The sequence below is a fragment of the Monodelphis domestica genome, chromosome 6 (genome assembly GCF_027887165.1).
Source record: "Monodelphis domestica isolate mMonDom1 chromosome 6, mMonDom1.pri, whole genome shotgun sequence".
Taxonomy (NCBI): domain Eukaryota; kingdom Metazoa; phylum Chordata; class Mammalia; order Didelphimorphia; family Didelphidae; genus Monodelphis; species Monodelphis domestica.
The window spans coordinates 263,204,245-263,348,423 of NC_077232.1; the positions used below are offsets into that span (position 1 = coordinate 263,204,245).

Here is a 144,179-nt window from a genome sequence, read left to right on the forward strand (position 1 = left end):
TGACTCCAGGCTTGGTATTCTCTCCATTGTACCCCTTAGCTACCCCACTTCTGAGTGGGTTTTATTTTAATTTTCTGGAGACCACATCTAATAATAATAGCAATAACAGCTAAAATTTCCACAGCATTACTATGCACCAGGACCTGTTGATGACTACAAAACTTTCCTAACAGATGCCTGAAAGTGCTATGGACTACCATAAGAAATGCTGTGCTCTTCTTCCTTAGAGGACTTCAGGTACAAGCTGGATGATCAACTGTTGGGCACTTTATAGGTTGGGAAGGGATTGCTTTCATTGGTTGGATGAGAGGACTAGTGAGGTCTGTCTCTCAACTTTCAGATTTTATCATTTCTGGAAAGGTCTTCACAAGGCCAAGAAAATAATCAATGAATAAATATTTATTAAGTCTTTACTGTATTCCAAGAACTGTGCTTGACTCAGGGGATACCAAGTCAAAAAATGAAAGAATCCCTGTCTTGCAAACAACTGAACTCATTCTCAAAAATGACTATAGTCAAATCTTGAGTGATTGACTATTCTAGGAAACTAGTTAATAAAGGATGATAGATTGAGAGCTGGAAGAGGCCTCAAAAGTCAGTTAATGCCACTTTTTGGCTTTACAGATGAGGAAACTGAGAACAAGAGGATAATTGACTAGCCAGTCAGTAAGCATCAGAAGGGATTTGAATTAAGATTCTCTGATTCCAATATTTCATTCTAGTTTCCCATCCTTCCCTCACCCCATTTCTTTCACCTTTAAAGAGTTTACTAAAGATAATAGTCTTCTTAGAGACATTATTTTATAACAATTTACAGGAGTAAGTTTTTAATATATGTATTATTTTTAGTCTATGTACTTTCATTTAGTCTTTGAGTCAATGTCATCTTATTTCTTGTTGTTAGTAACACAGCTTGGTCTGCTGCCATTCTAAAGCAATCTCACTCTAACTCTGCCCTTTCTCTGTAACCTGACCTAGTTACCTTTATGAGTGAGAGAAACGAGCCTTTAATTGCCATGGCTTGGGTACAGCACTTAGCCAGACATGGAAAGCTTTGAGCTCTTTCGGTGCTGCACTGTGGAGAAGGCAAATGTTTGGCACAGCAAAACAAAGTTGATGATTTAGGGAGAGATGGAGAAAAGCAGAACCCTGCAAAATCAAGCGGAAAGGGGGAAATTGGGCCATTTGCTCGCCAGAGACCCTTCTATGCTTCTGTGTTCTAGGACTGGCTTTCTGTACAACTGGGGGCACTTTGCAATAACCTGTGTCTTAGTTTATCCATCAATGGGAGAAGGGATGTTGGCTGAGTTATATTTAAATGCCTCAGTGGATCTATAACTTCACAGCTGCTTCCTCCAATGCTGCAGAATATAAACTCATTTTTTCCTGCCCAACCTGCTCAGCTTGCATCCATGTCCTTCCCCAAATTCACCACAGGGAGTCCTCCTAGTGTGGGGGGCCCTTAATCACTTTTTGGGGTGTTAGGAAGCCAATGGTGACACACACCAATGTTCTCTGTTTACCTTTCTGTCTGTGTCTCTGTGTGGTTCTGTCTCTGTCTCTGTCTGTCTCTGTCTATCCATCTCTCGTCTCTGACTCTGTCTCTCCCTCTCTGTCTCTCTCTGACTCTCTCTCAGCTCTGTCTGTCTGTCTGTGTCTCTCATCCTGACTCTCTCTCTCTCTCTCTCTGCCTGTTTCTCTGACTCTCTCTGTCTCTGTCTCTCCCTGTCTTTTTGTCTCTATCTCTGTCTGTCACTCTGTCTCATTCAGATTCTCTCTGACTCATTCTAAGTCTCTGTTTGTGTATGTCTCCCTCTGTCTCTCTCTCCACCTTTGTCTGTCTCTTATTCTGTCTGTCTGTCTCTCTGTCTCTCTCAATAGAATCCTTCTCATCCAGAATTTCATGTGTGTGTGTGTGTGTGTGTGTGTGTGTGTGATAGATCCCCTTGACAGTCTGGTGCAGCTTGGGAACTCCTCAGAATGATATCTCTAAATGCATAAAATAAAAGAAACACGCTTACCAAAAAAGCCAATTATTCAAATTCAAATTGAATTATCAAAATATATATTGTTTAAGTATATAAACCCCACTTTCAAAACCTTTGTCCTAGAGCATTTGGGGGGATAAGTCACCTTTGAGTCCTGGCTATGTTGAAAATACATTTCTAAATCTCCTAAAAGGAACCATCTCCTTTGTAGAGCACGCTTCACTTTTTCTGTCTCCTGTTAATAGAGGCAGGGCCTGACCTGACGCTACCCTTGTCTGTTCACGCACTGCAAGTCACAGTCACACATCAGTACATACTCACTGCCCAAAACACTATATATGTGAAAGCAGATCTCATGCCGGTTAGACTGTCTGTGTTGAACTCAAATTAGGTGGTCATAAATCTTCCTTTAGAATTTAGAATAAAATTTATATATTTTTTCTATATTCTATGTATTTTAAAGATGAAGCTTAAGCAGAAGAAGTCAACAAACACATCAAGAAGTCTCTAATACACATGTACAACGTGCCTAGCATTGTGCTAAACTTTCAGGATACAAAGAAATGGAAAAGACATTCCCTATTTTCAAAGAGCTAATGGGGGAGACAACATGTAAATACCTATGTACATATAACATACATACAGGATAAACTGGACATAATTCAGACATGCTAACATGAGGGGAAATACAGAAAGTCTTTCTACAGAAGGTGAAACTTTAGCTGAAACTAGAAAGAAGCCAGGGAAGGTAGGAGACAGAAGTGAGGGAAAGTTCCAAGATGGGAGACGGCCAGTGAAAATACTCCATCAGGAAATGGAGTATCTAGTTTAAGGAACACTAATGAAGCCAGTGCCATTGAATTCTAGGGTACAGTGGAAGTATAAGGTTTAAGAAGAATGGAAGGGGAGGAGGGGTTACTAAGGTTTTGAATACCAAAGGAGTTTATATTTGATCCTGGAGGCAAATGAGAGCCAATTATTAAATTGGATAGTGGGGGGAGGAGGATATGGTCAGACCTGGATTTTCTGAAAGATAAGTTTGATGGTACAGCCTCTCCATCCATGCTGTCCTCCCAAGGAACTGCTCCCCATCTTGCTGTTCTACCTTGCTATCCTCCTGGCCACTCTCAACATTACTCTCTAAATTGAAAATCTCTTTTTGTTTTTAAGCTAAAAAAAAAAGATAAGTTTGATGACTGAGTGGAGAATGGATGGGGGGGGGGGGGGAATAGGGGAGAGAATTAAGGCAGAGAAACCAAAAAAATACTACTTTTATAGTCCATGATGAGGACATGCACCAAGGAGGTGGCAGTGACTGGGAAGAGAAGAGGATTTATAGGAGAGATGTTAAAAAGGTAGAAAAAAGAAGTCTTGGCAACTGACTGGATATAGGGAGCAAGAGTCAGGAGTAAAAGATGAAACTGAGATGAAAGCCCAGGTGACTAGGAGCAAGATGGTATCCCCTTCAGTAAAGAGGACATTAGGGTCACGAAAGGTATTGGAATGAAGAGAAGATAATGTCTGGCCTCAGATAGTTCAGTGACCATGGGCATCCCAATTGCCTAGACTTCTACTCAGTTTCAGATCTAAGACAAAAAAGGTAAGGGTTACAAAAAAAATCAATTAGTAAATTGTAGATGGAATGCTTCGCTGCTGTAAGGACTCAGTTGAGATTATATAACATAAATCTCTAATAGGTTCAGACAACATGGTTTTGTGATTTTATCCAACCTTGTTTAGCAGTAGTTGTTTAGGAGCAAAGGCAGCAGCAGATAGTGGTGTAATATGTATAGTGAAAATGGGTGGGATTGATTGAACGGGGGATAGTGAAGATTTTGTAGCAGGGAATGGAGGAATTAAAGGGAGAGAGGGAATATGGCTGCCAGTCAGGTAAAAGGAGAGAGATGCCCCCTGCCAAGAGGCTATTTTTGAAACTGAGGTTCCCAAGAAATGGGCCACCTATGATAGCCTGAGGGGACATATTCTCTATGGATTGATGTTGCAGATATCCCAGAGCAGGTAAGCACGAACCCTTCTGAGGGTTCTGCAGATACCCCAGACCAAGGTCACCCAGCAGGGGTCCAATAAGGACCATTTATAGTTGACTGGCTGTCCTAAGGTTCAGCTCCCTCTAAGTCCTCTGAAATGTTAGTCCTCTTATCTGACTGCAATATTCAAATAAAGATAATTTTAATAACAAGTTTATATTGGGGAGATATCAGAGAAGAGGGAAGAGGGATTTCCCTAGCTGAGGTTTGAGTCTCTCTCAGCTTTTGAGTTGAGGCCAGGCCTCACAGGCTGGTGGAGAGTTTCTGTTATTCCTGTCTATGCTAATCTGTGCTAGTTTTCTTAAGTTCAAAGTCTTAGCAGTAGACAGGAAGAGGAAGAAAGTTCTGACTTTCAGAGCTGGTTGGGCCTGTCTCTTTAGGCTGATGCCCCTAAAGACTGGCCTTACAGTCCAAACTGCTTCCCTTAAGTCCTTTTGTCCACTGAATACAATCACAGGGATCTAGGTAGAGAACACAGTTGGGAAATTCAGGAATAGAGGCACTTCTATCCAGAGACAGGAAGAGAGCCTCTTTCCAATTCCAGGGCCAGCAAAGAAGAGCAAATCACAAGACCAACTGTCACTTCCAGTTGCCCCTTCCCCCACCAACTGTCAATCTTGTCAATATCTTCTCTCTAACATTCCAACTGCTGTTGGTTTCAACTCAGTGGCAGAAAGTCCTGAACTTGCTTTCGTTTTCCTTTCCACAGTGGGAACAATTCAGAATTTTTCAGGGAAAGCTCTCCCATAAGATAAGTAGTCAAGGGACTGAAAAGAAGAGGACAGTATGGAGTTGAACTGTTTTATCAAGGGCTCAAATTGGGGAGGGGACAAAGAAATGGATATCACACTGTAGATGAAGAATAAGTTTTCAGGGATTTCCAAGTAATGACTCTATGGCATCTTTTCACAATAGTCGGCTCTCCCTCTGATTAGACCATCCAGATAAAAGAATAAGACATTTTAGATCCAATATCAGCTGACTAAAAGCAAAATGGCAACTGATATACTTTTAAAACTTTTTAAAGGAAAGCAAAACAGTTTAAATACATCAAAGTGTTGATTGGCTCAGGAGTATGATTAAAGTAGACCAAAATCTCAAAATGAATTTTCAATCATACTCATCAGACTTGATTTCTGAAGTTCTGAAGGAGAAGAAAAGAAAATGGGTTTCACTTTAGAGCTAAAGATGGAACTCTGGAATTTCCTCTGGAAGATACTTTCCCCACTTTGGCCCCAGTCTCCCATTGCCAAGTTCCTTCCAGAAACTCCATTTTGAAGCAAGGTCCAAGCCAACCACCTTTAATTCTTCTCCTCTCCTGGTCTGCTTCTGATGATCTATAATTTTCCCCCAACCCTTGCACTACCTACTTCCTCCCACCATTTTCCAACTACTTTTTATTTATTTTCTTCTCTAATTTCTCTAGAAGCTCATTATCCTTTAAAATTATATCAACTCTAAAAACGCATATATCCTTAGTAGCCCCTGCCCTGGGGTCTCTCTCTCTCCCCCCTCTGAATGGAAAGGACAAATAGGCATAGAAGTCCTCCCAGATCCTCCATCTAAGGAATGTGACCAAGGCAATGGACTCAGCATTTCCCGCCAGGGATATCAACATGCCCCTTAGCCAGGTATTCTCCCTCCTTCTCTCTCCCACTTTTTAACTTCTTTTTAAATATTGTTTCCTCCTTTAGATAACAAGCTCCTTGAGGGCACAGACTATCATTTCCCTTTCTTTATATCTCCAGAGTTTTGCACAGTGCCTAACACATAGTAGTTGCTTAATAAATACTGACTGATTAGAATTTAAGCTCTTTAGGGACAGAAAACTTTTTCTTTCTGCTTGTACTTATATCCCCAGCACTTACCACAATGTCTGCTACATAGGAAGTACTTAGTATATACTGCTTCATTGAGCTTAATGTAGGCAACTCATAGTATGGAAATTCCCTCTATCCATGAAAACATATTCATAATTTATAATTTATTAGTAATTGATATTAATCTCAAGGATTCAGACTCTAAGATGGGTCTTGTTCTTCCATGCCACAGTGCCTCTAAAGTAATGAAGAATATTTTAAAGCAGTCATTTTGCTATAACAATTAGAACTCCCCCTGGGGTTCCATATCTTGAAGCACCAAACCTCAGCTTTGAATACTTCAGGCTTGCCATTTCTATACAATTCAATGATGAAGTCTTTAGGAGAGAAGAAATGATACCTGCAGCAGGAACAGCAATCTTGAACACTAAGAAAAATACTTATTCATCATTTGAATCTGGTCAGCTCCTCAGAGCCTAGATGGCTTATCATTAATCTCTGATCCTCTTAGGAAGTTCATGACTCCCCAAAACTATTCAGTTACTGCCACATCTACACTACCATCATTAGCTGGAGAACACTTAACAAGTGAGCAAAAAATGCTTTCCTCTTGTTTTACCTGTCTTCATTTCCCTCTGATCTTAGTGTATTTAAGTCCTTACCTGTTCTTTGAATTTGGTACTTTTGTTTCTTTTTCATTCTTGAGGGATCTACAATGATTACTGCTGTTGCTTGTTTTCAGTTTTCTTTCATAGTTGCAATTGGCAAAGCATAACTGGGATCATGCCTGCATAGATCCAAGTAAAAAGTAGAGTTCTATGGATGTATTCTCATTTAGTTTTTTTTTAAATATATATAGAGATCATCTTTTTTCTCTCCTAAGCACATAGATTTTTTTTAATCCTTTACCATCAATCTTAGAATTTAAGAAGATAGGTAAGGGCTAGCAACTGGAATTAAATGACTTGCCCAGGGTCACACAGTTGGAAAGTGTCTGAGGCCAGATTTAAACCTCTAGTCTCTGAGTTTAGAATTTTTTAAATCAATTGTTTTGAACCCTCTTAATAGAATATTAAATCTGAAATATTTTCACAGTCTAAGTGGTACAATTCACAGTCTCTAGTCAATTTCTTAATAGAATCATAGAATTTCAGAATTAAAATTAATTATAATGGCCTCAAAGTCATCTAATTTCCTTGTTTTACAGATTAGAAAATTGAAGTTCAGAAAGTCCAAGAGACTATCATGAATTCTTGAGCAGCAAAGTTAGAACTAAAATGCTAGTCTCTTGATTATAACATTTCTCCACTATATCATCATGTTAAAGTTAGATAGACAAAGATGATATAGATATTATATAGATATATAGATATTGTAAAAATAGAGATATTGAAAGGAGAGGGGAGAGAGAAAGGTGAGAGGGATGCAATTGGTGGAGAGAGATTGAAAGACAGAGACCGAGACAAAGTAGAGAGAGATAGAGAGAGAATGAGAAGAAAAGAGAGAAAGATGGACAGCTACAGAGACAAATAGTAATGCAGTAGAGCCAACTTATACTGACTAAATAAAACCACATGCCCATGGCTAATGTACCTGCTCAAACAGCCCATTCCACCAATGTCCCAACCCAGGAAGGAAAGCCTAGCCACAGAAGACCACCCAGTTTATCTCCTGTCTACATCAGTAATACATAATGACAGGAAGTCAGTGGGTTTCTGGGAAATGTAGTTCAAAGGCACACAATTTCCAATTACAAAGTATGTATAATTTTTTTTTTTCTGGAGAGCAAGTTGCTCAACATTTACCAACACCCCCTGAATACAGATATAAATTCTGGCATAGTTGATCTAGACAATACATCAGCACTGTGCATATGAATAGATTCATGCCTACACCTACATGCATGTTTTCTTTTACAATCCTTCTACTTCCAGACAACCCCAAGAAATGTATTCCTTATAAATCTGAAGTCAGTATCATATACCCAATAAAAGGTTGTGGATAAACATTTTCAAATTTTATGAAAATATTTCTGGTGTATTTTTAGCCTTCATTAGCTACGCCCTCCCTTGATACTTGCCCCCAAATACATGAAATCTGAGAGAACACAAAGCCTAAAAAAAGAGCAAGCATTTGGCTCAGGCACCAAGTAAACAGAGTTTTCATGTTCATAATTTTCCAGATAAATAATCTTGGATGTGAGGAGTGAATTGAAATGAGGACATGTCCATTTATCACCCAAACTGGCTATGTGTTCTCCATTAAGAATGTGGATGGTGCCTATGCAGCTATATGGTCTCTGATTAAAAATATCACTAAAACATAGTACAAAAATTTCCAGTACTATTTCCCTCCCTTGGAAAGAAAGAAAGAAAGAAAGAAAGAAAGAAAGAAAGAAAGAAAGAAAGAAAGAAAGAAAGAAAGAAAGAAAGAAAGAAAGAAAGAAAGAAAGAAAGAAAGAAAGAAAGAAAGAAAGAAAGAAAGAAAGAAAGAAAGAAAGAAAGAAAGAAAGAAAGAAAGAAAGAAAGAAAGAAAGAAAGAAAGAAAGAAAGAAAGAAAGAAAGAAAGAAAGAAAGAAAGAAAGAAAGAAAGAAAGAAAGAGAATACAATCAGTAGTTTAGAAATCTGGTTCAGGTGGGATCCTTGCTGCCCCCCATCCCACCTCTGCAAACAGACTAACCCTCTATATCATGAAACACATTTATGGGATTGGGGAAGCCCTGGTGGGTAATAGGAGAGGTGCGAGATAGGAGACAGTGCAGCTGCAGAAACAAGAGCTGACATCCTTTGTTTTTGGTGAGAGGTGAATTTGGGAAAGAAACACATTTCAGGAAGGCTTCCCTTCAGTGTTTTCTTTTTTTTTTTTTTTGATTGATTTATTTTGTCAATTTTGAACATTATTCCTCGGTTACAAGAATCATATTCCTTCCCTCCCTCCCCTCCCCCCACCTTTCTCATAGCTGACATGCAATTTCATTGTGTATTAAGTGTGTCCTTGATCAAAACCTATTTCCATGATGTTGGTGTTTGCATTAGGATGTTCATTTAGAGTCTACATCCCCAGCCATATCCCTTCCACCCATGTAATCAAGTAGTTGTTTTTCTTCTGTGTTTCTATTCCCAAAGTTTTTCCTCTGAATATGGATAATGTTCTTTCTAGTAGATCCCTCCAGGTTGTTCAGGATCACTGCATTGCCATTAATGGAGAAGTCCATTACATTCGATTGTACCACAGTGTATCAGTCTCTGTATACAATATTCTCCTGGTTCTGCTCCTTTCACTCTGCATCAATTCCTGGTGGTCATTCCAGTTCCCATGGAATTCCTCCACTTTCCTTTGAGCACAATAGTATTCCATCACCAACATATACCACAATTTGTTCAGCCATTCCCCAATTGAAGGGCATCCCCTCATTTTCCAATTTTTGGCCACCACAAAGAGCGCAGCTATGAATATTCTTGTACAAGTCTTTTTACTTATTGTCTCTTTGGGGTACAAACCCAGCAGTACTATGGCTGGATCAAAGGGCAGACAGTCCTTTATTGCCCTTTGGGCATAGTTCCAAATTGCCCTCCAGAATGGTTGGATCAATTCACAACTCTACCAGCAATGCATTAATGTCCAAACTTTGCCACATCCCCTCCAACATTCACTACTTTCCTTTGCTGTCATGTTAGCCAATCTGCTAGGTGTGAGGTGATACCTCAGAGTTGTTTTGATTTGCATGTCTCTGATTATCAGAGATTTAGAGCACTTTTTCATGTGCTTATTAATAATTTTGATTTCATTGGCTGAAAACTGCCTGTTCATGTCCCTTGCCCATTTGTCAATTGGAGAATGGCTTGATTTTTTGTACAATTGATTTAGCTCTTTATAAATTTGAGTGATTAGACCTATGTCAGAGGTTTTTGTAATGAAGATTGTTTCCCAATTTGTTGCTTCCCTTCTAATTTTGGATGCATTAGTTTTGTTTGTACAAAACCTTTTTAATTTGATGTAATCAAAATTACTGATTTTACATTTTGTGATTTTTTTCTAGCTCTTGCTTGATTTTAAAGTCTTTTCTTTCCCAAAGATCTGACAAGTATACTATTCTGTATTCACCTAATTTGCTTATACTTTCCTTCTTTATATTCATGTCATTCACCCATTCTGAGTTTATCTTGGTGTAGGGTGTGAGATGTTGATCCAAACCTAATTTCTCCCATACTGTCTTCCAATTTTCCCAGCAGTTTTTATCAAATAGTGGATTTTGGTCCCAAAAGTTGGGATCTTTGGGTTTATCATAGACTGTCCTGTTGAAATCATTTACCCCAAGTCTATTCCATTGATCCTCCTCTCTGTCTCTTAGCCAGTATCAAATTGTTTTGATGACCATTGCTTTATAATATCGTTTGAGATCTGGGACTGCAAGGCCACCTTCCTTCACATTTTTTTTTTCATGATTTGCCTGGCTATCCTTGATCTTTTGTTCTTCAAAATGAACTTTGTTATGGGTTTTTCTAATTCAGTAAAAAAGTTTTTTGGTAGTTCGATGGGTATGGCAATAAATAAGTAAATTAATTTGGGTAGGATTGTCATTTTTATTAGGTTAGCTCGTCCTACCCATGAGCAATCGATGTTTTTCCATTTGTTTAGATCTAGTTTTAATTGTGTGGAGAGTGTTTTGTAATTGTGTTCATATAGTTCCTGTGTTTGTCTCGGCAGATAGATTCCTAAGTATTTTATAATTGTCTATGGTGATTTTAAATGGAATTTCTCTTTCTAATTCTTGCTGCTGAGATGTGTTGGAAATATATAGAAATGCTGATGACTTATGTTGGTTTATTTTGTATCCTGCATTTTTGCTAAAGTTGTTGATTATTTCGGCTAGATTTTTGGTTGATTCTCTAGGATTCTTTAAGTAGACCATCATCTTCAAAGAGTGATAGCTTGGCTCCTCATTGCCTATTTTAATACCTTCAATTTCTTTTTCTTCTCTAATTGCTACAGCTAGTGTTTCTAGTACAATATTAAATAATAGAGCTGATAATGGGCATCCTTGTTGGACTCCTGATTTTATTGGGAAGGCTTCGAGTTTTTCCCCATTGCAGATGATGTTTGCTGATGGTTTTAGATATATACTTTTTTTAGATATATTTTAGATATATTTAGATATATATTTATTTAGATTATTTAGATTGTTTATTTAGATATATTTTTAGATATTTAGATATCTAATTTAGATATATATAGATATATAATAATATATAGATATTACTATTTTTAGGAAAGGCCCTTCTATTCCTATGCTTTCTAGTGTTTTCAATAGGAATGAGGGCTGTATTTTGTCAAAGGTTTTTCTGCATCTATTGAGATAATCATGTGATTTTTATAAATTTGCTTGTTAATATTGTCAATTATGTGGGTGGTTTTCCTAATATTGAACCATCCTTGCATTCCTGGCATGAATCTTACCTGGTCATAGTGAATAACTCTCCTGCTCACTTGCTGGAGTCTTTTTGCTAGTATCCTATTTAAGATTTTTGCATCTATATTCATTAAGGAGTTTGGTCTCTCATTTTCTTTCTCCATTTTTTACCTGCCTGGCTTTGGAATCAGTACCATATTTGTGTCATAAAAAGCATTTGGTAGAACTCCTTCTTTGCTTATTCTGTCAAATACTTTGTATAATATTGGTATTAGTTGTTCTTTGAATATGTTTCATAGAATTCATTTGTGAATCCATCAGGACCTGAGGGGTTTTTCTTAGGGAGTTCTTTGATGGCTTATTCAATTTCTTTTTCTGAAATGGGGTTATTTAGGTAATCTATTTCTTCTTCTGTTAATCTAGGCAATTTATATTTTTGTAAATATTCATCCATATCACCTAGATTGCCATATTTATCACCATATAATTGGGCTTAATAGTTTTTAATGATTGCCTTAATTTCCTCTTCATTAGAGGTGAGGTATATCTTGAATACAGTCAATTTGGTTTTCTTCTTTCCTTTTCTTAATTAGATTGACCAGTACTTTGTCTATTTTATTTGTTTTTTCTAAGTACCAGCTTCTAGTCTTATTTATTAAATCAATAGTTCTTTGACTTTCAATTTTATTAATTTCTCCTTTGATTTTTAGGATCACTAATTTACTCTTAATCTGAGGATTTTTAATTTGTTCACTTTCTAGTTTTTCAATTTGCATGTCCAATTCATTGACCTCTGCCCTCTCTAGTTTGTTAATATATGAACTCAAGGATATAAATTTCCCCCTGAGTACTGCTTTGATTGCATCCCATAGGTTTTGAAAGAATGTCTCATCATTGTCATTTTCTTCAATGAAAATATTAATTGTTTCTATGATTTGTTCTTTAACTGATTTTGGAGAATTGTGTTGCTTATTTCCAATTACTTTTTGATTTGCCTCTCCATGTACCCTTACTAATTATTATTTTCATTGCATTGTGATCTGAGAAGGTTGCATTTATTATTTCTGCTCTTTTGTACTTGTTTGCAATGTTTTTATGCCCTAGTACATGGTCCCTTCAATGTTTTCTACTGGAAGCCAAGTCTGACATTTCTGAAGTCCACATCTTCTCCAAATTCATCTTTCATAATGTGTCATTTCTTGATTCAATAGTGGTGTCGAAACCCAAGTAGATCAGGTTAACCCCGTCAGCTGGTTGGCAGAGTCCTGTTAATGACAGCTGCAAGCTGGGCACTATGTTGCAACTAGATTGTTGCCATAGCAAAAGGTTGGTCTTTTTATTAAGGGGAGGTTTTCCCACCTCCCGCCCCCATCCTTGTAAAATGGTCATGGAAGAGATAAAGACACCAAAGTACAGTAATAGGAGTTATTGCATTACTCCTTCATATACTGATGAGGACCTCTGAGAAACAAGCTCTTGTAGCAGGCTGTCCTGACTCCTCACAATATTTTCTTCCTTATCTAGTTTTCAAGACCCTGGAACTTGGACAACCACAGAGCAGAGACAGCATGGGGGATAAAGACCTGGGCTGAGAGTCAAGATACCTAGATAGATTCCAGTTGCAGCTCAATGACTTGCTCGTCTTGTGACCTTCTGTGGATTACAATCTCCCTCTGCAAAGGGTCCTTCATTTATGAAATTAGGGGATCAGACCAGAAGACCTCTGGGAAAACTTTTCCCTCTAATATTCTACAAGCTTATTTAGTCCATCCTTCAAAGGTAAAATGGGCTTCAATTAAGGAGTGGTTCTCTAATCATGATAAAATCCATCACTGTCTTCACTGTTGTTATTATTGTTGTAATTCATCCTTTGTTTTCGAAGATGTCCTGATTTGTATATGAACCGCATTTAAGTGAGGCAGAGTCACACAAAGTCATCAGACTCTATCTTCCAGAGTCATAAAAGTCCAGTAGTAACACTTTTGGTTAGGATGACTGGCAATGGCCCAGGATGCAGTCAATGGCCTTGGCTTCCTTGATGTCTGATTAAGCACTCCATAATGCCAAGTTTCAGTCACCTTCATGATCATTGGAATGAATTGTTTTCATCTTCCCATTCCACCAGAGGAAATCTTTACACACCAGGGATAGACATCCCCCTAACACGCCAACAGGTTTAACACCTATCCATTACCCTCCACTTTAGGGTACAATCTCCTTGACCCACAGGTGGGACTTAAAGGCCAAGTAGACATCAAAGGTAGGTGAGCAACCCAGAAAATGTCCATATGGGCTGTATGGGTGATCAAGGAGGATTAGCATCTCTGGTGTGGAGGCTTGTCTTTAGTGTGCCGCACACTAGAAAACTCAGTAAGATGCAGACAAGTGGAACAACACAAGCCTGGTGACTTCTCTAGAGGGTAGGAAGGTAGTTTTTATTTATGAATCTTTTCCTTTGAAAGAAAACATACATGAAAAGTTAAACAAAAGTTAAACAAAATGAAAAGAACAGAGCATTTATATTACATTTCACCCAGACATTATCATACTGGCATATCCCTAGATTTAGGTAGAAAGCAGAGACAAAGCCAGACATTTACCTGGAAATAAAGCTTCAGTTTTCCTTAGGAGCCAAGCTGGACTGGTTCTATACAGGAAAGACTATCCTGAAAGGGATTGCTTATCTCTAGTAGATGGAACATGTGACTGTGCATAGAATAAAGCTTCATGGGGCAGTGGCACAGTTTCAAATCTGGTCTCAGACCCATGATCCTGAGCAAGTCACTTAATCCTGCTTGCCTCAGTTTCCTCATGTGTAAAACAAGCTAGAGAAGGAAATAGCAAACCACTCCAGTATCTCTGCCAAGAAAACCACAAACACAGTCAAGAAGAGTTGAACATGACTAAAACAACTGAACAACATTGGTATTACACATATTGGGGCAGGTAGGTGGTACAGTGCAGGGCCCAGAGTTAGAAAATGGCAAACCACTCCAGCCAAAAAAAAAAAAACAATAAGGAATCACAAAGGTTTGGGCATGACTGAAAAAAAACTGAACAAGAGCAACAAAGCTTCTAGAGGGCAGATACTGTTTTGCATTCTGATCTTTGTATCTCCAGGGCCAAATACAGTGACCTGAATATGAGAGGCTTAACTGAAGACTGAATTAAATGTAAATAATTCCCTCAACCTAATGTGGTCTTATTTTTTGTAGGCGTAAAACAAGACCCACCTAGAAAGAACTATAGAGACTTAAATGTCTAAGAGATGTCCAGTATATATAAGTAGCTCACTCTGGAGATACATCCTAGCAGTGGAAAAAGAACACAGAAAACCTGGATTCAAATCCTGTCTCTCTGAGAACCTGGGCTACTACCTTAGATCTCCCAAGTCTCAGTTTCCTCATCAGCAAAATTAAGATGTTGAGATTAAATGGCCTCTAAGATCTTTTCTATCTCTAAATTTATGATTATATGAGTGTAAAAGCTGAAGAGCTCCGACCAAAGGAACTACTACAGAATCCAGTTAAGAGCAGATTAATGAATTCACTGATAGCTTGAAGGGAGCCAGCAATGCTCCCAGATTCACAGACTTGGGTGGTTAGACACCGAGGAACCTTAGAAATTAAGTAACTTAAAACTGAAACCTACAGAGGTTGTGACTTGCTCAGGGTCACCCAGATAGCAAATCTCAGGGCATTAAGATTCTACAATGGGGGCAGCTGGGTAGCTCAGTGGATTGAAAGCCAGGCCTAGAGACAGGAGATCCTGGGTTCAAATCTGGCCGCAGATACTTCCTAGATGTGTGACCCTGGGCAAGTCACCTAACCCCCATTGCCTAGTCCTTACCACTCTTCTGCCTTAGAACCAATACCCAGTATTGATTCCAAGATGGAAGGTAAGGATGTAAAAAAAAAAAAGACTCTACAATGATCCAGTATAGATGTTTCTTCAGGGTAGTACTGTGATAGTGCAATAGTCTCTCCTACATTTTGTATGGTGATAAAAGGAAGGGAAGTGGGAGAAGGAAAGCTTTTTGACTAAGGAACATCCCCAAATAAGGCTGTGTGTGTGTGTGTGTGTGAAGTCTATGAACCCCTTTTCAGAATGATGACTTTAAATAAAAATATAAAATAAGAGTTGCATCAATTCAATTCAATAAACACTCATTAAGTGCCAAGTGCTAGGAATACAAATTAGAAAGACTGTCTCTGACCTCAAGGAGCTTATGGTCTAAAAGGAGAAGATGACACATAAAGGAAGCTATAAAGAGTAGATGGGAAGTACGGAGGATTGTGTTCCATGGAGCTGAAGCTAAACAGTGTAGCTAATAGAGATTATCTGGAAAATATTGAATTTTCAGGCAGTGAGAGGACTACAGTGTATAGAGTTCTGTGCCTAGAATTAAAAAGAGCTAAATTCAAATCAGCCTGACACTTACTAGTTGTGTGACTGTGGGCAAGTCATTTAACCCTATTTGCCTCAGTTTCCTCATCATGAAATGACTGGGGAAAGGAAATGGCAAACCCCTTCAGTATCTTTGCCAAGAAAGCCCCAGATTGGGTCAGACTTTCAGAACCCTTTTTAAAGGAAGGCTTTGAGAAGGGTTTACCACTCTACTCTCCAGTTCTCTAATCAAAGGGAGGAGGCATCTGAGGGAGTAGGGAAGGTGTTAAATTTGGGAAGCTGAGTCAATTAGCAAGATGACAAGATTCCAGGTGACCTGCTTATCCTTGAGGAAGGCATGGAGTTCTGTGGAATTGAAGCCAACCCAAACCTCTGAGGGAGAATGGAGAGGTACTGGACCTAGAAAAATCTAACAGTTCAAAGCTTTCTATAAAAGAAGCCTATGGGAGGAGTTTAGTGCTTGAAAAGCTAGTGGTACAAAGGAAACCAATTATATTGAAATATAGATTTAAAATTTTCCCGTCCAATTTCACAGACTCCCCTGAAATCTAAACACAGATTCCTTGGGGATCTCAGGTTAACAGAAGTTCAGCTCTACAAGAAGGCTGCAAACTTAACTTAAAAATCCCCAGAGAAAGGGTCCATTAATCAAATACATTGTACAACACAAGTGTCCTTAAGTCTCATGGTATAAAGAAAGAAAAAAAAATCTACTCTCACAGGATGGATACCTAAAACACTGACCAAGAGATAAGCTGCCTCAACACCATGTAAAGATCTAGTTAATTTAGGTGTTTGGTGTCATACAGGTCAGGCATCCTGATCGTTGAAAATATTTCCTGGTTTCATTGACCAAGCAGATAGATAATGAGAAGCCCTGAATTCAAATTCAGTCTCAGACACTTCTGAGCAGTGTGATCCCTGCAAGTCATTCTATCTCAAGCCTATAAGAATAGCAAGTGCCTCCCAGAGCTGTTGTCAGGAACAAATGAGACAAGATATGTAAAGTGCTTTGCCAACCTTAAAGTGAGATACAAGTGCTATTACTAGTATTATAGACATGGAAAAAACCAACAATAATGACAACAAAATAATTCATTCTCTTGGGAGTAAGTTGATCAGTGTTGTTTCAGTCATTTTTCAGTCATGTCAGATTTTTCATGACCCCATTTGGGGTTTTCTTGACAAAGATACCAAAGTGATTTACCATTTCCTTCTCTAGCTCTTTTTACAGATGAAGAAACTGAGGCCAATAGATGAAATGACTTGCCCAGGGTCACATAACTAATAGGTATCTGAGGCTAGATTTGAATTCCAAACCCAGTGCTCTATCGTTATTTGGTTATAACAATCAGGCTTCTGCTCTGTCCTCACACTAGCCTTCAAGGTTGGCTTCATGTTCTATAAACAATATAAAGATTCTTTTTGTAAGTTTTTGAGTATGACTCCTGTGCAGACTCTCTATGTCTGATGTCCCCATGCTCAGAGGCTCATCACCAGGACAGCTTTAAATCGACAAATGTTTTGACCATGGCAACTTCCCAGAACTAATCTCCCAAGTCATGGAAGGGTCAAAATCTGTGTTAGCAGAAGCAGTGAATGCCTTCACTGGTGGAAACACCATTCTTCGACATATTCAGTGATCTTTGACCAGCTGACTAGTTGACATAATTATGACATCACCTCTTAGTTTCCTGAATGAGTTTTTCAGTTCTTGCCCAGGTAGTTGGCCTTGGGTCCAGGCAGCCCACACTTTCCCATGACATTGTCTGATATTTTCCTTAACCAGACTTCATAAATCAAAATTGTATCATGTTTATCTCATATACAATTTGTATATACTATCTCCCCCAATGCCATATAAGTCCTTTGGAGGAGTAGGGACTATTTCAATTTGGGTTTTATTTGGGTTTCTGGGACCTAATGTTTGATTCTTTTTTTCTTTCTACCAGACCCAAGACTTCATAGATAGATAGATATCAGATGCAGGACTTGAACTTAGTCTCTCTTGACTCTGAAGTCAGTCTGGTCACTCACTAGACCATGCTGCCTCTCAATTGCACAAAGTAGGAGCTTAATAAATCACAATTGATGGGTCTAACTTCCTCTTTCCTTTTCCTTTCCTATTTCAGAGCTTTTATCACTAAAATTAGTTGGTGGATTTGTGGCAGGAACTACCCCAGCAACAAAATGTCTGAGAATAACTTGGAATTTGTACTCTGATTATCTACAGGTGGGAAAATCCCTGAATTATTTCAATGAGGATATTGGCTAGCTCAGTTGAGAGGAAGCAGTGTCCTTCCAGTAAGACTTTAGAGCAATCCAGAAGACTCACTTAGCTTTGCTCCTGCAAATCTGTTGCAATGCCTGGAATGCCCTCCCGGACCACCTCCATCTATTGAAATCCTATCCAACCTCGAAGGGTCATCTCAGATTCCATCTACTTACCTTCCATGATCACTCTGGCCAAAACTGACTTCTCCCTCCTAGGATGACAGCAAAAAGGATGAGAGCTAGAAGGGACTTCCAAGTACAACTAGTCCAAGAGTTCTTAACCATTTTTGTTTCATGAGTTCTATTGGGAGTTTGACAAAATCTTTTTCAGAATAATGTTCTCAAATAATTAAAAGAAATGTTATTTTTTTCCCATCCAAGTTCACAGAACCCTTGATATCAGTCCACAGACCCATGGGAGATTCATAGACTCCACATTAAAAGCAGCTGATCTAGTCCTGATCTGGTGATAAATCATTTGCCTTAGAATTAATATTTACATTAATGTCTTCTAATCCAATATCCAACTCTTTCCTTTTCCTCGAGTGATCGCTCATGCCTCTTCCTTTAACATGCCAAGTTCTATTTGTATTGCTATGTTGATGTACATGTTATCACCCTTATTCCAATGTAAATATGGGGGCAGCTAGGTGGTTTAGTGGGATTGAGAGTTAGGTTTAGAGATGGGAGGTTCTGGGTTCAAACCCAGCCTCAGATACTTCTTAACTGTATGACCCTGGACAAGTCACTTAACCCCCATTGCTTAGCCCTTAAGACTCTTCCTTGGAACCAATACAGGACATTGATTCTAAGATGGAAGGTAAGGGTATAAATTAAAAAAAAGAATGTACATGCCCTGAGGGCAGGCACTATCTTATCTACCCCAGTATTACCCCAGCTTAACACAGCTCTATTCCCAAGCATATGCTGAAGAAATGTTCACCAAATAAAGGAACCCAGAAGGGGAATAAAAAGGCTGAGTTCAATCAAGCATGGTGCATGCAATTGTAGCCCTCTTAGGAACATGCACTTTAGAAACTGAATGAGGCAGAGATGGGCAGAAAACCCTGCAGGGTCTAAAAAAACAGCAGACAACTGCCTAGGAAGGCTAGACTTATTATGCAGATGGATGGCAAGCAATGGGATCATTAAAACAAGCACCCAGCAGCATGGATAGGGGCTCTGACAGCTTGTTTGTTTCTCAAAGAGAGCAGTAAATACTAGAAATGGGAAGAAATAGGGCTCAGCCTGCAAGCACCTCTCCCCATCCTTTACCTGTTAACTCCACATTCTTATGCTCACTTCACATCAGCAAACCTGCATTTTTTCATTAGAAGAGCCCAGACAATGCCTCAAGGTAGCCTTGGGGTGAAACAGAAATATTGGGGCTAGTTTCTATCACCTGCCCAGGAAGAGGCAGATGCACCTTTGTGGTGGTTCAGTCATTTTTTTGATCATATCTGATTTTTTTGTGACCCTCAACTGGGGTCTTTTGGCAAAGAAGCTGGAATGGTTGCCCTTTCCCTCTCCAGCTCATTCTTCAGATGGGCACATTGAGGCAAACAGGGTTAAAATGATTTGCCCAAGAGCACCCAGCTAATAAGAGTTGGGGGCAAATTTGAACCAGAAAGATGAGGCTTCCGGACTTCACACCCAGTACTCTCTGTCCTTTGGCACCAGCTAGCCGATCTTAATTGCCATAGAACAGCCTAACCATATGGTCAACTCTACACTAAGAAGAGCTTAATTCTGTACACTGCCACATCCCTTAATTTCGCCTTTGAGGTTTTATGGACCTCATCCCTAGCTCTGTGTGGATAGAGGGCTAGGTCTGGAGTGAGAAAGCAATGCATTCAAACACTGCCTTGGAGACTTGCTATCTATGGTAAGATCTGAACTTAGTTCTTCCTAACCAGCTGCATGAAATAAGGCAAGTCACTTGGTGTCTCTCAGTCTCAGTTTCCTCAACTACAAAATGGGAATAATAACGGTACCTACCTCCTAGGGTTGTTGTGAGGATCCTATTTCTAATGCCCTGTGTGCCTGGCACATACTTGGGATGATATAAGAAATGCCTGCTACCTTCTCCTTCCTTTCTATGTAGGCTCTTTGATGCTTCTCCTTATTCATTTTCTCAACACTCAGTGGAACTAATGCACAGAAAGTTCCTGCAGTACTTGGAAGTCCATGAAAAAAGAGAGCTCTCATAGAGCATACAATGAGGAGAATTCTGAAGACAATGGGCTGGCGGGGCTGGTGGTACAAACTTATTATGTTCCTGTTGTTACATGAAATCTGCAGGCCATCGGGAGCTAAAAGGAAAAGACATCTTAATTACCTCCTCCACTTCCTAAAAGAGGAAGGTTAGAAAAACAAAAAGCTTGGAGAGGAGAGAAAAGAAAAAGAAAGGAGAAAAAACCACCTCTGCCTGCAATAGAATGCTATATTCTATTAAGTGGTGCAGTCTCTCACTAGGATAGAATAAAGAGTAGGAAAGAGTTTCAAATGGGAAACACAGGCAACTTCCCCCCTCTTCCTTAAGTAAACCCTTAACACACTTTATTTTGCTTGAAGGGTTTAATTTCTACATCATTAGACCCTTCTATGTTCATTTCCATATAGAGAGAAAAATGAGTTATAAAGGCAGTAAGGCAAGATGGGAGGAAAGAGATCATCCATGTCTCTCTTTGCCTCTTTGTCTCTGTCATTCTCTGCCTCTTTCTGTCTATCTGTCTGTCTATGTCTCTCTTTCTGTCTCTTGGACTCTCTGGCTCTATCTCTCTGTCTCTGTCATTGCCTTTCTCTTTCTCTCTAGCCTTCTCTGTGTCTCTTTCTGTCTGTCTCTGTTTCACTGTCTCTCTGTCTTTCTCTGCCCCCCTCTCTCTCTATTTGTGGAATTGGAGAAGAGGGTCATGAGGATGCTTGTTTCAGCTATGGAGGATCTAGGAGGCAAGAGGTAAGTGTGCCAGAATTTAGGAGTGGTGGGAACTTTTCTGAGAAGTATCAGCAGATGGCCCAGGATGCAGTGGATGCCACACATGAATGTATATATAAATTAAAGGGTAGTGTTTTTTTAAAGATAGGCTATTCGGGGAGCAGCTGGGTGGCTCAGTGGATTGAGAGCCAGGCCTAGAGATGGGAGGTCCTAGGTTCAAATCTGGCCTCAGACACTTCCCAGCTGTGTGACCCTGGGCAAGTCACTTGACCCCCATTGCCTAGCCCTTACCACTCTTCTGCCTTGGAGCCAATACACAGTATTGACTCCAAGACAGAAGGTAAGGGTTATTAAAAAAAAAAAAAAAGATAGGCTATTCAGCCCTTAACTCTCTCTTGAACTTCAGTCTCTCATCTTCAACTACCTCTCAGATGTTTTATTTTATTTTTATGGTGCCAATTTTAAATATTTTTTATTCTCCAGGACAAGAATTGCATTTCCAAATGCTTTTATACAGAGCTGATGAAGTGCAATGTTGTTCACTTCTCCCTCTGCACACATTCAAGTGTTCAGAATGCCCAGATTTACACAGTAGCTTAAATGTTAACTTTTTAAACTGCTACTGCCTTGGCTACAAATTTGAGTCCTTCAATTTTTGGAAAGCTGTGTGGAATGCTTTTTCTTCTGGTACATTTATTTGGTCAACCTCTTCAATGGTAGTTCCAGAAGAAGCACCTCCAGATGGGGCTGCTCTACCTCCTGGGAACCCACCAGGCATGCCAGGGTGCATTGGTACTCTGGTATAGCTTGGTGATGATGGGGTTGCAGATTTTTTCCAAGTCTTTCTGTTGATGCTCAAATTCTTCCTTTTCATCAGTCTGGTTCTTATCCAGCCTATTGATTATTTCATTGCATTTGTCAAGGATCTTCTGTTTGTCTTCATCACCAATTTTGTCTTGCAATTTCTCATCCTCAACAGTTGCCTTCATGTTGAAAGCATAAGACTCAAAAGAATTCTTGGAAGACACCTTGTCTCTCTGCTTCTCATCTTCAACCTTGTACTTCTCAGCCTCCTGGACCATGCACTCAATGTCTTCTTTGCTCATACAACCTTTGTCATTGGTGATGATGATCTTGTTCTCCTTGCCTATGCTCTTAACCACAGCCGACACATTGAGGATGCTATTAGCATCAATGGCAAATGTAACTTCAATCTGAGGGACACCCCTTGGGGCAGGAGGGATTCCTGTGAGCTCAAACTTGCCAAGCAGGTTGTTATCCTTTGTCATTGCTCTCTCACTTCCATTAACATGAATAAGCACACCAGGCTGATTGTCAGAGTAGGTAGTAAAGGTCTGAGTCTGCTTGGTGGGAATGGTGGTATTGCTTTTGATCAAAACTGTCTTGACTTCACCAGCAGTTTAAATTCCAAGGGAAAGAGGAGTGACATCCAGCAGCAGCAAGTCCTGTACATTCTCAGATTTATCTCCAGACAAGATGGCAGCTTGGACAGCTGCACCACAGGCAACAACCTCATCAGGATTGATACTCTTTTTGAGCTTTTTGTCATTGAAGAAGTCCTACAGAAGCTTCTGGATTTGGGGGATTAAAATGCAACCATCCACCAAGACAATGTCATGAATCTGTGATTTATCTAGCTTGGCATCTCTGAGGGTCTTTTCCATGGGGTCCAGTATGCCACGGAAGAGGTCAGTGTTCAGCTTTTCAAAATGGGCCTGGGTAATAGAGGTATAGAAGTCGATACCTTCGTAGAGGGAATCAATCTCAATACTGGCCTGTTTATTGGAGGAGAGGATTGTCTTTGCACGTTCACAAGCAGTACGCAGACAGCAGATAGCCCTCTTGTTCTCACTGATGCCCTTCTTGTACTTTTGCTTGAACTCAGCAATGAAATGGTTGACCATGCAGTTGTCAAAGTCCTTACCACCCAAGTGGGTGTCCCCAGCTATGGACTTGACTTCAAAGATGTCATCTTCAGTGGTAAGGATGGAGTCATCGAAGGTACCACCTCCAAGGACAAAGATCAACACATTCTCTCTGCACCAACTTTTTTGTCCAAGCCATAAGCAATAACAGCAGCAGTTGGCTCATTGATGATTCAGAGTACTTTGAGACCAGGGATGGTTCCAACATCTTTGGTGGCCTGTCATTGGGAATTGTAGAAATAGGCTGGTACTGTGACAACAGCATTTGTGACAGTTTTCCCAAGGTAAGCTTCAGCAATTTCTTTCATCTTGGTCAAGATCATAGATGATACTTCTGGATAGAAACTTTGGGTCTCCCTCTTTGTACTCCATTTGGACCTTAGGCCTGCCTCTGTCATTCACCACTGTAAAAAGCCAATGGTTCATGTCTGACTATACAATTGCATCATCAAATCTGTGACCAATCAGACGTTTGGCATCAAAGACTGTTGGTGAGGTTCATTGCAACTTGATTCTTTGCAACATCACTGATTAAACCTTCTGTGTCGGTGTAGGCGACGTAGCTAGGGGAGGTCCTGTTTCCTTGGTCATTAGCAACGATCTCCACTTTCTCATGTTGAAAGACTCTTACACAAGAGTAAGTGGTGCCAAGATCAATGCTAATCGTGGGTCCCTTTCACTGTGGAGAGAGTAGGGCTGCTGCTGCACTGAATAGCACCTCTCAGATATTTTAAATGGAATGTATTGTAGCAATCTCAAATTCAACATGTCCAAAACAGAACTCATTCTCCCTCCCCAAAAATCCACTCCTTCCAGATTTCTCTGACTTAGTTGATAGTGCCCATCATCTTTCCTGTTACCAAGGCTCATAACCTTAGTGTTATTCTGGATTCCTCACTATCCTTCACCCTACATTTTCAATCAGTTACAGTTCCTGTTTCTACCACCATAACATCTTTCTCACTCATCTGCTTCTCTTTATTTACAATCACCTCAGTCCAGTTAAGATAGATAAAGCATTTTTAGCATTTACTCTATGTCAGACATTGAGGAAGGAAAGAAACAAAGGAAGGAAGGAAGGAAGGAAGGAAGGAAGGAAGGAAGGAAGGAAGGAAGGAAGGAAGGAAGGAAGGAAGGAAGGAAGGAAGGAAGGAAGGAAGGAAGGAAGGAAGGAAGGAAGGAAGGAAGGAAGGAAGGAAGGAAGGAAGGGAGGAAGGAAGGAAGGAAGGGAGGAAGGAAGGAAGGAAGGGAGGAAGGAAGGAAGGAAGGAAGGAAGGAAGGAAGGAAGGAAGGAAGGAAGGAAGGAAGGAAGGAAGGAAGGAAGGAAGGAAGGAAGGAAGGGAGGAAGGGAGGAAGGAAGGAAAGAAGGAAGGAAGGAAGGAAGGAAGGAAGGAAGGAAGGAAGGAAGGAAGGAAGGAAGGAAGCTATTCAGTTCTTGCCCATAAGTTATTTACATTCTTATGAGGGCAAACAGATAAAGAAGTGCTAGAAAACGCAAGAAAATGCAAGGATGCACAAAAAATATAATGTCTAGATTTATTCAAGAAGAGTGCTGTGGAAGACTGGAATTTAGCAATATTAGACCAAGTTGTTCTAGCAGAGCTTAGGGATTTTCCAGGAACAGAGTCCAATTTTCTAATGAGGAGGAGATGGTGGAAGAGATGAGGCAAGTGAAGATATAGTCTGGATCCAGGTTGAGAAGGGCTTTAAATGATCTTAGAGATCATGAAAAGTCACTAAAGCTTCTGGAGCAGAGGAGTGACATAATTAGACTTGATACTTTAGGAATAATATTCTGGCAACTGTGTGAAGGAAATTGTTATAAAAAGGAAGTCTCTCAAAGCCTTTGGTGGACAGTAACATATGTAAGGCTCAGTTGTCAAACTTTGCCCTGGGTATCTGAATGTCTTATCCTGACTTGGTGGAGGGTTTCCAAGATGCTTTGTTTGCTTCAAAATTTCACCATTGGGTGGAGGCTGAAGGATGCAGTTAAAGGAAGTTGAGCTAATACTTTTCCAGGCCTTTACTGGTGTGAGTTCCTTTGGGTGCTATCCTATCAGCCCCTGGGATTAGAACAGAAAGTTGCTTCATCCTCAGCCCTAGATCTCAGAAGCTTTTCCCCATTTTCTTAGTACTTTGGCCTCCTTCCACATTAGACTACAAAAAAGAAAACAAAGCACATCAAACCATTCCGGCACTCATTCTTCCAGGTTGTAAACTCTCATGGCCTACTGTGAGGTGGCCCCTATTTGAGAGGCTGCAAGGAAGATTAAAAGAGATGTAATTATTTTCCTTCTCAAATTCAGGAACTCAGTTCATACACTGGTGATTAGAAATTTGAACATGCTGGCATTGATGAAGCTTTAAACGGGACTGCCTCCAGTCAGCCTTTGAAGTCCTTCCAAATGAGAGCTTCCCTCTTCTATGACACAAATTTCCTGCCACTGCCCTATTCTCCCAAGAGTTCAGCATGCCCTTTTGTATGATGGGGTCTCATCTGAAGGGCTCTTTAAGTTTCTAAATAGGAAAGTTAGTTCAATCCTCAGAGCCAGTTTTTACTTGCCACAAGCAGGAAGAGAACTGGCCCCCCCTGGCTCCCTCTGACCACCACCACCACTTCCCTATACCCTTCCAGGTCATTTTCATCAATTAACTCTCAAAGATCCTTGCTGACAATCTATTGAAATGAGCCCCAGCCATGGGGGCAGAAGGAACAGGTACCATTAAATAGATTGGACCTAGGATATGAGTGGAGTGCCTTCAAGGATATGAATTAGAGTAAATAGATTTTGACTCAAAGTAGTTATTTTCCATTTCTCACCTTTTTTTATTCTTTATGGTTTCATCCTAAGCACTGGTTTCATCTTTTTCCATCATCTGTGTCCCAGATTGTTTGGCCTCATCTTGAAGACTGGGCATAGGAACAACTGGAGAAAATCAATTCCCTTATCCCAGTAGGCAGTGTGGTACAATGAAAAGAATATAGATCTTTGAAATTGGAAGACATCAGTTCAATTTCAAGTCCCTGTGATGTTTATTAATTTTGTGATTAACTTTATGGACCTTCATTCTACTCTGTAAAATGATAGGGATGGATTAATTGAACTCTGTGGTAGCTTGTGACTCCAAATACATAGCCTTGAGATCCATCCACCTTGATCTACTGAATGGGCACAAAATTTACCATTGAAGAAAATAGCACCTATTTTGAAGAAATAAGACCAGGTATTTCCAAAATAGCAGGTATTTTCAAAGTGGGACAAGAGTAGGGAGAAGATCTTAGGTTTCTGTCTTTTAAGTAGCCAGACAAAGGATCATTTTCTCTGGGCTTTCTAGAATGATTTAATAGGGGGGCAGCTACGTGGTTCAGTAGATAGAGAGCCAGGCCTAGAGTCTGGAGGTCTTGGGTTCAAATCTGACCTCAGATATTTCTCATCTACATGATCACAAGCAAGTCCCTTAAAACCAATTGCTCAGGAAAGAGATTAGAGCTAAATGTATAAATCTGGGAGCTGTGGAGCTGTTGAATGAACCTATGAGATCTGATAAGAATCTTTCCATCATCTAAAGCCAGAACAGGTTCTACAATGCTTCAAGGATGGCTCTTTCCTAAGATGATTCCCCAAAGTGATGATTTGGGACCTTTATAGCACCCAAAGGAACTCAGGAAAGGATAGTCAAAAGATGAAAAACTGCTATTTTATGGATTAATCCTTTAATACAGGTATTCACATATTTGGTCTTCTTGGAAAGTGGACCACGTAGATATAATAGGGATCTGGAGCAAGTGCAGACACCATTAGCTTGCTCAGCTGACATGACCTCTCAACATGGAAGATGACATGGAGTCTTGCTTCCAGGAAAGTTATGGGAGCATGCCTCGGAACACGTATAGATACTCTATAACTGGTTCTAGTTCCTAAATGCATGTGCAAGAGTAGGCTATAGAGGCATTAAGAACAGACCCATCAGATTTTACTATTTCCTTTTTGTTTTTCTTTACTTCATTCCATGATTCCATTGGCCATAGCATTGAATGAGATATTGTGGGTAAAGGAAGAGAGCTCTTAAAGCACTCCCCTCTGAAGCTGTGTTGCCCTGAGGAACAGGTCTTAATCCCTGGCTTCTGATTTATTTGTTTGAGGGGAGGGGAGTAGTCTCCTACCTAAGCAAGTTTAGAAGGTCATCCATAATAAGAGCCCTCTGGGATCCAAGCACTACAGAACCAGGTGTCACAGTCAGCCAGTATCAATGCCCCAAACATGGCAAGGGGTGACCTCAAACTGGGCCAATAGAAGTCAAATTCATTGATGATCATCCCAGTCATACTGTATTTGGACATGAACTTGGTGGGACCATTGCTATGTAGGAACTGAACTAAGTTTTGGTCCTTCTCCAGGGAATAACTGCCTATGTGTGTCTGGGGGAAGGGATGGAAGAGAGAGTTTGTATGTTTGTTCTTGCTATATGTTTAGAGTAAATATCATTTTGCAAAAGTCATACAATATTAAGGGGCTGAATGGGACTAGAGTGTTAGTTATCAGCTCCCTACAATAAGGGGAACTAGGCTTGGGGAGCTCAAGTTAACAGCTATAAAGACAGACACCCCAGCCTCCTCAAGGCACCCCTTTGAAAAATGAAAGGTGACCTACTAGGCTGCCTTTGAGGGAATGAGTCAAAAGTATAATTGCTACATAAATGAAAATAATTATTGATAATTTAATTCATTAATATCATTAATAATTACCAGCATGTGAAATACATAAACTAAGCTTTCTCCTAATAGGCTTGCTTACTCTAAAGAAAGTTTGGAGGTTACTAATGTGTGTGAATCATGCAGCTTTGACATTTTTGTATTGACTAGAAGTGTTGAATGCTATTTATGTTATACAGCTTTTTCATAGAAATGCAATCTTTTTATACTAAAGTTGAGCAGACATGCTACTAAATATTTGTATTGCAATACCTTATAAATTCAGTATTTAAACTCTTTGTGGCTACTCTTGATTCTTTAATGCAGTGACATTTAATGTTAGATTTTCCTTATGGTGCTTTGTGTAAATCTTATGTATTTATGATGTAACTCTTTTTTTATAGTTTCAAATCATGTGTAAAAAACTGAAGAAAGCAAGATACAATTTTGAAGCATCACTGATAAATCATAAATCATTCAGGATAATCATACTGTTATATAATACTATTCATTCTGTTTTCGTTTTAATTTAATTTTGTGATAGAAAAATTGCTTGTAAACAGTTTCCGCTAAATCAAAACTTAATAGTTATTGCAAAGACTGTAGATGAAACATATTACTATTGTATGAAAGATTCCACATGACATTCAGTCCTTTGGATTCTGTAGAATGTTGGCTTAATTAAAATTGACTTTTACCATTCAAAAAAATTTAAATTTAAATTTAATTGGTTTTTATATAATATTTTATGACTTACAAAGTTAATTTCTTCACAACATTACTGTTTTACAGATGAGGAAAGAAAAATTTAAATTAAAAAAAATCCAAGATAGTCTAAGATCACATAGTGTTAGACATAGAACTCAAAAACAGGTTGAAGGAAGTGTGTAATCAGAAATCTTGTACCTTTAAACTATATTACCCAGAAGCCCACTCACTTCCTGTCATTACATGCTGATGTAGACAGGAGATAAATTGGGTGGAGTTCTGTGTTTAGCTCCCTTTTCTTCCTGCCATGGCTTTGGTGCTATTTCTACTGCACTTTATTGCCTCCCAATGTTTTATGATTATTTTTTCTTAGTATAGCAAAGGCTGCCCCTCACCTGTAGTGTGGAGGTGTCCTTATGAAGCTAGAAGAGCTTCCCCTCTTCTCTTCCCCTCCTTCTCCAAAAGAGGTCTTAATTTCTTTCAGGAGGGTTGGGAGTCAGGCTCATGATCCCTTGGATCTCCTCAGATACAAAGAGGACCAGGCTAGATTATCTGGTCCCTTAAATGTTGTTAGTCTAGGGCATATGGTTTTCAGGTTCCAGTTAAACTTCTGATCACTATAGAGAAAGTAGGACCCAAGTTTTATATCCAAGATTTCACTCTCTTTCCACTAGATGTCAGTTCTATAAATGAACATACATAGCAAGTGGCAAAGAAATCCATTTACCTGAGTTGATAGCAAAACAGAAATCAGAGAAGGTATACAAAGAAGAATATATACTAGACAAGATAGAGTAAAGGAGTTCTCCCTTGGGAATGAGGTAACTCAGCTCAACCCAAAGCTAGAATCCCAGATCTCACCCAAGAGGTCCCTAGTCTCTAGTTCCCCAAAGTCTCTAGTGTAACAAGCTGGGGATAGGAGCACGATGGAAATTGTCAGCATTACATCCATCAGCTTCTTTCCAGAGTCTCGTTCTCCCTTCAGCAACCTGAAGTGGGGTTTCTTGAAACTAGAAGCCACAAGAACTAACACAAACAACCAGAGCATAAACAAAAGGATAAAACCAGCACAATTTTTCCTTGGCCCTTGCCTTGAAACTTGACCCTTTTTGTCATTCCTCTTGTTCTTATTCTGCTTCCCCTCTCTTATTTTAAGAAGAAATTCTAGAAAAGGGCTTCATGCAGTTTTGTCTTTAGCATTTATATTTATTTAAATGTAATTAAGGTAGTCACAGGAACAATATTCTGAAGGAGGACTAAAAAGTTTCTCTGATCACCAAGATCTCTTAAATCTCTCCAAAAGAGAAATTTTGCACCAAAGATAAAGCAACTTCAGCTATCTCCATGGTCTAGGACACCTGGAATCCAAGGGAAGGCTAAACATCTGATTCTCACTGAAGCAGCAACCTACCTTCTACAGTACCAGCAGCAATATCTTAATCTTAACCTGTTTTCTCCTCTAATTTTTTCTTTCCTTGACCCAGTCTTTATTCTTTTCTTTATATATAATTTTCTTAAAAGATAGGTAGAAAAGTAGAAGAAAGATAAAGAAGAATATACTAATAGGAGAGAAAAACATAGATGTGCTAAATTGTCATTCCTATTCTACTGGGTGTTCATATCTTCATTTTCAACACTAGAACATCTATATTTAAAACCAGCATGACCAGGCATCCCATTTCCATGAAGTTCCCTTTTCTGCTTAGGGAACGTTTTGTCCTCTTTCTTAGAAATTCTTCCAACATGGCTATAGAATGACATCTAAGTATGCAAAGGCCAAGGAGGGAGGAAGATGAGTTGAGATAGGCAGTAGAGCTCTAATTGGCAAAAACCTGTTTTTTAAATACTAATTTAATTTTAAGTACTAAGGAGAGAACGAAGGGATTCCTTCCCCTCTTAAGTGCATTTAAAAAGCAATTTTCTGAGACAATATCAACAAGAATTTTTGTCCAACCGAGAGAAGACAATGTCAGGCCAAACAGAAAAGATGTGTGGTTTCCATGGCCAGCTGTCAGGGAAACAATCATTAAGCCTTCCTCCTTAAATTACATTTTGAAGCTTTCCCCCCTCTCCTCTGTTGTTATTGTTTTTGTTTGTTACGTTTCAGTTGTTAGTTTCAGTCATGCCAGACTCTTTGTGACCCCATTTTGGGGTTTTCTTGGCAAAGACACTGGAGTGGTTTGCCATTTCCTCCTCCAGCTTATTTGACAGATGAGGAAACTGAGGCAAATTGGGTAGAATGACTTAACCAGTGTCACATAGCTAAGTAAGTGTCTGAGTCTGGATATAAACTCAAGAAGAGTTTTCCTGCTTCCAGCTCAGAACCATCCACTGTGCCCCCTAGCTTCTGCCTTTCTGCCTGTACCGTAAGATGGCCTTGCACATAGATAATACTTTTCAGCAGAGAGAACATTGAATGGACCTAGAGTTGGAGGATTTCGTTTTGCATCCTGGCTCTGAAACTGAGATCAGCCATGAGACTATAGGCAAGTCCCTTAGCCTTCAGAGCATCAGTTCCCTCATCTTTACAAACCCGGGTGACAATACGTATGTTACCAACATAAGAAGCAGGGTGGCGTGGTTCATGAACTATGAGACTTGAAGTCAGTAACATCTGGCTTGGAATCCCACCTTCAATATTTCTTGGCTTCATGAGCACCATAAATATCTCCCAGCCTGAGTGTCTTTCAGAAAAGAATAATAAACATACTTTACTTCATAGAGGTATTGTGAAAATCAAATGAAATGATATCTGCAAAGGACTTTGAAAACCTAATCAGAGAAATTAGCTGTTACTGAACTACTATCATCATTATTATTACCCAACAGGACAATTGCGAGGGATACAGTTTGTAAAGCTTAAAGTACTCCATATGTCTGAGCTAAAGAGCAAATAGAATCTATACACACATCCATACATCTCCCGTCTCTCTCCCATGCCAGGAATACCATCCTACCCATCTACTTTCTGTCTCTTAGAATCTCTACCCTCATTCAAAGCTCAGCTCAAAAACTGTCTCCTCCTCCAAGCTGTTAGTGCCTTCCTGCCCCCCAAAATGATCTTACATTTACCTTCTAGACGTTTTATAGCCTCCCCTTTTTTTAAGCCCTAACCTTCCATTTTAGAATCAATACTGTGTATTTGTTCCAAGGAAGAACTGTGAGGGCTAGGCAATGGGGGTGAGGTGCCTTGCCCAGCTGAGAAGTGTCTGAGACCAGATTTAACCCCAGGATCTCCCATCCATAAGTCTGTCAATTCACTGAAGCACTGAAGCACTTAGCTATCCCCTTCTTATGTATATGTTTTCAACCCCTGCCTCCATTAAGCTTTTAATGCCTAGCACATGAAACAACGGAAAACATTTGAAGCTAAGCCCCAGCTCTGCCCATTTCTATCTGTGCAATCTTGGGCAAAAACCTGACCTCTCTGGGCCTCAGTTTCCTCATCTGTAAAATGAAAAGGTTGTACTAGATCTCCTGTGAGGTACCTTTCATTTATAGGTCTAAGGTCCTACAAATTTATGATACATATGGACTCTGGTTTACTTTCCCCATGACTCTTTTATATAGGGTCAAACTATCCACATCATTTGACAGTTTTAGAGTATTTCCCCCTTAGCCTTCTTTCCCCTTGTATCCTCCTATATCATAAAAGTTTACACTTATATAATGCTTTATAATTTACAAAATACTTTCAAAAGCTTGGACAGGTGGGAAACAAAAGGGTTCTTCCCAATATGTAGCTGTGCAATGCAATCCAAAGAGGCGTTCTTCTCCCTCTTAGTAGTAAACACCCAGAGCCATGTGTTCTAAGAAAGAACAAAATGGCCCCACAAGTTGCTACTTGCAGTTGTTCACCCATAAACAAGACTTGTTGACAAGAAACCGGAGCCCAGGGCCAGTGGAGTCATCTCACGTAAGGCAGGGGGCTGAACACAAGCAGCAAGCTCCTGTGTCCTTTTCTTAGATGTCAGCAGAATAACATGATACCGCCTTGGGATTCCATTCCATAGTGAGTACTCTCAGCAGCTTGGCAGGGGTCAATGAAAGGATGAAAGCGATGGGCCAAAAACAGGGAAGGAAGAAAGAAGAAAAAGACAAAGAGAGCAGACTCAATAATACAGAGAAGAGGAGAAAGAGCATTTTGTTATACTCTAGCTAAAGAGAAGAATAATTTCAGAGGATGAGAGGGAAGAAAAAGTCATAATAAACTTTATAAATAAATAACTATAAATATACAATAAAACTTATAAATAAGTAACTTTATAAAATAAAATATGCCTTAGTAAAATAAGCACTTTCCATAAAGTGAAAAGTCCTGGGTTCAAATCTTTCTCTTCTTTATTACCTGTATGATCTTAAGGAAGAGGCTTAAACTTACCTGGTGATGTGCTGGTGCCAGCTCAAAAGAAATGAAGCAAATAGTTAAATTTCCAACATGAGTATTTGCAACTTGGAAATTAGCTAACACTACAAATCAAGGCATGATTTGTTTTGCTGATTTGTCATGACAAGAAAGTGATGGAGAAAATGTTACTAATGAAAATTAAATTTTAAAAGTATCATATACTTTAGAGGAGAGTCATTTCTTAAACATTTACCAGTGTACCCTGGGTCTTAGTTTTCTCATTTGTAAAATTAATAAGTTGGACTGAATAACTTCTAAGATCCCTTTCAGATCTAAATCTATGATCCTAAGCCCAGCAAGGGAAACTAGACAACACAGTGACGAGAGCACTGGGCTTAGAACCAGGAAGACTGATCTTTAACTCTGTTTACCTCAGTTCCTCATCTAGAAAAGGAAATGGCAAACCACTCCAGGCGTCTTTACCAAGAAAACCCCATAATGGAGCTATAAAGCATAAGAAATGACTGAATGACAAAGCCTTGCAAAGGCTCATGGTCTGGGGTAACAAAATCTCAGGTCTTACAATTTCTGGGGATAAACAGAATGAATTACTGAGGAAGGGGTGGTTGTGGAGAAGTCTTCTCCCACCCCATCTAATATATTTGGATAATTCTCTTTCTTTTTTCTTTAAACCCCTGCCTTCTGTTTTAGAACCAATACCAAGAATTATCTCAAAGGTAGAAGAGTAGTAAGGACTGGACCATGGGGATTAAGTGACTTGGCCAGGGTCACACAGCTAGAAAATTTTTGAGGTCAAATTAGATCCCAAGACCTTCCATCTCTCTGCCTGGCTCTCAATCCCCTGAGTCACCCAGCTACCCCTAATAATTCTCTGTTTCTTAAGTAAACAATGTGTTAGTGCCATTTTGGAAGACCAAGCTGAGTGATGGCTTTAAGACCACAAAGTCATAAACAAGTTCTGCAAAAAGGATAAATTGCACCAACCATCTTTCACAAGTCTGGTGTTTTACACCTGGAGCCCAATATCAAATACTGGGTTTTACAGAACAGTAAATATTTTTTTTCTAATTAGCTTGATTCATAATACTCCAGAATTCTGGACCAGAACCTTGTGAATCTGATATATTTTGAGGCTCTGGGAGGGGGTGGCCCTAAAAGGAGCACAGGATAAAATTCTGGATTTGTTTATAGGAGTGACCAAGGATTCTAGCTGCTCCAAAGCCCTCAGGTTTCATCCAAGCTAATCTTTCAAAATTAAGCCTCTTTCTTCAACTAAGCTGAGGTCATTCTGCTCTCCAGAGCAGGTATGCTTGGCTCTGTTCATCAATACTCAGAAACATGAGAAACCTGCCCCTGGGGCTATTACAGAAAGGGTCAGCAACATGGTGGCCCAGCACTGTGAGAAGATCAGTTACTCTCCAGGGCATAGTGACATACAATACAGTCCTCCTAGGGGCTTGCCTGCCACCCAGACCCAGTGCCCATTTGTTCTTCAAGGGGCCCATTACACTAACAAGTTGCCTCTCAAGCAGCAAAGGAAACACTTTACTTAGAAATGCATGTTCTCCTCTTGGACCCTCTCCAGAAATCCTATTGTGAAAGTTTAGCTCCATGAGACTCAACAGATTGTTCCCATCCCCTGCCCCCCCTCCACCAAATACTTTCACTGCATTCTAATTAGTTAATTAAACCACAAGTCCAAACCTTAACTTAATTTCATAGGTATACTGCGGAGGCTGAGATTCAATTTCATGTAATGAAAGTAATAAAATCAAAGCAAAGACCCAAATTTCAAAATAAATAAATGAATGGCTGGATGGGTGGGTGAATAAATGAGTGAATAAATAAATGAAAAGTTTAATTCCAAACTCCAAATGAGTATATGTTGAGTTTAAGATCTGTTTTTCTTCAGTGTTATTATTTTTTATGGTTTATTTTGAGGCAGCCAGGTGGTACAATGGTTAGAGCTCAGAACCTGGGCTCCAATGGACTAAATTTAAATGTCAGCTACTTACCTAGCTGAGTGACTCTGAGAAACCTCTTTTGGTATCAATTTCCTAATCTATGAAAAAAGAGATAATAATATCACCTATTTCCCAGGGTCATTGTAAAGAGATGATTAGATATTTGCAAAGGACTTTAAAACCATAAAGTGTTATATAAATCATTATGTATAGTGTTACATTATCATTTAATATGATTTAATATTTGAATAATAAAGGAAATATTTGAATCCATAAAATTTAAGAAATTAAGGAAATTCCGTAGTTATGATTTATCATTTTCAGAGAAAAAAATTAAACTTTTAGACTGAATATAGAGATTTATTCCTTTCTGATATCTTTCACTATGCTTTTGGGGGTTTCCTCCAACTTTTCTTTTTTCCCCTGAATGGATGGACCCAATAATTCAATCATAGTTATTCATAATGTCAGATGTATTTCCTAATGTAGTGGGGAGGAGGGGGGGGTTCCTCCATCATTATTGATTTTCCCCTAAGGTAAACAAATTGGTAAGCTGGGATTTGTTTGAGGACAAGGGGAAAATATCTATTTACCTGGACTGGCTAGTTCCTTGTATTTTTTTTTAACCCTTAACTTCTGTCTTATTGGTTCTAAGGCAGAAGAGTGGTAAGGACTAAATAATGGAAGTTAAGTGACTTGCCCAGATTCACACAGCTAGGAAGTATCTGCCAATCCACCTAGCTTCCCCCTAGTTTCTTGTATTCTAAGGAATTTTACATAGAATTGCCATAGTCCTAAAATAACTCACAACTCCTTGGCATTAATATTTTCTGAGAATAAAAATTTGATCAGGCCGGTGACATAGCTCAACCAAAGATGGTCCATGTCCAAGGATGCCCTAAGTATCTCCTATAGGTACACACTGGAATGAGTAGTGGTATCCAGACCCAAAGGGGAGAGATATCTCTCTGAGAGCAATCCCAATTATGTTTTTGTCTTCCTCAAAAATGCTCTCATTTAAAAAGGAAAAAAATACCTAAGAATGGCAATTTTTCATTTCAAAATGGGTACATTTAATATGATTTTTGATCATATCCAATTTATCCAAGGTTTTTAACTTCACTCCCTTCAGTTTTTTTTTTATCAGTAGGCAAACTGACCTAAGGCAAGTTTTGCTTTCAAGTATATTTACAGTCATTTACTCTATCTAAATGTCTATTTTGTTGACATCTTAAGCCATCTCAAATGTCAGTGAGCATCAGCTCCACTTATTTGGTTATCTCACCTCACTGGTCTACATGTGGAGAGGAAAGAATTTTAAATCCAAAACACTTTACTATGTCCATTCCAGCAAAAATTATAAAAAATAAGAATTTTGTTTTGGCTGACATCATTTATCTGTCTGAAGAAATGTTATTTATTCTCAGCATAGAGAGTAAACTCAAAGGAAGGACTGAAACAGGGGGCAAGGATCCACATGTCAAAAAATGGAATTTTTTAAGAACCTTTTTTTAAACCCTTGTGTTATACCTTAGAATCAATACTGTGTATTGGTTTCAAGGTAGAAGAGCAGTAAAGGCTAGGCGATGGAGATTAAGTGACTTGTACAGGGTCATATATCTAGGAAGTGTCTGAGGTCAAATTTGAACACAGGATACCTCCTGTCTCTAGGTCTGGCTCTCAATCCACTGAGTCACCTACCTGCACCAGCCAATACCGTCACAGTAAGCACTTGAAGTAAATTGCAAGAACATTAAGCACAATTATTTTTACTTAAAGATCAAAACTTTCCAAAGCCACTTCTAAATAATTTCTGGATTATTTGGCATTTGGAATTCTCCATCATCTTGAATTATTCACTTTATTATTGCTCTTCATTTGTAAGGAAAAGCAGAGGTGTCTATGGTGAGTCTTTGATCATGTGCACACAACACAATTGAGAGGATGATTTATTTAAATACAATTTGGTGTTTTTTAATTTTTCAACTTAAAAATAATTAAAAAAAATTTTTTTCAAATAATTTAGAGTTAGATATCAGTCAATCCTGGTCTTCCTAAAAGTTTCAGTTTGACAGATTGGAATTCAGTCCATTGGTTTAACAACACCTAATCTCTTTCCTTCTCTCTCATTCCATTATTTCACTACTACTGAAGGGTTTGCTATATTTTTTTTATCCCTAAGATTTATTAGAAATCTACCTAAAAAATAATGGTGCCAGGAAAACTTGGGCCTAGAAAAGGGATGACAAAAATATACCTCTCACCCTTCTTTATACAGGCAAGAGACCATGGATTAGAATACTGCATATATTTTCAGATATGTTTAATAAGCTGGCTAATTTCACTGAAGTGCTCTACTTTTTATTTGTGTGTGTGTGTGTGTGTGTGTGTCTGTCTGTCTGTCTGTCTGTCTGTCTGTGTATATGCTTTGTCACAGGGGATGGCTTAGTTAGGGTATATGTCTTTCTTTCTCTCCTATTTTATTTTTGTTTTTGTTCCTGAGCTGGTCCATTCTTTTGATATGGCAACACAGAACAACAATATATATTTGTATTTATATATTATGTTTGTATGCATGTATTCAAGTATATTTTGCCCAGACCTATAATTATATCAAATTAGGGAACTGTTGATATAAAAACACTCTCCATAACAACTTACAGTCTTAAAGAATTTCCTTGAGGATACAGAAAGGTTGTGACTTTCTCAAACTCTCATAGCTAGTTAGAACTAATCTAATCTATCTATAATCTATCTACTATTTGCCATCCATCTAGTACCTATCTAATTACTAGCTATTATGTATCTATTATCTATTTACTATTATCTATCTACTGTCAATTTACAATCTATGTTGCTATTTACTATCTATCATTTACTCTGTGAAGATGGGATTAACTCAACCCTGCCTATTTTTAGATCTAATCACCAAAAGTGTATACACCCCACTTATCCTTAAGTATGCAGAGGTCTGTGACCCACCTATGCTATAGTGGGTGACAAATCAAAATCAACTGACTGCCCCTGGGCAGTCCTAAGCAAAGCTATAGCTACAATTGGTCCACATAAAGTGGAAGGAAGGCACAGGAAGTGATGAAAGAAATGGTCTTTAAAAGTGGGAGAAACTTCCTGTGGCCAGCTCTTTTGCCTTCAAACTTGACCTTGAAGGAGTTTTGGCTTGGGACCTCCGACTGCTCTTGGATTTTCCCTTAGAACATGGTAGAACATGGGTAAGTGTAAAGGCTGACTCCTTTTCCTGGCTTTTCTGGAGGTACTAGCCTCCAGAGAGGCCCCTTGTCTTAGAGGAGGCCTTGTGGCTAGAACCCTTATTTAAATTATCTCTGGGCCACCTTTGCTGGGGCCTCTGAAGCCTGCCTGGTTCAGACTAGGCAGGAGTAATTATCTACTGTCTCTCTCTCTTATTTCCTTACTTTCACTCTTTCTCCTTTTTGTAAATAAACTACCATAAAAAGTCGTCCTGACTTGAGTAATATAATTTCAGAGACCACATTTTTGTACATTTAGTCCAACCTTTTTATTTTAACCCTTACACCTCTGTGTCTATAATTTCTGCTGATAGGCAACTAAGTGGAACCCAGAGTCAGGAAGACCTGAGTTCAAATCTAATATCCGTTATTTACTAGCTATGTGACCCCTGGGGAAGTAACTTAACCTCTATCTGCTTCAGTTTTCTCAACTATAAAATGGAGATGATAATAACAGCACCTACTTCTTAGGGTCATTGTAAGAATCAAATGAGATAAAATGTATAGAGTGCTTAACATAGTGCCTAATAATGGTTTGTTTCTTTCCATTCCTTCTTATCTCTCTAGGCTTGATTTCAGAAACAAACTTCCTAACCATTACAATTATCTACAAGATGATTGGCTTGCCTCATGAGGTACGTTCCATGATGTTTACTATCTACCCATTCATTTGTCAGGTGTGTTGGAGCAGGAATTCCCTTTGGGTTTGGGTGAGGTGGCTACTGAGAACTCTTCTGATTCATGTCTATGTAGCTGGGATTGTCTAAATATATATAAAGATGGAAAATAATTAAGGAAATTAGTCAATCAAGTGAGAATGCCTCCATTAAATGAATGAATGAATAAATGAATGATCCAATCAAGGAAATTAGAGCAGCTGTGAGCAACCTGGTTAATCAATATGAAAGGGAAGAAAGCCATTGGATGAAGTAAAGTGACTTTGAAGAAAAGGTATTGATTGAGGGGATGCAGTCATGCCTCACAGGTATTTTTTTTAATAAAATAGCAACCCAATCTGGTACAGAAGCATTCTGTTGTCTGGCCAGTGAGTATTGGCAAGAGTCTCAGCTTAGCCCTTAAGAGGGCATCACCAGCTGGAAAAAGACAGGGAAGAAGGCAGAGAGCAATTCTATCACTTGATCCCTCTCTCAACCCCACCAGAGGAAGATTTTGCAAACTTTGAAAAGCCAGAGGATTTGGACTTCTCACTGGAGACCTAATAGCAATGTGTTCACATGTATGTATATATGTGTGTGTGAGTGTGTGTGTACTGTTTGTATGCATGTCTATAAGTATATTTTGTCCAGACTTGTGATTACATCTATTTAGGGAACTCTTGGTAGGGAAACTCCCTCTACCAATACAGATCAATAATTTAAGAGTCTTAAAGAGATTCCTTGGGAGCATAAATTGTGTCTTTCTCAATACCATGCATAAGGAAAAACTTCATGAGGGTCCCACGAAATGGAGAAAATTATCTCTAGTAGCCAAAAGTCATGAATTACCCCTTTGTTCAAAGTTATCCAAGTTTGAAACCATTTTCTTCTAGACTCCATCATTCCTAATGAGAAAGTATGCCCCAATTTGGGCAGATAGATGGTTTGTACTGACAATCACCTTAATAAGAATTTGTATCTAAAATTACTAAAGTTTGCCTGGTTAATTGTTGTCACCTGATAATCTATGGAGGGAAGCACACCTTTGGGGAAGGGTGCAATGTGCTCATGAGCTACAATATTAAAAAAACATTCCCGATGGCTCAGTTTCCTAGAACCCTTGGGGGTAGGACTGACCTACCAGTACATGTACATCATAGTGGTGGGAAAGCAGTCTAGAGCCCTAAAGTCAATGATGAACTGTTGCTGGTATTGACAGAAATATCAAATGATTTTTTTCTTTCCAGTGGAAAAAAGGAAGTGATTTTTTTTTAATCTGAATTTTTTTTTCCTTCCTGAAATTTTCATCCCTAGGCTGACTCTCCATGTTTCTTCTCTCTCAAGAGTGGTTATCTGGTCCCATCTCCTCAAATCCCTATGCATATTTCTCCCAATCTGTAAACCTTTTGTGTAGATATTTGGCAGAGGTGAAACAATGGTGAGGTACCATCACCAGACACCATTAGGCTCCAGTTTTCTGAACTCAGACAAACAGAACCATGATAGTAGTCCTCAAACATCCATGTTGGCAGCACAGATAGAAGGAATGAACAGTCCTCTTTAACATACTATTTACCAAGTGGCTCCAATCCTACTCCAGACACAGTTCTTCTCAGATCTCAGGCTATGTCTCAAGCTCTTGTCAAAAGTCTCATCAATGATGACTTGAGAAAACATGATTCTCAGTAACCACCTAATTCTTTAGAAAACCAGCTCTTCCCTTAGGTTGGTTATATGTAATTTTAAAAAGAGAAAGCAACTGGAAGAGAGAGAGAAATAAAGCTGGCTTCTATTTCAATTTTAAAATATATTAGTTTGAGTGAAGTGTATTCTCAAGGAAGTCCAACATTCAATCAGTTCAAGTCTGAAACCTCATGTAAAAACATGAAACAGATCAGAGTAAAACTCGGAAAAAGGCAAAAGCCAATGAATGTGACATTTGCCACTGGTCTCTGAAAATCAAGCCTATAAAGTCTTAATCAAGAAACTGATATTTCTATCCCAGATAAGGGTTTTAGGGTCATAGATTTAGAGCTAAAAGGTCTCTTTGAGGTCATCCATTTTAGTTGTCCCATTTTACAGGTGGGAAAACTGAGGCAATCCTCTGGGGGTCAAATGAATAAAACAATATCCCCATTGTCTCATAAGGGTCTGTAGGAAGTAAGAATCACAGAATGTCAGAACTGCAAGGAATATTGGAGTTTACCTAATATAAATTTCTCATCTTACAGATAAGGAAGCTGAGATAAAATGACCTGCCCCAGCCTTTGAATCAAGAGAGTGACACAACAGGGACTCCAGTCTAGATCTTCTGTCATTTTAAGTACATCTCTGTTGAGAACCTCATTTTTAAGTGCACAAGTTTCCTAGCCCCCCAATACTTTGCCTACCAAAAAATTAGGTCTTTAGAACTGGGATCAGTTTTATTGCTAACAATCCCACTGCTAGGCATGTACTCTCAAGGAAACAAGTGACAAAAAGACAATCCAATAAATGCCAAAATATCCACAGTATCACATATCATCATTGTAGCAAAGAACTGGTAACAAAATACATAGCCATCAATTGGGGAAAGACTAAACAAATTGAGGTAAATTAATGCAATGAGATATTCTTGTACCTCCAGAAATAATGAATGTGAAGAATTTGGAAAAAGAAAGGAAGTCATAGAAACTGACCCAGAAGGAATTCAAAAGAGTGGGGGAAACAATAGATACAGTGAATATAGTGATGTAAGTGGAAAATACCATAAAACAGTTTTGCATGCTGTGGAAAGGGAATGGCCAGAGAAGAACTAAAAAAGGACATTATTTTCCTCTCCCTGGTGAGGTGGGAGACTATGGATTGGTCTTTAATGTTGCCTATATTGTCAGATAAAGTTGATGCGTTCGTTGGTTTTGCTGGACTGTTCTTTTTTCCCTTTTTTTTAGTCTTTGCTACAAAGGAAGGATCATTAGGTTGTATTCAGAAATGAATGTAATTGAATTATGTAAAAACAAATGGTGTCAATTTAAAGTCAATTAAATTATTTTAAGAGTTAGAAAAACCTTCAACATTTTATAAGTAAATAGAATTGTAACCCAGAAACTCATCAAAGTCACACAGGTAGCAAGTAAGAAAGTAGGAATTTGAATCCTGGTTCTTTGGCTCCAAAGCCAGCACTCTCTCTACAACACCACATGGCCTCTTCCTGTCCTTCAGCAGGGTCCCTGCAAGAGATAACAGTCTTACTAAATTGATCCTGACTAAAACAAACTCAGAGAAAAGTCTTATAGGTAAGTGGACCTCGTATGGGAAATGAAAAGAAAAAATTGAAAAACAATGAAATTGTTTTCCAGTTCAAGGAGACTAGACAGAAGGAAAAATGTGCCAAAGTTATATGGAGTGAGGGGGAGAGGAGGAAGGAAAGGATTGCTTTTGGTTGTTCAGTCATTTCAGACTCTTCATGACTCCTCAATTTTCTTGGCAAAGTACTGGAGTGGTTTGTCATTTCCTTATTTAGCTCATTTTACAGATGAGGGAAAGGAGGCAAATTGGATTAAGTGACTTGCCCAGTATCACATAGCTAGTAAGTGTCTGAGACTAGATTTGAGTTCGGATTTTCCTGACTCCAGGCTTGATATTCTATCCACAGTGTGACCTAACTGCCTATTAGATACAACTACAAATATATTAGGTTTACTATAGTGTGGCAATGGTTTCTTCTGCTATATGGGGCAACTGTTGCCAGCCTTTTGGGTGAACAACATAAAATTAGTGTGGTCTCACTTTTCCTTTCTTAAGCTTTAAAACAATAATGAAAAAAAAATGATAGTGTCCCCAGTCATGTTTCAGCACCCTTGTCATCATACACCTTTTTTGATAGGAAAAAATGCAAAAAGAAAATGATATTTCTAAATACATTAGCAAGTCTGGTATTAGAAATGCCCTTCCCCCAAAAAAAAAAACAATGCATCTTATGTTTTAAATCATTGGGCTAAGAAATGTGTCTTAGAACTAAACAAAAAGCCCAGGATACATTTTATGGCACTAATATAGAACATCATAAGCCCTAGAGCAGACCAATATTCACATAAATGTAAGAAAACTACAGAGATTGTTCACCATGGTTCAAAACGTTTTCAGAAGTGTAATTTTTGCCCTAAGTCTAAACCAAAATGTCTCTACCTTACCATCCACAATAGAATGTGATCTCCTTACGGGCAATGATGTTGGTTTCACAGTTTTTAGCCTCAGTGTTTCAGTGGTGTGCAAATAACTTCAAGCAATGGTAACATCTTGTCACAATGATGACTGCATGTATCTGTCTACTGACACTATATTGACTTACATTTGACCTCAACCAAATGAAGCAGTGCAGAGATATTTTTTTCCATTCTGCTAAGGATGGATTTCTTATCCTAGTCAAGCATTTTGTTGATTTATTTTTTGTATTTTTAATTTTGTGGCTTTTTAGAATAGTTAGCATTTCAAAGAAACATGCAAAAATGCTGTATCTCTTTAAGGAGAACCTTTCAATGACTATTAGACATATAGCAACAGCTACTGGTCTGGAAAAAATGTTTCAAAGAACAAATCTCACAATAAAACAGAATCAGCTACACCAAAAATGCAAAGAAAATGTGTTCAAAAAAAAGCTAAGGACAAAGAAAATGTGCTAGAAAACTGTGAAATTAGTTCTCAGAAGCTAAAAAAAAGACATTTAAAGATATTTGACAATAGGAAGCAATGTTACTAATTCACAGATTTCTAGAAGTTGGAAGAACAGTGGGGAAAAACAGTTAAAATGGATGCTAATCATTATTATAAAGAAGTTATCTGTCACTGGCAAGATAATACAAAGACTAGAGTATTTAATACTGGGGAGGAAAGAAAATTCTTACTGATGAAATTCACTTTTTCATTCAATGATATACAAAAACTCTTGTCAGAAGTACTATGATTATGATCTGGGCAGCAGCAGCAGCAGCATCTACCCAAAACATTTTTTTTAATTTCTGTATTTTCTAGAACTCTTGTCCCTTTTGAGGAAATGGTAAATCTTGATAAATATTTTGCTATAAGAGCAGAAATTTCCCGGAATTATAGAAATCTACCAATGGAGACAGACTACATGATGACTCTATATTATGATTCATCATTAAGATATTTTATACAGGAGATGGAATTGAATGTGTTCCAATGGCTTAGGAAATCTCCACGTTAAAACTTATTGAAAACTATAGACTACCCAAAGATACCAACTATTGAAACAGGCAATCGCTATTCAACTAACAGTTGAACAGGAAAACTAGAAAGTAGTTTGGTAGAAACTAGGTATAGACAACATCTCACACTGTAGACCAAGCCAAACTCCAGATGGTGTGTGACTTAGATGTGAAGGATAACATCACAAATAAAGTAGAAGAAATTACCTCACAGACTCATGGATAGAGAGGAAAGAAGCACTTATTAAATGTCTACTATATGCCAGGCACTACAAATGTTGACCAAAAAGAGATAAAGAGGATTACAGAATGTAAAATAGACAATTTTTATTACATAAAATTGAAAAGTTTTGGCCTAACTGAAACAACAACTAAAATTAGAAGAGAAACAGGAGTAGCTGGGTATTTCAGTGGATTGAGAACCAAGCCTAGAGACCAGAGGTCCTAGGTTCAAATCTAGCCTCAAACACTTCCCAGCTGTGTGACCCTGGGCAAGTCACCTAACCCCCATTGCCTAGCTCTTACCACTCTTCTGTCTTGGAACCAATACACAGTATTGATTCCAAGATGGAAGGTTAGAGTTTGAAAAAGAAGAAGAAGAAGAGAAATAGATGTATATTGGGGATGGGGGGAATATTTGCAGCAAGATAAAGATCTTCTAAAGTATATGAGGAACTGAGTCAAATTTATATGAATAAGAATCATTCCCCAATTGAAATGGTCAAAGGTTATGAAAGACCATGTTAGAGGGAAAAAACAACATAAATTATAGCAATAGTCATGAGATATTAATAAATTATTGATAATTTAAGAAATTCACATTAAAATAACTATGGTTCTACCTCATACCCACTGGATTGGCAAAGTTAATTAAAAAAAGGCAATGACAAATTCTGGAGAGGTAATTGGAAAATAGATATACTTATGCATTGTTGGTGGAATTCTGAACTGGTTTAACTATTTGGGGAAGCAATTTGGAATTATGTCCAAAAGGCATTAAACTGTGTATCCCCTTTGACACAGCATTACCACTACTCGATTTTTAACACAAAAAGGTAAAAAGAGGGAAAGAAAGCAAATGTACAAAACTATTTGTGTTAGGTTTTGTATGTGTGCATGACAGAGAGAGAGAGAGAGAGAGAGAGAGAGAGAGAATGAGAAAGAGAGAGATGGCAAAGAGTTGTAAACTAAAAGGATGCTCATCAATTTGCAAATAGCTTAAACAAGTTATGGTATATGAAGGTGATGGAATACCATTGTGCTATTAAAAAAAATGAAAGGAATGGTTTCAGAGAAACTTGGGAAGACATATGAACTCACAAAAACATAGTAAACTATCCCAAGAAAGGAAACTCAGATTCAGTATTATTTCCCATTCATTTCCCCCCAGGAGAATAATCTCTATAATAACAGTAATATTTAAAGACAAATAATTTGAAAGGCTTTGGAATTCTGATCAGTGCAGTTCCATAATAAATATTAATTATAAAATATGGTACCCACCTCACAGAGAGGTAAGAGATTCAGAATGCAGAAGAGACATTTGTATATGTATTATTTTATTTGTTATAATACATATACACATACAAAAATAGACATATGTATATATACTTGGACGCAGACAATGGGAAAATCTATTTTGTTTCACTATACATATCTGTAACTGGGTTTTCTCAATGGGCGCGGGAAGTAGAAAAGTTAGATTTGCGTTGATTAAAAATTAATTTAATTGAATTGAAAATTAAAGAAAACAGGATAAAATTAAGACCAGATTTTGAAAAATGGACTGTTTGTCAAGAGTACACTTGATTTCAAATGCCATATGTGAATATATGCAGACATCTTGTAAACTCAATACCAAGTTGTATAAAAAAAAAGAATTTTTTTTGCAGTTTGTTGATAAATGTATTGGTTTTTAAATGTAAAAAAGTTATAAGGCTTATTGCATAAGCCAGTACATTTAATTATTTTATTTTGTCTTGCATAATTCACTTACCACTTTAGTGCTTAGCCCATGAAAAATGCCTAATAACTTTTTTTCATTAGTTCATTCCTGTTTGGTAAGCTGGAACCGTTAAATTCATTCACAAATTCAGCAAGTACTTTATAAACACTATCCCTGGCACCAAGTACATATAAAGCACAGTCCTTGTTCTCCAAGAGCATACCAGCTTATTAGGAGTCAAAACGAGTCTATAATAAAAAGTAAAACAAGAAAGTTTAAGCTGCAGATTTCCAGAGTAACTCTAAATTGTAGACATCACAAACAGAGAGACTCTCAGAATTTCTGAAACAATTTCGTACTATTCAACCATTCGCACACATGCCTTGCTTTGTCTACTTTTTTTAAGACTACCATCTACATTTTCAGGCTGTATTTACATCTTGTGTATAAATGTGTATACAGCATTTTTATCATAGAATTGATTAAACTTCTTGAAGAAAGATGCTATTTATTCTAAGGCAGAAGAGTGACAAGGGCTAGGGAATGGAGGTTAAATGACCTACCAAGAGTCACACAGCTAGGAAGTGTCTGAGGCCAGATCTGAACCCAAGTCCTTCCAGCTTCAAGCATTGTTTCTTATTCCCTGAGTCCCCTAGCTGTGCATCAGGTACTATGCCTAATACAGTTCCTGCTACTTCATAGCTGTTAAACGAATACTTGTTGGTGCATTGAGACTACTTTGGAACTCTACAAAATGAATGTTCTCCACAAGGAAATTGACCCGAAATTAATCTCTTCATCCTAGCCTCTCTCTCCTCACCCCAGCATTAAGGATACCTGCTAGAAGGACAAAGGTATTATGTCAGTTGACTGACTTTAATTCACCTAAGCTAGAGAGAAATTCAACTTTTGTCTGAATTGGTAATAAAAACAAATTGGTTTTATATTTATTTAAAGGAGCAGTGTTGCAGTAACTTTCCATTTAAAAACAAAACACTCTTTCAAAAGACTAATAAACTCAGGTTGTTTTGCACTTTGTAGGAAAGAACTATTTATTACTTTATGAAAAAATTATAACTAGGTACCTCTCAAGCAACTGAATATAAAGTCCTCATTGTAATTCTTACTTCTCTTAAAATACAAATTAGGTTTGTAGTGTTGTCCTGTGGCATGTGGCAGGCTCATTTATTTCTGTTTTGGGGATTTAGGAGGCAACACAATACTTGAGCAATCTGGGAAGTGAAGAGGTAGTTAAAAATATGAGATGGTATGCTTCCTAGCTCACGCTTCCAGCAGGAATCAGGGTGGGCTTGGAACATCATAACAGTTCCTTTTCCACTAAAGGATATGTTTATCCTCTACCACATCCTCCCCCACTCCAAGATAGCCACAAATGGGACTGCATAGGAAAAAGAAGGGAAATTATCTTCTGGATTATACTCACTCATCTTTCAGACTATGCCTACCTTTACTTTCTTTGTAGTTATGTCTAGTTCATCTGGTTCTTGAAGAGTCAGTCTCATTCCAGAAAATGAAGGTATTTCCCTCCCTCCCAAACCTCTCTCATAATAGAGGATTATCTGATAATTTGGAATTTAGACACACTTAAACCCTGTAATAAGGGATTATTTGAATGGTAAATGATAACTAAAGATCAGGGCTATTAATCTTCCTTCCTCCCTTCTTCCCTCCCCTTCCTGTTGATTCTCCTTCTGGTTTCTCTAAATCAACTCAGGGTGAGTTTATGATGCCTCAAATAAAAAACTCTTTCCCTTCTCTAAATTAAGTAAGGGGTTTATTGGGAAAGAAAGGAAATATAAGAAATGGAGGGAAAGAGGGTTTGGGGTTTTCCTAATACTAGAAGGAGTCTTGGGTTGGAGGATGGTGGAATATAGTTAGATTTGGAAAATGGGCTGATGGGTCTGGAAGTTCAGTCACTGAGTCACAACAGAGCAAATCAGAGAGAGCTGGACTTTGTTCTTCTTTCTTTCTGTCTCCAAGTCAAGAGACCCTTCTCCTTTCTGTCTTCAAGGCTAAAGCCTTCATACTTCCTTTGGCCTCCCAAGCAAAAGAGAGCCAGTTTCAGTTTGTTCTGATCCTTTCTCTACTGTCTTTTCTGGACATCATTCCAAATAGAATGTTCTCCTTTTGAGTGACAGCTCAGCAGTCTCAGCTATTGTATCTCTGCTGCAGGCTTTTCTATTTTCTTACTTCCACACCATCAGAGCCCTTAAAGCGTGGATTCTTAACCTGGAATCCATGAATATTTCAGAGTATCCATGAATTTGCACAGGAAACAATTTCATCTTTATTTTTGATAAACTTTGGTTCCCTATATATGTTTCTTATGTTATACATTTAAAAACATTATTCTAAATAGGAATACATAGGTTTTGCTAGATTGACAGAGGGAGCCATGATGCAAAAAATGTTAAAAACCTCTGCCTTAAGGCATCCTAAATAAATGAACTACTTTACCTCACAAATAAAACTTATCCAGGTATCTTCCTTATTCCCATCTGAAGTCTCATATGTAGAGAGCTGGTTTCATTTTCTTCCAATATACTAATCACAAAATAGAGCAGGAAAGGTCCTCTGAGATTATTGAGTCTCAGGAACAAATTTTAAAGATGAAGAAACTGAGGTCCCCAGAGTTAAAGTGATTAGTCAGGTCCTCTGACTCCAAAGCTAGGACACTTTTTATTAAACCACATTGACAAGTATGATTTGATATTAACCATGGGAAGAATCTTGCCAGTGGACTTCTTCTCTCTCAAGGGATGAGTCTGCAAATGTAGTTCTTAAAAAGGAATTGTAATACCACCCTGTGCTTAGGCAGCAAGATTTCAGCATATATTCACTTTACCCCTCTCCCCTCACATGTACAGCCAAAATGTCAATGTCAATGAACATCACCTACATTTTTAAAGGATTGCCTTTTCATAATAAGTACAATGAATTTGACTATAAAAAATCTTAAAATTTTACTTTCAGTAACCAAAAGTTCAGGGACCTCAAAACAAATAGTAGAGACTTCTCATTCATTTATATCAATATCATTTTATTTGCCTTCCAATCCAACTCAGTTTTTTTACTCATTACTTACTTGAAGTCCCAGATTTTTAGAGCTTTATCATTTCTCATCTAAACCCCTCATTTGTAGGTAAGTCATAGCTTTAGAGAATTCATGTTCAAATTACCTAAAAAGTTGTACACTTAAAGCATGCAGTGGCTGATTTTTTCTACTCTAATCTGTTGTTCTGATGTTCCAAAGATAGATTGAGACCATGTTCAGTGGTAGAAAATATTTAAGATAACAAGTATAGATTGGAATAGTAACAGGAATAAAACCAAGTCCTTAAGGTTCTAATATGCATTTTCCTTTTTCTTTTCTTTTCTCTTTATGGTATCCTGGTCTCTTGATGCAAACTCCTATTACCTCCATCCTTTTATCAAAGGAACAATAAGAGAATTGCTTATGATCCCAAATGTACCCAAATTCTTTAGTGCTAAGATACATATGGATGGCCACAAAAAGCTAACACAACTTATGAAGTGCTTAATGGAGAGCATCCATCCCTACCCATGTGCCAAGAAAGAATATTACAATCTACCTTTCACCAAACTGGATTACGTCTCCATTTCTAATGATTTTATGGTAAATGAGGGAGAAGAAGAAGAAAAACAGCAAAAGGAATGGTCCAAATGAGATCATATGGAAATCAGGTTCAAAAAAGGAGCAGGGCAAAAAGAGGGGCCAGATTTTTTCATCTTGAAAATTACATCACATCTTTATGTAAATCGGGATTGAAAGATACTGGTATACTACTAATTGGAATAACTACTAAATAATTGTTCCTAGGGTCATGTTGCCCCAGCATAGACTCTCTTAATAAACCATAAGTATCCAGAGGTCTTTAAAAAAATTCTTGTTAGCATAATAACATTGAATCCATTAGCAAGATAATTAGTCAGAACTCATAGAGTACTTCCAAAACTGACTAAACGGTGTTTGCTCTGTTCCAAAAAACATCTTATAACAAGACCATAAAGGTGTCATTTACCAAAAGAAGCTACTGAATTTGCAGGTCAAATGATGCAAGTATCAACTTTGAATGTCTTTTTGGCATTCAAAAAGTGAGAATATTAATACAATCCCCAAGCCTAGAGTCTAAGACATTTTGATTACCTTGACTATTCTCTCTAGTTCTTTCTTTTTTTGAGGGGAGGAAGAAAGAAGGAAGGGCAGACCTGTGTATATTATCATTCTTGTATAGACTTAGAGAATTAACTGGTACACTGGGAGGTTTGAGGCAATGAAGAATTATGGGGAGGACCTTGGTACTGGGGTTCTGGTATTGTCTTTAAAGCTAACTTACTATATGACCTTGGACCAGTCACTTAGACTCTCTAGTTAATCTGTAAGTTTGTGAAATTACCAAATATAGAGAAATTTCAAGTAACTATTATCTTATGAGACTCCTTCTGAAGAAGGAGGGTTTCCTGAAATACAGGGACCGCAGTATAAATAGTTGGAGACCTCTGATTCATTTATATCAGTATCTTTTATTTGCCTTCCAATCCAACTCGTTTTTTTTTTTTCATTACTTACTTGAAGTCACCGATTTCTAGAGCTGGAAGAGACTTTGGAGATAATTTCTTATCCAAACCCCTAATTTTTAATTTTTAAATAATTCTTATCTTTAGAAAATGCATTTTCAAAATTACCCAGAGAATCTAGATGAGTAGCCCAAGGTTATATAGTGAGCTAGTTTTAGAGAACCTAAGTATCTTGACTTTTTAATCCAATGCCTTTCCAACAACACTACATTACCTTAATTTCATTGAACTCTTTGCTTAAAAACTTGCTGATGAATATAGCCAGAAATACAGTTCTTTGCAAGTCTACCATCATCTTGCTGCCATCATGTGTTTAAGCCAATTGTTAAAGAATGAAAATAAATATTGAACAAAAAAATGGATATGAAAAAGTTGTCACCAATATGAAGAAAGTTCCACCAATCCTGAAGTGGAAAGGATTAAGGAGAGAACCTATGAAAACCAAATAAATGAATAATTTAACTCACAAAGAAGCATCCACATTTAACTTAACTCATTTTGGTCAACATTGTATCTAAGTTTTCTCCCTCAAAATATTTTAAATAATCTAACATATTTTTGTATTTTTCATATAATTCATCAGTCTACCAGTATGTTTCCTCTAACTACTTATAACCCTCTCACCCCACAAACACACACATGTACATACACATTTTGCTATTTTGTACAATGAAAAATGTAACTGGTTAGGAAAGAGTTCTTAACTTTCTAAATTGCTGTGTTTGGCTACATGTGATATGCGATTCATAGGATATCGATTCAATGGGGGGGGCAGCTAAGTGACTCATTGGATTGAGAGCCAGGCCCAGAGATAGGAGGTCCTGGGTTCAACCCTGTGCAACCCTGGGCAAGTCTCTTAACCCCAATTGCCTAGCCCTGGCCTCTCTTCTGCCATGCAATCAATATCAAGACAAAAGTTAAGGGTTTAAAATTTTTTAATAAAATAAAAGAAGCTCTTCCTGACCTTTTAATACGAGTGTCTTCCTCTATTGCTTATCTTCAATTTATTCTGTACTGTGGGCTCCTTGAGAACAGGGACTGTCTTTTGCCATTCTTTGTGTGCCAGCACTCAGCATAGCACCAGCACGTGCCATACTAGTCACTCAACAAATGCTTGATAATAGACTATGACATTATAATACCAAGCTTTAGCCCAAAGAAGAAATATAAAGCTGCCCTCTGCAAAGATGGGTACTGTGCATTTGGAATACTCCTTACCATATCACACTTTATTTCTATAGTTTCTATAAAGTTAATTTTGCTGAACTATTTTTTTATTCAAGGATAACTCTGAAAGGGGGAGATGGGAAATGTAAGTGGTATAAAAATAAAATAAATCATTTTGTTTTGTTTTTAATAAAGTAAAAGTCTGCTTTAAAATTTGAAGAATAAAGTGCTCTAAGAAGTATGAAGACAGAAAGTCCATCTAGTTTGAGGCCAGGACAGTATTGTAAGCTCCATTTGGTTCATTTCCATACAGTTTTCTTTCCTTCTCACTCTCCTCTTCCTCCAAATGAGAATGTGCTGTGTTTCTTCTATAAAGCATATATGGTGGCATTCACTCACAAATGGTCTTACCATTTTCAACAAGATATTTTGCCAGCATCCGGGATGACAAATCATATAAAGATCAACAAACTAAGGCATAGAAAAGTGTTTATCTCCCAAAATCTCAATGTACAAGCTAAACAGTCTGCCACTGATAGATAGACGAGAACATTTCCATTACACATGAGTTGCTATGAGGATGTTTTAAGCTGCAAGACCAGCCATCCTTAAATACTAAAGAAATTGATGAGGATGAGCATGTCAGTGATGATGATGATAACCTTCAGAGTGTTCCTTCACATTTACAATCAACTGTCTCCAATTTCCAACATGACACATTTTGCACCTCTTAGCCAGTGTCTCTATCCATCCTGATTCATTTCCAATCCATCCATCCATCCATCTATCCAATCCATCCAATTCCATCCAAATGCTAGACAGTCAATGTGTGTCTCTATTGTGACCAATAACTAGGATACAAGTTGTTGTTTTTTAAAAGCTCTTCTTTATCACAATCTAATCAATAGAGCTGTGGTGATCAATATTGATCATGAGAAATGACTTGCATTAAACACAATGACGAGTTTAACTACGTTGAAGTCCATTTGGCTGAACAGAGATTAAAAGATAAATGCACGCTCAGTCAAACACTAATGAAAAAAATCTCTGCTAGTTGAAAATGATTTTGAGTGAAGGGTATTTTGGTATATTTGGGGCAAAGATCAATGAGGTAGAAGGAAAGCTAGAGAAAAGAACAAGTTTTACGAAGTTGATGAATCACACAAAGGAATTTTTTTTAGGTTGAATGAAGAGTGATTGTCTGTCCTAATAATAAAGTATCTGATCTTGTAGACCATAAAGAGAAATTAAGGTATTTCTCTTGAGAGCTTTATGTTGTTTCAAGACTTATCATGTCATGACAAGAGGACTCTTCGTCAATTTAATAGACTTTTTTATGTTGGAACCCTATAGAAGCCAGAAGAGAATAATGGATTGAAAGTTGGTTTTAGAGCCAGGAAAGTCTGGGGTCAAGAGGCACCTCTGATATCTATTAGCTATGTGACCTTGGGCAAATCATTTAACCTCTGACTGCTCTAGGTAACTCCATAAGTTGCAAAGGAAATGCTGAGCTGCCAAACCAAAGTTTCACTCTATCAGTAAAACTATAGGTCCAGTTGCCATCTTCAAAATTCATGTTTGTAGTATTCATTTCTTAGAATCTGGCTATAGATTTGAATGGAGTATTTATTAAATATGTATTATATTCAAGAAACTGAAAATGTCATCCCATTTGATCATCAAAACAACCCTAGAAAGTAGGTTTCATTATTATCCCCATTTTATAGTAATTGGAAAACTGAGGTAGACCTCTAAAGAGGAGCCTACCATTTCCCTAGGCAGAACATTTCTCTTTCAGAGAGTTCAGATTGTTAGAAGATTGCTCATAGCATCAAATCTAAGTGTATAGATGTGTGACTTCTACCCATAACTTCTGGACTGCACCCTGAAGCCAAATAAAACACGTCCAATGTTTCCTTCACATGATCATTCTTTAGATACTTGAAGAGTGCTTCCTTCTTCTAGCTCTACCCTCTGAGACTAATTTTCTCCAGGAAAAAATATGTTTAATTTCTTAAACCTACCTGCATATGACATGGACTCAAGACAAGACTTCATCATCACAGTTGCCCTCCTCTGGATGCTCTCCAGTTCATCATTTTCCTTCTTGGATCAAACTCAATATTCCAGATAAGGTCTGATAAAGACAGAATTCAAGAGAACTTTTACTTTTCTGTTCCTGGAAGCTACGATTCCCTTAATGAAACCCCAAATAGCATTAAGGTTCTTTTGTCCTTACTGTCTTCTTTTAAAAACTTGGTTTTCCTATATTTACTCAGGCTAGAAGTAGAGGGACTACTCCTGGACCCAGTCCCTCTACTGATTAGTACCAGAGCTCTGACATACTTCTGTTTCTAGCCTGAGCCAGTTCTCCCCTTTTTGGGTATTCTGGTGGCCCCTACTTCCAGGGGCTCACCATATTAATGTTGAATTTAGTGTGGTCCTCCAGTGGGCTTAACCCAATCCAGCTTAGAATTACCCAGTTGGAGAGATCCACCCCCTTGATGGCAAGGACCATAGATATGCAGCTACCTGCATTAGCCTTTTTAACTACTAAATCACTTTGCTGACTGATGTGGTCTACTGAGGCCTACTAAGACCCTCAGATCATTTTCAGAACAGCTCTTTCCATCTTGCACTTATGAAGCTGTTTTGTTGGGTTTTTTTACCCAAATTTGAGAACTTACATCTATCCTTACGGTATCTCATCTCATTAGATTAAGCCCAGTTTCCTGACCTGTTAAGATCCTTTTGAACCCTGACTTTGTGTTCCAGTATATTAACTATCCTTCTCATGATTGTGACATCTGCAAATTTGATGAGTTTATTACCTATGCCTTTATGCAAGATATTGATCAAAACATCAAATAGCCTAGATTCAATCACAGATCCCTCAGTCACCTCCATTAGAAAGTTCCTTTGATTTATATGATTTTTTAATGACTATATAAAAGGTACTTCCTTTTCTAATGCAGATCAGAACCATTTCATGCCTTCTAATTTTATTTGACTCTTGTCCATATTTTCCGATACATCATCATAAAAAATCATACATAATCTTAGAGCACATCTACCTAAAAGGTAAAGAACAGGGCAACTAGGTGGCACAGTGGATAGAGTGCTGGCCCTGGGGGTAGGGAGAGAGAGAGAGAGAGAGAGAGAGACAGAGACAGAGACAGAGTCAGAGAGACAGAGAGACAGAGAGAGAGAGAGAGAGAGAGAGAGAGAGAGAGAGAGAGAGAGAAAGGAGGAGAGGAGAGGGAAGGGGGAGAGAGAGAGATGGAGAGGGAGAGGGAGAGGGAGAGAGAGATGGAACATACCTCACAGAAAACTTTCTAAGAGACAGCTCTACCTAGAACTCAAATTATCCCAATCTGAACTTTTTTTTATCTTTGCTATTTTAATTATCTCTACTCTGTCTCTTATGTTCAAAATCTTGGTGTTTTCTTTGATTCTTCCTTAATATCCTATATCTAATTGGTAATCAAATCCTTTAAATTCTACTTCTCTGATATCTGTTCCCCACAAACTCTTGACAATGCCATCATCGGAGGACAAGCCCTCATCACTACTCTCCTGGACTAATTCTAGAGACTCTTCATGTCTTCCTGCCTCAACTTTTATCCCCTCTTGTTCCCTTCAGAACCACTGCTAGAACAATCTTAATGTATTAACTTGGTCACGTTACACCTTCACCTCAGTCTTCAGAGACCCATTTTGCCTTCTAAAAAATATTAAAATTTCCATTTGAGGCTCCCCATTTACCACTCCATACTTTTTTCATATTTGTCTCAGGTAGTATGCCAAATGGGGTTATTAAACTATTTTCTTCCCCCTGAACATGGCCTGAGTCCTCCATTGTTTTTATTATAGTTATCTGGAAGGTCATGGGTCCTATTTACCAACCAAAAGACACAAATACCATGGGGATAGAGTATGCAAACACTGTATCTGCTGTGTTGGCATGATAGCCAGATTTAATGTCAGAGGACCTTAGCTAAGTGTGACCTTAGATAAATCACTTATCCTTTCCAATCTGCAGTTTCTTCATCTGTAGAATGACAATTGATCATCACTAATATCTCTTCTGGTTCTTTATCAATTATTATTTGATGAACTGGATGCTTCTTAGTCTTTTGATATCTCTAGAGTATCTGTAGGTTATATTAGTTTCCTTTAAAATTTATGAAGTTAGAATTAAAATTTCCCTAACATGATTAGTTCTCATTTCTTTAATTCTCCCCATTTACACTGATATGCCAAATAATACATTTGTATGATTTTTCTCTCATACTACAATGCACACTGCTGTACAAGACTGTTCATTTTTTTGTATTTAATGAGGGAATTGTTCTTGCTCTAATTATGTTATCAAAAGAAGACCTTCATTAGCCAAAGTGGCAGAAATAGTGAAAGCCCATAAAACTCATCCCGCTTGGACTCGATACAAAGCTGAAAGCTCCCTCTTCCTAGTCAACGATGCCTCTCTGGTGTGTTCATTAAAATGAGCTTTCATCAAACTCACTGACTAGAGAAAGGAAGATTGGCAGGGCTGAAACCTGACTTTATATCTGTTCCTAAAGAGTTTCTTCAGTACCAAAATGGTCAAAATAAAGCATTCTCCAATTAGAGCTTGTGGCAGGGTCTGTAGAATTAGACACAGTGACCGTGGCTAAACTGATAGCATGACTTAGTGTAAAGTGACAAATTAAATTAATAAATCAACTTAGTCCAGCTCCCAGGTATAACTATTTGGACTACTACAACCAATTTTTAACTGATTTGTTGTTGACCAGCCATTGGGGCATTGGAGACACTGCTTTTATCATGTGTAAATCTCAGCATAGAGTCCCAAAAGCACTATGGATGTTTAATAAATCCAATTTTCTTAAATATAAGCTCTACACATCACCAAAGGGGTCTTTAAATAGTTTAATATGGGGATAAGAAATCATTCTTTACTATTTAGTAATGTTACACATGTACAAATGAAAAGCCAGCCTTACTTGGAGATTTTACTGAGAATTGTTATATAATTGTTATATATGTCACTATAATTCATGCAGTTCTGAAGTCAGAAGATCGGAGTTCAAAGGCTCCCAGTTCTCCTATTTGCTACCTATGTGACCTTGGGCAGCTTCCCTTTCCCCTCTGAATCTTAGTTTTCTCATCTATTAAATGAGGGGATTAGACTAGATGGCCTATGAAATCCTTCGCCATTCTAAATCCATCATCTATAGTTTGTAATTGTCAGGACATAAAGCTCAAAGGGATGCGGCCTGAACATGATCACAAAACCCTGTGTCTCTCATTTTAGTGAAGGGCACACTTTAGAATTCTGGGCCATTAAAATAAAAATGTAGAAAAGGTCTTTTTGTTTTTATTTCTGGGAATTACAAAATGACATCTCCAGAAGGACCTATAAAAGGAAAAGTAGCCTTTCCACTGGCCACGTCAATTTCCTATTTCATTTCCTAATTCATATAGTTTCCCCCAGAGGAGCATAAGTCCCATGAAGGCAAGGATGATTTCATTTTTGTCATTGTATGCCTGCTTTCTTACACAACACATTTCTCATATTAGGCATACATTTGACTTCTTGAATCTGATTTATTTAGCCTTCCAAAGGATGAAAATCTGACTCCATTTTTTTAGCATAAAAAAGGTTTAATGAACTGCATGGTTATATATAATAGTATTTCATATATGTGCATGTATGTATGTGTATGTATTTATATATACATGTGTTTGTATCCATATATAAACACATAGCATTTACATATGTGCCTACATTATAGATATGTGTGTGTGTGTGTGTGTAGAGAGAGAGACCTACACACATACAAATAGCTGTTGGTACAATTGATAGAGAGCTGAACCTGGGGTCAGGAAAATCTGAGTTCAAATCTAACTTCAGACATTTAATAGCTGTATGACCTGGGCAAGTCACTTCACTTTTGTTTGCCTCAATTTCCTCTTCTATAAATTGGGGATGATAATAACATTGCCTTACAGGGTTATTATAATGATCAAATTAGAAAACATTTATTAAAAAACAACACTTTCCACGGTGCCTGGCATAGAAGGCACTAACACTATATGAATTTAGTAGTAGTAGCAGTAATATTTTTAGTACTATATATATATATATATATATATATATATTATGTATACATACACAAATATATACATATATTTATATATCTATACACAAAGATATATTTACATATCTATAGATATACCTATGCTTATATATCTATATACAAATATATACATATGCTTATATAGCTATACATCTATATGCAAATATATGCATATCTTCCTATATATCTATACATCTATACACAAAGATCTATACATCTATATACAAATATATACATATATTTATATATCTATACACAAAGATATATTTATATCGATATACCCATGTTTATACATCTATATATCTATACACAAATATATAAATATATTTATATATGTATACACAAAGATATATTTACACATCTATAGATATACCTATGTTATATGTCTATACATCTATACACAAATATATACATATACTTATATGTCTATACATCTATACACAAATACATACATATACTTATATATCTATACATCTATACACAAATATATACATATACTTATATATCTATACATCTATACACAAATACATACATATATTTATATATCTATACACAAAGATATATTTACATATCTATAGATATACCTATGTTTATATGTCTATACATCTATACACAAATATATACATATACTTATATATCTATACATCTATACACAAATATATACATATACTTATATATCTATACATCTATACACAAATATATGCATATACTTATATATCTATACATCTATATACAAATTCATACATATACTTATATATCTATACACAAATACATACATATACTTATATATCTATACATCTATACACAAATATATACATATACTTATATATCTATACATCTATACACAAATATATGCATATACTTATATATCTATACATCTATACACAAATACATACATATACTTATATATCTATACATCTATACACAAATATATACATATACTTATATATCTATACATCTATATACAAATTCATACATATACTTATATATCTATACACAAATACATATATATACTTATATATCTATACATCTATACACAAATATATACATATACTTATATATCTATACATCTATATACAAATTCATACATATACTTATATATCTATACATCTATACACAAATATATGCATATACTTATATATCTATACATCTATATACAAATTCATACATATACTTATATATCTATACACAAATACATACATATACTTATATATCTATACATCTATACACAAATATATACATATACTTATATATCTATACATCTATATACAAATTCATACATATACTTATATATCTATACACAAATACATACATATACTTATATATCTATACATCTATACACAAATATATACATATACTTATATATCTATACATCTATACACAAATACATACATATACTTATATATCTATACATCTATACACAAATATATGCATATACTTATATATCTATACATCTATACACAAATATATACATATACTTATATATCTATACATCTATATACAAATTTATACATATACTTATATATCTATACACAAATACATACATATACTTATATATCTATACATCTAAACACAAATATATACATATACTTATATATCTATACATCTATACACAAATATATGCATATACTTATATATCTATACACAAAGATATATTTACATATCTATAGATATACCTATGTTTATATGTCTATACATCTATACACAAATATATACATATACTTATATATCTATACATCTATACACAATATATACATATACTTATATATCTATACATCTATATACAAATTCATACATATACTTATATATCTATACACAAATACATACATATACTTATATATCTATACATCTATACACAAATATATACATATACTTATATATCTATACATCTATACACAAATACATACATATACTTATATATCTATACACAAAGATATATTTACATATCTATAGATATACCTATGTTTATATATCTATACATCTATACACAAATACATACATATACTTATATATCTATACACAAAGATATATTTACATATCTATAGATGTACCTATGTTTATATGTCTATATATCTATACACAAATATATACATATACTTATATATCTATACACAAATACATACATATACTTATATATCTATACATCTATACACAAATATATACATATACTTATATATCTATACACAAAGATATATTTACATATCTATAGATGTACCCATGTTTATATGTCTATACATCTATACACAAATACATACATATACTTATATATCTATATATCTATACACATGCATACATTTGTTTCTGGCTCTTTCATCCTTTACAAACTTCTCAGTATGACAGTGATATGAGCTGCTGCTGTTGTTGTTGTTATTATGGGCATAAAAACCATTTAATCCATCTCTGCCGATCTACATGCCTCCTCTGTCTCTCCAGATTATTTTTGTACTTAGTCCGCTATTCACACCTCCCTGAAATAGACTGCATGAAGCTGATCTCTCTGGGAAGGACTGGATTGGCACCAGTAGCTGACGGTCCTGTATTAGCCCTGCTCTGTGACCACGCTTTCTCGTGCCCGGCATGGTACTGGAGTGGGGAATGCCTTAAAAATCCTCAAGGGCAGTGGAGTTCACTGGTGACCCCGTGTGACCCTTGGTTCCTAAATCTGTCCTCGCCTCAAGATTGAGAAGGAATGTTGCTAATAATGGGAATGATAGATTAGCTAAAAGCGGAATGGGCTTTCTGATCATGCGTCCTAGACGTGACATGAATTTGTTTGTCCATCAGAAGTCGTTTCAGCCAAGACCCTAATCTCTTCGGTAAGAAATTCGTCACAAGGTATGTTTGCTCTTCCAAATTGGTCATGATCATCTTGAAAAAGGAATACATTTAGTTTATGCCAACACTTTACATGGTTCAAATTACCTAGAGGATTTTAAACCCACAGGTATAAAAGTTTATTCCAAATTCTCATTTCTCCTGAAGTCAAGTGGAAATGAAGAGAGGAAAAAAGAGGAGAGGTCAAAATATCTTCAGATCTCACAATAACTTCTGATTCCACAGAAGAGGACCTGGGGAACCCAGAGGAGAGAAACTCTACTTTTTCAGAAGCCCATGATCAGAGGGGGGTTATGTGGCTCAATGGACAGAGCCAGGCCTAGAGACAGAAGTCCTGGGTTCTAATATGACTTCAGACATTTCCAAGTTGGACAAATCACTTAACCCCATTGCCTAGCCCTTACCACTCTTCTTCCTTGGCACTAATACCCCATATTAATTCTAAGATGGAAGTTAAGGGTTTAAAAAAAAAGAAGTCCATTTTCAGGAAAAATAAGAGGAAAATGGAATCTTGATTAGAAATAGGAATGAAGGAAAAGAATCATTAGAAACAGGATAATAGTTTGAAAAGAACACTGAGCAAAGAGACAAGACTGAAGTATGGTCCCAGCTCTCCCAATAATTAGCTGTGTGCAGGACAGCTGGATGGTTTAGTAGTTTGAGAGCCAGGTCTAGAGATGGGAGGTCCTGGGTTCAAATCTAGCCTCGGACACATCCCAGCTGTATGACCCAGAGCAAGTCATTTAACCCTTCCATTGCCTAGCCCTTACCACTCTTTTGCCTTGGAAACAATACATAGTTTTGATTCTAAGACAGAAGATAAAGGTTTTTAAAAAAACTAACTGTGCAACTTTGGATGTCAATTTATTTGAAAGCCCTTTAAACCTGCTCCTTCCTCATGTTCCCAGGTTTCTTACCTCTTCCTCACCCCATCATACTCTGATTCAGTGACAACCATCTCCTTGCTCTTCCTTGAACAAGACACTCCACTTCCAGACTGAACATTTTCAATGGTTGTCCCCTATACCTGGAATTCTCTCCCCCATCATCACTGCCTCCAGTGTTCCTTAGCTTTCCTTCAAGTGCCAGCTAAAATCCCATCATCTAAAAAATGCCTTTCCCAGTCAATTATCCCCAAACTATCCTACATCTTCTTTGTTCATATTTGTTTGAGTGTTGCTCCCTCCTTTAGACTGGGAGCTCTGTAGAGCAAGGAATGGCTTTTACCTTTCTTTTATCCCCGGCACATAGCTCAGTTTCTGGTACACATAGTAGGCATGGACTAAAGATTAACTGACTTATTAGAACTTTATTTCCTTGCTCATTTCACTTATAAAATGAAAGAATTGACAGGTTGATCTCTAAGACCCCTTTCCTCTCTGGAATTCAATAAAGCTATGATTTTTGTCAATGTAGCATAGTAAATTGAGAGCTACACTTGAAAGCAAGTAGATTTGAGATCAAATCCCACCTTAGATACATCTTAGCTAAGTGAAGCTAGGCATGTCACTTTACTTTTCACAGCCTCGGTTCCTTTACCTGAAAAATCTTCCAACTTCTCAGGGTTGAGGATTGAGGAAAGCAATCTGTAAACCTTAAAGCTTTGAATAAGTGTTAGCTATTAGATGATCTTCAGGCTCTGGATTGCTATTCTTATATAGCATGCAAACCTATACACTTTTTTTTTACAACAAATCATGACCCAATATAGCCAAGTTTCATTAATGATGAAGAACAAAAAATGGAATCAATATGGCCCCAATGTATTCATTCTCATTCTCTCTCTCTCTCTCTCTCTCTCTCTCTCTCTCTCTCTCTCTCTCTCTCTCTCTCTCTCTCTCTCTCTCTCTCTCTCTCCCTCTCCCTCTCTCTTCCCTCTGTCTCTCTTGTCTCTCTCTCCCCCTCTCCCTCCTCTCTCCCTCTCCTCTCTCTCTCTCTCTCTCTCTCTCTCTCTCTCTCTCTCTCTCTCTCTCTCTCTCTCTCTCTCCCTCTCCCTCTCTCTTCCCTCTGTCTCTTTGTCTCTCTCTCCCCCTCTCCCTCCTCTCTCCCTCTCTCTCTCTCTCTCTCTCTCTCTCTCTCTCTCTCTCTCTCTCTCTCTCTCTCTCTCTCTCCCTCCCTCCCTCCCTCTCCCCCTCTCCTCCTCTCCCCCTCCTCCTCTCTTCTCACAAAACATAACTTTCCATGTCATGATCCATCTCTCACTGGAAGCTTGGGTTGTTTTGATTTTATTTTCCAGACACGTATATTATTTCTCTCTGCCATCTTAGTAGCTTTATAAAAATGTATTAAAAATCACAATAAGACATTTTTCTCACCTTCATCTCAGAAAACAAAGGTCAGCATAAAATCTTGACCATCTGGACAGAGTTCTAATGTTCTGATCAATTTCTAGTTCTACCGGCTCCTTCCATTATCCTCACTAAATGTAACTAATATATAGATGCATCACAAAGCAACCATGATAAGACTACAGAGTTTTTAATATTAAAAACAATAAAAACCAGAAACAACTTAAAGAAATAGCAAAACACATATAGAAGCACTTGCTAGCACAGCTGGGGGAGGGGGGAGTTAAACTTTCCCTCTCCAGGGAATGGCAGCCTATCCTAAGTGATTTGTCCCTTAAGAGGCTTTGATGCTGAGACCAGCCAGAACTCACACGTCTAAATCTCTGCAGGACTACCCTTCTTCCAGGGGATGGGAGAAGCCTTCTTTGCCCTCAAATACCAACTTCTCCCTTCCTGCCTCAGTCTCAGCCCTCTTTCTTTCATCTATGTTGAAAACCTGTTCAAAAATTTCCAGGAAGACAAAAAATCTGTTTCCCTGCCCAGATCTCACAGTCCTTCCTCTCCAAGCAAAAGAAATCCATATGGCCCCTTTTGACCCAGATTTCTATAAATGTACAAAGCCTACTCTTGAGCATGATCACACAAGACCATTGAAATATGTTCCCTCTGGACAAAAGAAGCCTAGAGAAGCTGCTGCCGTCAGAGATTTTGTCCTCAGATCCTCTAAAATGTAACCCCCAAGGAGGGGCCACGGTCTCTACTAGAGAGCTCTCGCCTGCCATGATTCCTTTCCTGGATGAAGCGCTGATTGCCATTTCCAAACCATGGCAACCTTTGAGATGATGTCCCTGGGCCAGCAGTCACCTCTGCCTCTGCCTCTGTTCATTCAAACCACATATATCTACATACTCTTTATTTCTGTTTTGCTTCTTACTTCCTCTTGGACTTGGCCTTCCAGGGAAATCTTCCACAGACCATCTCCTGGCTCAATGCAAGAGTGGAATTTTAACAACTTTAGGCTTTATTATATGCCTTCATTTCTTATGCAGGTCAAGCTAGCACATAGATTAGCTTCCAGGGGAAAAAATAAATGAAGGTCTCCTTAGTTAGAAAGTTTAAAAAAATCTACTTAAGCAAACTGAAAAAAATAAACTGTTTAGAGGAAGAAGTCTATAGTGCCACTAGGAGCTACAAATTTGGTGAGTTCATAGAACTAGAGGTCTAATGGGATATTATCAGTCATCTAGTTCAAACCCTCTAGTTGGAAAGACAGCCTAGGCAACGCAGTGGATGGAGTATTAGCGCCTGGAGTCAGGAAGACCTCGGTGCAAATCCAGCCCCTTACACTTACTTGCTCTGTGACTTTGGGCAAGTCTGCCTCAGTTTCCTCAACTAAAAAATGGGAATAATAGTAGCACCTACCTTGAAGAGATATTAAAAGAATCAAATGGGATAGTATTTGTAAAGAACTTAGCACAATGCCTGGCACATAACAGGAACTTAATAAATACTTTTTTCCCTTCAGTTTCCTTCAGTTTACAGGTGAGGAAATTCACATACAGAAAAAATGGCCAAGGCCATAGAGCTGGAATTCAAACTCAGGTTCTGTGACTTCAAATTCAGTCCTCCTTCCATTTCCCAAGACTTCCTTTCTTTTTCTTCACAGAATCATGGGACCTCAGATTTGAGAAGACTCTTACAGGTGCCAATGAGATATAGTGGAAAGGGTACTAGTTCTGATGTCAGAGAACCTGCTTCTAATCTTGCCTCAGTTTCTTCATCTTTAATTAAAAAAAAAAGTGGGTTGTACTTCACAACTTCTGAGGTTCTAGAGAACTTTAGATTTATACTCCTAGGTCAAGATTGCCTTATATATTTTACAATTTGGAATGTTAATAGAATTGTTCATATTTTTCACATCTTCTCTCTATACATTTTTCCCTTTTCCTTTAAAAAGCAATGTTTGTTGGGGACAGCTAGTGGCTCAATGGATTAAGATCCAAGTGTAGAGACAGGAGGTCCTGGGTTCAAATTCAGTATCAGACACTTCCTAGCTATGTGATCCTGGACGAGTCACTTAATCCCCATTTTCTATTCTGCTTTGGAACCAATATATAGTATTGATTCAAAGACAGAATGTAAAGGGTTGTTTTTGTTTTTGTTTTTAAAGAAAAGAATGATTGTCTAATAAAGAAAGTAGGTTGGTGACCTACAGTGCTTGAGGCAAAGCTGACCTCATAAACTCACATGATGAGAAATTTAAAATTGGAAGAGATCTTAAATATTATTTAGTGTAACAATTCCTCTTTCTGAGGCATGAACCAAGGCCAGCTAGGAAGCAAGCATCAGGATTCAAGTTCAACTCTCTAATTGCAAACATCATACTCTTTCTACTCTCAAACTTGCCAAATAGCTTCTGGAAACAAGCTCACCTGTTTTGCTTTTATCAGCAGAACATGATTATTTTCTACTCCAATATTTTTCTTCCTTCTCACCTTCCCAAAACGTCAGTGGAGTCAGGCTGTACTCACCAATGTTATCTGATTTTCTCCCACTTTTTTTTTTGTTACCTCATCTCTCTTTTCTTTTATAACCCAAGCCCAACCTCATTACTGAGAAAAAAAAAATATGGAGGCATATCCAGTGTCTGAGTATACATTGCATTGGTCAGTGTCGGAATCCAAGAGATTCTCCCTATTTAATTCCACTGAGAATTTTTTTCCCATGTCCTCAAATAATCATCCCTTTCAATACTACTTGTGGAGTAGAATTCAATATGAGGAAAAATATTTAGTTAGAAACAGTAAAAATAAAAGGTTCAATTCCTTTTCTATTTTCTTCAACTTCCACACTGGAGAAAAGGGGGTAAATATTTTTCTACTGCCTACTATGTGCCAGGCACTGGGGGAAGTGCTTTATAAATATCCTCATCTGAATCTTATACCAACCCTATGAGGGAGATTTTACAGTTGAGGAAACTGAGGCAAGTAGTGGTTAAGTGACTAGTTTGAGGTCACACATATTTGAAGCTAGATTTGAACGCAGGTCTTCTTTAATCCAGATCCACCATTCTGTCCTGTACAATACCTAGCTAGCTGCTTACATGCCATTCAGGAAGTATTTCTATCACTGCCTACCCAGGTACCTCATGCTAATACCTTATGCTGTGCTATCTTAGAATAAGAGTTTTTCATCTTGAGCCTATGAATTTTATTTTCATAACTATATGTAATATTTAATGGGGGGTTGGCACATATGCATAGCCCATCAGTCTGCTCCAGTGGCATTTCTACATGAAAGAAGCTAGAAATCTTTTCCTAGAAGAATTATGATGATAGGTGAGAGACAGACAGTAGAGCAAGCTATAGTGGATCCTCACCAGCCAACTACATGATGAAAAGGAGACTCTTCGATTAGCAGTGGAATGATTCAAAATGATCTCCAAACCTTGGCCTCCTCACGCTGAGCTTAATGATCTTGGGGGATCTTTGGGAGCTCTGCAATTGATCAACAGTGTAGAGCATTCAAAAGGGCCAGGGGGATCCTCAGAATACTGTTGCTCCAGAGTTCATCATGTAATTAGTTCACTGGAAATAGTTATTACATAGTCAACTTCTTCAAGGCATTTCCTCTACATATCATCCCAATTTTCCCAACAGCAGTTCTCTAGTGGCCTCCATATTGGAGACACCATTTTAGGAAGCTGATAAAGGTCCAAAACCTCTATCACAAATATAATTGGCTTCCTCTGTAATTCTGCTGTATTTTATGCATTTAGAAACATTATTCTGAAAAAGAAAGTACATAGACTTCATGAAATTGCCAAAATAATCCATTGACACAAAAATGGTTAAGAATTTCTGCCTTAGAACAAATATATTTATCCAATTAGTCCTCCAGACACTAGATAATTGGGCACAGTTAAGGCTTGAGGAGAGTTACGGGGAGAGCAGGAGGAAGAAATTGGAAAAGTCCCAGGCCTACCCACCCACCACAATTATCCATCTGGACCTGTCCTTCTAGGCAGTACAACACACTCCAGACTTTTCTGGACTCTTCAGGCAGCTTTTCTCCCTCCCCACTTCCCTCATTAACCCTTAATTTTACCCAATTACCTAGTGACTGGCTACCTAATTGGACAAACTCATTTGTGCTAAAAGTGTTAAAGTGTTCAAAGAATATTATTGGCTTAATTGGATTTTATGCCTCCCAAATAATAGATTTAAATTTCTGCAGAATTTTTTCATGTCTCACTCAAAACTCTCACTTTGAACAATGTGACATAATGGAGAGATAACCAGACTCTAAGCCAGAAAGGCCTGAATCCCAAATTTGCCTCTGAAACATCAAGTCACATAAACAGTGGTCTAGACAGCTCTCTAATATTGAGATATCAACAATGCACATGCTTTTTTAAATTTGTTGAACTGCTTTTAATATTTAATTTTTCAACTTTATTAAAAGAGATGGCTCTCCAAGTGGGAAAAAAGGAAAGAATCCATAGGGAAATTAAGGGAATGCCAATCAAAATTTATCAGTATAAATAAGAATAAATTGGTTTATAAAAATTGGTTTACTAATGTATAACCCATGGGCCTTCATAAAGAAATAAGACAATAACTTCTCCATTAACATTCTATCTAATGAGTCTTATAGTTAGAGGTGATTCCTTCTTTGATTGGAGATAGCTTAGATTACCCTTAAGGACCCTTCCAACTCTGACATTCTCAGATAAAAATTGAGCCTAATTATTCTCACACCTCTCCTCCTTGATTAATTGGACAAACTCTGTGATAATTTAGCTTCTGTTTATAATTTTTCAGGTCTCCAGATAGTATTCAGTCCTCGAGACTGTCTCCATGTCTACGACAATTTCCATTAGTCTGGCATGGAATAAAATATTGCCCTAAAATGTTAAGACTGTTTTATATCCAATGTCATTGATTCAGATATTTGAGCTGCTAACTCTAGCCAGCAGACTAAACTTCAATAGGCTCCATGTTGACTGAGAGGTAGATTATATTTTGAGTGGATATATTCCCAATCGAAAACAAATGAAGTATCACATTTAGGAAACATTGACTAGAGATATTATAGGCATAGGGGATGTGAAATTTATAGACTCAATGTATTTGGTCACTTTTAAGAAATGCAATGAATATTGGTAGCTACAAAAATGCCAGATACAACTAGATAGATAAAGCTCCCAGTTATCCAAGGGAGTAAATTCACACCAGAATTTCATGTCTTTCTACATCCTTCTCCCTGCCACATTTCTTTGTACTTCTGAAAAATAATGAAGGATACTAAAAATTAGGTCACTTAAAGTGTTATTAGGGCACGGATTTTGTTATTGGACAAAAATATCATGATTTCAGGCTATTAGACATGAGAGGGATTTTTAAAAAAATCAATGCTAGTGGGGGGCGGGGGAACAATGCAAAGCAGACCTAAATATGTAGAATGTCTATTGAAAAATAATAATAGAACTTCAGCATTAGAAGAGATCACTGAAGTCATCTAGTCCAACAGGCTCCTGGAAGGATAAATCTTTTCTACAAGGATATAGAGCTTCCAGTGCTTATATCTGGTGGCAGGGAATTTTTCTGGCTCAAGAGGCAGCCTATTCAAATGGGTACCAAGAAGCCAAAAGGACTTGTGTTTGCTTTAAGCAAAAGTCATCATCTCAATATTACATTTAGAGGGGTGACTAAGACTGAGCCTGAACAATTCACAGGCAAAATGATGAAAGCACTGCTCAAGACTCTGATTGTATCTCCTTAACAGGATGTGAATATCTCCACTGATTGAGCCCTTTTTCAGTTTTGTGTTTTAATCAGAACATTGATTTCACTAGTACAGAGAATTCCAGATAAGGAAATTCCCTCTATCAATGTTGAATAACAATGAGTAGGCAACTGCCTCACAGAATTGAAAGCCAGACTTGTAAACAGGAGGTCCTAGGTTCCAAAGTGGCCTCAAACCCTTCCTAGCTGTGTGACCCTAGGCAAGTCAAATTAATTCCTATTGCCTACCCTTACTGCTCTTCTTTCTCCCTTAGAACCAATACACACTATTGATTCCAACACAGAAAGAAAGGATTTTTTTTCCTAAGAAGAAAAATGGAAGGAGGAGGAGGAGGAGAAGAACAAGAAGAACAAGAACAAGAAGAATAAGAAGAAAGAAAGAAAGAAAGAAAAGAAGAAGAAAGAAAGAAAGAAAGAAAGAAAGAAAGAAAGAAAGAAAAGAAGAAAGAAAGAAAGAAAGAAAGAAAGAAAGAAGAGAGAGAGAGAGAGAGAGAGAGAGAGAGAGAGAGAGAGAGAGAGAGAGAGGGAGAGAGGGAGAGAGGGAGAGAGGGAGAGAGGGAGAGAGGGAGAGAGGGAGAGGGAGGGAGGGAGGGAGGGAGGGAGGGAGGGAGGGAGGGAGGGAGGGAGGGAGGGGAGGAGGGAGGGAGGGAGGGAGGGAGGGAAGGAGGGAGGAAGGAAGGAAGGAAGGAAGGAAGGAAGGAAGGAAGGAAGGAAGGAAGGAAGGAAGGAAGGAAGGAAGGAAGGAAGGAAGGAAGGAAGGAAGGAAAGGAAGGAAGGAAGGAAGGAAGGAAGGAAGGAAGGAAGACCCTCTACTACTATCTCATTATTTAGACTTTGAAGGTTCAGTGGAAAGGGGGGTGGGGTGTCCATGGTCCCTGCAACAGCTTGCTGTCCAAGAACGCGTATAATTATGTACAGAGAAGCTCATCACTAGTAGATTGCCCCGGTGATTTGGGAATTTTTTGCTTATGGTAAACAAAAAGCCTTACCTTTTGCCCACCATTTGTAGAGCTGTTATTCTTCTTAAAACAAACAAACAAACAAACAAACAAAAGCCTTTGCTCTCTGACTTAGAATCAATATTGTTTATTATTTCCAAAGCATAAGAGCAGTAAGGGCTAGGCAGTGGGGATTGAGTGACTTGTCCAAGGTCACATAGCTAGGTAATGTCTGAGACCAGATCGGAAAAATACAAAACTATCTCAGGCCTGAGGTGATGGCAGTGGACTGGTTGAAAATGAAGTAAGTGGTGTTAAGAATTATTCAGTTTTTAGAACATCTACAAACATTAAATATACTATTAGTATTCTAAGTGCTCCATTATTTGTACTGTATCCAATGAGTTAATTCATTTCAGTAGAACTCAACGCTTTGACATTCTCATGAAAAATTAAATCAGAAAGCAAGAAAAGCACCATGAAATGAATGGGTTCATAGATTCTCTGCAGAAAAACAAAGGAAGGAGTGGGTGCTGCTGTATTACTGAGCACCTCAGAGTAACAAAGAAATTTCTCTTATTGAATCCTTGATATTATGATCTTACAGTGCTCAAAAGTTTTACTCTGGAAAAATCTCCTGATGAGCTTAGGAATACTTCATGTTAAGATATCTCCAATGCACATATTAGGATCCCCAATTCCCATCTGGACTCTCAATGTACAAAATAAGCATTGGGCATGCAACTGCTTTTATTGATCCCATTACAGAAAATACATAAAATAAAGCATAAGACTCCTCCAAAATGAGAGACACTTTTGCATCTACTGAACAAATCCTTCCTATTTACCTTAGGAATTATTTGCGCTACATCATTTCAGAGACTTACAGAAATAGCCAAATTGGCAAGATCTAGGGGCACAAACCTCTATATTATTGCTTTTACTGTTTAGCTACTGGAAAATCTATTAAAGATTTTCTTCCTCAACAAGAAGCAATGAACCAATTTTAGAATCACTCAGAGAAAAATTTTCATAAATCCCTATAAAGGGAAGATTTCAAAAGAATAGAAATTATTACTGACAACATTGTTACTCCAAAAAAAGTGACAAAGAAGACATCAATAATTCCTGAGTCATGTGTCTTCTTTCTTATCTTCATAAGGTCTTTATAAAAATGGTCTATGCATGTACTATCAGTCAACAAGCAATTTTTTTCCTAAAAACCTTTACTTTATGTCTTAGTATCAATTCTAAGACAGAAAAATGCAAAGGCTAAGCAATAGGGGTTAAGTGACTTGCCCAGGATCACATAGCTTGGAAGTGGCTGAGGTCAAATTTGATCTTAGGTCCTTCTGTCTTGAGGACTGGGACCCTATCCATTGTATACCTAGCTGTTCCTGAACAAGCAATTATTAAGTGCCTAGTTTGTGCTAGTCACTTTGATAGGTTCTGAGAATATGAATACAAAAAAAAAATTTGTACTTCCTGCCTTGAAGGAGACTGAAGGGAGACAATATGTGATGCAATGTATTCAGTGCTGGGTCTAGAATCAGGAATATTTGAGTTCAAATTCTGCCCCAGACACTTCCTAACTGTTTGACCTCTCTTTGCCTCAGTTCCCTCATCTATAAAGTGGGAATAATGATAGTATCGATCTCCCAGATTTGTTGTGAGAATTAAATGAGATAATAATTTAAATTGCTTAACACTTTATCTGGCAAGTGGTAGGTGCTACATAAATGTTAGCCATTTTTATTAGAATATATATTTATAATATATATAAACATAAGGCAATCCAGGAGTAGGGGGAGGCACTAATAGCTAGTAAGATTGGGAATGGCCTCATGTAGAAAATGGTGCTTGAGCTAAGTCTTAAAGGAAATTAGATTCTAAGACAGAAGTGAGACCACAGAAAATTCCAAGGATGGGGAATGTTGAAAAGCAGGGAGGTAAGAAGTAAGGTGAAAAGTATTTAAAAAAAAAAAGGAAGTGCACCACTTTGGCTGGACCATACTTAAAGCAAGTCGAGTAGCACTTACTGAGTTCTTATTACGTGTTCTGTGCTAAGACTCAGACAATGAAATGGAGCAGTGTAAAGATTTGGAAAGATAATGTGGGGCATGTGAAGGGTTTTACATGCAAAAGAAATTGTAGTAAAATAACAAGGAGTTTTAGTGATGCTAGAGGTCACTGGAGTTTATTGAGTAGGGATCAGACTAATGCTTTAGGAAAATCTCCTTAGCAACTGTGTGGATTCCTCTGGGAAAGTACTTGAATCAAAGAGATCAATTAGGAGACTATCTAGAAATCATGAGAGTCTGAATTAGATTGGTGGATGTGTTACTACAGAGAAGGCGAAGGATGCAAGAGATATTGTAGAGTTAGAAATAATCAGATTTGGCAACTAATTGGAAATGTGGGGTGAAAGAGATTGAGAAGTCAAAGATAACATAGAGGTTCCAAAGCACAGTAATTAGTAGTACACCATCTTTGACAACAAATGAGAAGGCTTGGAAGAATAGTGGAAAGAGGAAAGAAATGAGTTTTGTTTTGGACATGTTGAATTTGAGATGCCTGTTAGACATCAAGTTTGAAATGTTCAATTGGCAAATGGGTGACTCTAGCTAGAGTAGAGCTCAGAAGGAACTAGGAGTGGATATAGAGAGAGACTTGAGAGTCATCTAGAAAGAGGTAGCAATTAAATCAAAAGGAACTGACAAAATGATTAAATGAGAGAATGTTGAGAGAAAAGAGAGGAGGGCTCAGGATAGAGGACCCTACATGTATTCACAGTAAGAGTACATAATATGACTGGATACTCCAGCAAAGGAGACTTGTGAAGGGATCAGGAAGATTCTAAAAGGAGAGTAGTGTCAGGAAGGCAGAAGGAGGAAAGAGGATCCAGGAAGAGATGGCCAACATGCCAAATGCTGCCGAGGTTCAGAAGAGTGAAGATTAAGAAAAGGCCATTAGACTTTCAAATAAAGATATATCATTTCAGTTGAACAATGAAGTTGGAAGTCAGTCTGCAAGGCTTTGTGTATCAATAGAAGAGGAAGGTCAAACAGTGAGGGAAGATAGCTTTTTCTCATTGTTTGATTAAGAAATGAAGGAGAGAAAGATGAGAGATAAAGGACAATAGTTTGAGAGAATGGTAGAATCTAGTGAGAGTATTTTAAGCATAGGGGAGACCGTAACATGTTTTAGGCAGTCAAAAGAGACAGGGTATCATTTGGGAAGCAGCCCCCTCATACACATAGAGTGGGTGGTCATGGTGAGAAGGGCCACCACTTCACTGAAGACTAATCAAAAGATGAGAAAGGCACAGGCAGCCTCTTGTGGATAATTTCCTGCACATGTTTAGCCTGGAAAAGAAAATGCTTAGAGGGCACATGATAGCTATTTTCAAGTATTAGAGGGATTATAATTATTTTTCTTGGTACCTGAAAAGGTTAAGCCTGACTCAGGCTAGCAACTTGTTAATTCACTTTCGATATTGGAACTAAAAGAGGTACTTATTGGTCTTTGAAGAGTTTTTAAAGGGAAGTTTACTTAGCCCTAACATTGAAAGGATATTCAAGGATACAATCATACATAATTTGGTTCCTTGTTAGCCCCTCTTGTTTCCATGGTAACAATTTTGATCAATAGGGCAGAGGATGGTGATGAAGTGGTAAAGAATTTTAAAGTTTCTCTATGTTGTTTGTTGATTACAAAATAAACGGTATTTGACCCAATAACACAAAATTCTTCTTTATAGCTCTCCTCTTAAACAAATATAAATATCTCACATGATTCTGTAAACTTTAAATTACTCCACCCTACTTAAACCTTACTTTAGGGGAAGATAAAGTTGTAATCTCCTGATTGAACAATGAAGTTAATTCTCACCTTATAGTGAAGCTAGAACGTTAAGCTAAGTCTATTTTTAGTATCCTAATACAAAAAGGTGTTAAGTAACTATATAGGTTAAATTAATCACAAAAAGGTCAAGTAACTCGAAGAAGTTCTTGATTGAAAACACTCTCTTTCCCTTATTGGCGGTGGAGAGTTAGCTGAGAGGAGTGTGCTGAGCCTTTCGGCATCTTAGCGTGGCTACAAGTTATTGTCCGGTTTGGTGGTGAGTTTCTGGCTGAGTTTTCCTCCTTTACTTTCCAATTTTATCCTCTTATAAGCCTCTAATATTCTTCAGAGACCTAGAGGAAGGGATTTTTAAATTCCCCCTGACACAGGCCAGGCAGGAGAAATCCTATATCCCCTTCCTTCCCTCTCCTTAATTCCTTCCCTCTATATTAATTAAATTACCATAAAATGCCAGACTGACTTAGATATTTTATTTGGCGACCAATTAAATCTAGATTTTTAAGTCACAACTCTTAAATCATCTTTACAATTTCTTTTAAGTGTGTGGTCTCTGGCTAGTAATAATAAGTGAGCCTTAAAGCAGGGAAACTAAGGTTTGTCATCAAGGAGGTTCCAAAGTTCAAATGGAAAGGTTCCTTATAGAAGATGAGATTGCCCAAATGGTTCTATTTGCAGATGACATTCTGCTGATTATCATGCAGACCACTGCATGGGATCTTTTGTGAGGTTCACAGCCACTCAAAGTCACCAAACAGTGCATTTTCTCAGTTTATAAAATGCAGTTGGATGGGCATCACAATCACTTCATCCTTAAATACAGAGAGCTTTGACAGGTACTGCAGATGGTCAGTGATTTGGTCCCAGTATTGAATCAGGCTCAAATCTAGTTGAGAAACTGTGCCATACTTTCAATGCCAAGTTGTTCCCTACTGCTAAAGCACCATCATTTTGGGACCAAATTATTTCCTCAGGAATGCTATGCAGTAGTTGACAAATGAACACCATGCTTTTAGAACAATCAAAATTGCTGCTAACGTAAAATTCAAAGGAAAGATATAAGGTTATTTTTTTAATATGTCACAGCTGCTTGGATAGCTGTATGACTCAGTGGAAAAAGCATGAAGTCTGGAGACAAAAAGTCCTGGGTTCAAATCTGACATCAAATACTTCCTACCTTTGTTGCCTAGGCTTTACTGTTCTTCTTCCTTAGAACTAATATTTAGTATTGATTCAAAGACAGAAAGTAAGGGTTTAAAAATTAAAAATATACCACAGCAGAATATTAACAATGGCTTGTGTACCTATATGTTCTGGTCCCATTCTCTCAAGGCCAGACTTGTAACATCTTGTCTCAGGATTCTAGGGTATGCAGAGGGGATTGAAGTAGTTGCTTGACTACTATTTTCAATCCAATTAGACACTCACTCCATATCTTCCCCTCCCATTTTAGGAAGACCAGTGGCTATTGTTCTAGGTCTATTTTACCTCTTAATATTGGTTGGCTTTTATTACAAAAATGAATAATGTGGAAATTGGTTTTAAGTGATGATACATATATAACCCAGTGGAATTGTTTTTAAATATTGGCTAGCTTTTACAAAAGGATGTTTACAGAGGTAGCCATGATATAGTAGACAGACAACCAGTCTCAAGGCCAGGAAGAGCTGGTTCAAGACCCACTTCTGATATATACTTACTATGTGGCCCTGGACCAGCATGAGAGGTAGGGGAAAGTTCTTCATTAAGGAACAATCTGTCTATTGATGAAATTATAGGTTTTAAAATATGATCTATTTACTTCAGAAACATAGAACATAAAAACATGGAAATATTTTCCCCAATGCCTTAGGGGCATACCCTCTCCTATACCACCTAAGTCTAGGGAGCTGGAATGGAGTAGGCTCAACTTGGCTCATTTTCTGCATGGCATTGGTCCCAGCCTCACATCCAGATGACACATAATCATCAAATGACCTGAGTCTCAATTGACTACTACTGGGCTGGTCCCCCCAAAGTCAGTCCCAAAGATGGCTCCTTAGGGTAGTCCTTAGGGTAGTTGCACTGCCTGTATAACTAGTCCAAACTTGAACTCTCCGTTCCTGGTCACTCTCCCAACATTTTGAAACTCTCAAAGTTAATATGATCCCTCACCACAATCTGTGGGCTAATTAGTCACCAAAACTCCACAACGCCAATGGGTCTTTTTAATGAGTGAAGAACCTCCTTTTCAACACATGGTTAGATGACTGGAAAGAGTTCCAAAATGTCTACACATGCTCCAAAGTCTTTCTTTCCAGGGTAAGTTCCTTACACATTATCATGATCCTAACAGTAGCAGCTCCCTAATGTCCTTTACAGAGTTCTCCTTAGCATTCTTCACAAGAATATACATCTGAAGTGCTCTGAATACATTCAATTATCCATTGAATTGGAGAAATAGAATAGGAAACACCATTGAGGATGTGTATGACTTGAAAAAGAAATTACCTGGTCATGTAACAGGAGGAAAGAATAACAGATGGACAGTCCAAAAAGGGCTCTGGTCTCTAATGTGTTGGGTTAATCTACTATGAAGGATTTATGCATGGTAATGAGGAAGATTCTCAAAAGATAAAGAGTCATGGATAGCTTATGATCTTCACCAGGGAAGTGAGTATCCACATTGATGAGAGTATGGATCCATTAAATATCATAGTAAATTCAATGCATTTTTAAAATATACAAAAATTGATAAGTATAATAAAAATTAGTTTTTCATGCTTATAAAATGTATACTAAGACTAACAACTATGAATCTCTATGAAAAAAATCAAAGAAATAAAAAGAAACTGAAAGGTAGTCACTCAGCCTGGATACAGATGACCCAAAAGAAGGATATACTTCATAAGAGAAGAGATAAGAGATCCACCCAATATGCCAGAAGCCTTCTTCACTTTCTCCCAATGTCATAAGAAGAGGATGTTTATGCTATGTGGTAGAACTGAGGCCAGGGAAGTCAGAGACTTTCCTTCCTAGTTGCTCTTGGCTGCTCAGCTTCACTCTTAGCTCATCTTTTTTGCCATTGTTAGAACTGAATTTATACAGTTATTTTTGATTGTTTGTGGAGGGTACTGGGAGGGCCAGGAAGTTTCACATCTTACTCTGCTGTCTTCCTAAGTACAAGTACAAGTGTTTTTCAAGACATTTAATCTCTGTCTGCCTCAGATTCCTCATCTGTAAAATGAGAATTGCAATTCCACCTACCTCCAAAGGTTCTTATGGGGATTGAATTAGATATCTGAAAAGTGCTTTGAAAACCTTAAATTGCAACATAAAGTTATTATTATAGGAAAGATATAGACAATTTTGACCCCTTGATCTCAAAGTAAGAACCATTGCTCTTCAGTTTCTAAATGATCTTTTCCTAAAATGTGGTACCCCGAAATGAAAACATTATATTATAGTCATAGGAGTTTCATTAAGTTTCATATCTTGTCCAGTTAGAGCTCTCAGAAACACTTTATGAAAGGCATGGCATTAGATGATCTAAACCTTAAAGGACAAGTAAGATATTGGTAGTGTTATAATTAAAATGGTTGTATGTCGTAAACTGTAAGAGTTAAAATGGTTGAAGGCTATAAACTGTAGTGATTAAAATAGTGGAAGACTTAAATTGTAGTAGATATAAGAGTGGGTGAGTAAATTGTGACCTCAGGAAATATGTTTTCACTACAGTGTTTTGTTTTTAAATCAATATATAAGGTGGTCTCCAGGGAAATATTCCCAATTATGAAATATACCCAAGTCAACTGGGTTTTATAGAGATTTTAATTAATTAATACAATGATGAATTAAAGAAAGAGAGAAAAAGAGGGAATAATGAGAAAGGGATAAGCCAACCCTGGCCAGTCTTGGCCAACCCAGACCTAAGCCCTAAGAGAAAAGATCAGTCAGTCCTTAATCACTCACCACAAGATCTGTCCAAGCAAGGATTCTAGTGACACCAGGCCAGCTCCATCTCAACTGACTTCACCAGCCCAATCCTGAATCTGAATGTCCCCGAGAGAGTGTCAAGAGAGACCCTTCAAGGCAGCCTTTCCCAGCTGACTATCCTTAGAGAGAGGTTTTTGTCTCCTTTTAAAGGGCATTTTCTCCTTTGTCACCTCCCCTAAATTCTTACATCTACCAATCACAGTAGATGTTTTTCAAAGGACAGACCATTCTTAGTTCACACCTAAGAAGGTGTGAACTTTTGAGTAATTCACACCAGGAAAGCTCTGAGTAAGTTTCTCAGCTCTTTGTTCCTTGTAAATTGACAAGTTGCTTGACCTTTATAGGTACTTAGCACCCCTTTGTATTAGTTCTAAAAATAGGCATGGCTTAAGTATGGGTTTAAGTACTTTTCACTGTTCAGCAAGGAGTTTTCTCCCCTAAAGCAGGCTTAAATACAGGTGGAGTAGAGGTCTCACATTTCTGATCTAAGTAGAGTTCACTGCCCAAATGGGGAATCGTCTTAATCCAATCTTATGAAGTAGGGTCTGGGAATTTTTAAGGTTCACAGTAGGCAGATCTGTGAGGAAGGGGAGAAGCATTTGGGGCATGAAAAGCAACATACAAACTGGAATGAAGGACAGTGGCATTCAGAAAGTGGAGATAAGGACAAGGATGCCGAAGGAGAAGCAAAGAGAAAAAAAAAAAGAAAGGACAGTAGATTAAGCAAGAGAGCCAAGTGGTTTAAGATAAGAAAATTTTTATGTCCCAGCATTGTTATGGCATTGTTCATATACAAGGCAGAAACTCCACATTTTCTTGACTAAAAGAATTCAAGATATTCATTTGACAAACAATGAAATATGAATATTTAAATATGTAATACCCTAGACTAGCAAAAACTCCATCTTTTGGAGTGTATCTCTTCTCTGTTATATTACTCTAAATTGGCTGATTTAAGGACCTGTTAGATGGATGACTGTGTGAAAAATCAAACAAGAGCTACATGAAATGTTTTATTCATTTGTAGTTTTCTCAGAAATTCAAATTGACAGGAATGAGGAAGAAAAATGAGAAAAGTGTTAACAAAGGCAAATATTTAGAATATATCCCATGTGAGTTTCATCCACCAATTTCACAGTAACACTTCCTGTTGGAAGGAAAGAGCAGAGTGTTCTCAGTAACAGCCACATCACATGATACATAAAATCGCCATGACCAAGAAACCTTTGAAAGCAATGATGCCAAGAAATCCAGGGAAAAGAGAGCCTAACTAATTAGAAAAGAGTTTGCAAACAATTGCAACAGCAAAGGGGGGAAAAATCTCAGGCATGAAAGAGGAAGAGAATGGTCTCTACTGATTTCATCCTTCATATTGCACATAGAGTTTTGTTTGTGTGCCTTTCCTGCACTGAAGATGTGCTTCCCATCAAGTACCTTATGTTAAAGATGATTGATTGTCCAGTAGGCTGAATAGTTGACACTAAACTCAATGACCACTGTCCCCTGGTGGTCTGTGTGCCTTAATCACTACATAGTCATTTCTATTGTATTAGATAATACACCAACATTTTGGAAAGGGCATCATTCTCAGCATAGATCTAGAACAATAATTCTTAACTGAGGTCCAGGACCTATTTAAGATAGATAGATAAAGAGATGAATGGATAGATAGATAAATCTCTTTATATATATTTCCTTATTAATCCTACAAATATTACCTGATGCATTTAAAATATTATTCCAAAAAAGGAAGCTATAGCCTTCACAACATTGCCAGAAGGATTCATGACACATACTCTAAAATCACTAGTTGGTGCTTTAAGACTACATAGAGGGAGCTAAGTGCTGTGGAAAGCTCTGGGCCTAAAGTCTGAAAGACCTGAGTTCAAATCTTGCCACAGATACTTAAATAGCTGTATGACCCTGGTAAAGTTATGTAATCTCCATCTGGGGTCTGCTTACTGAGCCCTACTGATGGCTGATTCTTCAATCTATTTCCTTACCTCCTTCCTTCCTCCCTCACTCCCTCCCTTAACCAACCTCTCCCTTTTGCCTCCCCCACCTCCCAAATCTTCTTGAAGCCTTTGCTTCTTCCCTCCCTCCTGTAAACTATAAAGACACTCCAGTTGCTTTTTCAGTCAAGGGGTTTATTGGGATAACAGGATGGGAAACTGAGGTAAGAGGAATGAGGATTTCACTAAACTACAAGGATAATTTTAGAAAGGTTTGAGGAAGTATTCCAGTCACAAACTGTGACTCTGAGGCAGTTAGGGAGATGGAGGACAACTGTTTGAATCTTCTTTCTACTTCACCAAGAAAATCTCTTCTTCAGTGTCAACTTCAACTGCTCAGAACCAGAGAAACCCAAAAAACCAAATCAGCTTCACAAAGGTCTTTCAGCCAGCCTCAAACCTCCAGGGAAAGAATGACTTTCAGTCAGAGACAAAGTCCAGAAACCAAGTTTCTCCTCCCAGTGTGGCCAGAAAAGAGGTAGCAGGGATGTTTTGGAGGTTTGGGGACATGTATAACTTAAAATGTCTACTGAACACCAAATTTCAGATTTCTAAAAGACAGTTGGAAATGCAAAATTGGAAGGCAGCAGAGAAGTTGATGTAGGAAAGGTAAATTAAATTATTATTTAACAATGAGATGGCAATTTAATCCATGGAAGCTGATGAGATCATCAAATGAGAGAAAAGAGAAGAGAGCCCAGAACAGAACCCTGAGGGACACCTAGGGTTAGAGGGTATGATCTGGAGGAGGATGCAGCAAGAGAGAGATAAGGAATACAGATATTTAGGAAGAGAGCTGGCAGAGTGGTGTCCTGAAAACCAAGAGAGAAGAGAGGATCAAGGAGGAGAGGGTGATCAATAATTTCAAAGTCTGTAGAGAAGTCAAGGAGGATGGGAATTGGGAAAATGCATTGGATTTGGCAATTGAGAGATGATCTAACTTTGGGAAGAGCAGTTTCAGTAAAATGATAAAATCAGAAGCTGAATAGTGAAAGGTTAAGAAGAAAGTGAGAGGAAACAATGTAGAAGCACCTGTTGTAGATGTTCTTTTCAAGGAGTTTAGCTACAAAGGGCAGAAAAGAAATAAGATAGTAGTGTGGACCAAAGGAGAAAGGGTTTTTCATTGTGAAACAGGGACATGTTTGTAGTCAGTAGGCAATGAGACTTAATGAGATTTTTAAAAATAAGCAACTGAGTGGGGATGACAAGAGGCAGACTGTTGGAGGAGACCAGCTGGAATAGGAATCACTTGGGCAAAAAGAGAGGTTTACCTTCCTAAGAATTTTGGGGCTACATCATCATATGAGACAGGGGTGAAGGAGGAGATAGTGGTAGAAGGTACCTGAGTGACAAGAGACAAGGAAGAGGAGAAAAGAGGGAGCTTATGACTGATGGCCTCAATTTTTCCTATAAAGGACTTTCCCTCTTACAGTTCTCTTCTGATGGGGTTGGAGGAGTGGAAGTCATGAGAGGTTTTAAGAGGAATGAAACAACTTGGAAGGGAGCTGGTCAAGGAAATGAAGTAGGATTTCCTAGCCCAGCAAAGACCCAGTTGAAGTTGTGTACTATAAATTTGTAGTGGACCCCATCAGATTTTCTCCAGTTTTGTTCAGCAGTATGTGGTGGGAGTGAAGGTGATGAATGGTGGTAGTGATCCAAGTCTGAAGCCATACAAAGAAATTTAATTTAAATACAGGCTTGTAAGCTAACATTCTAGAGCTGTACAATCATTTGGAGCAATAAACAAATGGGGGGCGGATTACACAAAGCACTGCTGAGCTTTCTGCAAGGGACATGGTATTTTGCTTAAATACTGACTTGGAAGAAAATATACCCCCCAAAAAGTCCCTATGCATATTAAGAATTTACTTGGATAAAATCTCAATGACCTGAAATCTTCTACCTAATCCATTTCATAAATCTCTGATTAGTAGAAAAGAAAAAAAGAAAGAGCAGAAATCATGCAAAACAAAGTATTAAAGTGAAGGAAAGAAGTAAAAGTAAATTGAACTCCAGTAAATGATTGCACTCTGTGGAAAAATATCTATCTTAGGACTTCTGAGAATGATTAATAACAGCCATAAAATGACCATAAAGGCTACTGAAAGTGTAGATTAGGAAAAAGAAAATGCTAAAGGAATGACAAAAGTTTCTTTTAAATACCACAATCCACCTGCCTTTAGGAAGAGATGACCTCTCCATTACCATTACCAAAAAACAATGGTGAAGAGCAAAAGCCAGAAAGGCCACTTTCACAGTACATCAGTGACTAGTGAAGACCATTCTAATGATTAAAGTTGGAAGTAACTTTAAATGAAAGAATTTATTTGGGCCTGTTGCCAATGAATTTAGAATAACTCTTTGCAAATTTGTGACATTGGGATCTTTCATTTAAAAAAAAAAAACTACAAGGTAAAAACAGGTCTCAAAATTAATCTTCTCAGCTCATCCTCCTCAATCACTCCCCCAGAAAGACTTAAATGTCATTCTGTAGGAGCTGAAGGGGGCTAACTGAAAAGGGAAACAAATTGATATTTTATCTTAACTTTAATACACAGTGTTCAAATACCCAATTCTGAAGTCCCCAGAGGGTGTTTTTATTTAATTTCCAAAATTCCCCAGCAATATTTTAGCCCCTGACAAGAACTGAGCTAGTGTTACTCTTCCAAAGTGACTGTTTATGTTGCCTTTTTCACAAATGGTTTGTGAAGGAATTTCAGGTTTCCCAACTTTAACCCACTCATTTCCTAAGATTGTCCCCTATTGTGATCTGTCTGCCCTTGGGACTTACTAGCAATAATGGAAATGTTACCTAGCAGATTTGTTTCTCCTGAAGGCAGAGAGTCTTATAAGCATTGCCAAACCAATTCATCATGGTGGCTTTAAAAATACCCAAATATTCAGCTGCAAGGTATACACAATATTTGGAAATATTTGCCAGACATGTAACATACAAACAATATGGAATGAGGCAGGAGAAAGACAATTACTTTACTCCCTGGGCTTAATTTGTTCCTATGTCTTTTCCTTTCTCATTCATAGTCATGGAAGAACAAAAACATTTTGGATTTAAGAAACTGGAGGAGCTCAAATTCTCAAAGGTCTTGACAGTTTCCTTGAAATGATAGCTCTAAAAGGATGTTATGGTGTGGCTTAACTATCAGAAAATAAGTAGGGAGCTACCTGGACGTCCTGAGTTTAATTCAGACAGAAATTCCTAGGAGAGACTTAATGACCAAAAAATGTATGTTAAAAAATTGGTCTAAGTTTGAAGGTACTAATTATGGGAGTAGGAAATGGAATCTCCTTCTGGAAAGAAAAATTCATTTTAGCCAAATTTCTAAGAAGCATAAACATCCTTCCTTAAAGGAAAGTTTTAAGAAGGATTTTTCCCTAGACTAATGACTATGTTGGAGCCTTTGCCTTGCTAAAAGAACTATTGGATGGGAGCCAGGGGGAGCTAATGGGCTTTAAGCTAAAAGAGTGATTGATGAAAGAAATAACACCTCAGTTTAGGATTCCAGCTAAAAATCTAGGAACAGAGGAAAGTTCCATAATTTTATATCCAATGGATTCATTCATGCTTGGGCTATAACCACCCATGGCTCAGAAGAAGCTCTAGATTTAGCAGAAATTGAACATCTTTTATGACCAGTGGAAAACAAATCCAATAACAGCAGGATAACACCAGACTATCAATGACCCTGCAGTGTCAGAGATTTGCATTCCCAGTGGATATATGTGCCATTCCATGTACTCCCTGTATGTCCATCTCTCCACTGTTGGAAAATGGAAGATTCCACGTCAGCTTTATAAGGGACATGTTTAAGAAATACTTTTCTTGCTATACTGTTTTACTGAACCAGCTATATCCTCTGGATGATTAGTAAAGGTAAATTCACCAGTGGGGACTTGTCGCCTAAGATTGAATGGATGTACACTGGTGAAATTGTGAAACAGGGTAGATCTGTCCCGGGGACTCCTAATGAGCATAAGGTGGGAGATCTCCCAAGCACCCCATGACAATTATGCTATTATATAATCTCTCAGTAGGTAAAAGTAGGCAAAAATTTTGCTCTTTAAAAAAGTGACTAATTCAGTTGAGTCAAGACAGCAGGAGAGGAAAGATGGAGTAGCTGTGTCAGAAAATGGGGTGACAGTGCCCTGAAAATAACTATCTGCCCCAAAATTGTTCCTAATGATAGCACTGTGCAGTAGGACTGGGAGCCAGGCTTGTGGAAATTTTCCATAAATGGGATAAGCAGTTTTTTAGACTATATCTGTAATTTTATTAGACTAGGAAACTCTGCAATTTCAAGTCTTACAGAGAATTACCTGGGGTGTTAGCCTAACATCACACAGCCAGTTGTGTCTGAGGCAGGACTTGAATGAAGGTCTTCCTAACTCGAAGGCTGGCTCTCTATCCTCTCTGCCACACTACCTTTCATGACATTATGATAATATTCAAAGGAATATAGGAAGTGTACAGAGTGAAGAAACCTACTCTAAAGAAGATGATGAACACATCCTTCAGGCAAGACTCCCAGGTCAGCTCTCTATCCATTCAGTCACACTGCCACTTATGGCAAATATCATCTGATAGAAAAGGTTATAAAGCTAATTAGGGAAATGGTAAATTTTGTTTTTAAGTTGAGATGTTCCAAGCATAGGGCTGACTCTACTGAAATTCACTTAACCCAGGAAAATCACTCAACCTCCTTGTGTCTCAATTCTCCATCTGTAAAACGAATGGCTTAGATTAGATGTTCTCTGAGGTCCCATTCATCTCAATTCTATGATCCTGTGACTCCTTGCTTTGGAGGTCTTATGAAAGGAGGGCAGGAGTTTGAAAATAGGTGCCATGGACATTTCTAGGGCTAATGAGCTACTGCGAGGGATGAAAACAGATGGGGAAAGCCAATGCAAATCTTTGTTTAGGTTATACAATTTTAACTTTGGTGTGGGTAAATATAAGTTTATGAAGTTATACAGGGGAATGGGGAGCTGAGGAGGGGGACTTAAGGAGAGGTGTAAAACTAAAGCATTATAGCAGTCCAACAACTAATTTTTTAAAATTCCCTCATTTTCACTTTAAATCACTAACCATGAAACAAGAGATAAATAATCTATAGCCCAACTCCTAGGCTTCTAGATGACCCACATTTTGAAATGCAAACCAGTGGAACAGAAATGACTTTGCACACACTGGTGAACACATTCCTTCCTATCTAGAACCAAGTCTTCATCAGAGGATGCTTGCTACACTGAGAGTTAAAGTAAACAGTAGTTCACTGAGAGTCTCATTTTTTTTAAGTGGAAAAATCCGGATCACTTGGTAAAAAAACAGAGAAATTATTCCCATTGCCAAGGGGAATGCAGCTAATGTGACTTGAGGAACATTCCATTTTTTAAAAAATCCTTTTTTTTTAATTTAATTATCTTGTTTATTTTTCCTTTAACATATAAACATATGAAAAAGAACAGAAAAAGAAGATTATATGTGAAATTGTGCTTCAATTACACATAATTTGGCATTCTAAGTGTATGCACACATATAATGTAGTACATGTATCTATTTTAAGTTGTAAAAATGAAAAGAATGGTGACTAGAATAACCAGTTGGATTTGCTCAAGCTTCCATCCCATGGAACTGTGACATAACAATAATAACTCTAAGCTAAACTTGAGAAAGCCACAGACTGAACCCTGACCAGATCACCAAATGAACCTTAGGACTAGAGTGTTCCAATTGAACCTAGACAGGGACTTTCCCAGCCTGAGGGACTTTCCCAGGTAAAGCAGTGTTATCTAAACTAGAAGCAATTGCAGAGATTTTCCAGATAAAACAGCTGTTTCCAGGGGACCCCCAAATCCACTCCAGATTTTACTGTCACACCCTTTTCCCCCTGAACTGTGGCAGTCTTAGAGCAATACAAGCTAGCTAGTTCTGTTAGTGGTGAACTTCTTTTCTTAGGAGAAGAGTTCCCACTTGAGTGCCATTCTATTGAGAAGAATTATAAACATAATGCCTGTGCCTCTCCTTCTCACTTGGTTCAACTCCAGTCCACGGGACCAGACACCCAGGATGATAGTAGGTTGACTAGTAGTGAGTAGTTTTAAAAAAATATAAGGGGAAGAGACCCTGAATACCCAGTGATCTCTGGGTATTCTAACCTCTGGTTAGTGAAACGGAATCACTTTCTCTCACTGGGTCAGTGGTGCAAACGCCTTGGAGACAATTGGTGTATAAAAATAGTATCATTTTTATTATAAGGGGGGATACAAACTGAGGATCAGAACAAGGGGTCTCTAACTCCAGGGGATCTAGCTAGTCACCCCAAAATCCACTACATTACTTACCAGCTCCCTATTCCTATCTAGGTGTTTCCCAAAGCTGACTCAGCTGCCTCAGTAGTTGTTAGATTTAGTTCACAAGCTATCTCCAAAAACTGTGATGATTGTTAAGTCCACCCCAGTGGATCTGACCTCTGAGGTAAAACCTCAAAGCCTATCTGACAGGATTTTTAGATAAAACCCTTCTGGAAAGCACAGAAGGCATGGTCAGATCCTTTTCTGGATGTTCCCCAGTCAAACAGAGAACCTCCAAAGATGATTTAGGGGGTTTCTCCTTCTCCACAGTCAGGTTGAGGTAGCTAAGCTTCGAGAAGCCAGCCTTTCCTCCACCCTTCCAGACAGGAAGAGAGTCCTCTCCTACAGGAAGTGACTCACTCTATCTGTTGTCACTCCCAAACTGTTCCTCCTCTGCCTTCTGCCTGCTAAAATCCTTTCCTTAGAGTTCCTAGCCTGTGCATTAAAGACAGCCTTCCACTTTTCTTAAATCTTATCCTATCTCTATCCTTTTCCCATTAAAGTGTACATAAATATGCATGTGTGTATGTGTAATATAAGTATGTGTATATATGCAGAGTATCCCAAAAGTACCCTATTTGTTATTGTCATGCAAAACACACTTCCATATTGGTCACTGTTGTAAGAGAACACTCATACAGAACCAAACCTCGAATAAAACCAAAGAGACACTGATGTGAAAGACAACTCCAACATTTCTTTCCCTGGATTGTCCCAAGTCATTGCATTGCTGAGAATAGCCAAGTTTTCACAGATTGTGTATTTTTTATTGTCTCATTAATATTCTTTTCTTTTGTTTGCATTTCAGCAGGTACCCACCAAAATCTTCTGCCAATCCCACTCCCTTGACCGCTTGAAATAACTCCTTAGATTTCAGCACAACAAGCAGTGGCTGTGTCTGAGAATATATGACTTATTCTGAACCCCTGGTGGAAAGAAATGGGCATTGTGGCTCATCATCCCTTTCCTGCAGAAGTGGTGATTGGTTACTGCATTATGAGTTTTTCAAAGGTGGTTTCTTTTACACCAGGAACACACATCTGCCAATGGGCAGGCTATAGAACAGGAAGCAGGTCTGCTAACAATGTCATAGGCAGAAAGTAGGGTAAATGGTTTCTGCCTATGAATAGAAAAAGAAGAGCATACACTTTGGATTGCCAGCAATAGCCCCAGTGACATTAGGAATGAGGATGAGAAAGATGATGGAGTGTAAAGTAGGGCAGAAACATTAGGAAGCACTTTTAATCGTGGACCTTAAATAAGGGAAGGCTTGATAGCTGGTGTCTTGGCTTGAGAAACCTCAATGTGTGCCCTCAGCTGGTGAGGAATAGAGGATCTTGTTGCTTCTGGGATTTTAGGCTTCATTTTAACCACTTAAGTCCTATTTAGGATCTTGAAGAAGCATGAGATCCTTGAGATCAAGGAAAATTAGGCACAAGAAGACTTCTTTTGTTTAATCCACTTCAATAATAAATGCAGCCTTCAAAATTTTAATCCACTTCAAAAATAAATAGGATTCACATAGCTGAGCAAGTCATATATATGTATGTGTATAGATATAGATAGATATGTACATGTATATATAGTCACACAAATATGTGTACATATAGTCAAATAATTATATATAGTCATATAATCATGTATAGTTATATAATGAAATATGTCTGTCTGTATATGTATGTGTGTACACACACACACACACACACACACAAATACAAGCGCGCGCACACGCGTGGATTGTTATGTAGCAGAATGGACAGAATGACAGACTTGGAGTCAGGAAGACTCATCTTTGTGAGTTCAAATCTAGCCACAGACATTTACTAGCTGTTTGACTCTGAGCAAGTCACTTAACCTGTTTGCCTCAGTTTTCTCATCTGTCAAGCAAGTTGGAGAAGAAAATGGCAAACCACTCTATTATCTCTGGCAAGAAAACCCCAAATAGGTTCACAAAGAGTCAGATCTGACCAAAAAGACTACACAACAACAATATATGTGTGTATGTGTGGAGGGGTTGGGGGGGTAGAGAAAGGGAGCACAAAACATCATGTCATTAATATATGGAACTTCTAATAATGAAATTCTTTCTTTAATGAATCTGACTTATAGTTTTTGGTCTTAGAGAGCTACCTGGGGCCCTGAATGGTTGAGTGATTTGTCATGGGAGAGGAAACCTTCCTGACTCTATCCACCACATTTCATGATAGGACGATAACCCTAGGAGTCACCTAACATGATTGCTCCTGCCACACTCTCCCAGGGCCAGGCCATTTTACACTGCCTCAGGGTTCTCAGTTACCCAGAGGGTTGCAGAATCTCTTTTTTCCTAATATCCAAACCCAGAGAAGTTCTGTTCCCTTCCCTTCACCTATTTTCAAGTGGTCCACTGAGTAGTGTTCTTGTTCCAATTAATCTCAGAATAGCTTTCACAAAGGAATGTGGTCTTCAAGAGTATAGCAACGACAAATAGACCAATATTTTCCCAATTCCTTGGGGCATAATCCCTCTATACCAATACAGATTCTGGGGAGAAGAAGCAGGGATTAGGTTTACAAGTTAACTCTGTTCCAGCACACCATTAGTCGCACCAAGTTCATTATCAATGCCCACTTTGTTTGGACTAGCAATGATCCCCGTCCTGGATTCCCGATCTCCCAGATCTCTCTAGCTCATGCTTATAGCACAAATGAGAGATTCCATTCCTGGAATCTAGGCCTAATGAAAAGATCAAAGCCCTTGTCCTGTTTCTCTGAGAGCTGGGTAGCCAATAGAGGGAGGGAGGAAAGGAGGCTGAAAAATCTCACCTCTTCCTCACCTAATCTGAGAAAAGTAATTGCTTCATCTTTTAGATGAAAAGGAAGTGAAAACCATGGACCTGATGCTATCGACTGCCAATGGAAAAAGGCTGCTCCTCACCATGTGGTAGGCCAGTGTGAAATGTTCATGCATGCTTCAGCTTTCATTGTATTTTCCTAGGATCATTTCCCTATTAATCAAACAGATAATGTCTGTACATGTGCCTGACCCTTATTACAATAGCACAAATGTGCATAATACAGAATGAAGAAACTTGTGTGGTCATCTTAACTTCATATTTCTTCTCCTTCTTGGATTTTCAACTCCATCTCCTACTGACCTCTAGGATGTCAGGTTCTGATAGAGTCCTTCCCTTGCCTGGAACACAGGATCATGCTGCCTCCTTCCTTCCCCAGTTTTCCAGCTGTCTTGTATGTCCCCTTTCACAAAGGAATGTGGTCTTCAAAAGTATAGCAACAACAAATAGACCAATATTTCCCCCAATTCCTTGGGGCATAATCCCTCATACCAACACAGATTCTATTAGAATGCAATCTCCTTAAGGAAAAGGACATTTGTTTATTTGAATATTTTTATTTATTAATTAATTTACTTGCTTACATGATACATGTTCTTTCACTCCTCACCTCCCACCCCCCTCCCATAGCCATTGAGCAACTCCACTGGATTTTACATGTGTTATTGATCCAGACCTATTTCCATATTATTGTAAAAAATGGACTTGAACTCTGGACTTCAATCCCCACAAGCCCTTGCTCCACTTCCCCAAAATGCTTTGTAATCTCACTGAATTCTCAGGTGGGCTGAGATCGAGAAGGGATTTAACCTGATTGCAAAGGCTTTTGTGTCTCTTTTGGACTTCCGTTTTGGAGCAGATGCGGCTCTTCTATGATGTGAGATTATCTTGTCTAGGCCTCTCTGGCCTAGGCACGTTTTTCTTATCCTGTATTTTCTTTAATCCTTAACTTTAATAAACCTCATAAAATATAATACTCCTTGCAGAGAGAAACTAATTTCTACCTGCCTCAGTCTCCTTAAATTTTAATCTTTACAGTTGGCGACCACGATGGGAGAAAAAGACTCTTAATCTTCTGATTTTTTTTTTCTGATCTTTAGTTCAGCTTATAATGGCTAGTGCCTAGAAATTTTTTTGATCCACTTTTCTCTGGCCGAGGTTTTTTTTTATCCTCGCAAAGCTGCTGCTTGTTCCAGCCATTAGCTTCTCCCTGCCTGCCTGTTTGCTGTTTGCCTCTCACCTGGTTCCCAGCTGCTTCATTCTGCCTGCCTATTTTTTCCTGCTGCGGATCCTGACCCCTCTCAGTCCTCACCTGGTCCCATCCCTGCCCACCGTGGCGGCCCACTCAGGCTCTGGCTCCTGCTCCTGGCCTCTCACCTGGTGCCCGATTTCCCAGCCCTGCCTGCCTGTTTATGCGCCCCAGACCCACGAGCACGACCCCAGCTGGCTCATCACCCAGATCCTTGGAGCAGATCGCTCAGGACTCATTTCTGGTGTTGACCACGTGGGTGGATCAGAGTGTAGAAGGGGAGAGAGAAAGGGAGAGGAAAAGAAACAGACTTTTAAGCAATGGGCTGCTTAAAAGAATACCTTTTGACTGTTCTGGTAATTTCACTGAATTCACCTGCATGCCAGAAGAAAGATTCAGCCCAAAGATTCAACTTTAACTTTGAAGGGGCAAATGGGTGGCTCAACGAACTGAGAGCCAGGCCTAAAGACATGCGGTCCTGGGTTAAAATCTGGCCTCAGATACTTCCCAGCTGTGGGGCCCTGAGCAGATCCCTTAACCCCCATTGCTTAGCCCTTACCACTCTGCCTTCTGACAATAGGTATCTAAATGGATAATTAAAAACAACAAACAACAACAACAACAACAAAAACCAACCCCAAAGAACTTTGAAGAGACTAGAGGCTATATTCTAAGGCATTTCAGACTCCAATGGTTTATAAAAACTCTCTGTATTTCTATTGCATTTCCTGATTGTTTTAAGATATAACTTTGTGATTTTAAATTTATATATTACTGAATTCAATATTATTCTGTTATACTGTTCATTTAATGTACTGAGTTTTAAAATTCTACTGCTTTTCCCCTATAACCATATATTGATTAAATACGCCCATATTAAAAAAAAACAGCTTTTTTTCTATTTTTGCTTTTGTAAATTGTCATATAGAGCATAGATGGACATCAGAACTGGTTACAATTGTATAACAACCTTTGGAAAATTTTATGTGCTAAATATCTCAACTGATTTTAAGGGTTTTTTAAATATGATTTTTGGATATTTTTTTAACAATCTCTGGCTATTTTTGCCTACCCCTACCACGAGGTATAAGGCCCATTCTAGTAGCTGAAGTGAAATACAATTATAACCCCCAACCTTCCTGCATTTCTAAATATGTGAATGGAAGTTGGGCGGTTAATCTCAGGGCATTTGTACCCCTAAAAGGCCTCCAAAAAAAGGAGCACCTCTCATTTATACTCTTCAGCTCACTATTTTACTTCCACCACAATTATATCTATATTTCTTGATTATGTTCTTAACCCAACATGAGTTTTACTTTGTTTAAAAATATGTTTATACACCAAGGTTGAAAGATTGCTATGATTGTAAAAAATTGTGACAAATATCCATCAATTCATAGGTTTTTAAATGCCATACAGCAACTCCTGTAAATATGATAGTGTGTTTGTTTGCTATTGTAATTAATTGGGCTATTGAGAATTTTGGGGATGTTGATACTACATATTTGTACTACTATTCTTTAAAAATGAAAAATGTTACCTTGCTCAATTCATTTGCCTTATACTCACAGTGATCATGGCCAGATACAAATAGGAAATGGATTTCATTTTTGGTGAGAAAGCCTTGTATGCTATTTTTTTTAGCTGAAACAGTGTGTCAATGATTATAAGCTATATTTTTGAATTTTTAAAACTTTTATTATATTTTCTTGCATGTGCAATATATTATTTCAGTGTTTTTTTATTTTTTCTCTCCTTTTTATATTTGAAGCACATGCCACCAGCATTAAGATTTTCTTTAACTTTTTGACTTTTCATTACTGTAAGTTTAAGATGCATTTGCCAATGCATACCCCAAAAAGCTTGTGACTATAAAAATGATGCCACTAATTATTTAAAAAATTATGGGACGTTGCTTAAGGATTCTGTCTGATTCCAGGACAAGATATACACCCAAGAGCCATTGAACAGAGCCAAAGAAAAGCCAATCCAGGATGGATTAATGCAATTCTAGGCCAATACAAAGGTCTTGAACCTAGTGTGAAGACTCCAGGTTACTATGTTTAACATGTTGTTAAGACATAGGCTTTCCTTGTGTCCACACTCACTCTGAAGATACTCACAGATGAGTATCCCCAAAACCTTGGCTCATATAATCTGGTCCCCTTTTCTGCCTTTCATAGTGTGGTAACTTTCTGTAGTCCTGGCTACTGACTGGGTAAATGCATCATTGCTTAGATCGTTTTTATTGGGCCCTGATTCAAGGACCTGTTATAGATTTATTTTTCTTTTACTTAGAATTTTTTTCACATAAGACTTTGATAGTCTATATTTTCATCCAGAGTTTTTTCTTTTTATTTGGATTTTTCTGATATCTTTTTAATATCTCTTGCCAATTGATTCATATACCTCATATCTCAGCCATGCATCCATAAGTGATCCTTTTCAATCACCCTCTTAACGGGGGAAATGTAAACATATCATTATTTAAATTGGAAAGTTTAAATTCCTTTTGAGAAGAATTTTAGGTAAAGAAGATGCTATCTCTCTGAATCTAGAACTGAACTGTTGGAGAAGATACCATGAAGAAGCCTCCAGACCAGCCAGCTGCACAAGATCAAAATGAACTTTGGGTGTAGTTGATTGAACATTTATTTGTATGTATACTTTCATGCCAAAGGGGACTGCCCTCTAACTGGCTTTTTGTCAATGTGTTCAGCAATTATTGGTTTTGTTCTTTTTTTTTCTCTTATCTTCACATTATTGTAATCTTTTAAGTTGATTATGTTTTTATGATCCTTTTGGGAAAAAAATTAATTTTTCCAAATATGATCAAATGGGGAAATGTAAAAAATGAACTTGAACTCTGGACTTCAATCCCCACAAGCCCTTGCTCCACTTCCCCAAAATGCTTTGTAATCTCACTGAATTCTCAGGTGGGCTGAGATCAAGAAGGGATTTAACCTGATTGCAAAGGCTTTTGTGTCTCTTTTGGACTTCCGTTTTGGAGCAGACGCGGCTCTTCCATGATGTGAGATTATCTTCCTTATCTTGTATTTTCTTTAATCCTTAACTTTAATAAACCCCATAAAATATAATACTCCTTGCAGAGAGAAACTAATTTCTACCTGCCTCAGTCTCCCTAAATTTTAATCTTTACATTATTGATGTTTGAACTAGGGTGATCGCTTAGAGTCTACATCCCCAGTCATATCCCCATTGACCCATGTGATCAAGCAGTTGTTTTTCTTCTGTGTTTCTACTTCCATAGTTCTTTCTCTGGAGGTGGATGGCATTCTTTCTCATAAGTTCTTCAGAATTAGGACAAGGACAATCTTGCTAACTTATATTTGTATCTTGAGGGTTTACTGCAGTGCCTGGAACATTGGAAGAGTTTAATAAATACTCTATCTTCCTAACATTCTGTCTGTCCAGAATATAGTGCTCAGTCAGATTCTGTCATTGAGAAACTAACAATTTAGGACATCTTGGTATTTAGGACATCTCCCAATATGGTAGACATCATGTAAGAGGAATGGGTTAGGAATTAATTCTTTCTAAACATTAAGAGAATTATTTGATGCTTAAAAATTTAAGTTGCTACTATTTATAATTAACACATCTACACAGAGAGAATCATACATATAACACTTGAATTTAGGGCTCATTTAAGAACTTGAAACAGACTAAGAGGAAATATGGTAGGATGGATAGAGTGCTATATTGAAATCAGTCCTGACTCTAACTGTTCCTCTCAGTTTCAATCTCCTCATCTGTGAAATGGGGATCGCAATATCTATAGCATCTACACACTTTTTGTGAGCCTCCAATGAGGTAATAGATATAAAGCAATTTGCACCCCTTAAATTCTCTATAAATGTCAGTTATCATTAACCTACTTTAGATTATTTTCCCCTTGTCTTCAAACATCTTATTTTACCTCAAGACATTTTTCCCCTAAAAATCAACTTTCCATGGCACCAGTATACATACTAGGAGATTATTAGCTCCTAAAACTTAATCAGCTTTGGAACTGACATAGTAAAAAGTCAGTGAAAGGAAAAACAGACCTTTAGACCATTATCTCCCAAAGACTAGAGAAAGAAGTTACTTGAAAATAGAATTATCTTGGTAATGTTTGACTCTTCTGCACTGACTGACTGGAGAGAATTCCTTTGATCCTTCAGACCATGGAGGCCCAAAAGAGAAGAGCTGTAGGAATTGGAAAGAGGAAGGATAGAATATAGGAGCACAGATGTTAGTCAGTATCATTAAATCCGCATCATGCTTTACCAGGGGCAAGAGGAAGTTATTGCAAAATAGCACAAATGACCCTGGTCATAAAAGGTCATAATTTAAAGGAAAACAAAACACACACACACACACACACACACACACATACATACACATACACACACACACATTCAAACACACAGACCTAACAGCATTTTTTTTTAATGTACAAATCAATCTACCCACTCTTATTTTTTAATTCTACCCAAAACAGTTGGCAGGATAGTAGAAATTCTTGTGGAGCTACAAGAACACTGTGAGCCTGAAAATAGTGTGTGCATGTGCCCAAATACAAATCCAGATATAGATATTTCTTCTCCATTCTATGGAGGGAAGAAGGGACAAATCAAAGAAGAAAAATATAATTGCTACAAGGCATTGCGAAGAACCTCATGTATATGCACATAGAGGAGTCTTGGGAAGAAGTAGAATGGAAGTTGTTATCCATGGTATAATTCGAGGACTCCAGACAAATTCATCTAACACTATTCTTCTCTATAGCTTGTAATGATTCAATGGATCCCCTGCAAAATACTAAAGAGAATACAAAGTTAACAGTCTATAAAAGTAGAAAATTCGTGTACATAAAACACCACAACAACAATCTCTCACATGGGGTAGCTTCAAGACCTGAGAAGAGTTCACAAGTGAAATAATATCAATCAATCAACCAATAATAGATTTATTTAGCCTATTATATAGCAGGCACTGTGTAAGCACTGGAGATATAAAGAGAGGCTTATGAAAATCCAAGCATATGAATACATTACTCCCCAGGGCTTAATTTTCTGTTTGCTTAAGCTTATTTGTGTGGAGGATTCAAAAAGGGTTAACTATCACCAAAATATGGGTAGGAAACAATTAGAAGCACACAGAAGGTTTTTGTAGTAGAGTTCTCATACAAAGAATTTTGAGAACACAAGATCCCCAATTGGGAACTGAGCCAGGAGCCAAATAAACATTCTATCTCTAAGCTACAGAGAAATCTCTGGTAGAGACACAGACTGTGGTGATCAGGAAATATGGTAACAAAAAATTAGATTTAAGCTGGAGAATGCTAGATAGGTGAGACTTTTCTCATTTCCAAAGGGCTTGTTTTGGAGTCTGGGGCAATAAATCTTCTTCTAGAGAGAAAACATCCATTCCATTCAGGCAAGGCAAGAATTCCAATGGAAGGAAAAGACTCTAAAGTGGTATTTTTCCCTCACAGTTTAATGAATAGGTGTGTTAAGTTTCATCTGTTTCTAAAAGGAATTTGGTGAGAAAAGACTTAAGGTCTTGAAATTGAACCTTCTTCTGAAGAAGTAGCAACACAGTTAATGATTCCATATGAAGCCAGAAGCTACGAGATAAAAGAAGTTCCCCAATCTTAAGCCAATAGAGATATACCTGAGAACCAAAACTACAGGACCAATAGAATATCGCTAATTAAAGGCCACCAAAGACCTGTAAGAAAGACAAAAAATGGGGGGCAGCTGGGTAGCTCAGTGGATTGAGAGCCAGGCCTAGAGACGGGAGGTCCTAGGTTCAAATTTGGCCTCAGACACTTCTCAGCTGTGTGACCCTAGGCAAGTCACTTGACTCCCATTGCCTAGCCCTTACCACTCTGCTGCCTTGGAGCCAATACACAGTATTGACTCCAAGATGGAAGGTAAGGGTTTAAAAAAAAAAAGAAAGACAAATAATGATACCATGCTCTATGTATTTGCCTGTCCAAAAGAATGCCATGAAAGGCTAGTGGACAACAAAGCCAGGAAGACCAATGGAATGAAATTACCAGAAGGTGTCATTGACTCCATAGTGTCAGAAATGAAAATTACCCTCTCCGAGTATGTGCTCTGGCTGCATATTCTCTAGATATGTGTTCATTTTCATTATCCATTCCATCAAACTATACAAATGAAGTTTCCTTAGTAATACCAACAAAATCACAGATCTGATACCAAAAAGAGAAAATTATTAAAGCATTATAATATATAGGAGAGAAAAATGAAGCAGATATAGAAATAACCATTAGAATTTATATGAACCATATTACTATACTGTCATGTAAAGAATTAAACCAGTCTGAAGTAATGGAGGACATAGCAGTAAGAGTTTGGTGGTGGTAGTGGTGTTTTTCTTGTTGTTTATGGGGAACAAACAAATCACTTAACAGTGATCTATTTTTCAGTGTGTCAATAGCCAAAGGATATAAACAAACAACTCAAAAAAGACTTTAAAACTATGAAGAACTACATAAAAGACTGCTGAAAATGACTAACCATGATAGAAGTAGAAATCAAAACATCACTGAGGCATCATCTCTTACCCAGGAAATTGGCAGGAAAAAAATTATCCTTCAAAAATGGAAGCAGTCAGTGTTGGAAAGGTTATAGAAAGGCAGGCACACTAATACACTGCTAGGGGAAAGTATGAATTGGCCCAACGAATACAAAGAAAGTGGCAAAAACACCTATATGCTTTGATCCAAATATCCTAGAACCTCTCAAGGAGGTCAAAGACAGGAAAGACCAATTAGATCAAAAATATCTATAGCAACACTTTTTGTGTAGCAAAGCACTGAAAAGAAAGTCAAGGTTCAATGATTGAGGAATGGCTAAGCATATCATGGCACATGAATGTAATGAGATATTAGTAAGCATAAAAAATTAAATAAATAAACAAACATTAAAAGAAATTATGCAAAATAAAGTGAGTAGAACCAGGAAAACTACATGCATGATGATGACCACAAAGTACTGGGAAGGATGAACAATAAAATTTTAATTCTGTTTAATTATGGTTGCTGAGCTTAGTCTCAAAGAAGAGCTATGAGAATATACCTCCCTCTCTTCCTTGTGCAGGTCATAGACTAAGGATATGGAACGTTGGCAGATACATTGATTCATTTTCTGGAACTATTTTTTCTTCTTTCCAATTTCTTTTTTGTTATGTGGAATAGCTCACCTACTAGGGGAAGAGAATGGATATTTTTAGAAATAAAGGCATTACACAATGAAATATATCAATTAAGAAAAAAATTTAAAGAAAGTTATGATCCAGGTATGCTACTAGGCAGGCTGAGGCTAGTTCTATTTCTTGAGCATGGAAGTTCTGAACTTCAGTGAGCTAAAATAATCTAGTGTCCAAAGTAAATCCAACATTAATATGGTAAGCCCTAAGGAACAAGGAACACCTAGTTATCAAATAAGGGGCAAACCAGTTCTGAATACAAAAATGAAGTAAGTCAAATTTCCTGGACTAATGAGAATAAGCCTGAAGAACCCTACACTTTCAACCTGGGTGAGCCTGGGTGAGGTAGAAAGATATAATCTTGGAAAACATAGGTAATGAGAGAGAGAGAGAGAGAGAGAGAGAAACTAAGATGATAGATAGAGATAGATAGATAGATAGATAGATAGATAGATAGATAGATAGATAGATAGATAATAAGATGATAGATATACATATATGCATAATTAATAAAGAAATCTATAAACTAAGGGAAAGGTAACAAAAAGAAAGTTATAAAGGAAGGAGAAAAATTCTCCCCATAAATAGTTCAACCCGAGTGAGATAGGAGTAAACCTTTGCAAGAAATATTTTTGTCTCTTTTTGTTTTCAATCAGCTCCACTGAACTAGATAGAGTGGTATTATGTCAGATCAAATGCACTCTTGCTGTAGAAGGAAGCTCAAAGTCCAATAGGAGCTGCCCAGTTTTAGTAACTCAACTTCTAGAAAGTTCCAACTAAAGTTCAATGTTGAAAAAAATGCTGAATTTTTTTCCAGAGATTAGACTAGCTAGGGATTTAGTCACTGAATCACTTAGACCTGTAAGGATGTCAATCATTGATTTTTTTTCAGTCTTTAATATTTTAAGTGGTAATTTGGAATGTGCATGTCTCATCAAATGTCTGCCCTCATCAGGAATAAATTAGGAAAATGAACATGCCAACTTACTCTCTTCTCTCTATCATCCTTGGCATCTTCAGGAGACCGGAGAATGAATGAAGGAACTCTCTGCAAAGAGATACTACCCACTCTTATTGTGGCTGAATCCATTTGGGGTCAAAGTATCAAATCAAAAGCATGTCTATTTTCTACATTGAGGATTGGAGCTGGCCAACAAGCTCTTTTTTATTTAGCCCTGAATTAGCACAGCAAGAAGAATTTTGATTGATTGAAAGGTCTATATATTTCATGAAAACATAAATAATAACTTGTCTAGTGCATTATGGGTGAAAAAGCACATCTTTCACAATTATATTTTAAGGTAATTGGTACAAAATATTATCTTCATTTTTCAGAAAAGAAAATTGAGGCTGAGAGTCTCATATATTTCTAGACATGTGATTGAACCACAATCACACAATCAAAAACATCCAAGGTGAAGTTCAAGTCAAGAATTCTAGATGCCAACTCCAACACTATCCATTATTCCAGGATATGAGTATAATTGTGACCCAATGAAGGTTCTCTCCCATGAAAAGCCCCTATCTAAGTATTTTTAAAAGGCACACAAAAACAAACATTTTATTGGGAGAAACAACATCAATACAGAAAATTGCAAAATAAAGACCAAGTAATTTCCATGAAGAGGTCATTGCCATCAAGAGGGGTGAGGGGGTTAAATTAAGCTTCCTATAATAAATCGTCTGAAAAATGAAGAAATGAAATGACATCAGAAGTTAGTGCATTTCAGAAGTGGTGAACAGCCTGTGGAAAGCCTTGGAGACTGGAAATGGAATGTCTTATATAGAAAATGGCAGACAGGATAATTTATCTAGAACTGGCACTGCACAGAGATTGGGAAGAGATTCAAAGACTAGTGGGGGGGGCAAGGATGATTGTATTCTGTACTAGTCAAAATGAAGTCATTGGAGCTTCTTGAACAAGGAAGTAACATGGACACATTTGTGCTTAGGAATACAACTTTGGAAGATGGATATGAGAAGGGAGAAACTCAAGCAGGAGACTCATTATGCTAATCTCTAATAATTATAAATACGCAAATTAAAGCAACTCTGAGTTCCACCTCACATTTAACAGATTGACAAAGATGACAAATGTTGAAGGGGCTTCAGGAAAATAGGCATATCAATGCATCTCTGATGGCCCTGTGAATGGATACAACCATTCTGGAAAACAATTTGGAAATATGCCCCCCAAATCCTTTTGACTTAGTAACATCTTTGCTAAGCTTATGCTTCAAAGATATCAGAGAAAGTGGAAAATGAATCATTTATAAAAATACATTCGTAGAAGTTTGGGGGTGGGGAGGTAGTGGCAAGCTGAGGAGGTGATCAAAATGGGGAATGGTTGAACAAATTATGGCATATTAATTTAAAGGAATAGTTTTGTGATAAAATATGGGTGTTTATAGAAATCTGGGAAGACTTTTAAGAACTAATATAGGGTAAAGAGAGAGGAATCAGAACTAATTGTACAGTAGCAATAATGTTATAAAGTCAAACAATGTTGAAAGATTTAAGAACTTTGATCATTTCAGTGACCAACCATAATTCCAAAGCACTGATAATTAAATATGCTACCCAATTCCTGGCAGAAAGGTGGAAATGAAATATATTTCTAGGCATGAACAATGTAGGAATTTGTCTTGCTTAACTATATACATATGTTAAAAGGGTTTTTTGTTTGCTTAAATTGAGATTGAGTGGCAGAAAAAATGCTAATTGGAAAACAAACAAAAGAGGCTATTGCATAGTGGAGATTACTGGCATGAGGGCTTGAACTAGGTTATTGGCTTGATAATGGAACAAATTCAAAATATATTTGAGAGTAAATCAACAAGAATTGACTGTAAAAGGTGAAGGACAGGGAAATTGATTGGGCTTAAGTAATGAGGGTCAGGGGGAGAATATAGGATGCCTCTGAACCTATGAATCTGGGTGGCTAGAAGGTTGTTCCTGCCTTTGGCAAAAACAGAATAGTTATGGAGAGAGCAAGATTTGGGATTTATACTTAGATATGTTGAGTTTGAGATGCCTATGACACATGGTTAGAAATATATAGTAGGCATTGGGTGATAAAGGATTACATTCTGGAGAAAGAATAGAACTAAATATATTGATCTGGGAGCCATCTACAGAGAGGAGTTACACAGAGGTCCAGGATTTACTACAGGCAGAGATAATGGAATAAGGAAGATGATCCTGCAAAGTATGCTCAGAAGGAACAGTCAGACAAGTAGGACTCAGTTGTACTAGGAAAAAACTTTATCATCAAATCCAAGGGATGAGAGGGTATCTTGGAAGAAGAGGTGGTCACCAACATTAACTGACAAAAGATCATCAGATCTGAAAATTAAGAGATCAGTGTGGGGATCTCAGGAGCAGCAGCTAAAGAAATAGTTCCGTTAATTAATGCAATTTTCATTTTGTTTATTTTTTTTAACTCTTACTTTCAGTCTTAGAATCAATTTTGTGTATTGGTTTCAACCGCAGAAGAGAGGCAAGGACTAGGCAATGAGGGTTAAGTGACTTAACACAGTTGGAAAGTCTCAGACCAGATTTGAGCCCATATCCTCCCAACTCCAGGCTTGGTTCTCTAGCCACTGAGCTACCAACCTGCCCCCCAATCCTCATTTTAGAACCAGTGCCTCCAGTTCCTTCTCAACTCCCTTCCCAACCATGGATGTCTCAAATGGAGTGATTAAAGTCTTTAACAATATGAATATGACCCCAAAAGAAGTAAAGAAGAGCAAGACAGCTTTGTTGTTCTACCTGAGAATATTGTGCTTTGAAGGGAGAAAAGAGATCCTTATGGATGATGTATGGCAGAGTGTGGATCATTCCTATACCACCTTTCTGAAGATACTTATTGCCAGAGGAAGACTTCCTCTAAGTCCTCTATGAAGCCAAGGACATAAAAAGAAAGACTTGTCATTAGTTTTCTGGGCACATTTGTAGTCTCCAATATCCCCAAGTCTAGGAGGCTTCCTTCTTCCTGCTAGACCAAAGGAGCTAGTGGTGGGAGCAGATCCTAGCAGGAAGAATTCAATGCCTTCATCCTCTTATCCTTGACCTCCCCCTGCCTAGCCCCATATGGTCCTGGAACACCCAAACAATTTTTAATCTTCTGATTCCTATTAGATCAAAATAGTTCAAGTCCCACCCTCCTCATCCCTGACTCCTATCTAGGTGGTGAGGCTGTTTGGTTTTTTTCTTGTTTTTTTTTTTTAATTCTGACCTTGGCCTTTGCCCTAGACATTCCACACCCTGCCAACTTCTAAGCTTGTAGTGTTTTGTGCTTGTTTGCTTGGGGCTGTGTATAAATGGAATATTGTGAAGATAACTCCCCCCTCCACCCAAACTGGTGCCCTTTCCTGCCTCTGGGGATCCTGTTGCAGAAACAGCTCCAATAATAAGGAAGAAAGAGTAGAATAGGGGAGAGGGAAGGAAGGAAGGAAGGAAGGAAGGAAGGAAGGAAGGAAGGAAGGAAGGAAGGAAGGAAGGAAGGAAGGAAGGAAGGAAGGAAGGAAGGAAGGAAGGAAGGAAGGAAGGAAGGAAGGAAGGAAGGAAGGAAGGAAGGAAGGAAGGAAGGAAGGAAGGAAGTTTCTTTTAAAAACATATATTTGATAACCTTGGAAAGAACAGTTTTGCAAGGAGATAAAAAGTGAATGGGAGATGAGGTGAAGGCAAAAAAATGTAGATAGATTTTCCAAGAGTTTGGCCATGAAAGAAAAAATTTTAGAATGCTCATTTATAGAAATGATAGTGCCAAATATTACTTTTTAAAGGATGAGAGACAAAAGTAGGGAAGAAGTCATTAGAGAGAGATTAAAAATTAAAGGAATTGGATAATCAAAGGGACAAATTCGAAGAGGAAATTGGAGAGGATAATACCCAGGCCACATGCAGAGGGATAAGCTTTTTTGAGAAAGATAAACCACTTCACTCTGAGACTGAAGCAAAAGAGAGATGGGGGACGATATTCTGGTGATTTGCAGTATAAAACTGAGGAGCTCACAATACATGACCTCAGTGCTTTTCAATAAAGGTCCTATTTTAGTGGCAAGATCCAATTCTGGGGGGGCGGGGAGAGAGAGAGAGAGAGAGAAAGAGAGAGAGAGAACAAGGTATAAAATAGATGATAAGGAGAGTCAACAAATCAATATAAGAAGTGTATATTGACTGGCCTACACCAGTTTAGGCTTAATTTAGATGACATAATATGAATATGTAGTTAATCCAGTTCCCCTTCCCCTATTATATGACTCCATTAATCTGCATTTATCAGTATGCATCAGCATCTAAGCGCAAAGAAAGCAAATGGTGGGAGTAATCCAGGTTTGGGATGTGGAAATAGAGGAGCAAGACTGGGATAAGGGCATAAGACAGTGAAGAATAGAGAAAAGTCTAAGACAGAAGAGGCACGTGAAATCACAGTAATCCATTGGATATACAAAAAAAAAAAAAATCAGTGATTTCATTGATTTGAGAGTTCCTTTACACCACATCCTGAGCAACTCTTATCCATGTTGCCCAAAACTTCACTATAAGAGATCCACCCTATATGCCAGAAGCCTTCTTCACTTTCTCCCAAAGTCATAAGAAGAAGAGGAAGACAGCAGAGTAAGATGTGAAACTTCCTGGCCCTCCCAGTAACCCCCCATAAACAATCAAAAATAACTGTATAAAATCAGTTCTAACAATGGCAAAAACAGATGAGCTCAGTGAAGCTGAGCAGCCAAGAGCAACTAGGAAGGAAAGTCTCTGACTTCCCCAGCCTCAGTTCTACCACATAGCATAAACACTCCAGAGCAGAGGCAAAATCAATAATTAATTGGCAGTGGGCCCAGGGAGCAAAACTTGAGGAAACAAGAGAAGGAACAGGCAGCAAGCCCTGGAGCAGGACCAGCAGCCTCACCTTGTCCATCAACTCAGGAATTTACATCCTAGTGGAAGAAATCCTGACTCAGACTAGACAGGCAGATGGCCCTGAGAGTGAGTGCCCAGAAGTTGATATGCACCAAGCCCTGAGGGCAGGACCTGCAGCCTCTAGTTACTAGATGTGGGAGCTTACATTCCACTGACTGGTAGAGTCAATTGGCAGGAACCCTGGGAATGGCCATTGAACCTCAGCCTGGGCCACTGACCAGGGAAGAATTTCAGGAGCCCAAGAGTGCAGACTTCTCTGTTCCAGGCTGCAAAATCAAGAGAGGAGGAGTGGATAAGGAGCACACACTAGTGAGTATGGTTGCTGAGGGACTGGGGTCCTATTGGCTCCAAGGAAGTAGAGTCCCTAGCTGCTCCACAGGGAGGTGAAAGTTTTCTGTTTGCAGTGGCAAATCTGCCCAGGAGCTCTGGTTGGAGCACCTGAGATCAACCATAGCCTGAAACTTGAGTGGGAGACCAAGGATTAGACCTGACCCAGGATTCTTGAAATTGGAAGAATTAAATAGGACCTAAGAAACAACAAACACAAAAAGTGCTAGCATAAAGCTAATAATTAAGCCTATTTACTTGGCTGCTAACATTTAAAAAAGAGAGAAAGAGTAAGCAAAGGAGAAAGAACTCAACTATTGATAGTTATTGTGGGGACAGAGAAGAGCTGGGTTCAGAATCAGAAGACAATAGAGTAAAAATGCTTACTACTAAAACAGAAAAGGAAAACAACAAATGCAAACTCAAAAAGAGCTTTTAGAAGAGCTTTAAATAGGGCTCAAAGACCAAAAGAAAGAGGTTGAAGAAAAATAAGGAAAAAAATAAGAGCTAATGACTTCCTTTGACAAGAAATAATAAAGCTAAATTAAAAGAATGAAATAATAGAAAAGAATATGAATTATCTTAGCAAAAAAAAAAAACTGACCTGAAAAATAGATCAAGAAGAGGCAATATAAGAACTGTCAGATTCCCAGAAAGTTGTGCTCAAAAAAGGAGTTTAGATACCACACTCCAATTAATCAAGGGAAACTGCTATGAATTCTACAACAAGAAGGTAAAATAAAAATCAAAAGAATTAACTAATCACCACTACAGACATCCAAAGATGAAAATGCACAGGAATATTATTGCTAAATTCCATATCTCCCAGTTTAATGAGAAAATACTACAACCAACAAGAAAAAGACAATTTAAATACTGTGAAGCTTCAACATTAAAAGAAGAAAGGGCAAGGAACACAATATTTTGAAGAACAAAGGAACTGGGTTTACAACTAAGAATAACATACCCAAAAATCTAAGCATAATTAAACAAGAAAAAAAAGTGATTATTTAAGGAATTAGAGAAACTTCAGTTATTCTTGGGGGGAAACCAAGAACTTAGTAGAAAAATTTATCTATAAGAAATATAAGTAGGTAAATATGAAAGATAAATTATAGGTGGACCAAAAGATCAAAATGATTAATTTTCATATGGGAAGATGTCATCTATAACCTTTAAGAATGACATTATTACCTGGGTACTTTGAAAGAGCATATATAGATAGTCTTGAGATCCAGTTGAATATAATGGAATAAGCTAAAATAACAATAAAATAGAGCAGGAAGAGATAAAATAGAATAATTATCTCCTATAGTAGAGGAATGAATGGAAGAACTATAACAGAGAATGGGAGGGGTAGAGGGCTGGTAGTAAGTACTAGAAGCCCACTCTCATCAGAACTGAGGTAAAAAGAGAACAACATATAGAACTAGAAACAAAAAAGTCTGCATAACATTCAGAGAAACAGGAGGGAAAGGGAACTGGATGATGGAGGGACTAAGTGCTCCCTATACGGAATAAGTGTCTAAGAAACATATTAAGAGAAAAGATGACAAGCAGCTAAGAAAGGAGATCTATATCTAGAAAGGAGTGCATATCTTAGAAAAAATAAGGGAGGGATTTAAAAAACTGAACTCATATCAAGAAATAAAAGGGCATGCTTGTGGGGATAAGGAAGGTACTTTTTGAAAGGTAGATAGAATAAGAACTAAAAGATAAGGGGAAGGGAGAAGGAATAAGGGAGGATCTTTAGAAAGGTGGGACAATTTAGAGCTAGGAGATCAAAGGGAAAGGATATGGGAAGGTTACTAAGAAGTGGTGCAAATTGAAGAGGTAATGGACAAAAGAAATTGGATATCTGAGGAAGGATATGACAAAAATGTAGGAAAAGAAGGACAATGAGGAAAAACAGAAAGGAAAGAAACACATGACTAGGAATTATGGCTTTGAGTGTAAATGAGATGAATTTACCTATAAAACAAAAATGGATAGCAGAAAACCAAAGCCTGACAAAAATTTGTCGTTTACAATAAACACACTAAAAAATGAGAAACATGTATAGAGTAAAAATAAAGAACCAGAACAAAATCTACTATGCCTCAACCAGTTGAAAAAAGCAAGAGTAGCAGTCATGATCTCTGACAAAGTTAAAGCTAAAAGAGATATAATTAAAAGAGATAAACAGGAAACTATATTATGTTTAAAAATACCATAGATATTGAAGTATTATCAATATTAAACCTATATGCACCAAATGTTATAGCACCCAGATATTTAAAGAAAAAGTTAGATGAATTACAGATGGAAATAAACAAAACAATAATAGTGGGGGATTTTATTTTTCCTCTCTTTGAACTAGATAAAGATATAACCAAAAAATAAATGAAAAATAAGTCAAGGAGATGAATATAATCTTAAATAAGTTAAATATCATAGATATCTGGAGAGAATTGAATAAAAATATAAAGAAGTATACTTTCTGAGTGGTACATAGTACCTTTACCAAAAATTGACCATATATTAGGGCATAGAAACATCATAATTAAATATAGAAAAGCTGAAATATTAAATACATCCTCATAATGCAATTAAAATTGAATTTAATAAGGTACCATGGAAACAAAAAGTAACTGGAGATTTAATAATTTAATCTTAAAGAATGAGTGGATTAGAGCACAAAAAAAATTTCATTTAAAAAATAAAAATGAGACTACATATCAAAACCCATGGGATACAGCAAAAGCAGTAATTAGAGGAAATTTTATATTTCTGAATAGAATATTCATATTATATTAACATAATAGATAAATAAAAGATCAAGTGATGAATTAGGAATTCAATTTTTAAAACTAGAAAAAGAACAAATTTAAAATCCTCAACTCAACATCAAATTAGAAATCATGAAAATTAAAGGTGGGATCAATAAAATTGGATGTAAGAAAAACATTGAATAAATAAATAAATCAAGGAGTTGGTTTCATGGGGGAAAAAACAACCAAACAGATAAAGCATTGGCTAATGTAGTTTTTAAAAAAGAGAGAAGAAAATAAAATCATTTGCATTAAAGATGAAAAGGGCTAATATGCCACCAATGAAGATGAAATTAAAGCAATTATTAGAAGCTATTTTGCTCAATAATAAGCAGACAAATTTAAAAATGTAAGTGAAATGAAAGAATACTTGGCAAAATAAACAAACAAATAAATGAATGAATGAATGAATGAATGAATGAATGAATAAACTGCCTAGCCTATCAGAGGAAGAAATGGAATATCTAAGTAAATAAATCTTTTAATGAAAGAAATTGAACATGTCATAAATGAACTTCCTAAGAAAAAAACATCAGGACCAGATGGATTTACAAGTGAATTCTACCAAACATTTAAAGATCAATTAATTCCAATATTAAATAAATTATTTGGAATAATAGACAAAGAAGAAGTCTTACCAAACTCCTTTTCTGAAACTAATATGGTTCTGATACCTAAACCAGGGAGATAAAAAACAGAGAAAGAAGAATCCTTCTATAGAGAAGGATTTCATTAATGAATATGAATCCAGTCCTAAATAAAATATTAAACTAGGAGACTATAACAATATATCACAAAGATTATTCATTAAAAGGAAAAAAATTATTTATACCAGGAATGCAGAGATGGTTTGATATTAGGAAAACTATCAATATAATTGACTATTTTAATAACAAAAATAATAAAACTATGTGATTATATTAATGGATGCAGGAAAAACCTCTGAAAAAATACAATACCAATTCCAACTAAAAACACTGGAAAGCATAGATACAAACCAATTTTTTTCTTTAAGTGATATGAAGCACCAGCTTAAAACCATCAGCAAGAATCATTTGTAAAGGGTTAGTGAGTGAAACAAGGATGTCCATTATTACCAATATTATTTAATATAGTATTAAAAATGTAATAATAGTAATAAGTAATAATGTAATAATGTAACAATAGTAATAAAGAAAAAAAAGAAATTGAAGGAATCAGAATGAACAAAGATATAATAAAACTGTCTCTGTTTTCAGATGGCATGATAGTATATGTGGAAAATCCAAGAGTTTCAACTAAAAAGTTAAATTGAAACTATCAATAATTTTAGCAAAGTAACAGGTTACAAAATAAACCCACATAAGTCATCAGCATTTTTATATGTTGCTACCCAAGCCTTAGAAGAAGAGATAGAAAGAGATGATCCATTTAAAATAACCACAGATAGGATAAAATACCTGGAAGTATACTTGCCAAAACAAACCTAAAATGTGAACATAACTATAAAAGACTTGTTATGTAAATAAAGTCAGATCTAAATAATTGGAGAAATATTAATTGTTCTTGGATGGGCAGAGCAGATATAATTAAAATTATAATCCTACCCAAATCAATCTACTTATTCAATGCCACTCCAATCAAATTACCCAAAAATATATTTTATTGAATAGAAAGAGCAACAAAATTCATTTGGAAGAATAAAAGATCAAGAATATCAAAGGCGTTAACGAAAAAACATAAAGGAAGGAAAGCTAGCAGAACCAGGTTTAAATTACCTTAAAAAGCTATCAAAACTACCTGGTACTGTGGGGCAAATATTATAGATTGAGAGCCAAGATGGAAGGTTCTAGGTTCAAAACTGCCCTCAGATACTTCCTAACTATGTAATCCTGGGCAAGTCATATAACGCCCATTGCCTATCTTTTACCACTCTTCCAAAACTGTGTTCCAAGAGGGAAGAGAAGGGTTTGGGTTTTGGGGTTTTTTTTTGTTAACTATCTGGAACTGGCTAAGAAATAAAAGGTGGATGAGTGGGATAGGACAGACATACAACAACCAGTAGCAAAAGATTACATAACTTTGCATTTGTCAAAAGCATATATCCAATTTGGTAAAAAAATGTTGGGACACTGGAAAGTAGTTTGAAAGAAACCAAGTATAGACCACTAAAATAAGAATTAGATGATACCAATTAACTTCACTTTTAAATTGAATTTCTAGCCTACACATATACAAATTATTGGTTTTATTCATTGGCTAATAAAAGCAATTAAACAGAATTTTAAGATAGATATCCTATAGCTAGATGATCAAAGAATTTCTATTCCCAAAGACACAACGCTACTTTAGGGCATTGGCAGTGACGAAAAGCCTCAAACTATAATCTGAATATCATCAGATGTTAATCCTAAAATTCTTGGAATATTCAGGCTCTTAAGTCAAAATTGAGAATGAACTTTTCTAACAAAGGTTTATTTCTGACTCCATTTTCCGCATATATCAGTCATGATGTAAGAAATAACCCTCCTGTCTGAATAACGATGTGCCTAAAGTTCTTAGATTTTCTCTTCAACCAACAGAAGTAATGAAATTGTGCTGCCCAAGCTTTCTCCCATTCCCCTTAGAAACAAATGGCAAACATTTGTGAGGCTGTTTGCTAGGATTAAGAGTCTGCCTTATTTTGTAAACAATTTGCACCAGGCTTTTGGCTTTATTAGCATTCTCCTCTCTAACTAGCTGATCTAAATAATCCAAAAGATGTTCTGGCTGTATACATAATTCTGCCTAATGATGCTGATTTACCAACCATGTTGAGAAGCTCTCTGTGAATTTTCACTGGCCTGGGGAAAGAAATGCAAGTCAATAAGGGTTTCCCACTCCAGTGCAACACTCATGATCTCAAGGGAGCAGTGCTCAAACTTCAAGACATGGGCTCTAAAACACCACTAAAATGATAGCATTGACTGCAAGAGTCATTTAATTTGGAAATTTGTACTATAAGGCACTGTCACCTCCCCTGGGTTCTGCTTATTGAGAGATGAAGGTAAAGATGACTGACAAGGAGAAGTAAGTTAATATATTGACCAATAAGAAATATTTATCAAATACCAGACACTGTGCTAGATGATGGAAAAGTCAATTCAAGTCCTAATTTGACATGGGCGTTATACCCCCCTCAGGCAAACTATTATTAGTGAAATTCCTTTGCTCCCTTACATCCTCATGACTCCTAGCCTAAAGGGCCCTGAGATAATTGTCCTCCTTTGATCCTCCTTTAGATTTAAGATGGACAGAGAGATGCACCTCCAGCTTACACCTCGATTCTATCAGGCTGTATCTCAGACATCTGTCTGTTCCCTAAAACCAAAGAATCTTTTATGAGGGTCATTCCCTATGTCTCCAGACAGACCTCAGTCAGATAATCAAACCCCTAACTGAATGCCTGAGGGTTTACCACTCTAGAGTCACGTCCACACCATGACACAGCATCTGTTGTAAAGAGTATAAAATCCCCAGAACTGATGTCGTCTGGAGGACAGCTTTTCCATCCATGCTGTCCTCCCAGGGTGATAGCCTTTCCATCCATGCTATCCTCCCAAGAAACAGCCTTCCATCTTGCTGTTCCACCTGTACCATCTTCCTGGCCATTCTCAACATTACTCTCTAAATTAATAAATTTCTCTTTTTATTTTTAAGCTAAGTTTTGGAGTCTTGGATTCTTGCAGAAAAGTATCCTTCCTGAACCCCAGGGGTGCTCCTCTTCACCCCCACAACAAATTGACCTTAAATTTACTTTTTTATTACACTTAGGGAAACAATTTGATTGGTATCTAATAGTAACATATCAGCTATGCTCTAAAACAGTTCTTATTACATCCATGAACTTGTTCTATTTTTTAGTGTTTTAATAATATTTTAATAAAAATTGGTTTCCTTTGTAATCTCATGAATCCTATTTTATAAATTTAACAATATTTGGAGAAGTTCATAGGTTTCACCAGACTAACAAAGGAATTCATCATAAAAAAAAAGGTTATGGGTCCCTACTCTGAAAGCTCTCTGACCAAGATGCTACTGCTAAAAAGCTCATGTCCCAATTTATCGTGTTTATTTTGAAAGGAAAATTGAACCAGTGGTTAAAAAAAATTAAATGTCATTGAAGTTGAAATTATGAGGGAAAGTATGTGCTCAGTGAAACATTTCCTTCTTATTTTTTGTAGATTTTTCTAGATAAGGCAGCTTCTGATCTAATGAACTCATGTCCTGTGGCTTCCTGCCCTAACTGACTTCTTGTTTTCATTGCTTAACTAAAAGTATTTAATTTATCTCTATAAAAGAAAACTAAGGAAAGCCAGGGTACATATAATTAGTCAATAAACTGAGCTCTTGACTTAGAGTCACTGTGTTTGATAATTAATAGCCCCCAAATGTTTATTCCCCTGTAGTGTGCCTTGCCTTTCTTTCTTGTTAAATGTGAATGCTAAATTTTCACTTTTAATATACTAAATGAGTACAATTAGTGCTGAGATAGTTCCTCTTCTCTTTATCCTTTTTCAGTAATAGAAGAAAATAAAATATGTCCCTCATGCTGAATGTTTTTACTTTGTCTTACAAGAGGAAATCACAAAATGTTATACCCAGACTTTCTTTATATGGTCTGAGAACCTGTTGGCCTGGGAGACTGTGCTATGGAGTGGGAGCATCCCCAGAGAACACTAAGAAATTGAGAGAGAAAAAGGTGGGGAATCATTTTCCAATCTCCCTTTCAAGTAGAAAGAAGCCATAGACCAAGATAAAATTGAATGATAGGGCCTCCACTAGAAGAGTCTTCATATTCAGTATTATAACTGACCCTAGTGATTTACCCAAATCTTTACTCATTCAAGGGAAGTCTCCTAGTTGCCAGAAAGCACCAGCCAGAAACTGTATCCTCTTTCAACTGATGCAGAGATTCTTCAATCAAAGGCTAGAAAACCCTCAACAGGAATGGTTTAGAAATGATTCTTCTTCATTTGTGGACCCTTCCACATGGATCCTTTTTAAATATTATTTGTGAGGCCCTACTAGGTGTTTGTGGAGTAGGTACTAGAGTATTAAATAATGACAGTTATAGCTATCTAAAAGCCTCTGACAAAGGTTTAATTACTCATATTTATAAAGAGCTAAATGAATTTTACAAAAAATCAAGCCATTCTCCAATTGATAAATGGTCAAAGGACATGAATAGGCAGTTTTCAGATAAAGAAATCAAAACTATTAATAAGCACATGAAAAAGTGCTCTAAATCTCTGATAATCAGAGAGATGCAAATCAAAACAACTCTGAGGTATCACCTCACACCTAGCAGATTGGCCTGAACACATTCTTTCCAGATGATATTGAGTGATTAGTACGGGTCATGGATTTAGAGTTGGAAGGAATCTTCAAGGCCATAAAGTCCCACTCCTTCACTTTACAGACGAGGAACCTGAGTCAGACAGAGATGAAATAATTTGTCCAGCGTCATATTGAAAGTAAATATCAGAGGGAAGATTCAAGCTCAATTTGTCCTCCAAGGAAAACTCAATATCCACTGAACCACACAGCTGCCTCAGTTGTACTCAATGGGTCTCTGGCAATCATAATGTTTCAGTCACTCTATAAGCAAATCTGAAGAGAACTACATTTACAGCCATTGAAAGAATTAGGCCAATAAGGTCTTGACTTTTTTTTTTCAAAACTTTTACCTTCTGTCTCATCAAGGGGTCCAGAGTCATATAAGGTGTCTGAAATCAGATTTGAATCCAGGTCCTCCTGAGTCCAGACACACAGCACTCTATCCACTGTGCTACCCAGCTGACCTTATGGCCTTGCTTTAAAAGACAACCACCTTTGGAATTCCTAGGGATAATCATGGATGTTAAAGAAAAGATGGGACAAAGTAACCTAAATTTGTCCATGTGCCATTGTCATTCTTGGTCTTTCACACTTTCACAAACTCAAAAATCTTCAGAGGATTTTAGGAAACAAAAGAGGATTCCAGACCATAGAGGTTTTGGCCATCTTCATTTTGCGCTTTGTCAGAATTTTTTAAAATATAGAAACTAGTGTTTGTAGAGATTCCCCTGGGAAAAGAGGAAGGGGGGGGCTCCCCACTCCTTAACTCATTATTCTTATTATTAGGAATGAGAGGGGTTGGGGATGGGGGGGTGGCACAGCTAGGGGACTCAGTGGACTGAGTGCCAGGCCTAGAGACAGGCCTAGAGACAGTTCAAATCTGCCCTCAGATACTTTCTAGCTGGTGACCCTGTGCAGGTGACTTAAACCCCATTGTCTAATCGGAACCAATACATAGTATTGATTTATGAGAGAAGGTAAGGTTTTAAAATATATATATATTTAAATTTTAATTAAAACTAAAAGAGAACTTCCGGTCAAGATGGCGGCTTAGAAGCTGCGAAAGTTCAGACCTCAGAAACCCTTCCTTACCGATCGCAAACTGAGAGCTCCTAGGACACCAAAATTTAAGCTGAACAACAGGACAGACCTGGGGAACCCTCCTTCCGGACCTGGATCAAAAGGTACGGCCCCCCCCAAAAGCCAAAACCCTAGATCACTTGGATCTAAGGGGCAGGCAGAAGGAAGGTCCCAGGATCCATCCCCCCCCAACCCAGAGTGCTGAGCCCACGGCAGCAGCGGGAATTTCAGGGTCGGCAAAAGGGCCCCAGGGCTGGCTATTTTGAAGGACTCACATTGAAAGCAACCTGAGCCAGTCTCCAGGATGCCCAACACAGATGGCAGGGAAACATAGAGAGAAGGGGGAAGCCTGTAGCCCCCTGGCTGGGTCCTTCCAACTGAGTCTCAAGGGAGGTCCCAGCTTTAGGGCACCAGCTGAACCCAATCCCATCAGGAGCCCTCAGAGCTACTGAAAGGAGAGAGACCTTAGGGCTGGCAAAGGGGTTGCTCCAAAGAGCTTACCTTGAAAGTAACCGGGGCAAGTCTCCGGGCATTCAACACACATTGTGGAGGAGGAGGTTGGTTTTTTTTCTTTCTTTTCTTTTTTTGGCTCAGGGATCATTCGGCCCACACCAGCAGAACTTAATCCCATCAGGAGCCCTCAGAGATTCTGAAAGAACAGAAACAGAGCCAGGGAAGGGCTTACCTTGAAAGCAACCTGGGCCAGTCTGCTGGCATTCAACCCAGATTGTGGAGGAGGAGGATTTTTGCTTTAGAACTCATTCAGTACAAACAAGCTGAACCTAATCCCATCAGGAGCCCTCAGAGCCCAGGGAGGCCACAACCCCTCCCCCCTTAGAAAGCAGAGTCTTCTGAAAGAACCAGCTGAACCTAATCCCATCAAGAGCCCTCAGAGCCCAGGGAAGCCCAGGCTCCCCACCCATCCTCATTGACTGCTGGACTTTAAGCCAATCAAAAGCCTCCAGAGGACAGGGAAGCTCAAACCCCCAACAACCCTCCCCCAGAGACTACACCAAGAGATCTTCTGTTAAAGCTCCAAGAGGGGAGACTGATAGAAGTCCCCAAAAAACAAAGAAAATAAGAGGAACAAGAGCACAAACAAATACGGGGGGTAAAGAAGGGGTGAATTTGAGCAAACAACAGAAAAAGAAGAAAGAAACTACAATAGACAGCTACTACTCACTAAATGGAACAGAGGGGGAGAGATCTGCAAACGATAAACCAGAAATCCCAGCAAATTGGATACAGGCTGTGGAAGAACTCAAAACACAACTAAGAGAGGCTGAAGACAATTGGGAAAAGAACTTAAAAATTAAGATAAGTCATCTGGAAACAGAGGCACTTGAACTAAAACAAGAAAATAGTGTCTTGAAAGCCAAAATCAACCAGCTGGAAAATGAGGCAAAGGAGATGAAAGATGAGGTAAAGAGGATGAAAGACGATCTTCAAAGAAAATCAGACCAGAAGGAAATAGACGACCAAAAAGCCAGAGATGAAATCCAATCGTTAAGAACCAGAATACAACAACTAGAATCAAGTGACCTCACAAGGCAGCAAGACACTATAAAACAAAACAAAAAGAATGAAAAAATTGAGGAAAATGTGAAGCATCTCATTCACAAAACAGACGACTTAGAAAATCGTTCAAGAAGAGACAATTTAAGAATAATTGGACTACCAGAAGACCACGACAAAAGAAAAAGCCTGGACATAATACTAGAGGAAATTATCCAGGAAAACTGTCCCAAAATCCTAGAACAAGAGGGGAAAGTGGAAATTGAAAGAATCCACAGATCACCCCCTGTATTTAATCCCCAACTGACAACACCAAGAAATGTTATAGCCAAATTCAAAAACAATCAGATGAAAGAAAAGATATTACAAGCTGCCAAGAAGAAGCCATTCAGATACCATGGAAACATGGTGAGGTTAACACAGGATCTGTCTGCATACACACTGAAGGACCGAAAGGCATGGAATACAATATTCCGGAATGCAAGGGAACTAGGTCTACAACCAAGAATAAAATACCCATCAAAACTGACTATATTCTTACAGGGGAAAGTATGGTCATTCAACACAACAGAAGAGTTCCAAGCATTCATAAATAAAAGACCAGACCTGAACAGAAAATTTGATGTCCAACCACAGAACTCAAGAGAATCATCAAAAGGTAATTAAAAAAGAGGAGAAAAAAACAAATAAAACAACAACAAAAATTTTATAAGAGACTCAATAAGTTAAAATGATATGTATCCCTATAAGAAAAGAGGTCATTGGTAACTCTTAAAAACTGTTGCTATCCTGCTGGGTCTGTACCCCAAAGAGATAATGGACAAAAAGACTTGTACAAAAATATTCATAGTTGCACTCTTTGTGGTGGCCAAAAACTGGAAAACGAGGGGATGCCCATCAATTGGGGAATGGCTGAACAAACTGTGGTATATGTTGGTGATGGAATACTATTGTGCTAAAAGGAATAATAAAGTGGAGGAGTTCCATGGAGACTGGAACAACCTCCAGGAAGTGATGCAGAGCGAGAGGAGCAGAACCAGGAGAACATTGTACACAGAGACTAATACACTGTGGTATAATCGAACATAATGGACTTCTCCATTAGTGGCGGTGTAATGTCCCTGAACAAATTGCAGGGATCCAGGAGAAAAAAAGACCATTCATAAGCAAAGGATAAACTATGGGAGTGGAAACACCAAGGAAAAGCAACTGCCTGAATACAGAGGTTGAGGGGACATGACAGAGGAGAGACTCTAAATGAACACTCTAATGCAAATACTATCAACAAAGCAATGGGTTCAAATCAAGAAAACATCTAATGCCCAGTGGACTTACGCGTCGGCTATGGCGGTGGGGGAGAGGAAAAGAAAATGATCTATGTCTTTAACGAATAATGCTTGGAAATGATCAAATAAAATATATCTAAAAAAAAAAACTGTTGCTATCACCTGAGGAGCTAGAAGAATTACACTCAGAGGGAACAGTGACAAACTGTATAGGATGAAAGGACAAGACATAAATAGGTATATAGATATATGCATACATAAATACATATACATGTGTATGTATATATATATATATATACATGACTAGAGCTAAAAAAGAAAAGAGGTTATGACTAAAAGAAATGGGAAAAGAAACAAATTTGGGTAAATTTATATGTCACAAAGAATCTCATGGCGGGAGAGGGGAGAACATCGATACACTGGAAGGGTAAAGAGGTTGGAGACAGGAAATACTCAACTCTTACGTACTTTGAAACTGACCCAAAGAGGGAAGAACAACCCAATCCATTGGGGAAGAGAATAGATTTGTGCCCTATAGGGGAGTAGAAGGGTAAAAAATGGACTGGTGGGGCAGGAAGCAGTACAAGGGATGGAGAGGGTGGGAGGGAAATTTTAAAAAGACTACAGGGGAAAATAAGGGAGGGAATAAGAAGGGAGGGGGTAGAAAGGGAAGTAAAATATGGGAGGGAACGGTGGGGGGGGCTGACTATAAACAAACATTGATATAGAAGGAAATAGTGAAAGAAGAAAAGGCAAGACCAGGAGTAGAAATCAAAACGCTGGGAAATACACAGCTAGTAATCACAACTCTGAATGTGAATGGAATGAACTCACCCATAAAACGCAAGCAAATAGCAGAGTAGATTAGAATCCAAAACCCTACCATATGCTATCTGAAAGAAACACACATGAGGAAGGTAGATACGCATAGGGTGAAAGTAAGAGGATGGAGCCAAACCTATTGGGCATCAAATGATAAAAAGAAGGCAGGAGTCGCAATCATGATAATTGACAAAGCCAAAGTAAAAATAAATCTAGTTAAAAGAGATAGGGAAGGTAATTACATCCTGATAAAAGGCAGTATAGACAACAAGGAAATATCTATACTCAATATGTATGCACCAAATGGCAGATCATCCAAATTTTTAAAGGAGAAACTAGAGGAGCTCAAGGATGAAATAGATAGAAAAACTATACTAGTGGGAGATCTGAACCTTCCCCTATCCGAACTGGATAAATCAAATCAAAATATAAATAAGAAAGAGGTGAGAGAAGCAAATGAAATCTTAGAAAAATTAGAGTTAGTAGACATATGGAGAAAAATAAATAGGGACAAAAAGGAATACACCTTCTTTTCAGCAGTACATGGTACATTCACAAAAATTGACCATGTACTAGGGCACAAAATCATTGCAAACAAGTGCAAAATGGCAGAAATAATAAATGCAACCTTCTCAGACAACAGTGCAATAAACATAATAATTAGTAAGGGTACATGGATGGATAAATCAAAAATTAATTGGAAATTAAACAATATGATTCTCCAAAACCAGCTAAAGAACAAATCATAGAAACAATTAATAACTCCATTGAAAAAAATAACAATGGTGAGACATCCTTTCAAAACCTATGGGATGCAGCCAAAGCAGTACTCAGGGGAAAATGTATATCCTTGAGTTCATATATAAACAAATTAAGAAGGGCAGAGGTCAATGAATTGGGCATGCAAATTAAAAAACTAGAAAGTGAACAAATTAAAAATCCTCAGATGAAGACTAAATTAGAGATCCTAAAAATCAAAGGAGAAATTAATAAAATTGAAAGTCAAAGAACTATTGATTTAATAAATAAAACTAGAAGCTGGTACTTTGAAAAAAACAAATAAAATTGACAAAGTACTAGTCAGTCTAATTAAAAAGGGAAAGAAAAAAACCAAATTGAAAGTATACAAGATGAAAAGGAAGACCTCACCTCTAATGAAGAGGAAATCAAGGCAATCATTAAAAACTACTATGCCCAATTATATGGCAAAAAAATATGGCAATCTAAGTGATATGGATGAATACTTACAAAAATATAAATTGTCTAGACTAAAAGAAGAAGAAATAAATTACCTAAACAATCCCATATCAGAAAAAGAAATTGAACAAGCCATCAAAGAACTCCCTAAGAAAAAATCCCCAGGTCCAGACGGATTCACAAATGAATTCTATCAAACATTCAAAGAACAGCTAACCCCAATACTATACAAACTATTTGACAGAATAAGCCAAGAAGGGGTTCTACCAAATTCTTTTTATGACTTGGCCAGAGTTGCAGAGCTAAGAAATGTCTGAGGTTAAATTTGAACCCAGAGCCTCCCATCTCTAGTCCACTGAAACACTAGCTGCCACTCCCCAATAACTTGCTAATCAGAGATGTCAATGTCCTCATTTGTTTAATGTTTGTAGGATGGTGAATTGTTTATTTATTTAACTATTTATTTACTTAGATATAGAATCTTTTATTCATAATGAGATTTCTGTATATTAGGTCCAAATGGGTATTATTAAAGCTGTGGAAGTGAGAAATTGGAAAAGCCTGTACAAGGCTTGAGTAGCAGGGAAAGCTGACCTGTCATTCAAACGAGAGCATTCTGTTTGGAATGTGACTGGGAAAAATGGTTGGAAGAAAGGATTCAGACCAACTGAAGTCTGAGGTCTTTGGCTTGGAAGACAGAAAAGTTAAGACTTTCTTGGTTTGGAGCCAGAAGAAAGGACAAAGTCCAGCTCTCTCTGATTTGCTCTGTTGTGACTCAGTGACTGTCAGCTCATTTTCCCAAATTGAAATATATTCCACCATCCTCCAACCTAAGACTCATTTTAGTATTAGGGAATCGCCAAACCATCTTTCCCTCCATTTCTTATCTTTCCTTTCTTCCCCAATAAATACCTTAACTTAATTTAGAGAAGAGAAAAAGTATTTTATTTGAGACATCATAAACTCACCCTGAGTTGATTTAAAGAGACCAAGAGCAGAATCAACAGGAAGGGGAGGGAAGAAGGGAGGAAGGAAGATTAACAGGCCTGATCTTTAGTTATCATTTACCATTCAAATAATCCCTTATTATAAAGAACTATAAGGAATAGAGCCAAATCACTAAAAGAAATATTGACAAAACCAAACTGGAATGTGAGAAAATTTATGGGAGTTTAAGCTTCAAATCTAGCGAAGATGTTTGTGACAATTGTATCCAGCTTTGTATCCAGCTGTTCTGAGATTTTCCCAACAGTTCTAATATTTCTTAAGATGCCCTGGAATTGGTTGATAACATGAATTAAGAAAGCAATCTCAAACTTGATTTTTCTAGTCTCCATACCCTGGTGGACCAGCATAGATGATCATCATCTGGTCTTCCCTTGCCATGGAAGAATACTGTCATTATTTAAGCAACTCAGGCAGACACTGCACTCAGTAGTTGTGGAGTAGCAGCATCTAGACCAGAAGCAAACTAAGCAAAAGCTGTCACTGCAGGATACTGAGGTACCTGCCACAAGTTTCATGGTCCTGGTTTAAGGATACAATCTGACACCAGACAGAGACACACCAACATTACTGACAGGATGAATACTTTTATAGAACAATTCTGTTTCCAAGAAGATCCATCCATCAGTGATGGAGATGACATTTTTTGGAATGCATTCATGCATCACCTGCTTGGATGAGTTGTTGTTAAATGTCATGCTCCCACTGTTATGGATCACTACCACAGTGCATGGATGCAGCAAAATTAATTGTGTATTTCACATGATTAACAAAATGCAAAACATTTAAATATCTGAACATTGGCAGGAAACTTCTATGGGAAAGATTTGGGCATTTGTTTGTAGGAGGTACTATTTTGACATAAGGTCTCTCCCCAGAAGATCTCTAAGTGTCCCACTCCTCAGCAAGTGTATCTATATCATGCCCATTTATTTTGTAACTCTTTGATGCTCATAATGCTATTATGGTGAGTACTACCTTACAAATGTCAGTCTTCAGCTGAATGTAGACTGAAACATACTATATTTCATTTTCTTCCTCCCTTCTTTCTTTCTCCTCATCCTCCTTCTTTCTCTTTCCACTTGAGGACTCTTTGACAAAAAAAAAACTAATATGTAAAAATGTTTTACATGATTATACATGTAAAGTCTATATCAGATTGCTTGTTGTCTCAGGGAGGAGAGGAGATCAGAGAAGGAGACAGAATTAGAAGAAAGGAGAGAATTTGGAATTGGAGGAAATGAATTTTTTTTTAAAGAAATGTCTGACTCCAGAAATGACTGTCCATATTCTATCCCAGGACTTGCCAGTTTAGTGACTTTTTCAAATTTGGTTTTGAGATTTGGGGGTAGGAAAATCCAGAAAAGAGAGCCATGTGGCCCAGCCAAGGCACAAGGCTGATTCAAGGTATTAGAAGAGGCATTGCCATAACATCTAGGAGATGAAATCCTGCCCAGCTGTTCTTTTTCAGGTTGCTGTTGCAAAACAGTAGGAATAAGAACTGATAAAGATTAACTAGCTGCCTAGCATGTTGATGAGATTTGAATTACTAGGCCTGCCTGGGTATTATGTTTCTTACTGCCAAAAATAGAGGTTTAACTCAAAGTTTCCCAACTCCCAGATCAACTATATGGGATGCTCATGACCAACCTTTTCTTCCTGCTTGATTGGGAAGAATAAACCAAAGCATAAAGAAGGCTCTGCCCCCTCTTAGCTGCTAAATCCTGTCTCTTTTAAGGAACCAAAGACCTCTTTCCAAACTTTCTGTCCATATTGTCATTAATTATACAACAAGGCTATAGGTGACCATGGGCATATATATGCCTTATGGGCTTGGGAAGGCAGAAAAGCCATCAATGACTTCTCTGCAACCAATATTGATAGCAGCAGTGAGAATTACAATGAGAAGCAAGCCCTGAGGAGCAGCCTGCTTGGTCTAACTTGTTAATAAATGGACAAGAAACAGCGAGCTTCCCTGTGTGTGCTCTGAAGTGGGATGGGGAAGGGCCCACCACTTGAGGTCTTTAATTGCTCACCTGGGACCCTGAGTAGCTTTCCTCGGGTTACACAGCCAGTGTGCGCCAGAGGCTGCTGCTCTTACGTCATCAAAGGCCAGCTCTCTCTCTGCTGCTTCTCATTAATTATAATGCTTAGAAATGCAATTTCTCCCAGCAGCTATAAGGATGTCACCAAGGTTCAAAAATGGCATTCCATACCTTTTCCTGAGTTTTAAGTTAAACCCATTCCCTGGAGGTTGCTACAATGTACAAAGGAAAAAATGGGGATTGAATCTTCCTTTTAAAAACAATGTTAATTATGTGCTGTGGATTAAGACAGCGGAGACAAGTCAGAAATATTTGTGCATTTCTAAGACAAGGAGCTCTGCAGAACCTTTAAAAAAAAGCCTTATGTAGGCATACATGTAGGTGGGGTTCATCTGACAAATGTAGCTGTAAAAATCATGGATTAAAATAATGATATTTAGATTTTTATCTCAGTCTTAAGTAGAGCCATGAAATCATGAGATGAGGCTGTACACTTCTATATTTGCACAAAGTCAGTAAAGTGGAATGAACTTTATGATATTTTAACAAAAACCTCTATGAAGGGCAGCTAAGTGGGCCAGTGGATAAAGAGCCAGGCCTGGAGATGGGAGGTCCTGGATTCAAATTTGACCTCAGACACTTCCTAGCTATGTGTCTCTGGGCAAGTCATTTAACCCCTTACTGCCCTTCTACCCAGGAACATGTGCTCAGTATTAAGCCCAAGGTAAATGGTAAGGGATTTTTAAAAACCATGAAAACAATAGCATGTTAGGTAACAAAACTAAAACTTAAATTTAGCTCAAATTCTTGTTTCAAGATTTCAAAAATACTTGATTTCAACAAAACATGTACTTCTTTCACTGGCACAAACTACAATTTCCTCCAACCGTCACTAGTAGCGCTATAATTAGGGCAGAACTAGGGTGTTGCCCCAAAAAAACCACAAATTAAGAGGGAGTAAAATTGTTAAATAATGATTTTGAAAGATTGCTTAATTCTAAAAAATATAACAATTTCTTTTTTGACAGAATTTATACCACTTTAGTAGTATAAAACCAACTTAGCTTAGCATCTGTTTAATGAGAATCACTATGTAGAATCAGAAGTTTTCTCCCACAGGCCTCATGAATCAATTAGTTCACCTCCACCCTAATTCTCCTCCAACCTCTCTGGATAATGTCTAGGGGTCTTCTCCTTCCCCAAAATAAAGCACTTTAGAGTTTCTCACTTGAAAGGAAGCTCCCTTTCCACTCAACTAAATTTCTACTCAACTAAATCTTGTATTAATTTCATGTCATCAATCAATAATCATCTATTAAGTCCCTATTGTGTGTCAGGCACAGTGCTGAAATTGAAACAGTTCCTTCCTTTGAATAGATTGCTCTCTACTAAGGTAAGAAAGTCATTATGAATTACAAAGTTTATTTGAGAACAGGCTTCACATTGTTCACCCTGAACACGAAAATTGCTGGTTACAATTCTGGTTACTAGTTGCCTTTGTGAATAATTATCATTGGGAAAAGCTCAACACTTACTGGCCAATAATCTAATAATGAGTCTCTCCCAGCTTGGGCTAGTTCTCAGAGCCACAATAGACTATCCATCGCTGGGCTTATCCTCCAAGTCTTTGCAACTAAGTGCCAGACCCTGTGTTCTACTGGCTTAACTTCAAGAACTTCATCTCCCCTCATTTGTATAATAAGGGGCTTGGGCAATATGGCCTCTAAAATCCCTCCTAACTTGAGTCAATGAACATGTGATCCACAATGAAACATTAGATTTGGGTTTTAGTAAATTATATAGGCAATAAGCATAGATATATATTTATATACATATAAAGAGGTAGAAAAAGAAAGAGACAGACAGAGACATAGACATCGACATGGACATAGACATAGAAAGATACATACAGATAGACAGACATAGACAGAGAGACAGAGAGATACCCTGCTATGTTCTAGACACTTGACTAAGTAGTTTTACAAATATTAACTCATTTGATCCTCATAGTAATTCTGGGTATGAGGTAGGTGCTATTATTATCCTCATTTTACCATTAAGGAAACTGAGGCAGACAGAAATAAAGTATCTTGCCCAGGGTTACACAATTAATGACTATCTGAGATTTGAACTCAGGTCTTCCTAGCACTATACCCAATTGCCTCTTAATTGTGGAAATTTTGTACATTATTTTATACTTTAATTATATAAATGTTAGCTTACACCATAATAAATATGAAAACTTTCAGGTCCATTGTATTGAGGGAAAGAAAGATTCAAGGACATTATAACATAAAAGATAAAACAAGGCATTCATTAAATTGTACATTTCAGTCAGTTTATGGTAAGTTGATAGAAAGGATCAGGTTGTCTCTTGGCAACAGCTTTCATGATTAGTTGTCTTCTCATTTCTATACAGATAAAATAGAAATGAACTATTAATAAAATCAATGCCTTGTGTTTAGGCAGTACCTTTCTTAGATCAATTGAATATATCCTATAGGCATTTAGTTAGTTAGGAGTTACAACCTTCTTGCTTGAGCTGGGAGGAAATGATTATCCCCATTTTTTAAATGAGAAAAATGAAGTAAATGGTGTTTTAATGGACATAACAATGCAGCAGCAAGATCAGAAATAGTGCCTATGAGAGCCCCAATTCCCAACAAAATATCACCTTTCTTACAATATCATGGCTCTTAAATGTGTTGCTAGGATACTCAGATGATCTCCCTGCCATGGGTACTCATTTCTCCCCTGCAGATCACAATACCACCAGGCTTTCTCATCCTACATGATTCCTGTCCATATCCTACCAAAAAGTTTCAAGCTCATAATAATAGTGGGTCTTTCTATAGCATAGTAAGGGGGGTGGGGAGCACTTTGCATACTTCTCTCTTGAACTTCACACAATAATCCCAAAGCCAGAGGTGGCATTATTCCCATTTTACAGATGAGGAAAATTAAGGCTGAGAGGTAGGATAAAAAGGAATGAGAGAGGAAAGTCCAAATATAGGGTGGGATTAGAGCCCTAGAATTTTCTTTATTTTTCCAACAATATTGCATTTCCATCCCTAAGCATGAATTTTTAATTTGGCTAAGGGGAGCCTTTCTTAAGCTTGCCCAGCCAAGTGGCAGTGATAGAACAGTTGGGGAGGAGGAAGAAAGAAGAATTCTTTCTGCATGTGTTTTAGAGGTGTTGCATACAAGACTAAACTAGTGACTTTAATACAGAATCATCTTATGGGCAAATTACACATTATACTCCCTTACAGGCAAATTTGTTATAAAGTGGCACTCGATCTTCCTGTGGGCTTAAGGAAGGCAGGACATGAGCTGGTGTGGCTTGAGAGAGCAGTTGTGGTGTTTCAGGAATCACCTAGCTTTCCTATGAAATACACACACACACACACACACAGAGCCTGGACCACTGTCATACACACACACAGAGCAGTGCATCCCTTAGGTGTTCAATAGCAATAGTCCTTGAAGTTATCAAATTTTCAATGGAATATAGAAATTCAGGTCAGAAGCTTATTAAAATGGGTTCTATGTGTATGTATTATGACTCACCAGGCTCAGCACAGTGCCTTATACATCCATAAAATATACGGAATAAATGTTTCTTGAATCTTGTTGAAGAAATGTGAAAACCCTGCCCATTTAAAAATGGCAAAAAAATGGTTAGATGGGCCCTGTTCCAGGTTCTAAGAATCTCATAGAATTCTTTTTGGTTTTGTTCAGTCTTTTGGTAATGTCCTACTCTTCGTGGCTCCATGGACCATAGCTATCCAAGATGTTTTCTTGACAAGGATAGTGCAGTGGTTTACCATTTCCTTCTCCAGTGGATCCTTTTGTCAGGCAAGCAGAAGTTAAGTGATTTGTCCAAGGTCAAACAGCTAGGAGTTATCTATGGTCAAATTCAAACTCAGGCCTTTCTGACTCTAGATCCAGTGCTCCATCCACTGAGCCACTTAGCTGCCTCCTATTTTATAGCATAGGTAGAACTCTATCAACTCCTAACTCTCTAATTGAATATAAGTTCCTTAAGGGCAAGATTGTTTCATGTTTTTTTAACTTTGAATCCTTGGTATCTAGTACTATCCTTGCACAAGACCCCACACTAAAATGAACTGAAAGAAAGCATTTGAAGCCATTAGCTTAGAATAAATATCCATTTTAACTTTGACTTTCACTAAGAAAATGAATAAACTCTCGCCCCAGTGGAAACAGCTATTTTGTTTTGCCTTTCAAGGTCAGAAAAGCAAAATGTTCACACACATCAGTGTGAAATCAATACATATTTATTGATTGATTAACCTTTTTAAAAACTAAGTACTTTGCACTGAGTTCAGGACATTGTGTTTGTTTTTTGTTTTTTTTTTCATTCTAGTTAATTCAAATCAAAGGTAAATTAGCATTTGCAATTCTATCCATCCTGTTTTGGAGCATTTTGATACCCCGGTTGGTTCAGTGTATTCTTAAATGTCCTCTAACTTTTAGACTGGGCTAAAATGGCCAATTAGAGGTCAATCAATCAATCAACAAGCAATTATTAAATGCCTGCTGTATTTCAGGCATTGTGCTAAAAATGCTTCTCAGAAAAAATGAGCAAGTCTATATCTAGCAGTCTTCAAATTGTATACTTCTGATATGTGCTCACTTCTCAGATAAACATGGCCACCTGGTAACATGGTTGTCCCTTTCTACTTCTTTTCCATTCCTACTCTAAGCCCAACCACCTTATGGAAAATCAACCCCAATCTTTCCCCCTAGTGTCTGCCCTCATTATATGCTTGCTGGTAAGTGGTAGCAGACAGGGAAGATAAAGGCAGCTAAATCTCTACGGTTTCTCCTCTCTCCTTACACAACATTGCAGCTCTCCTAATCCCAGAATCTTTCTTCAATAAAATCCACAAGGGCAGAGGCTGTATCTGAAGTCTGTGTCTTCCCAAGCACATAAGTGACATAGTGCTTGATATCTTAGCAAAGTAGGCTGCCACACTACCCCTGCTCTAGGCATACCTCTACTTTTCATGCAAAGTAATTAATCAATGTTTTCTGGATTGAAAAAATGGCAACCACAGCCCTTGTTCCATCTCTTTACTAGAAAAATAACCCCAAACAAAGACTATAGAGCAATGGTCTTGGAATCAGGAAAACTCATTTTTATGAGTTTAAATCTAGTCTCAGATACTTTTAAACTGTGTGACCCTGTGCAAGTCACTTAACCCTATTTGTCTCATTTCCTCATCTGCAAAAATGAGCTGTAGAAAAAAATGGCAAACCAATCCAGTATTTTTGCCAAGAAAATCTCAAAATGAGGTGACAAAATGTTGTACACAACTAAAACAACCAAACACATCCCAAATCCTGTAATAAAATGTGCATTCTGGGACTTCTGGGTAAGCATGGCGGCAATCTAGACATGAGTCGCTTCCTCTCCCCAGCACCCAACAAAATAGACTACCTCAAAAGAACATAAAAACCATGTTCAGAAGAACAGAGGGACTCTATAGTAGGGCGCAGCATTGAAGGTACATTGAGTTTGAGCATTTCTACACTATAAGAAGGAGAAAAAGCTCACACACAAAGTGAGCCAATCTACCCTCCCCCACCTCACCAAGTCAGAACCAGCACACAGCAGAAACAGCAAGTGAGCAAAAGACAACTCTAGAGTGAGAAAGGGGCACCCCTAAGTCCTTGTGAGCTGACTAGGACTGCCAGGGATGTACCCCGAGAGCAGTTACATAGGAAACCTCTGTGCACTGGAGAGAGTGCAGAAGGGAAGTACTCTAGCAAACAGTGGAGGCTGTGGAGATTAGAAAGCTTGCTTCAGGCAAAAACCTCACTCTTTAACTCCACAAACAGAAAAACTGCCCATCTCACTCAGATTTCTGACTAAAAAGGAAAGGGAAAACCACCAAAGAGATGGCTCATTGTGCCCAAGACCAATCCTCCAAGAAAAACAGGAAGAAGACAGTGACCCTTGAAATTGTTTATGGAGGGAAAATCCAGGCTACAGAGGAAAAAGAGGATGAAATTCAAACAAAATCAAAACCCTCACAAAAAAATGGAAATTGTCCACAAGTTCTGGAAGAAATTAAATTGGACTGTATCCAAAAGATGGAAACCTTCTGGCAAGAAAAATGGAAATTAATTCAAAGAGAGATCAACAGTCTGAGAGACAAGAACTCCCAATTGCAGACACAGCTGGAAGCCACAAAAAGCAAGGCAGACCAAAATGAAAGGGAAAAACAGTCTTTAAAGACCAGATTTAGGCAACTGGAAGAGAATGATCTTGCAAAACATCAAGAATTAATAAAGCAAAGTCAAAAGATTGACAAATTAGAAGAAAACATAAAATATCTCACTGACAAGATGACAGATCAGGAAAACAGAGGAAGGAGAGACAAATTGAGGATCATTGGTCTACCTGAAAACCCAGAAATAAACAGAAACCTTGACACCATACTACAAGAAATCATCCAAGAAAATTGCCCTAAAGTTCTTGAACAAGGGGGCAAAATAGACATTGAAAGAGTTCATAGAACACCCTCTATGCTAAATCCCCAAAAGACAACTCCCAGGAATGTAATTGCCAAATTCAAGAGCTTCCAAGCTAAGGAGAAAGTTTTATAAGAAGCCAAAAAGAGACAATTTAGACACAAAGAAGTACCATTCAGGATCACACAAGACCTGGCAGCTTCCACACTGAAGGACCACAAGGCCTGGAACATGATATTCAGAAAGGCCAGAGAACTGGGTCTTCAACCAAGAATCACCTATCCATCAAAACTGACGATATACTTCCAGGGGAAAGTGTGGGCATTCAACAAAATAGAAGATTTCCAAGTATTTGTAAAGAAAAGACCAGAACTCAGTGGAAAGTTTGATACCCAAACACAAAGAACAAGACAAACATGAAAAAGTAGATATGAAAGAAAGGGAAAAGGAGGAAAATGGCTTTTTTTATTCAAATACTCTTCTATAAGGGCTAAAATTAGATCAAATTATATATATATATATATATATATATATATATATGTATATATATAGGGAGGAAATGTTATTTGTAACTCTCAAAAATTGTATTCATTATTAGAGTAATTAGAAGAATCATGCATAGGGAAAGATTGGGGCATTAAGATGATATGGGGGAAAAAGAAAAAGGGTGGGGGGGAAATTGATGATGGTACCAAGAGATACTTGAAGAAATAGAAATAAATTAAATTGAATAATCTTTTTCACACAAAGATACACATGGGAAGGGGAGGGGAAGAATACTCTTACAAGAAGGAGAGGAAGAGAGTGCTAATAGGTAATACTTAAACCTTACTCTCAGTGGAATCAACTCAGAGAAGGAAGAGCATATAGATCCATTTGGATCTTGAATTCTATCTTATCCAACAGGTTAAGGGGGGAGGGAATAGAAAAAGAGAGGGAAGGAGAGGGGGGAGGGAAATTAACAGACCCTAAAAAAAACAAGAAGGGAACAAAAAAGGAGGGGTCAGAAAGGGAAACATATTAAGGCAAGGGATTGGGGGGGGGGCTGATTAAAAATAAACCATTGGTTTAAAAGGATATAGCAAAAGAAGAAAGGTCAGAACTAGGGGAGGATATCAAAATGCTAGGGAATTCAAAAGTGACAATCATAACTTTGAACATGAATGGGATGAACTCACCCATAAAACGTAGATGAATAGGAGAGTGGATTAGAATCCAGAATCCTACCATATGTTGTCTACAAGAAACACACCTGAGGTGGGTACATGCTCACGAGGTCAGAATTAAAGGTTGGAGTAAGACCCATTGGACCTCAACTGACAGAAAGAAGGCAGGAGTTGCAATCATGATATCTGACAAAGCCAAAGCAAAAATACACCTGATTAAAAGGGATAGGTAAGGTAAATACACCCTGATAAAAGGGAGTATAGACAATGAGGAAATATCACTAATCAACATGTATGCACCAAATGATATAGCACCCAAATTTCTAATAGAGAAACTAGGATAATTGAAGGAAGCCATAGATGGTAAAACTATACTAGTGGGAGACCTGAACCAACCACTATCAAATTTAGATGAATCAAATCAAAAAATAAATAAGAAAGAGGTCAAAGATGTGAATGAAATCTTAGAAAAATTAGAGTTAATAGATATATGGGGGAAAATAAATAGGGACAGAAAGGAATAGACCTTCTTTTCAGCAGCACATGGCACATTCACAAAGATGGACCACACTCTAGGTCATAAAAGCATGGCCTACAAATGCAGAAAACCAGAAATAATAAATGCAACCTTTTCAGATCATAAGGCAATAAAAACAATGATCAGTAAGGGTACATGGAGAGCCAAATAAAAAATCAATTGGAAATTAAATAATATGATTCTCCAAAATTGGTTAGTTAGAGAACAAATCATAGAAACAATTAAAAATTTCATTGAAGAAAATGACAATGGTGAGACATCCTTTCAAACCTTATGGGATGTAGCCAAAGCAGTACTCAGAGGAAAATTTATATCCTTGAGTTCATATATTAACAAATTAGGGAGGGCAGAGATAAATGAATTGGACATGCAAATCAAAAAAACTTGAAAGCAAACAAATTAAAAACCCCCAGAAGAAAACCAAATTAGAGATCCTAAAAATTAAGGGAGAAATTAATAAAATCGAAAATGATAGAACTATTGAACTAATAAATAAGACTAGAAGCTGGTATTTTGAAAAAACAAACAAAATAGACAAAGTACTGGTCAATCTAATTTTAGTCTCCCATTTCCTGAGAAGGCTGAGGCCACACCTTGGACCTCCTTCCCCTCTCTTCTTCTAATCCTCAAAGGTCCTCAACATCATCTCCTATTTTGTCCTCCTTTTCTCTTGTTTCAGTGGAAAAAAAATTATCCCTAATTATTTGATGTGCCAATCTCTCTAACCAGGAGAACACTATACACAGTACCAACAACATTGTAAAGACAATCAAGACTTAAGAAATCTGATCAAAACCACAATTCCAGAAGACTGGAAATAAGTGATGAGTACACTCCACCTCTGGGAAGAGAGGGAATGGACTCAAGTGAAGGGTGAGACAAATATTTTGGGGACATGGCCAGTTAAAGATTTATTTTTATTTGACTTTGTGAATTTGTTACAAGGATTTGGTTTGGGAAGGGGAGGATCCCACATTGTAAGGAAGTACATGGATCAGAGAGAAAACAATACTTTTAAAATTTTAAAAAATAAAATAAAATAGCTAATTTTTCTTCATCTCAATCCCTCCTACCTCTTCCAGGACATTACTCCAGCAATGATCTCCTTTACTTTCTGGATTGCCATTGTCCATTTCTGAATTGAGTACATAAACATGTTCAGGTCTCCTCACTCCTAGAAATTATTTTAAAGTCTTCCTTTGATATCCTTATTCCATTAACTATTGTCTTGTCTTTCCTATACTATCTCAGCATTTCCTCTCTCAATCTCTTGTGTTTTAGTCTCCCCACAATACTATTGAAACTCTCCTCTGCCTTCTCAGTCTCTTCTTTGATACTGTCAAGTAGTTTCATATCAGAAATAGTCTAATCAGAAGGAATGTGACTAAAGAACTTAATTAATTCCTCCCTCAAAGGTGACCAATGACTTCCTGATTGCCCAATCCAAAGGCTTTTTTTCAGTCTTCATCTTCCTTGATTTCTCTGTGACATTAAATCTATTGCCCTACCTCTCTTTCTGAATGTTCTCCTTGGCATGACTTCTAAAACACTATTCCTCTAATCTAGAGGATACCTCATAGAAGCATGGACTTAGAATTGGAAAGGACCTTAGAGGTTATCTAGCCCAATCCTCTCATTTTATAAGTAAGAAATTGAGTCCTTTAAAGATTACGTGATTTTTCCAAGGTGATGGAGTATAGATTTGAACCTGGGTCCTCTGACTCCAAATTCACCATTGTTTCCTCTGTCCCTTACTGCTGCTTTCCAACAGACGAGGCAACCCAAAGGCAGAAAGCACAGATATATATACAGATTAGCCACTGACTGACTTCTTAATCTGCTCCTTTTGAACAGCGACAGAAAGGCGATAAGGATACTTGACTGTACCTTCCTCAGAAACAATTGTGATGGATGTCCTGTCTACATCTAGTTGTCAGGCTTGTAGATTTACAAATTGAAACATAACTAAGAACTTCAGTGCAAATAATGAAAATTCCTTTATTTAAGGAAAAACAAAGCTAAACACTGGGTAGAAGAAGAAACCATATATCTATTTTCAGAAACAGGTCACCATGGTAACCATTTTTAAGTTCAGTATCAGAAAGCAGCTTTAGCCAACCATTCATTTTGTCTTAAAGCAAGATATGCCCCATCTTCAACAGCAGATACTGGTGGCATTTCACATTGGTCCAGCTCCCTTTCTTTATTATTAAATTGACATAAAATGGAAGACCTATGATGCCATCAGTTCTCTACACCCCTTTTCACCCCGCACTTCTCTTTCAACCAAGTGTGCCTCGTCTCACTGGCTCCCTTGACTGGCTTCTCAATAATACCAGCCCTTCTCTCCTGAATTCATCTCCCCTGGGTTCTCTGCAAAAACAGAGTGAAGGGTTAGAATTTCTTCCCTATCCTGCTGAACCCAAAGTTAACATTAGAACCTTCTTTAAGTATTTTCAAGGGTTTCTAAGTGCTGGCTTGCTCAAGGAAAGCCTACAAGGATTGAAACCAGCTCCAAAAGAAGGAAAATTGCAAAGCTACAGAAACCTTAAAAATAAATCATATTCTTCCAGGCAAGGTACTGGGACCTGGGCTTTAATCTTTCTTAGTTCTCTCCAGTCAGCCAATGCAGACCTGTGTTTTGTTTTTGTTTTGAGCTGATAAGAGTCTCTTGGCCAAAGCTGAACAGAGTGTGAACTCTTCTGTTACCTGCTTTAGAATCTTAAACCTGGTTATGTAGCCCCTGACTCATGGAACCATTCAGAGCTGGCTCCCTCTCTAAAGATGATTCCCATTGGTTTCAGGTTTTATTTTGTTTTTATTTGGGGGTAGAAGGTGTCATTGTTGCTTTTTGGTTTTCTACTTCTCAATCACTAGAAACACTAGTGCCAGACCTTCTCAGTCCTCCTCTGAAAAACCTCTGAGGGGGCAGTTAGCTAGCCCAAGGACAGGAAGTCCTGGGTTCAAAATGGACCTCAGGTATTTCCTGGCTATGTGGCCCTGGGCAAGTCACTAAACTCTATTGTCTAGCCTTTCCTGTTCTCATACATGGTATTGATACTAAGATGGAAGGTAAGGGTCTTATAAACAAATAAATGAATGAATAGATAAATAGAAAGATGGATGAATAAACAAATAAATAAAAATAAACAAACAAATGAATAAATAAATAAATACAAAACCCTGAACTATTTTACCTCCAAAAACTAGACCAGGACTTAAAACCATCCTTTACTGAGGAGGTAGTCACTTCTTCATACCCATGGAAAAGTTGGTGACTCTAGTTTCTTTGAGGTTTCAATTCATCTTTCTATATTACTCTTTCTACCCTTGTTACCTTTCTTGGAGCAAATTCATTAATTAGCTATTTTTGCTCTTATTGTGAAATGGGCCCTATTCCATCTGCCACCAATGGACAATTAGCATAATAACAATAACTGCCAATTTATATAGCACTTTAATTTTCAAAGTGCTTTAATAAAGATTATCTTATTTGCTATTCTCAAGAAGTCTTGGAGGTAAGAGCTATTATTAAACTTATTATCCCTCCAGACAAAGAAACAGGAAGATACAGATTAAGTGACTTGCCTAAAAATCATACAGCTAATAAGTGTCTGAGTCACAATTTGAACTCAAGTCTTCCTAATTCTAGCCCCAGCTCTCTATCCATTACTCAAAAGCTTGGGGAATTGCAGCACTCAGCTCTCAGGTGGCAGTGTGTGCTTCCAGTCAGTTCCTTCCCTGTAATCATTTTCCAGGGGAACCACCCTTTTGCAGACCCAACCCAGCAATTGCCTCCACTCACACTGAAACTACTCAAACACACAAATCCCTGGGAGTTATAGCTACTGAAGACCCAGGGAAGACAATTCTTACCACCAAAGTCTTTGATCCTGTCAAATGATTCAATATTAGAACTTGATATCATTTTATCAATAGAAATGTCACTAAGAATTTATTGAATTCTTCTTGATTGATTGATTGATTGATTGATTGATAGAGAAAACACATTACCCTATATGCCTTGACATTGACACTTAGGGACTGTTAAATAACTAGGTACTACAGTGGATAGAGTACTAGACCCTGGAAGACCTGAGCTCAAGTGTGACTGGAGTCATTTACTGTGTAACTTTGAGGAAGTATCTTTCTTAGCCTAATTTTTCTCATCTATAAAATGAGGACAATAAAGATACTGACCTTCTAGGACTGTTAGGAAGGTAAAATGAGATATTTGAAAACCTTAGAATATTTTATATATCTTAGCTTTTTATTATTATTATTATTCCATCCACTGTGGAACTAAGTGATTAACAAATGCTTTTTTGGATTCATTAATTTCTTTCTAGAACCACTAGGCTATCCAGATCACTACTGTGTTTGAACCTGAGTTCTTTATATCTGGTATTTTCATAGCCCCCTCTATCTAGATTAAACATTTCTTATCCAGAGACTTGACCCCTGGTGGACCTCTCTCTAGTCAAGGTCATATTTCTAATCTTCACTATTCAAGTTCATTGGGGAAATGCAGGGTAAAAGACACTAACTGGATCTAATGAACAGTTCATATCCTTCCTGGCCCAATTTCCAGCTCCACATGCCTCATTTTTCTCAGGATGCTTTCATCTCACAGAGAAAGCATTGGATTTTTAAGACCTAGGCTCACATCCTGAGTCTACTTCTTTCTACTTATGTGATCTTGGACAGGTAAGACCCTTACCTTTTCCAGTCCTTCTCCTCATCTCTAAAAGCAGGAAGTTGTTGTAGCCAACAGGTATCAATCCAGCAGCCGAAGCTAAATTCAACTGTAATTGGGAAATGTGTGGCAAAATAAATAAAAATGTAATACAATATAGGGAATGTCAGTGTGTGGATTTCCAAGTCAATATAGAGTCAGCAGAAATTAATTTATTTAAGTTTGACACTCTTGGGAGATTGCTCCTAGCTCTAAATCTAGTCCACTAGAAATTTTTAATTAAATTCAGAGACAAAGAACCATGACAAGGCAGTGACAGGACAAAATCAACTAACTGTAAATAAGATTGATAAATAAATAATACATAATAAATTTAATTTTTATATATGTTGAAGGAACTAGATTAATTTAAGTTCTGAAATTTTAACTCCTGTATAAATTCCATGGAAAACTATTGTTTACATGGATACTGTCATCTATGCAGTGGTACAAAGTGCAAACCCTTAAAACCTACACAACTTTTGACCAAATCCTCCTATAGATAGTCCACAAAGAATATATCTAACCATCACCTAGAAAGTATAAAATTATAAAATAATTTCTGTTGCAAATGTAATAATTTATTTTAATAAGTTCTAAATTTTGAATTCACAGAACAACCTTAACCTAGCTAACTCACTCACTCAAATGTCTATGTCTCACAAACTTATGCTAATTCTTATTTATTGGTAGAGAAAGAGATCCCTTCTGCTTTTTAATAAAATAGTGGGAAGTGTATTTCTATCATATTTACGTGATTTAGAAATCACTAGCATTAAAATTGGGACACTAATACACAGCTGATGGAGCTGTGAATTGGTCCAGCCATTCTGGAGGGCAATTTGGAACTATGCCCAAAGGGCGATAAAAGACTGTCTGCCCTATGATCCAGCCATAGCACTGCTGGATTAGTACCCCAAAGAGATAATAAGGAAAAAGACTTGTACAAGAATATTCATAGCTGTGCTCTTTGTGGTGGCCAAAAATTGGAAAATGAGGGGATGCCCTTCAATTGGGGAATGGCTGAACAAATTGTGGTATATGTTGGTGATGGAATACTATTGTGCTGTAAGGAATAATGAACTGGAGAATTCCATGGGAATTGGAACAACCTCCAGGAAATGATGCAGAGCGAGAGGAGCAGAACCAGGAGAACACTGTACACAGAGACTGATACATTATGGCACAATGGACTTTTCAACCAGTAGCAATGCAATGACCCAGGACAATCCAGAGGAACTTAGGAGAAAGAATGCTATCCACATCCAGAGAAAGAACTGTGGAACCAGAAATGCATTAGAAAAATATATAATTGACCATATAGTGCAATAGGGATGTGATTAGGGTTTTGATGTTAAAGAATTGCTCAACTACAAATATGAATAACATGGAAATGGGTTTTGAACAATGATACTTATATAACCCAGTGGAACTGCTTGTCAGCTTTGAAAAAGGAGGGGGGAGGGGGATCATGAATCATGTAATGTTGGAAAAATATTCTAAATAAAAATTAAAAAATTAAAAAGAAATTACTAGCATTTTTTAAAAATATGTTCTATAGCTCCCAAGAACAAAGAAATTGATGAATGCTACCATAACCTAATCACATTTCTTTCCCTATCTATTTCCTTAGTACATGGGGTTGGGTTGAGTGGGGGAACATGAAAAATATTGCAGATGGACATCATTCTAGTCCTGGGAAAGAAGTAGAGGAAGGCAGTGTGTTAGACTCCATTTGTAAAACTGTTCAATGCTTTTTTTTTTTTATAAACCCTTGCCTTCCATTGTAGAATCCATACTAAGTATCAATTCTAAGGCAGAAGGGCAGTAAGGGCTAGGCAATTGGCCTCAAGTGACTTGCCCAGGGTCAAACAGCTAGGAAGTATCTAGGACTAGATTTGGACCTAAACCTGCCCCTCAATCCACTGAGCCACCTAGCTGCCCCCAAGTGCAATGCTTTTAATGACATCAACTTTCTCCCTGATACATGGACCAGTCTTTTAAATACCAACATTTCTCTAGTGATAGCTAAAGATTATGGAATACCATTTTCTCCAAAGCATTAAAGTGACAGGGCACCCAAAAGGCAATGGTAAGACCCATATTGGGGGTAAGGAGGCTATAGATGTTATTATGTCATCAATAAAGAATTGTGTCCCCAAGGTAGCAAAAAATATATCATCATTGAGAGGTACAGCTGAAAAAATACTACTCTTCTGCCTTAAAACTGATGTTTATTATCCATTCTAAGACAGAAGGTAAGGGTTTTTTTTTTAAGCAATATTGTTCAGTCTTAAAGCAACAGTCAAGGATAACTGGTAATCACAATGATGATGATGATGATGATGATGATGATGATGATGATGATGATGATGATGATGATGATGATGATGATAGCATTGATGACTTTAAGGTTTGCAAAACATTTTATATGATCATTATAATAGCTATGATATAAGTGCTATTTTCGTCCCTGTTTTATAGATAAAGAAATTAAAGCTAAGAGAGAGCACATGGCTTTCATAAGAACACAGAGATAGTGGCTAAGGAAGAATTTGAACAAGTTTTTCCTAATTCCAAGTCCAGTCTCTTATCCACCATATCTCCTATCATTTAGAAGGATTTAGAAGGGAGTTTACAACAAGTCAATGAAGAGAAAACTTTGTAAATAGAAGGGTTGGGTCAATTACATGATGTACTATTGGAAGTGTATAATTTTCATAAAACCCAGACTTAAATTTTTTTGAGAAAAAATTACAGGAAAAGAAGATCTCCCCAAATCAAGAAAATGAACTGTTTGGAGAAGGTGCCATAAAGAAATCTAAAATAAACCTACACTGCATCAGAAGAGCCAGAATGAACTTTGGGATGTATTGTGTGAACTGAAGGTGGTTGAACACATTTATTCTGAATGTAAACTCTTATGCCAAAGAGGATTGCCCCCAATTGGCTTTTTGTCAATGTGCCTACCATCATTGGTTTTGCTCTCTCTCTCTTATTTCCCTCTTATCTCCAACTATTGTACTTTCCTCTTAGAAAGTACAATATTGTATTCACCTTTAGCTAGAAGATCTTTAGAGGAATAAGCTGGTTATGTTAAATGATTCATTGGGGAGACCAGTATCCCAAAGAATCATAGAGGGGATTTTGAAAGGGAATTCTTTATTCTCTTTGTATTTTGAGTTAATCAATCAAGAAACCCCTACTTAACATTTTGTTAGCCATCAAGTAAGAGAATTCACAAGCCACCTACTCAGAGAGTTCCACCCTTTTAACTCAATCCATCAGAAACTTGTGAATCTTTTGATAAGAGTTTACACTCTCAAAGGATGAGAGGTGGATCCCACAGACACTGCCATACTGGGCAGTGCTAGGCAATTTGGAAACTGTGATTGGCCCCTGCAAAGAGGGGAAGGGACAGGAAGTTACATGGAAAAAGGACTATAAAAATTCCAGATCTTCCCATCCTTGTGACTTCTCCTTTGGACTTCTTCTTTGGAGGATGGTTCCTTGGGCTCTTCTCCTTTGGACTTCTCATTGGAACTTCTGGCTTGAAGAAATTCCTCCCTTGGTGGCTCTAGGAGGAGATCCTCTCTGCTTGTTGGAGCTTTGTCTTCAGCATGAGTTCTGTGGAGAGACTCTTTTCCTGGGATCATGCATTGATTTGCTGGTGAGTGATTTGGATTCCATGTAGAGATTGGAACTTTGACAGGGAGCAAGCTGAATTTCATTGGATCAGCACTTAGTGTAGGTAGGCAACTCCTTACCTCTTTCCCTCCTACATACTTCAACTCTTTCTCTTCCTCATTATAAATGAATTATAAATATAAAATTATAAATATAAATAAAAGTTTAACAGTTTTTTCTGGCTTAGGGATAATATTTTGAATTTGAAGACCACAATATTGAATTTATAATTCTTTTATTTAGTCAATACCCAAATTTAATCCTTACAGAAGGGATACACATCAGTGAAATCATATATCCATCAAAACATCTTATGATCCATTTATTGTGTCATTATTCACAGAATCATGGAAGATTCATGGAATTTTAGAGATGGAATGAACTTGAAAATATTATAAAATTATTTTATAGATCAGGAAACTAAATTATCCATTTTTGAAGAGTTATGATTAAAAGCACAGGTTAATTACACAGTGTATAGTACACAGAATCTAAAACCTTCACAAGAATTCAGTAACAAGGCATCACTACTTTGAGGAGAAAGAAGAGATTCATGGGATCACAAGTCTAGGGCTGTCAGGTCCTGATGAGGCTAAATAGTCAAACTCCTTTATTTTCTAAATCATGGAACTGAGGTGTCTTGCTCATGCTCACATAGGTGGTAAGTGGTAAAACTAGGATTTGAAACCAGAACTCATGATTCCAAGTTCAGAGCCACAAGTTTCAGGTTCTTTCCATTGTACCACACTGCCCCTATAACTTAGGTGCTATAATGTCATCCTTGAGATATATGTCATTAGACCTCATCATAAGTGTTGCATTATTGTGAAATCTTCATGGTTAGTTAATTTTTGAATGGTAACCAAGGCAACCCTATGTTGCAATGAACTCTATGCCTGATAAATTGTATTAAGTTAAAGTTCAAATATATAAAACATTATTGTCAGCCATTTTCTTCCTGGTAGTGCCTTTTCCTTTTTTTTTAATTAATAGAATTTATTTCCAGATACCTCAGTTCCTCCCTCCCTTTTCCATACCATAGAAATAATCAGGCAAATTGATATCTATCTGTAGACTATGTCTTTTTGGGTTACCCCTTTTCAGTTCATTCTCTGCAAGTGAACATTCACAATTATATGTAATGTTCTCTTGATTCTAATCATTTCACTCTTCATAATATCTTTTCTAATAACCAGAAAGTCAACATAGATTCCTACTTGTATTGTGAAGATGGCTATGAAAGGCAGATTTGTTTCCTTCCGCCTTTTTCAATCTGGCACTTTTTACCACTTCTCTTCTATTGCTTTTGGGGATGAAAAATCTAGGAAAAGTAGAATAGTTGTGCCAGTAGCATAACACAAAGCAAAACTTCCAAAAGTGAATCATGAAGCCATGAATAGCAAGGGTTTTCCTGAAATGCTGAACTGCAGCAAAGTTGTTTTTTTATAATTGTCATTGGGATTCTGTGTTTATATCTTATATATACTGTAAAATTATAGATAGTATGGTCTTGGGCTCATAAATTCAGAGAGGGAAAGAATTTTTAAGGTGATTTGCCTCCTAGTCCTTTGTTCTACAAATAAAGAAAGTAGATTTTCTCCCACTAAAATCTTGGTTCTCCCTGTGGTATTAAGAAATAGAGCATTTGGGGGTAGCTAGATGGTTCACAAGATAGAGAGCCAGGCCTGGAAACAGGAGGCTCTGGGTTCAAATATGACCTCAGACACTTCCTAGTTATGTGACCCTGGGCAAGTTAGGGGACAGCTGGGTAGCTCTATGAATTGAGAGCCAGGTCTAGAAATGGAAGGTCCTAGGTTCAAATCTGATCTCAGACACTTCCCAGCTATGTGACCCTAGGCAAGTCACTTAACCCCCATTGCCTAGCCTTTACCACTCTTCTGCCTTGGAGCCAATATGCAGTATTGATTCCAAGTCAGAAGGTAAGGGAAAGAAAGAAAGAAAGAAAGAAAGAAAGAAAGAAAGAAAAGAAAGAAAGAAAGAAAGAAAGAAAGAAAGAAAGAAAGAAAGAAAGAAAGAAAGAAAGAAAGAAAGAAAGAAAGAAAGAAAGAAAGAAAGAAAGAAAGAAAGAAAGAAAGAAAGAAAGAAAGGAAGGAAGGAAGGAAGGAAGGAAGAAGGAAGGAAGGAAGGAAGGAAGGAAGGAAGGAAGGAAGGAAGGAAGGAAGGAAGGAAGGAAGGAAGGAAGGAAGGAAGGAAGGAAGGAAGGAAGGAAGGAAGGAAGAAAGAAAGAAAGAAAGAAAGAAAGAAAGAAAGAAAGAAAGAAAGAAAGAAAGAAAGAAAGAAAGAAAGAAAGAAAGAAAGAAAGAAAGAAAGAAAGAAAGAAAGAAAGAAAGAAAGAAAGAAAGAAAGAAAGAAGGAAGGAAGGAAGGAAGGAAGGAAGGAAGGAAGGAAGGAAGGAAGGAAGGAAGGAAGGAAGGAAGGAAGGAAGGAAGGAAGGAAGGAAGGAAGGAAGGAAGGAAGGAAGGAAGGAAGGAAAAGAGCATTTGCAAAAGCTCAACCCAGTGAAGTTCAAACCTACCAAATAGGAAAGCACTCAGGGACCAAATTAAACCAGTTTAGCTCATTTTGACTAGATGTATGGCCACCAATCAGGAGATGAATCTGTTTGACTACAGCAAGTCATGAAGAACATCACAGAATTCTTTTGATATCCATGTAGCACCCTGTCCATGGTGTGTGATGGAAGACCCTTCTAGTCAGCCATGAGGACTATTTATTTGACTGTTGAGTCAAAATTCTTGAATGTACAAAACAAATAATGTCTGCCCAGGTCCCAGCTTTCTGCTAGCCTCAAGATCTAAGTCAACAAATATGCATTAAGTGTCTATTATGTGCCAGGAGAAACAGCTAGATGGTGCAGTGGATAGAGGGCCATACCTGACCTCAGGAAAACCCATCTTCCTGAATTCAAATCTGGCCTCAGGCATTTACTTGCTATGTAACCCTGAGGAATTCATTTAACCCAGCTTGACTCAGTTTTCTCATCTTTAAAATGAGTGGGAGAAGGAAATGGTCAACCATTCCAGTATCTTTACCAAGAAAACTCCAAATGGAGTCAAGAAAAGTTGGCTATTATTGAAACAAATGAACAACAACATTTGCCAGCATAAATGCTTGGGATAAAAAGGAAGTCAAAAGATAGTCTCTGTTCTCAAAGATCTCATATTCTAATGGGAGAGACAACATGCAAAAAACTATGTGCAAACATGCCATATGCATAATAAATTAGGAATTATGGAGGGAAGGGCAGTAGAATTGAGGAATGCTGGGAAAGGCTTCATATAGAAGGTGGGATTTTAGATGAGACTTAAGCAAGGCAAGCCTGGAGGCAGATAGGAGGAGGGAGAACATTCCAGGTATGGGTGCTCAGCCAGTGAAAATGTTCAGTCAGGTGGAGTGTCTAGCAAAAGTAGTAAGAAGCAAATCAGTGTACAGATTACTCTTTGACTAGAGGGCCAGTGTAGGGGGCCCAGGTAATGTGTTCCTCAGACCAGCCTCAGACCTTTAACGTGAACTTGTGTCTAAGATGAGGATGCCCCCTGTTTGTGTCTCCTTACCTTCTTCCCCAGTGCCTTGGGAGATCTCTGAAGGCAGTTGGCATCTGCCCCCCACCCCCCATCATCCAAGCAGTAGGATCATGGAAATAGTCAACTGTAGCAGACCAGCCAAGAGGAAAAGAATTACTCACAGAGAAAGAAATCACCATGAAGAAAAGAGCCCACTTGGCCCTGATTGGGTTGTATTTAGTGGAAGTGAAATATAAAATAGCTAATGAGCAGCCCAATTGCAAATGTTCCAATGAGATGTGAATATTAGCCTCTCAACTGATTGTAATGATTCAATTCTATGATTTTTTTAGTACTTAGCATTCGATTTCTGCGTGGGACTAGAACTGCCTCTTCCATTCTTGGGTTGGGCTCTGGGTATCTTTTGACTTTCTCCCCTTTCCCCCTAAGACCAGAGACAAAAACATTTTGAGGAAGTTGGGGTGGGAGTAGAACTGAAAAACTGGAAGCCTAGTTCCCCTGCTCATAGTCACTACCCACTCTGGTCTAGGGCTGGTGTCAGCTGGTGCATTGCTATACTAGATAAACAAGTAAGTAAAAGTCTAAAGAGGCAAAAAAGGCTCCCAGCTCATTACATGAATCCACTGGGAAAATGCATGTGGACCACCGATAAAGGTTGAGCATGATGAAGAGGCATGATAAGTCACGGTCTTCACAAATCAGCCAACCAATAAGCATCTACTGAGTCTTTCACACATGTGGCAGGCACTGTGCTCCCTACAAAGGAGGCAAAGTCCCAAATGAAAGAGCCTGTCCTCAAGGAGCTTATGTTTAATCAGGAGAGAAAATGTATATACAAAAGTATATAAAAATTATATGCAAAATAAATGTTACTTTGAAAGGGAAGTTCTAGCATTGGGGAGGGGCTCAGAAAAGTTTAGATGTTGGAGGTAGAGCTTAATCTGAGCTTTGAAGGAAATGAGGATCCAAGGGGAGGGAGACATTGAAAAGGGACTGAATTCTAGGTTTGGGGAACAGCATATGCAAAAAAAAAAGCATGACGATGGAGGGAGAATGTGCTATATGTATGCCATGGGGAGCTTATTGTTCTACTAAAGAGTATGTGATTATGAGTGATGGAAAAAGGCTACAAAGGTATTTTGGTATCAAAATGCATAGATTATAATTTAAAGGAATCTACGTAGAATGTAGATTCTTCAGTGTTTACATCATGCCAATGATACACATTGTCAGAGCTCCATGAAGAATGTGAATCCCTAGCAAATGGGTTAGCTCAATGGACGGAGTGCTGAGCCTGGAGCCAGGAAGACTCAACTTCCCAAAGTTAAGACCTGGCCTCAGACACTTACTAGCTAGGTGACCCTGGGAAAGTGACTTTCCCCTGTTTGTCTCGGTTTCCTCATCTGTAAAATGAGCTGGAGAAGGAAACAACCAACCAATCCAGTATCTTTGCCAAGAAAAACCAAGTGGGCTTGACTAAAATGACTTAACACAAAGGAAGAACAACATATATTTTAGAGGACTTTAGCGTAAAAGCACTTTCTACATAACCACTGCAGGATATAGGTGGTACTATCATCCCCATTTTATAGATGAGGAAAGTTAAGTGATTTCAGTGATGGAGCTGGATTTTGCACCTTAATCTCCTACCTCCAAGTTCAGTACTTTTTTTTTTCTTTTACTGGGCCAGAGTACTTTCCTCCCTTCTTCCCAAGAACATAATTTTATTTCTTAAAAAGCAATTTTATTTCAATGGAGAGGTGTTGCAATAACAGTCCAACAAAATCCTAGTAACTTATTACACACAGGAACAATTGCAAATGTAAGAGTGATTACAGTAAAACTTTTTTTTGCTTTAAAGGCTATAAGATAATTGATCACATAATTAAAATGTACACACTTTGCAGTAACATTCAGTGATTACTCAGTCCATATCCACTCTCTTCTGTTGAATTCTGCAGTCCATTTTTTCCCTGTCCATACTCAAAATACATCATGAGGTATAATTTGCATAACCATTGGCATTACCTCATTTATGCTGGGCAGTATTGGAAGGACAAAGAAAATTCACACACTCAAAAATCTGTTTTCTTTCTACACTGTGTACCCACAAACGTCTATTACTATTCATTGGGAGCTTCAAGCATTCATTCCAACACTTGTAACTTCTGAGTATCTTTCTTCCAATGAGAATGAAACAGAGGGGACACTAAAAAATGTGTGCCATTATAAAAGCCACGTTTAAACTGGTCCTTTTGTCCTTTCCTGATGCCTTCCATCCTACGTATTCACCTAAGTCAAGAACTGGCTTGGAATATTGTTTACAAATTTTCATTATAGGAAAGGAGAGGAGTAGAGTATTCTTACTTTTAGAAAAAGGTATTCCAGACAGTATTTTCAAGTTAATGGCAAGAGCCATGCTTAAACTGAATATTATTTTATTATTTACATACTTCATAATAATTCACTATTCTGCCAGATATTTCACCAAACAGATGTTCTACTCAGAGGAATCAAATAATTATAGAGTGTTCTTCACGAGCATATTCTTATCCATTTAAGGTTTGTTTGAGGAGTTTTTTTCTCCTCACTAAGGTGAGAACAGACTGATCAATCAGGGTATCCAGTGAATGAACACCTATGAGTCAGGATCACAAGCTGATAGCTTTGGTCTCAATGGAACTGTTCCTGTTGTCAGTTGGGTTTTAGGGTCCTGGTGAAATGTATTCCTCCAGCAACCTTGAATGAGGCCAGAAAATGAAAAACCTGAAAAACCTGGGGCAGATACTGCATTTCATTCCCAAATCTAACATGCCAAGAATTAACTTCCAGGTTATAGCATACAAGGGACTGGGACTAGCTTTGTTTAATTTGTTTAATTCAGGGAATATAAAAGTCTCATGTGAGAAAATTCCCTTTGCTAATGCAAATCAGCACCTTTTCTGCAATTTATAATCTTCACAACATTGAAAAGCTAAATAATTTGTCTAGGGTTCCACAGCCAACATGTCTCTGCTATAATATATTGCCTTCATTTCCTAAATTATGCTTTTAAAAATAATCAACCCTTAGTAAATCCTTTTGTTTATGGTTCAGCTTCTTGGTGGATTGTTTAGATGTTCATGTGAGATTTCTTGTATAATTGAAAATCTATTACCCTAAAAAAAGAACTACATTTCCCAGGAGCCCACTGACTTCCTGTCATTATGTACTTCCTGTAGATTGGGGATATTATGCAGGGATGTGGAAGTTCCCACTTCTTTACTTCCTGTCCCAAGCTTGGTGGTGGTAAGGTGGGGTGTTTGAACTGACTGATCAACCATGGGCACATAGTCTTTATTTTGTATCTTCTTTATTCCTTGATTTCTAATAATCCTTAATAAATCTCTTAAAATATAATATTTTTATTAGAGATTTAATTTTTACACTTCCTAGATCTTTTACAGAGATTTAACCCTAAAGGCAGCTAGGGGGCTCAGCAGATAGAGAACCAGACCTAGAAATGGGAGGTCCTGGGTTCAAATGTAACCTCAGATACTTCCTAGCTGTGTAACTCTGGGCAAGTCACTTAACCCCCATTACCTTAGCTCTTACTGCTCTTCTGCTTTGGAACCATACACAGTGTTGATTGTAAGATGGAGGGTAAGGA

General features: G+C 37.6%; 1 long non-coding RNA gene and 1 pseudogene across 1 annotated transcript; both read right to left on the minus strand.

Moving 5' to 3' along the window:
• Positions 1-21,280: 21,280 nt before the first annotated feature.
• On the minus strand, positions 21,281-23,270 carry LOC130455103 (heat shock cognate 71 kDa protein-like; annotated as a pseudogene).
• Positions 23,271-28,018: 4,748 nt separating this feature from the next.
• LOC103095800 (uncharacterized) lies at positions 28,019-60,246 on the minus strand. The gene is made up of 3 exons (XR_008913002.1): positions 59,861-60,246; positions 53,449-53,561; positions 28,019-32,259 (listed from the first exon to the last, which is right to left on the minus strand). It is a non-coding gene; the product is annotated as an uncharacterized LOC103095800 (long non-coding RNA).
• Positions 60,247-144,179: the final 83,933 nt, after the last annotated feature.